Genomic DNA, 144,179 nt, shown 5'->3' on the forward strand with positions numbered 1-144,179 from the left:
AACTGATGTCTTTAATGTGGAACTTATAAAGTTTGATAGATAGAAAAACTGACACAATCTAGTGAATCCATAGAACCGGATTTGATTAGATCAAACTCGAAATCTATTATAGAGGTACCATTAAGAAGATCCAGTAGAGTACCACATCCATTGGATAGATACTTCGTTTCTAGTTTCGAGATGTGATCCTGTTGAACTTGATGAGAACAACAAAGATTTGATCATCTACATAGATGCCATGTAGAGGTCCAACTCCGATTAGTGGTTTGAAGTCATAAAATTTGAAATGGAGTCCATAATGGTCAACGGTGTATGGATACTTGTTGATCTACTCGAAAGGATAAAGTCCATAGGGTGTAAGTGGATCTTCAATAAGATCAGAGGGTGTAAACGAGGTGGAGATATACAAAGCCCATCTGATTGTCTATGGATATCATCAATGTTATGGTATTGACCATAATGAGATATTTTCTCCTGTGGCAATGCTAAATATTTCATAGTTGGAACATACATTTTGATAAGTGATCAAAATGCAAGGATTTGTTGAGAAAGAAGAACTCTGTAAATACAAATGGGTTAATAGTTCTGTGAGTGTATTTCTTATTTTATATATGAATAAAATTTCTTTAATAAAAAATGATATTTCTTACATTACAGAGAATAAAGGTTTTGCTGTTATCATTATTCTCCATAAAGGATTTGGAAAAAGCATCCCTCACCCTAGGAATGAAAGATAGATCTAAAAGACTACTTCGATTATCCCAGTCTATGTACATAGAGTGTTTATGAGTAAAATTTATTCTATCATGTACACCATGTATAAGACAGGATATGGTATACTCACTAAGATAGTGAGTGGATACCTACAAGATCCGAACGAAAATCACTGAAAGGTCATCCTTAAGTATTTAAAAAATATTAAGGATCGATGACTCAGTTATAGAGAATCAAACTTAAAACTTATGAAGTTTGAGTTCAGTTTTAGTTGGACATAATAATAGCAAAAATATATCGGAATACATTCTTACCCTAAATAATAGAGTAATTTGCTGGAAAAGTTCCAAGCAGAATAATATAGCCAATTCAATTTGCGAAACAGAATGTATTGCAGCATCCGATGCTTGCAAGAAAGCTATATGATTGTACATGTTCACTGGTAAGCTAAGAGTAGCACCCTCCAATGATGGTTCTGCTGTATTATACAGCACCGGAGCCATAGCTCATGTCAAGAAGCTGAAGTCCCATTAGCTTATCAAGCATATTGTATCACTACCATCTTATTCAAAAAATCTGTTGAAGTAACGTCGAACTTTAGAAGATCGATGGAAAGAAGAATCTGACCAATTCATTTACTAAAACCTTGGTATCCAGGAGTTCTGAGATGATAAATTGAAGATGGGTATATGATACTATACTGATTGGCTTTAATCCAAGTGGAAGTTGTTGGAAATTATGTCCTAAAACCAATCGTTTGACGATTATGCTAATTATAAATGTATATAAATTGATCAATAATAAAAGTTATTGGGCCTTTTTCATCATAAAGTTACATCTTCTAACGAATTCTTGTATTGTGATAAAGTTCTTAGGATTATTTTGATCGATAAATAAAGATTTATCGCGTAGTTTTTAAACTGGTTCGCGATCAAACGAAACGTTATTATTAGGACGATAGCGATATCAAGTGTAGGTCGTTGTGTGCCATATACATTGGTTGTCCTCATAACCAAAAAGTATGGAGACACTGATATGACATGTAGATGAGATGTAAGAGTACATCGTCACTGAACGTGACCAACTGCAAAGCACTCTACTATCAAGAGTAGCTCACGAAGGATATGAGTATAAGTATCTCTCCAATCTGAGATCACCATGGTGACTTGTAAGCAACTCACTATACTTTGATGCTGGGCTACCTGAATTTCTAATTAAGTAACGAAAGATTTTTGGATGCAATCAAGTATTTATCAAGTCGATGCATGAGTTAAGATGAGATTGACCCCTCCAAATAAGTACGAATTAATGTATCAGTATTTTAATTTCGTAAAATCTGAGCCTGGATAATCCATGTGATAGATTTGAAAGATTGAAATATAATATGGATGACTTATCTAGGATTGACAGTTAAATCATAGGTCATCTTTGAATATTAGGGTTAAAGAGATGAAGTATACGGTAACCATACGTCAGTAGTTTCTTGAATGTTGCTTCGTTATCATTCGACCTATCCGAACGTCGGGTCCCATTGCTAGATGATTACATCGATTGATTCAAAAATCTATTTCTATGCTACTGACTTAGGTTCGAACTTATGGGGTCATACTCAAAAGAAGTTTCTGACTGATCATGTGGCTGATCAATGATTGAAAATCGTTCAAGAGTTTAATCATTAATTCGATTGATGGTTAACCTTATACAAAAATTGTAATAAATTTATTCACTAAGTGTTAGTGAATTAATAAAGAATTAATTAGTAATTAGATTGCTAATTAGCTCAATTTGATTAAGCAAAGAGGATTAGGTCAAATCTAATTGAATTAAATTCAATTAGGTTTGATCCGATTAGGTTATGCGATGACCTAATCGCTAAGGGAGAATTATCTTTGATTTGATCAAAATTTTGATTCAATTAATTTTTAATCAGATTAAGATTTGATAAAGTATTTATGAACCTAATTAGATTGAATTTCATCTATCTATTTGGGCCTAACCAAATGTGATTTAGTTTGGAGTCAAATAAGGAAACCAAGAGTCCATAAAAAATTGGACTCTTCTTCCCTTGCGCCACCCTTTTTTGGATGCCACAAATTTATCACGTCAAAAGTGTTTTTTATGAGGTTTCTCCACACCAATAACATCAGATGTCGCCCCTTTCTCAATGCCAAAGATAGATAGGTTTTAATAAAAAGAATGTTTGAAATTTGATTTCAAAAGATATTCCTTATCTTAATGAGATTGGATCTCATCCAACCACCTACATGCCACACCTTGGATTCTCTTTATTTTATGCAACAAAATAAAGGAATTCATCATGGGAAATCAGATTGGGATCTAATTTAACATGAGGTGTTGGCATGAGAAATTATTTCTCAACGCAAACATCTTAAAAATAGTAGGGTGTAGGGTCTTAGGGCGACAACACATGTTAGAGTCCAACTTTTCTTGGACTCTTCAAACCCAACCACCTTTCATGCCAAAAATAAAAGCATTTATTTTTTTTGTGTGTGTAAGAGAGATACAAGAAAGAGCTCTCCATGGTGAGGAGGTTGGGGCGTGACTTCATAGTGTGAAAAAGAGGAGAGCTCTCTCCTCTTTGGGTGAGCAAAACATAGAAACCCTAGGGTTTATTCCTAGGGATTTAGGAAGAGAGAAAAAGAAGAGAGAAGAGTGTCTCCTCTCCATACTTCTTTCTCATCCTCATCTCCTCCAGATATCCTTCTTCAACCTCTAAAAAGGTTCGAGAGATTTGAAGAAAAGATCCAGATCAGCCAATAAGATGATCTTTGCGCAAGGCAGCACTCCCGAGGAAATCGATCAGATCGGAGCTTCGAGTGGACTATTAATAGAGATCAGACATATATGCGGCTAGGAGCAACCAGTGAAGATCCTCTTTATTACATCTCTCAGCAGTGACGATCATCGATCCACGTTCAGGTATCGAGTTCTGAATTCAGATTAGAAGTAGATTTGATCTACTGCTTACATGTATGCATGCAGTTTTTATCTTCTGATTTTTTTAGATTTTATATGTAACATACCATGTCATAGATCCTAAAGTAGATTGATTTATTGATATGATCATATGCATGTTAGATTAATATGATTAATCTAGTTGCTTTTCGCTATGATTTATTTCAAAAATTTTTAAAATGCATGTATGAAATCGTCTATATTTTCCAACACTATCAACCCCCCATTAGAAAAATGTTTGTTAGTATAGATGTCACTTTTTAAGAAACTAAAGCCTACTTTGCTAAGTCCTCTCTTCAGGGGGAGAGTGTCACAGTGGAAGAATCTCGTTCATCCTCATCATGGTGGGTTTTCTCATCTACTTTGCCAAACAAAAGTGAGGAAGAGATGGAGAAAGTTATAAATAACGAAGAGAAGGAACAAGAGAATGTGAATGGAGAGAGATAATAGTTGCTGGTATTCAGACCCTGTTGCTCCATGAATTAATTTTGATGATTACAAAACAGTTGAGGGGGTTACTAATGATTTTGGCTTGAAAAAAAATTTATTATATTTTAGGGATAAAATTATAATTTTATCAAATTCTGATTCGAAAGCCTCAAGAGCAAGAACAGAAGATTTATAATCTATTGAAAGTAATTTCATATTTTTTGGATGTATATTTTGAGAGAAAATTAAGTTTAAAGAAAAAGATCGACCCTTAGGGTCGATTCCTGTCAAAAGAGACTAAACGACATGCTATTTTTGGCTGGCACACTCAAAGGGGACGACCTTAGGGGTCGACCTCTATTATCTGTATAAGTTAAAGATACAGAATAGTCACTTTCTGTTCTACACCACAGAGATCGACTCATAGGGTCGACCTCTGTGTAGGGGACGATCCTATGAGTCGACTTCTGTGACGAAAAATCTCCGTAACAACTAGTTTTTTAGCTCATTTTGATCATATTTAATACCCATTTAATGCTCTCCAATGACTTTAAACCTGTTCAGATTTCTCTCTATTATCTATTGAAGCTATAAAGGCACTTAAAGGAGGGAAAAAGAAAAGAGTTTTAAGGATTTATTTTAGCCCTAAGTAAAAAGTCCTCTTCAAATAAAAGAAGCTTTCATTTCAAGTTCACCAACCCCTCAAGAGCTCATTCAAGTCTTCAACAACTTTGAAAAAAATCAGAAAAGTTTCTTCCTATTTGTGTAAAGTGTATTTAAAATTTTATTTACTTATTAAAGGAGCTAAACTTGTATTTCTTTATCATTAACTCTTATATTCTGTGTTTTGTCTTGATCTTTAGTTTTGGAAAGATTCTAAAACTTGGATAGGTTGATTCGAATCTTAAATCGGATTGTATTGGATTGGCTTGTACCCAAAAAATAAGTGTTCTAGCTTGGGATAGCTAGAGTCAGAGGTACCGACGTTGTATTCTTGTTGAATACGTTTTAGTAGATTTAAATTTTCAAGAGATGCTTGGGGAGTGGATGTAGGTGCAAGATTGGTACCGAACCACTATAAATCTTGATTGTTTGTAGTGTGCTTATTTATTCTCTATTTAAATTTTTTTATTTTTTTATATTTTTGTATCTCATTTTTACACTTTGCTTAAATCACTTACTTTATTTAACTTACTTATTATTACTTAATCCTTGTCGTTCTAAATTAATTTTAAAATTTCAAAAGTCCAATTCACCCCTCCTCTTGGGTTGCTTAGCTGGGCAACAGACCCAAATAAAAAGGTTTTACAAATATACACTCACAAAAGATAGGTAGATAAAGCCACTGTATAAACTCTACCTAGTTAAGCATCATCCTCGGATTCAGTTCCACCACAATCTCCTCCTACTCCTAGTAAGTCATATATCTTATTTTCAAATTGTTATGAACTAATTATTGATGATATTGATTTATCTATTGCTATTAGAAAAGGAGTTTGAAGTTGTACTTAACATCTCATATCTAATTTCATTTCATATAACTCATTGTCTCCTTCCTATAGAACTTTTGTATCATCTTTGTTCTATTCCCCAGGATTGAAAAAAAGTACTTACTAATTTTAATTGGAAGGAACCTATGATGGAGGAGATGAAAGCATTGACAAAAAATGAAACTTGAGAGCTTATCACTCTGCCATCAGAAAAAGAGGTAGTTGATTGTAAGTGGGTTTTGCACTACCAAACAGAAGGCTAATCGGAATATTGAGAGATTCAAGGTAAGACTCATCGCAAAAGGATTTATTCAAACATATATAATAGATTATCAAGAGACATTTGCTCCTGTTGCGAAGATGAATTCTATTAGGATTCTTCTTTCTTGTGCAGCAAACTTAGGATATGAATTGCATCAATTAGATGTAAAAAATACCTTCCTTCATGGGGACTTAGAGGAAAAAGTATATATGGAGATTTTTCTAGATTTTTCTTGTCAGAAAATAGAAGACAAGGTATATAAGTTAAAGAAATTATTGTACGATCTCAAATAATCCCTACGAGCTTAGTTTGATAGATTTAGCAAAGCAATGGTTCATTTTAGATATCATTAGAGTAATGCAGATCATATTATGTTCATCAAACATAATAATGGGAATACATTATTCTTATTGTATATATTGATGATATAGTGGTGACAGAAAATGACTCTAGAGAAGTTACTAGATTGAAATCTAGTCTAGCTAAGGAGTTTGAAATAAAAGATTTAGATAAGCTGCAATATTTTTTTGGTATTGAAGTTACTTGATCAAATAATGGCATATTCATTTCTCAAAGAAAATATATCTTGAACTTGCTTAAAGAGATGGATATGTTAGGTTGTAAGCCAGCAAATACTCCTACGGATCTAAATCATCATCTCAAGAGTGGTGATGGAGAAAGAGTAGACAAAGAGAGGCATTAAAGATTAGTTGGAAGATTGATTTATCTCTCTCATATTCATCTAGACAGCCTATCCTATTAATGTGGTAAGTCAGTTTATGCATGATCCCTGTTCTACTCATCTAGATGCTATTTTTGCATTTGAGATACTTGAAATCCGCATATGAAAAAGGATTACTATTTTTAAACTAGGGTCGCTTAAAAATAGAAGCTTTTGTAGATGCTGATTAGGCTAGATCACTTGATAATAGGAGGTCTACATTAGCATATTGTACACTTATCGGAGGGAACTTAGTCACGTGGAGAAATAAAAAATAAACAATGATGCCAAAATCCAGTGCCGAAGCAAAGTACAAAGCAATGACACATGGAGTTTGTGAACTTCTGTGGCTTAAAATATTGATACAAGATATGGAAATGGAGAATGGTGGACCTCTCCTCTTATACTATAATAAAAAGATTGCTATCAATATTGCTTACAATCCAATTCAATATGATAGAATAAAATATATCGAGATAGATAGATACTTCATTAAAGAAAAGTTGAATGAGGGGCTACTTTATACACCTTACATAAAATCAAAAAAATAGTTAGCTGATATTTTAACTAAAGATTTTAGTAGTAAAGTGTTTTATTCAATTATTTGCAAAATGACATTAGAGATATCTTTGGATGATCTCGAGGAGAAGCATTGACTAATATATTTTTAGTAAACTACATTTAGGGAAAAAATCTACAATGCTGTAATTAGGAAGTGGTTGATCAATATATTTTTGATAAACTATATTTAGAGAGAAAATCTATAATACTATAATTAGGGAGTAGTTGATCAATATATTTTTGATAAACTATGTTTAGGAAGAAAATCTACAATGCTATAATTAGAAAATAAAATCAACGATTACAATGTAAGTATTTATGTAATAACATCAATATAAACAAAGATATAGATCAGAAAAAAATTAATTTTGACCTGTCATTCTTTCTCATATTACTCTCTCTATTCTTTTTCATTTTTTTCTACTATCTCTTCTCATTTTTAACTATAATCATTCACTATACAAATATTTTGTTTATAAAAAATCTCTATCAAAATAAAAAAATTAACCTAATATATAATAAAGCCACGGTCATTTAGCAACAAATAACAATCGTAGGATGCTAAATACGTTAGTTCAAACTTCGACACCAAAGCCATAACTTTAAATAATGTTGTTATAATGATCACTTCTGTAATCCCTCTATGTTGATGTAAAAAATAAAAATATATTAATAATTATTTTATATTATTATAATTATTCTTTTCAATTATATATATTATTTATGATAAAAATAATATATTATTTTATTATTATATAATTATAATGATTATAATTTTTTATTTTTTAATATTAATTTTAGAATAAACAATGATAGTTAAATTGTAATAGTAACCAATAATTACTTTCCGATCTATTATAATGATATTTGGAAGCTTTTGCAGTAGATTTGATGGTAAGAATATTTCAAACAACAATATTTGGACTCGAGTAGAAGTGAAAATAATATGAATAATATCGATTTAAATTTATTTTTATATTAAAATTAATTTAGATATAAATAGAAATTTGAAAATCTAATTAATATTCATATCCTATTCATATCCGTCAAAAAAAAAAGATAGAGATATAAATAAATAACTATTTGATCCATATTCGAATATTCAAATTTATCTATAACTCTATATAAATTTATATAATATTAATTAATTTTTAAAAAAATATATAATTATACTGTTAACTTGATTTGTTATCTATTTAATAATATAATTATATTATTAACTATATTTATTATCTATTTAATAATATTTTTAATTCTAACTAATTGGTCTGTCCTTTTATCACAGCACTTCGGTGAGGTCTGAGGTTGGGCGATCTTTTATTTTTTCGTGATATGTTATTTTCAGATTTTTATCTTGTATCCGTACTCACGTGGATTAACCGATCTTTTCAAATAAATAAATAAAAAATAATTATCATCGAAGGGCAAAACGGTCACAAAGTGGACAAAATAACGTGCTCAGTGCTGACACCGCTGAAACTTCCCGCTATTCCAAGCTTTCCTCCTTCCGAGGCCAGACCTCTCGCCGTTCCTTCGCTCTCCCCCCACCGTCGTTTTCAGACTCGAGATACTCCGTACTCTTCTCCGCCATCGCTCCGAGAAGGACCAAATCCTTAGCAAACCCTGATCCTAACGTTCATTCCACCTTGTTGCTCTTCTTCTTGAAGGGAAGCGGAAACTGAAGAGTGAGGCGAAGAAGGGCTCTTTGGCGATGGAGGAAGGGGCGGTGCCGGCGGCGACCCCGTCGGAGGAGCACCGGTGCGGCAGGAGCGACGGCAGGTCGTGGAGGTGCAAGAACCGGCGTATCAACGGGAGGAGCCTCTGTTCATTGCATGACGGGCAGAATCTGGTCAGGTCCCAGATGGCTAGTGTTTCTATGGGATCAAGAAAGGCTAGATTTAGGGTTTCCGTTGCCAAGGTGAGGGTGATCTTGGTAAATTCTCTCTCTCTTTTTTTTTTTTTCCTTTTTGAGGTTCATTTTTTTGAGCATATGCTAGTTTTGTTTTGCTAGAGCAACGAGGAAGGGAAGGAAAGGATTTTGGACTTGTTGGGGGAGCGGAAAAGGGAGGTTTTGCAGAAGTTGAGTAGGAGAAGGAAAAAGTTGAAGTTGAGGAAAGAGGGTTTAGAGAGAATCTCCTCTCCTGTTGCAGCTGCAGTTTCGAGTGGTTTCGGGAAGGAGGTTGGTCATGGAAAGACGGCTTAAGTTTGGCTTTCTTTTTTCTTTGTTTGGTTGTATTTGGTTTTATTTAAATTTTGGTTGTCATTAGGCTGGTTGGCAAAAGCCAGGGACGAATCGGACCTCCCTTACTTGTCATCAATGTCATAAGAATAATAAAGGAAGAGTTGTGGAGTGCTTGACGTGCAAAAGGAAGAAATACTGCGTTCAATGCCTCAAACGATGGTGAGGGTTTCTGTATCTCTTATCACTGCTTTAGCAACTACATCTTACCTGACTTGAGCTGTAAATCATTGCATTAGTGCCGTAATTTGCCCCATGTTTCGTTGTTAGCTTATCCTTTACATCTCTTATCACTGCTTTATTGTCACAAAATGCTGCACTTGGGTGCGACTCCACTTATAAAAGAATTCCTTCAAATTGATGTTTTGACTGTAAATATGTTTCTGTTCATTTTGTTTAATTTAGAAGTGCATGGAAAAGTTTTGTCTGACTGATCTCTGGTTGTATCATCTGGGAATCTGAATGCTTATGGACTTCCATAAAAGCTTTGAAAAGTGTACAAGCTCTTTTCCTCCCATTTTGGTGAAGCTTTTAAAACGAATTGCAAGCGCCGGCTATTATAGGAGATTCCAAAATGGCTTGAAAGATTGATTTCCTAGCGACCAGTACCATAACCATCAAGCCTTGTGCAAACTATTTGAAGTCTTCTTATGTAACATGATACACCAATGATTCCTGTTTAGTGCTACCTTGGATATTAGTTCAAGCCTTTTAATATCCATGGACATGCATGGTGAATTTTTCTTATTCTAATTTGGGTTGCGGAACTTCATCCATTTCTTTGAGCGCTTCTATTCATTTCATTTTGCATTTTCAAAATTCAGGTACCCTAAGTTACCGGAAGCTGTGTGTGCAAAAGCTTGTCCATCCTGTAGAAGGAATTGCAATTGCAAGTCGTGTTTGCGCAGGAAGGAAAATGCAAGGGTCTGCTTTCAGTGTTTTGCATTCTTAAGCAATTTATTCTTTGTTGGTGTCAGCATTTGAAACTCTACTTTAGAATTTATCTTAAAACTTGCTTCTGCTTTTTTTCAGCCTTCGGAAGTGAATATTAAGATAGCTGACAAGATTAGGTATTCTTGTTACATGGTACATGTGCTAGTTCCATTGTTGAAAGAACTATGCCGAGAACAGATGAAGGAGAAGGAAATTGAGGCTAAGATTCAAGGTATGGCCTGCATCATGCTGCATCTCAAGACATTTACTGTTGCATTTTTCCATGAAAACTAATTTTGATAACTGATATATGTTTCTCCGATCTAGGGCTTCTGTCAAGTGAAATAAAGTTAAAACAAGATAGTTTTTCTATGAGTGAAGGCATCTACTGGTAAAATGCTTTCCCCTAAATAAAATAAATGTTTATTATCCTATGTTTGTTCTGTGAATAATGATCTTTATAATGGGTTTGGGGCAGCAAAAACTGTGGAGCCTCTATTGTTGACCTTCACAGAAGCTGCAATGCCTGTTCTTATGCCCTTTGCCTAAGTTGTTGCCAAGAGCTTCGTGATCTCCACCTACCTGGAGGTGAAAGGATGAAATCTGTACAATACAAAGCCATAGGGAAGGTTGTAAATGCAGGACTTTCTGCAGACAAACTGAGGCCGTTGACAGAATGGAAAGCCAACAGCAATGGCAGCCTGACCTGTCCCTCGAAGGAAATAGGTGGCTGTGGTAGTTCTCTTTTGGAACTGCAGCATATATTTTCTGAAAACTGGCTTTCTGAATTAGAAGAAAAAGCTGAAGCACTTCTTCAAACATATAACTTTGTAAAACTTCCTGATATGTCTGCCCATTGCTCCTGTTTCAATCCATCTAATTGGGTAGATTATGAAGGGGAACCATTAAGAAAAGCAGCTTGTCGAGAGGAGTCTGACGATAACTACATATACTGTCCTAATGCAGAAGAGATTCAACAGGAAGAGCTAGAGCACTTTCAGCAGCACTGGTGTAAAGGTCAGCCAGTGATCATCCGCAATGTGCTGAATTTCACCTTGGGCTTGAGCTGGGAGCCCAAAGTTATATTGCGTGCATTGCGTGAGAGGTCTAAGATCAAGGATGAATCAGATCTTTTTGAAGTGAAGGCAATCAATTGTTTGAACTGGTCCCATGTTAGTTTCATCAAATTTTTGCATAAAATTCTCTTTGAGCTCACAATTAGTGTTAGTATCTGTTACATGTTTCTATAACACAGTAAATTCAATATGCAGCTATAAAGTGAAAGTTGTGCATATGCATTTAGCATATTGTGTCGCTACTTGTAAATTAATAGGTAGCTAGTAGAAAGCATAATCTTGCCATCTAAGTGTGAATGATCTTTATACTCTATTGATTTTGTTAATGGGATGTTAATATTTACCAAAAACAGTCGGAAATGCCTCTTATTGTGCACTAGGTGTTATCAGGAAATTAGCATGTAACAAGTTATAGCTAATCATGATTTATTTATATAATTCCTTTTTTTAATACAAAGTTACTATTCTAATAAACTTGGGTGAACATAATTTGTAAGGGATTGTGCAGTGTTCGCTGAACCGTCTCGAACCAGACGGTTTCGGCCATGCCAAACCGTATTAGCGGGATACCGATCTGGTTCCAGTGTACAAAACGGCACAGCGGCCATCTTAGAGGGAGGGAGAAGAAAGAGAGGAAGAGAGAGGGGGGAGAGAACCAGAGGGAGAGGAAAAGAGGGCCTTCTACGATCGTTGGAGGCCGTCGGAGGTCATCCAAGCTCTTGTTGATCTCGATAAGGGCAGAGAGAGGGGAGGAGAGAGAGGGAGAGACACTTACCGGATCATCGGAGGCCCGTGGAGGCCTTCGGATGGATGGCGACCATGCATGACCCCTTCGACGGCTGGCGAGCCAGTGCCAAGGAAGGCTAAGGATGGCCGAGGTTGGAGGAGGGGGAGGCCCTCCCGTTCGAAACAGGATTCGTCCCTATTTCGTAATTTTTTTGCTTTTTATTAGGCGATGTCGGCAGAGCAATTCCAACTTCAACCGAAATTATAAAAAAAAAGAAAATATGGTGAAGTCGGCAATGCATTCTATAAAAAGAAAAAAATATGAAATAGGGGCGGATCCCTGTTTTGAACTGGAGGAGGGTGGAGACCCTCCTCCGACCTCGGCTGCCCTCAGCCTCCCTCAGTGCTAGCTTGCCGACCATCGGAGGGGTCGCGACGGCATTGCCATTCGTTTGAAGGCCTCCGAGGGCCTTCAGTGATCTGGTAAGCATCTCCCCCTTTCTCCTCCCTCTCTTCACCTTTATTGAGCTTAGCAAGAGCTTGGATGGCTTCTGGCAATCTCTGGCGGCCGTCAGAGTGTTGGATGTGTGATCTGAAAAGCCAATTATTGGCTGACACATTGTATTAATTCTAAGATATATTTTTGTATTTGATTTATTGAAATTAATAATATGGATAATTATTTTCATTCTAGAGTAATGTCTCTTAAAATCGTCCAAGGAGTTAATGGTTAATAGCACATATTCTCAAGAGTTGAGAATTTGAGACATATGTCATTATAAATTAACTCCTGAATTGCTTCCGATCGTTGAATTATCACGGGGACGGTGATTGATCTGTCAAGATTGATGCACGAATCGCTTTCCTTTCGAGTAGACGAGTCTCGAGTCTACAGTATGGGGACACTGGAGCGAGAGTGCAGGTGATTGTTAGAGAACAACGGTACTGAGCGTGATCAAGAACGAGAAGTCACTTAGATGTCTACTCACTTGTCAATGACTATCTCGATGCTGTAGTTGTATGAGTAGTTCCTTGACCTGCGGTGCCTCGGCTGCTCACAGCGGGATTGCTGTAGTTTGACAATACATAAACATGGTTCCTAGTTATTCAGGATGTTGCGGTGTTCGTTGGTTGCAGTAGATTCACTATAGGAGTAGGGTGTGTACTTATAGAGGATCTATCGGCCTTAGTAGTTGAGTAGTTCTATACGATCTAAGAGGCTGAGTCCTTAAGTCTGGCTATAGCAGCGTGATAATGGAAAGGAGTTTCTATGGGATTTGCGATTGGACTCAAACTGATTAAGTTTGGCATATGACGGATACTTAGGGTTTGATGAGTTTTCATGATTTGCATCCTGTCGGGACTCTTGATAGAGGAATTTGATCACACGATAACTATACCTAGAGGTTCATCTTTCTGTTCTGCTGGGTTGCCACTATATGTTGCTAGGCATTATTGATGCATTGTAAGAACTCATTAGGATCATTTTCGGATCAACGATTCTTGTTGGGGTGAGTTGGAATTGTTCCAACCCATCAAAAGGAGCTTCGATGATATTGTGATGGAGATCATGGTATGTTTCACTATCAGACAGAATAGAACTTGAGGGGTCACACACAAAAGGAGCACGACCTGATCAGTAGCTTGGATCATAATCAAATGATCAATCAGATTGATGATTTGGATCAATTTGTAAGAGTTACAAATTTAGTAATTGCTAATCATGCAAGGGTTACATATTTAGTAACTGCTAATTGTTAGCAAAGAAACTTAATTGCAAGTGTTGGAATGTAATTGGGCTTAATTAAATTATGGATCAAGTCTTAATTAATTTAAATCAGATTTAATTAAATTGGGCTTGGTTTAATTTAAGGCTAATTGGGTTTAATTATCCAAGTTGGATTTGGATTTCAATACTGACTAGATCAGGTTGACAGTCTTTTCGAATTTGATTCGAATCAGGATCGAATTGGATTCGAATTGAACCCAAAATTGAACCCAATTAAAATAGACCATCTGAACCCAGGTATACTGGGCTTCTCTCTTCTTGGCCGACCATAAGAGGAGTGAGGTGCTGAAAATGCCGCCCCCTTTTCTTTTGCGTGCATGGAAAGGAGAGGAGGCGCAAGTTGATTAGTTAGGTGTCTTATCTAGATAAGGATCAATCCCAACCAAATTTGAATTTGATCTGGGATTAGTTAGGATTAATCCTTATCTGGTTTGGGCATTGGGGCATTGTTTTGTGCGACAAAATAAAAGAGAAGGGTGGAGTGTGCGCAACTAATTCCAACATGAGTTCTTTGGCGCCCTTTCTTTCTCCTCCACGCCCCCTATTCCCTTCTTCCTTTTCATGCCCTATCTCTTACTCTAGATTTGATATGAGAGAAAAGAGAGTTTTGAGGAAGAGGAGGAAAAGAAGGGTTCTTCCTTTTCTTCTTGGTGTTCAAGAAAGGTTCTTTCAATCAGTGCGAAGGGTACGTGCCACAAGCTCTTTTCTTCAACTAGTTCTAGAAAAAGGGCCAGATCCAAGTTAAAGAGCAAGGCCTGCAAGGTGGTAGCACTCCAGTGGCCTTGGTGCTTCGATCAGGTTGTCTTCGTATGGATACCGGCAGAGGTCGGGTGCTTGCGCTGCTCCGACAGAAACCCTAGACATATGCAGGATCTGATCCAAGTAAAAAGAAAGGATAGCGATCAAGGTAATCGTTCTTTCTTCCTTGTTTTTATTTCAGATCAAAAATATTTATTTTATAGCATGTTTAAAACGATCTATAAGTGATTTTAGGATTAGATCCAAGCATGCTTTAGATTAAAATAGTTTTAATCTTACCTTTTCATTGCGTATGTTCATGAGATGAAAAATCTGCATGCTAATCACTTGGAACTCCAACAGTAGTATTAGAGCCATAGGTTTTTAACATGCATGAAATAGATTTAGATCTAATTTTTGTTTTAGATCTAAAAGTTGGTTTCAGATTTAGATTATTTATGATTGATTTGCTGATTTAAATCTGATTAGAAATTTGATTTCATGTATGTGATACATAGATCTGATTTTTGCTGCATATGTGATATGTTAGTATAGATTAATGACCTAGTAGCTTAGTACTCTTCAAGATCCATGGTAAAGGCCGTCCCGCCATATAGGACTATGGTGCAAGAGGTGCCTGCATGAATCAAGAGGAAGAACCACGAAAAGTTTATCGGTTTTGGAAACTATTTTCAAAACAAGTTAACCAAAATATTAGATCTGAAATTAAGATGTTGAACGGGTTTTTGAAGTATTTTCAAATAGTTTTAATAATTTTTTTAGATCTGATTTTGCATGTTTGAGATATGTGCCATATTAGTTTTAGATTTGAAAATTATATATGTGATATATATTTCATAGTTTTTAGATCTAAAATAATCATATATGTGATATATGACATTAGGTTTAGATCTGAAATTATTTCGAGATCATAAGCCATTAATTCATGCACTTAAACATAATCTAAAAAGTATTTTTAGAATCTGATTTTTAAATTAAGCATGAGGGTATAGGTTGAACAATTAGGTCTAACGATTGGACTACAAATAGGGTTTTTGATTAGATCAAATTAGAACCCTTGTCGATTTTGAGCAGTTGATCGAATCTAATCAATAGTTGATTAGGATTAGGTCAAAAGGGCTCAACATCGAGTTTAGTTGTAGTTGGTCGCATTGATTCACAGTTAATGTGAGTTGATTAACTCATGACCTAATTTGGCTTCATGGATCGAACTCGAGTAGCCAGGCTGATCTATTCAATTCTAATTGACTAATTGGTGTCTGGGTAAGTCTCGACCGATGATTTTTAATTGGAAGTATGCTTACCTAATCATTCCGATGGTGTCTAAGGCAAGCATCGGCTATCCTCCCATCGATCTCACTTACTTGGCCAACCTGGTCGATTAAGTTTTGAATAAGGTTGCTTAGTCATTCATATTCATCCATGCCGACTAGGATCGTTGGACATGAAATGTGCTATCTAAACCTGATCAGTCAGACATGAGATTGTGTTGATCTAAACCAGATTAATCAGACATGAGATGTGCTGACATAAACTAGATTAATCTGATATGAGATTGTGCTGATCTAAATTAGATTAATCAGACATGAGATATGCTGACCTAAATTAGGTTAGTCAGACATCAGATGTGCTGACCTAAATCAAGTTAGTCAGGCATGAGATGTGCTGATTTGAATTAGACTTGTCATTTATATGAGATGTATGTGACTATGTAGAAGAGATCTAAATCAAATCTCCTCACAAATATTAAGTCCTAGGTCTTCCATCGTTGTAAGAATGCGGGCGTCCTATTGGTGTTGATTGTTCTCGACTGGTTACAGTGGTTCAGTTGCATCGGGAAGACGCAACCATCCTACTAGCAGGAGATGTTGCTGGGTAAAGATAGGGTTGGGCCCAATAACCGGGCACGGTGAGGGACCCAATGACGGCTTTGCTTATGCATTGAACGGTGGGTCGGACTTAATTAAGGATTGGGCTAATAAACGGATATGTTGAGGCTTCATGATTTAGAGACTAATCGCTGCATCATGCTTGAGAAATATTAGACAATAATTGTCCACTCATCGGTATAGCGTGGTCCAATAATCGGGCACGGTGAGGTGCGCGTATATCGGTGGGACCGTAGTACCTACTAGGAACCCTAGTCGCATAAGGGTTTCGGTATCTTCATAGGGGAGTGTGAGAGATCCGTGAGAATAGTGAGAGTCGGATTTGTTTTTTAAAATCTCTAGAACAAATAGTGATTAAGTACAAATATCTAATTAGAATCTTCTTTCCTCTTTAGTTTATAATTCAGCTTCAAACCCCTTAGCCCGAATGTAGGGTTTAACCGATTGACCGGGATGAATCACAAACGACTGGTTTAGGAACTTCAGAATAGTTCTGAACTCAAAAAGATTAGGGTATGTTCTAGACCAGGATTTTCCTGTATTACCAAACCGTACAATTGCTGAAATGTTCAACGCTTGATAAATGGACAGATGATGGCAATTAGGTTAGGTGCTATATATTGGCTTCAAGGCCCAGCATGAGGACATTAAGACTTCCGGGCTATGATAACTCACCCGCAAGAGTTGTATGGTGAGCATAGCTAGACTGTGTTTGGGCAGTCCATCCATGATCATTGTCTGTCAATGATTAAGGATCTGAAAGAGCTTGAGAAGCTCAAGATGATCATGCATAAGGATGTTAGATGTGTGCCCTAGATGCCAGATTGGCTGACACATTCTTGTACAAATCTAAGGGCAAATTTATAATTTTAACTATAAATCAATAAATGGGTTATTCTTCTATCACATTGTGGACATTGTGTCTGTGATACATCCTTTGAGTTAGTAGGAATGTCAATTCATATTTTCAAGAGTTGAAAATTTAAGGTATAAATTTACATAACTAACTCATAACCAGCTTCTGACCATAGGATCATTACGAGGATGGTGATCAATCCGAAAGGTTGGTGTACGATCGCTTTCTTAGGGTAGATGTGTCTTGAGTCTATGGTGTGGAGACACCGGAGCGAGAGTACAGGTATTCGTTGAGAACGAGAGTACTGAGCGTGACCATATCGAGTAGTCATAAGGAAGTCTACCTTCTCGTCGATGACTAGCTCGATGCTGCAGTTGTGTATCTAGTTCTTTGACCTGAGGTGCATCGACAGTTCACCTTGAGTGTGTTATAGTTTGACTACACTATATCTCGGTCTCCTAGCCATTCGGAATCTTGAGGTGTATGTTGGCTGTAGCATATTCATTGTAGGAACTAGGTCATACCAAGATGGGATCTATCAACCTCAGTAGATGAGAGTAGTCCTATGATGATCGAAAGATCGAGTCCTTAAGCCCATGGCCATGGCAGAGTGAAATAATGGAAAAGGAGTTTTCCATTGGGGTTTCACATCAGACTCGGATCGATCGATTGATTCATGTGACTGATGTTGGGTTTGAAGAGTTCACCTTAATCCTAATTCAGTCGGGACTCATGATAGAGGATTTCAATCACACAGGTAGCTGCACCGAGAGATTCGTCTTCAGTTCTGTTGGATTGCCATCATATACTGCTACGTGTCACTGGTAGATTTTGGGAGCAATTAGAATGATCTTGATGATCAATCATTCTAATTGTCTGAATCAGAAGAGTTCTGGTCCATCGAAAGGAGTTTCGATGATGTCGATGATGAGATCATGACATATCTCATTACCATACGGAATTGAACCTAACTGGGTCACACAAACAAGGGTTAGGGTCTGGATGTCATCAATTGGGTTACATCAATTGGGCTAACCCAATTGATTTGGATAAGATCTAATTAGATTCAAGGAAATCGTACTAGCACACGATTGAGCCTAACTTTCTCCTCGTGTAATCTTTTCTGTCTCTACTGAGCCAAATGTGATTTGACTCATCCAGAGAACTTTGGGAAGGTTTCTCTCAGTCTAAATGAAGCTTGTCTAGTTCAGAAAAGGGCTTGTCTTAATTCATGAGATGAATTTAAGACAAGCACCTGCTAATTTCTGTCACCTGCCAATTTCATTTTAGGACATCTGTCAAATGTTGACATATGGGTCTTAAACTGAAGAGAGCTCATTGGAAGATTTTTGTGGAGTGTCCACATGCCTAAACCACATCAAATTGGGTGCCATAATCAGATTATGGCGTGAGCCCAATTGGATTAAAGTGGGCGCCCCAAATGGATAAGGATGAAAGAGTCCTGATTAACATGGACTCTTTAGCGCCACCTTGCTTGTGCTTATCCAATGTTGGCGCCAACTTTTGGAGATAAGGTGGGGTTTTTATCTGATGGGATCAGATGACATTACTCCAATCAGAATTTTTCCAGAATTAATTGAAATTTTTTGATTGGTCGAATGATGTGGCACTGCGCAGCATACAGGGTCTATAAAATCCCTGTCTGCGCTTAGGGTTTAAAAAGTTTCTGCTCAATACCCAGCCAAAACGAGAATTCTCTCCTCTTCTCCACGTCCTCCCTGCTCTCCTCTCTCCCCTTTTCACGTCCAAGGAGTTGGACATCCATCTGGCAAAGGTCCAAGGCGTGGTGATGCCTGGAACAGGAAGGCTGCAGGATATCTTCGACAGGCTACTGCTCCAACTTCAGAAGTTCTGAAGCACTTTCAAATCAGATAGAGATCTGATTTTTGGAGCGTAGATTCGCGAGGAGAAGATGTTTCAGGTCCTGCCCGAGTGAATACCGGTAGAGGCCAGGCGCTTACGTGGCTACATCAGAACCTCGGGCTGTGCAGAGATCATCTACAGGGTAATCAGATTATCTGATGCGGGACAATCCTAAAAAGAAAATCAATCCTAATAATCAAGCTCTCTTCTGTTCATCAACAACAAATCACGTCCGGCCAGGGGCTCATTATTCCCAGGACAGACAGTATAGTTGCCTATACTCTGCTCAGGAGGCGTGATTGATTGATACGAGACTAAAGCGAGATCAATCTAAATGATACAGACGAATGCCATTCGAGAGATCAGTAAACAATTAATAATAAAAAATTTCATAAACAGATAGCAGAAATTAAACATGCTCACGAGTAGATGCAAAAAAAAGAAATAAGAATGGAACGAGAGAAAATAAAACATTAAACCCGTGAGAAAATCCAAGAAGATGATAAGAATCCGGATCGTGGTAGTTAAGAAACTACTCTGATTAGGGCTCTTAATCTTTTAACCAAACAGATCCATCGATAAAGAACTAGGTCTTTACCAACATCGGATAAAAAAAAAAAATCAAAGATCAACTGTTAAAGAACGAAGGTCCTTGACAGCATATGATCTGTAGAATAAGAAATCACTCCTTCTCTCAGCACGACAGATGAATATTCTGGAGGAGACAGATCTTCTCTTGACGGAATAGGCTTGCGTGGGTAGATGGTGGAGTCGATCAGAGTCGCAGGAACACTGAATCTTAAGTAGAAGGAATAGGATAGAAAGTGGGCCTCACACCCTCCCCTTGTGGGGCGATTTTGGGTCTCACACCCTCTCTCTCTCGGAGCGATTGACACAAGTATTTGTGGAGTTTGTAAAATCATTCATTATTTTTTTTCATGAAAGATACAAGGATTTATATAGGACTCTAAGGGTCCTATTTGTTTAGGAATCTCTTATTTTTACAAGGAAGAAATCAACCCTCCACAAAAAAGTAAAGCATTATAATCTACCATAGGAAAGAAATCAGCCTTCAACAAAATAAGTAAGTAGCCAAGAACTCTTAAGGAATTCTAAGGAAGAAATGGAATTTCATGTGGGTGCTTGATGCTTGACACAACTTGGCATGAGCACGGCATATGCTGGCATGCATATTCTTCTCTTGGCATGTGGAGAGTGGTGGCTCCAAAGGTGACGTGGACAAATCCAAGTATGGCCTTAAATTATGTTGTCGATTTTTGATGGCTCTGGTGTCCGCACCAATTCTCCCGAGGTGGGAAAAACTCGACCCTGTCGAGTGTGGATCGATTTCGCTCTGGTGACGCTCAAGTAGATCGGGATCAATGCGTTGCAGCTCTTCTCGAGTGATCCAGGTATCTTCAGACTCCGGTCGACCTCGCCATCTGACCAGATACCGCTGATAGCCTCGACTCCGGGTGGAAAGGATCTGCTCATCCAAAATTCTCTCAATCTGATCGTGTTTTGCTGACATTTTGGCTGGTGGACACTCAGGGATAGGTTCGCTCTCAAAGGTTGGTTCAGGCTCAAATGGCTCACTAGGTATCCGAGTTGGTTTTTTATAGGCGACAAGATCTGTAATGTTAAAAGTAGAGCTAATTCCAAAATCAGAAGGTAGGTCCACAACATACGCATTTGATCCGATTTTCTTTATGATCTTAAATGGACCTGCTCCTCGGGCATGTAACTTCTTCACGGTTCCGGGAGGAAACCGTTCAGGCCTCAATCGAACCATCACATAGTCTCCCTCTGCAAACTCTTGAACACGTCGATGAGAATCTGCATTCTGTTTATAAACTTTATTACTCATACTAATTTTTTTACTGATCTCTTTATGCAGACTCTTGACATGCTGTGCAAATGACTCTGCAGATTCGGAAATCCTAGCATGCATGGGTAGTGGGATGAGGTCTATTGGTTTTCTAGGTTGATATCCATGAACTACTTCAAAAGGACTCATGCCAATGGACCTATTAACAGAGCTATTATATGCAAATTCGGCTCGGGGCAGCAAAAGATCCCAGTTACCCATATGTTCCCCAATCAAGCAACGCAAAAGATTTCCAAGACTCCTATTAACCACTTCGGTCTGACCGTCTGTTTGCGGATGATAGGCAGAAGAAAACTTTAGTTTTGTGCCTAAAAGATGCCATAGAGTTTTCCAAAAGTAGCTCATAAATCTAACATCCCTATCAGAAACAATGGTTTTAGGCAATCCATGTAGTCTAACAATCTCATCAAAGTATATCCTTGCAACTTTCGACGCATCAGACGTTTGGCAACAGGGCAAGAAATGGGCCATTTTTGAAAATCTATCTACAACCACTAGAATGGAATCATGCTTCCTGGCTGTCCTAGGTAATCCCAAAACAAAATCCATACTAACATCTTGCCAAGGATAGTCTGGTATAGGTAAGGGTGTATATAAGCCGGTGTTTTGTTTTCTCTGCTTGGCCACGGCACATGTTCTACATTGGGCAACAATTCGGGCGACATCTCTTTTCAAGCTTGGCCAAAAGAACTGGGCTTCTACCAACTCTATAGTTTTATTCCTACCAAAGTGTCCAGCTAATCCTCCAGCATGTAATTCCCAAACTAAAAAATCTCTCAAAGATGTACGGGGGATACACAGCCTAGTTTCTCTAAATAGGTAACCATCCTGAAGGGTATATTCACTACGTTCTCTAGATGGCCCCTTACGTAAAGCGGTAAGTATGTCACCAAAATCTGGACACTCCTCATAATTTTCTTTAATCTTATCAAAACCAACAACTTCTATACTAACGGTGGACAGCAAAGTATGACGACGACTCAGGGCATCAGCAGCACGATTCTCTACACCTGCACGGTGTTTCAAAACAAAAGTATAGGCTTGCAAAAACTCGACCCACCTACCGTGTCTATGATTCAATTTCTTTTGAGAATTCAGGAATCTAAGGGCCTCATGATCAGAGTACAAAACAAATTCTTGCGGTAGCAGGTAATGCCTCCAATATCTTAAAGCTTGAATTACCGCATAAAACTCCTTATCATAGGTAGAATACTTGAGTTTAGAATCGTTAAGTTTCTCGCTAAAGTATGCTATCGGATGACCTTCTTGACTAAGGACACCACCAATCCCAACTCCTGACGCATCGCACGCTACTTCAAAAACCTTAGAAAAATCAGGGAGACGTAAGATTGGGGCATGAGTCATCTTGTCCTTAATGTCTAGAAAGGCTCTATTGGCTGCCCTAGTCCATTCAAAATTTTTCTTTCTAATGCAGTCAGTGATGGGAGCGACTATGGTGCTAAACCCTTTTATGAACCTACGATAAAAAGTTGCTAATCCATGAAAACTCCGCACGTCATGCACACTCTTGGGCACCGGCCACTCAACTATTGCTCTAATCTTTTCAGGATCAGCAGATACACCATTGGGGGTAACAACAAAACCTAAAAAGATGATATGGTCTGTCATAAAAGCGCACTTCTTAGGATTAGCATACAAGCTTTCTGTTTTAAGAACTTGACACACTCTTTGGAGGTGATCTAAATGGTCTTCCCTAGTTCGACTATAGATCAAAATGTCATCAAAATATACGACTACAAATACTCCTATAAATGGTCGTAGTACTTGGGTCATCAACCTCATGAAGGTACTAGGGGCATTAGATAATCCAAATGGCATCACCATCCACTCATATAAACCATTTTTTGTCTTGAAAGCAGTTTTCCACTCATCTCCCGGTCTAATCCTTACTTGATGGTAACCACTCTTAAGATCGATCTTAGAAAAGATAGTGGATCCGGCCATCATATCTAACATGTCATCTAACCTAGGGATGGGAAAGCGGTACTTAATGGTGATCTTATTAATGGCACGGCTATCTATGCACATCCTCCATGTACCATCCTTCTTTGGAGTCAGTAGTGCAGGAACCGCGCAAGGACTCAAACTCTCCCTCACAAATCCTTTTTTTATCAGCTCTCCAACTTGTCTTTGTAGCTCAGCATGCTCATTAGGGTTCAACCTATAGTGGGGCAAGTTGGGTAGGGTAGATCCAGGAACTAAATCAATGGCATGTTGAATGTTTCTCATAGGCGGTAAGTAATCTGGAAGATCCTCAGGAAAGACATCATGAAACTCAGCAAGAAGGCTAGCTACTTCCTTAGGATAATCCACCTTAGAATCCTCACGAACTTCTCTAGCAACAAGCATCCAAACTGGTGATCCTTCACTCATGATCGTCTCTAATTCTTTAGCACCTATCAGATTGAGGCTTTTCTTCTTAAGATTTTCTTTTGGTCCATCGCCTATCTTTCTATTAGTAGCCTTAGGTGGGGAAGGATTAATCGTGATCTTCTTACCCTGATGAGTAAAGCTGCAGGAGTTGGTACGGCCATAAATCGTAACATCATTGTCGAATAGCCAAGGCCGACCTAATATGATACTTCCGACTTCCATGGGTAAGACATCGCACCACACATGATCTTGATAGGAATGAAACTGGATGGGCACACGACATCTAAATTTGATGGGAATAGAGGAGGAATCAATCCAAGACACACGGTATGGACTAGGATGATCTACACGAGTTAATCCTAATCGCTTAACCGTGTCGGTGGAGATGGCGTTGATACAGCTACTGCTATCAATGATCACCTTACAAATTTTATCGCCAAATTTTATGAAGGTATGGAAAATAGAGGTCCTACGCCAGTCTTCACTTTCCTTAGTTTGGGCTAGGACATACCTAACGACTCCAAGCCTAAGGTCTGACTCAGGTGTGGCATAACCTAGGATGTCCTCAGTACTCTCAAATTGCTCGGCTAAATCTGGATCAGCTTCATAAACTTCCTCCTCAATATTTTCTAGAGTTTCTCCTTCTAATTCTTCTACGAATAATGATCGGTTGGGGCATTGTGCAGCAAAGTGACCGTAACCATGGCACTTGAAGCAATGAGATCGAGAACTACTTCCTTTTGATAACTCTCCTATAGCTCCTTTTCCTTTATCTTCTTTTCTCCCAATAGGATTTGTAAGTGGAGGTCTGTTACTAGGAGTTTGATTAATATTAGGTCTCGATCCAGAAGGGGTTACTCGGTTGGGTTCAGGACGACGGAGAGTCGAATATCTAGAAAATCTTTCAAAATCTAAGGCAAGTTGATAAGCTTGTTCCAACGTGGTTACCTCTCGCAGAAAGAGCTCACGCTGAATATCCTCTTGTAATCCAGCTCTAAATCGAGATAAGGTAACAACCTATCTTCGGCTACTCCACATCTCATGAGGTATTCATCAAATCTCGTGATATACTCGGTGACTGATCTATTCCCTTGAGTAAGTCTCTGCCATTGATCTAAAAGTCTTTGTTGGTAAGAGGTGGGGAGGTACTTCTCTCTGAGTTTTTCTTTCATCTCATCCCAGGTTTCTATCGGATCTTGTCTTCTCTGATTGAGAAGACGCTCTACACTTTCCCAATAAAGTCGGGCTTGCCTCATCAATTTCATCCTAGCAAATCTAACTCTCCTTGCTTCAGACATTTCATACCATCCAAAATAGTGATCCATACCTGATTCCCAATCTAGGTACTCTCTCGGATCTAGACAACCATCAAAACTTGGGGCTTCGACTTTCACATTCCTAAGAATATGCTCATCTTGATCGAACTGGTTATGGTGCGGACGTGCCCCTATAGGTCGATCAAGTTCTAGATTCCTACCTCTTTGTCCTATAGGTAGTCGGAGAGACTCAGGTTCAGGTTGTTTCTGCCTAGCTTCTTCTAATACCACTATTCTCTCATCCATGGCTTTCATAAAATTTTTCATGTCATCAAACTTTTCAGTCAGAGCATTAATGATGGCTGCTATATTGGGATCCATATTGGTGTTGGGTGGGGAAGTAGGATGTTGGTACCAGGTACCTGATCTAGTGGTCATGCAACTCTAAGATGCAGAAATAAGGTGCAATAAAATTAAAATGCTTGAAAGTAAAGTACGAAATTTAGAGTGCGAAAATTTAACTTGCGAAAATTTAAATTGCTGAATTTAAACTAAAGCCCTAATCAACCTGCTCTGATACCAAATTGATGCGGGACAATCCTAAAAAGAAAATCAATCTTAATAATCAAGCTCTCTTCTGTTCATCAACAACAAATCACGTCCGGCCAGGGGCTCATTATTCCCAGGACAGACAGTATAGTTGCCTATACTCTGCTCAGGAGGCGTGATTGATTGATACGAGACTAAAGCGAGATCAATCTAAATGATACAGACGAATGCCATTCGAGAGATCAGTAAACAATTAGTAATAAAAAATTTCATAAACAGATAGCAGAAATTAAACATGCTCACGAGTAGATGCAAAAAAAAGAAATAAGAATGGAACGAGAGAAAATAAAACATTAAACCCGTGAGAAAATCCAAGAAGATGATAAGAATCCGGATCGTGGTAGTTAAGAAACTACTCTGATTAGGGCTCTTAATCTTTTAACCAAACAGATCCATCGATAAAGAACTAGGTCTTTACCAACATCGGATAAAAAAAAAAAAATCAAAGATCAACTGTTAAGGAACGAAGGTCCTTGACAGCATATGATCTGTAGAATAAGAAATCACTCCTTCTCTCAGCACGACAGATGAATATTCTGGAGGAGACAGATCTTCTCTTGACGGAATAGGCTTGCGTGGGTAGATGGTGGAGTCGATCAGAGTCGCAGGAACACTGAATCTTAAGTAGAAGGAATAGGATAGAAAGTGGGCCTCACACCCTCCCCTTGTGGGGCGATTTTGGGTCTCACACCCTCTCCCTCTCGGAGCGATTGACACAAGTATTTGTGGAGTTTGTAAAATCATTCATTATTTTTTTTCATGAAAGATACAAGGATTTATATAGGACTCTAAGGGTCCTATTTGTTTAGGAATCTCTTATTTTTACAAGGAAGAAATCAACCCTCCACAAAAAAGTAAAGCATTATAATCTACCATAGGAAAGAAATCAGCCTTCAACAAAATAAGTAAGTAGCCAAGAACTCTTAAGGAATTCTAAGGAAGAAATGGAATTTCATGTGGGTGCTTGATGCTTGACACAACTTGGCATGAGCACGGCATATGCTGGCATGCATATTCTTCTCTTGGCATGTGGAGAGTGGTGGCTCCAAAGGTGACGTGGACAAATCCAAGTATGGCCTTAAATTATGTTGCCGATTTTTGATGGCTCTGGTGTCCGCACCATTATCCTTGAGGTATTACTTGTTTCCTCATCCTTTTTAGATTTATTTTTGACTTAATATCAGATATGAAGTTTAGATCTAGAGACTTGGATCTGAAATAAATGTAGGATAAATTTTTTTTAAATTATTCCGTCCCATGTTTGATGAAATCTGGAAGATCCTACAAAGGAAAAAGGTGGTTTCTCCTTCAATTGGTATCAGAGCCAGGTTGTTGGCTCTATTTCAGATCTAATTTAGATCTGATTTTAATTTTAATTTATCTGATATTAAAGGATTTCAGATGTCACATCAGATGTGATAGAATCTGAAATCAAAATATTTAAAATTAAATCTAAGAAGATCTAACATGCATGAGATGCATGACTAGACTAGGATTAGTTGAATCCATGAACAGTCTTAAGTTTTATGTTTTAATGAGATTAAAATATGAATTAAATCTAATTTATTCTTTGTTTTTATGATGTTATAAGTGTTATAATCAGGTCAGAAAACAGAAAATAAAATTTTAATTTTTTCATAAAATTGATCTGTTGCATGTCTAGACTAGTTGTAGAATTGTTCCAATAACTTGTCTAGAATAGATTTAATTTTGAATAGTTCAATTTAAATCTTATTTTTCAGATATTACATGTGATGTATCAGATCTGAAAGCATGTTAATTAGATCAATTTTTGATACATGAGATGTATGCAAAGCATGTATTAGTTAGATCTTAAATTGTATATGTGATATGTAAATTTAGATCTAACTAGTTTTGTAGTTAAATTTATATTTCTGATTAAGGTGTTCCTCATGGCCGTCCGGTCATAAGAACGAAGTAGGGTTTTAAGACCCTCTCTTCCCATTCAATAGGGTGTTCATATGACGTGTAGGGGTGCCGCACGTTCATCCTTAATCAGAAATTAAGACTTACTTTTCTGCAAAACCTTAGATCCTGAAACTCTAGGATTTATTTTACATGTTTTGTTTATGAACCCAAACTTAATTAATGAATTAAGTTTATGAAATTAATTTGGTCTAAAATTGAGAATTTCAGATCTAAAATATTTTCATAAAATTGGGTTCAGGTTTGAGTAGCTCAATTAGGTCTAACAGTTGATCAAACCGAATCAAGAGTTGGTTAGGTGGGATCATGAAAGCTAATAATTGACCAGCCTAATAGGATTAAGTCTGGATCAAGGTCGAATCACATTTAGATGTGACTCGATCAAGTTAAGACTTAATTTGGCTCAGTGGTTAGAGCCTGGATTGTAGGCTAACCCAATTAGTTCTGGTTCGACAATTTGGTGTCCAAGGTAATTTGGGCAGATGCGACCGACTGATTTTTAATTGGGAGCTACTCGACTCGAATGCGTTCTTGTCGAGTTAATGGCATATCCCTCCTACCGGTCTCACTTACTTGGCCATATGTGTCAATTCAGTTCTGATTAGAGGTGGCTAACAATTCGAGCTAACCTATGCCACTAGGTTAGTCATAATTGTTATGACTATGTCAAGTCAAGTTTAATGAGACCTAAATCAAATCTCCCTAAGAAAATATTAAGTCTAGGTCTTCCATCATTGTGGATGTGCGGGCCCTTCCCGGGGTTGATTGTTCTCGGCTGGTTACAGTGGCTCAGTTGCACCGGGAAGATGCAACCATGTCCATTAGGCATTGGATGCTACGAATTAGAGGATGGGTTGGGCTCAATATTCCGGATACGGTGAGGGACCCAATCAGGAATCTAGTTCGTGCAAATGGTGGGTCTGACTTAACTAAGGATTGGAGCAATATTCCGGACACGGTGAACTTCATGAATTAGAGATCAAGTTTTGGGTGCACCATGATTAGAGAATCATTGGATAAGAGTTGTCCACTCATTGGTTGACCCATCACCAATAACTGTTAGGTGAGGTGATGAGCCAGTCGATGAGACCGCACCATCCATTAGAAATCACTGATCACGGAGATTTTCACATCTCTACCAAGGGAGTGTAGGGATCTGAGAAAATAGTGGGCGCCTAATTTGTTTAAAAATGAAACCCCTAAACAAATTGGTTAAGTCTGATTACAAAATTTAACTAGAAACTTTTGACTCTCTACAGGAAACATGTCTGCCTCAAACCCTCTGACCAAAATACTAGACACCCACAGATTGACTGGATCCAATTTCAAGGACTGGTTGAGGAACTATAGAATTGTTTTAGATTCCAAAAAATTGACTCATGTCTTGGACCAGGACCCACATGCCATGCCAGCACGTCCGACTGCTGAACAGAGAGCGTCTCTGGAAAAGTGGACGGATGATGATAACAAAGCAAGGTACTACATGTTGGGTGCAATGTCTGATGACTTGCAGCACCAACATGAGAATATTTTGACTATCCGCCAAATGTTGGCTCACCTGCAAGAGTTGTTTGGTGAACAAAGTCGCGCAGCCTAATATCAAGTCTGTCAAAGACTTTTAGGCTAAAATGCGTGATGGGCAGTCAGTCCAAGATCATTGTTTGACAATGATCAAGGATCTTGAGGAGCTTGAGAAGCTCGGTATCATCTTAGATAAGGATTTTCAGATTGATGTGATCCTTCAGTCCTTGTCCGATGCATATGGTCAGTTCATCATAAACTTCCATATGCATGAGATGCAGTATACCTTGGCCGAGTTAATGAACATGCTGGTTACGGCTAAGCTTTCTATGAAGGGTTCAAAAGGCTCAGTTCTTACTGTGGAGTGGACTTCTTCCAAGAGAAAGTCTTTTGGAAAAAAAAAGAGGTCTACGAAGAAGCAAAAGGTGGATGGGAAGAAGAGGAAGCGGAACTGTCCTCAGTACCTGGCCATCCTAAAGAACAAGAAGGATGGTCCTTCTGGAGGTATGCTCGTTATAGAATCTAACCTTACGGTTTCTTCTGCATCCAGTTGGGTACTTGACTTTGATTCTAATGCTCATTTGTGCACTTCTATGCAGGGTCTTGAGGAGAGCAGGAGGTTGAGGGATGGGGAGATGATCCTACGCATCGGAAACGGAGCAAGAGTTGCTACGGTGGCCGTGGGAATCTACCCTCTGCGATTACCGTTAGGATTAGATTTATTTCTTAGAGATTGTTATTATGTGCCTGCAGCAAGCAGGAATTTGATTTCTGTTTCATGTTTAGCACAAGAAGGCTATGTGATTAGCTTTCATAAGGATCATTGTAACATATTTTATGAAAATAATAAAGTTGCAGATGGTTTTCTTATTAACGGTCTCTATCAGCTACATATTGATGTATCTGTATTTAATATCGAGCAAAATATGAATGCCATAGGAAATAAAAGGCCTAGAGATAGTCTAAATAATAGGTATCTGTGGCACCTAAGGCTAGGTCATATAGCGGAAGACAGGGTTAACAAATTGGAGAAATCCGGACTATTGAGTCCATTGACTTTCGAGTCATATCTAGTTTGTGAATTATACCTTCAAGGCAAAATGACCAAGCTTCCTTTTGTGGGACATGGCGAAAGGGCCACAGACCTACTTGCCTTAGTACATATGGATGTGTGCGGCCCATTTGATGTGCCGGCTAGAGGCAACTACGTCTACTTCATTACCTTTACCGATGATATGTCTAGGAACGGGTGTGTTTCTAATGAAACACAAGTCTGAAGTTTTTGAAAGGTTCAAAGAATTCAGATATGAGGTAGAAAAATAAATAGGAAAGCCCATTAAGGTTTTTCGATCAGATCGAGGAGATGAATACCTTAGTCGGGAGTTCTTAGACTATCTTAAGGACAATGGTATAGTCTCTCAATGGACTCCACCTGGAATGCCTCAACTCAATGGGATTTCAGAACGGAGAAATCGGATCCTACTAGATATGGTTCGTTCCATGATTAGCTTCACGGACCTCCTTGAATTTTTTTGGGGATATTGTCTCATGACAGCAATTTATGTATTGAATAGGGTTTCCTCTAAAATCGTTCCTACCACACTGTATAAGATATGGCATGGTAAGAAGCCAAGTCTGAATCATTTCAGAATTTGGGGTTGTCCGGCTCATGTCAAGAGACAGCAGACGGACAAGTTAGAGTTCAGGTCTTTTAGAGCTTGGTTCATAGGATATCCTAAAGAGTCATTAGGATACTATTTTTATATTTCGGAAGACCACAATGTGATTGTGAGTCGAAATGCTATATTTCTTGAAAAATAGTTTATTCAAGATGGTGGTATCGGAAAAATAATTAAGCTCAAGGAAAATGTCTTCCAAGAGCAACGAGCTAAAGAACCTGAGGAATCAAATCAATCAGAACCAGTCCTAACACAACTTCCACCTCGTAGATCGACTAGGGTTTTCCGTCCTCCTGAAAGGTACTTAGGTACCATACAAGAGGATGTAGAGAAAATGTTCCTCATGAAAAATGGGGTCAATGGTGATGATCCCAAGACCTATGACGAGGCGATATCAGATATCGACTCCGAGAAATGGCCGAGGCAATGAGATCAGAGATTGACTTGATGCACTCAAACTAAGTCTGGACCTTGGTAGATCCACCTGAAGGTATTGTACCTATTGGGTGTAAATGGATCTTCAAAAGAAAGATAGGTGCAGATGGAAATGTGGAGACATTCAAGGCTAGGCTCGTAGTAAAAGGTTATAGTCAGCGCGAAGGCATTGACTATCAGGATACTTTTTCGTCCGTAGTTATGCTAAAATTCATCCGCACATTGCTTACTGTTGCAGCTATTTCGATTATGAAATATAGCAGATGAACGTGAAAACGGCATTCTTAAATAGATATCTTGAGGAAGATATCTATATGGAACAGCCGCTTGGTTTCACATCCAGTGATGATGATCACAGGATCTGCAAGCTGCAAAGGTCCATTTATGGACTTAAGCAAGCATCTCGGAGTTGGAATACTCGTTTCAATGATGTGATCAAAACGTTTGGTTTCATCAAAAACGAGAAGGAACCATGTGTGTTCAAAAAGGTCAGTGGGAGTGTAGTTGTCTTCCTCGTATTGTACGTAGATGACATCCTCCTAATTGGGAATGACATTCCCATGTTGACCTCAGTCAAAGTATGGTTGTCTAAGGAGTTCTCTATGAAAGATCTAAGAGAGTCATCCTTTATACTGGGAATTAAGATCTATAGAGATAGACCAAATAGGATGCTTGGACTTTCACAGAAGATGTACATAGAGAAGGTGCTAAAAAGGTTTAGCATGAAAAACTCCAAAAGAGGTTTATTATCTTTTAGACATTGCATTCTTCTCTCCAAGAAGATATGCCCTAGCACATCTGAGGAGATTGAACGCATGAGCAAGATCCTTTATGCTTCGGCAATAGGGAGCCTCATGTATGCCATGCTATGTACACGACCTGATATAGCCCATGCTATGAGTGTCACAAGCAGATATCAGTCGAATCCAGACGAAGAGCACTGGACTTCTGTGAAATATATCCTTAAGTACTTGAGAAGGACTAAGGATATGTTTCTAGTCTTTGGAAATGGAGAACTCCAGATTCAGGGATATACAGACTTAAACTTTATGTCTGATATAGATGATCGAAAGTCGACATCTGGGAGTCTGTTCATTTGCAATGGTGGTGCCGTCAGCTGGAAGAGTTCCAAGCAGACAGTGATTGCTGATTTCACTATGGAGGCAGAGTACATTGCTGCATCGGAAGCTGTGAAGGAGGCATTCTGGTACAAGAAGTTTGTCGCGGAGCTTGGAGTGATGTCATCGGATGTCATCCTTCTTTACTGCGACAATAATGGCGTCATAGTCCTAGCTAAGAAGTTAAGGTCTCACCAGAAGTCCAAGCACATCGAGCAGTGATTCCATCTGATTCGTGATTACCTCGAAAAGGGTTATGTCGAGGTTAAGAAAGTCGACTCCACAGACAATGTGGCAGACCCACTGACAAAGCCATTAGGCCAACAGAAGATCGAAGCCCACCTTGAGAAGATGGGACTTAGACATGTAGCCAATTGGCATTAGGTCAAGTGGGAGTTTGTTAGATGTGTGCCCTAGATGCCAGATTGGCTGACATATTCCTGTACAAATCTAAGGGCAAATTTGTAATTTTGACTATAAATCAATAAATGGGTTATTCTTCTATCACATTGTGTACATTGTGTCTGTGATACATCCTTTGAGTTAGTAGGAATGTCAATTCATATTTTCAAGAATTGAAAATTTAAGGCATGAATTTACATAACTAATTCATAAACAGCTCCTGACCATAGGATCATCACGAGGATGGTGATCGATCTAGAAGGTTGGTGTATGATCGCTTGATGTGTCTTGAGTCTATGGTGTGGAGACATCGGAGCGAGAGTACAGGTATTCGTTGCGAACGAAAGTACTGAGCGTGACCATATCGAGCATCACAAGGAAGTCTACCTTCTCGTCGATGACTAGCTCGATGCTGCAGTTGTGTGTCTAGTTCTTTGACCTGAGGTGCATCGACAGTTCACCTTGAGTGTGTTATAGTTTGACTACACTATAACTTGGTCTCCTAGCCATTCGGAACCCTGAGGTGTATGTTGGCTGTAGCATATTCATTATAGGAACTAGGTCGCACCAAGATGGGGTCTATCAACCTCGGTAGATGAGAGGAGTAGTCTTATGATGATCGAAAGATCGAGTCCTTAAGCCCATGGCCATGGCAAAGTGAAATAATGGAAAAGAGTTTTCCATTGGGGTTTCACATCAGACTCGGATCGATCGATTGATTCATGTGACTGATGTTGGGTTTGACGAGTTCACCTTAACCCTAATTCAGTCGACACTCATGATAGAAGATCTCAATCACATAGGTAGCTGCATCGAGAGGTTCGTCTTCAGTTCTGATGGATTGCCACCATATACTGCTAGGTGTCACCGGTGGATTTTGGGAGCAATTAGAATGTTCTTGATGATCAATTATTCTAATTGTCTGAATCAGAAGAGTTCTGGTCCATCGAAAGGAGTTTCGATGATGTCGATGATGAGGTCATGACATGTCTCATTACCATACGGAATTGAACCTAACTGGATCACACAAACAAAGGTTAGGGTCTGGATGTCATCAATTGGGCTAACCCAATTGATTTGGATAAGATCCAATTAGGTTCAAGGAAATCGTGCTAGCACACGATTGAGCCTAACTTTCTCCTCGTGTAATCTTTTCTATCTCTACTGAGCCAAATGTGATTTGACTCATCAGAGAACCTTGGGAAGGTTTCTCTCAGTCTAAATGAAGCTTGTCCAGTTCAGAAAAGGCTTGTCTTAATTCATGAGATGAATTTAAGACAAGCACCTGCTAATTTCTGTCATCTGTCAATTTCATTTTAGGACATCTGTCAAATGTTGACATATGGGTCTTAAACTGAAGAGAGCTCATTGGAGGATTTTTGTGGAGTATCCACATGCCTAAACCACATCAAATTGGGTGCCATAATCAGATTATGGCATGAGCCCAATTGGATTAAAGTGGGCGCCCCAAATGGATAAGGATGAAAGAGTCCTGATTAACATGGACTCTTTGGCGCCACCTTGCTTGTGCTTATCCAATGTTGGCGCCAACTTTTGGAGATAAGGTGGGGTTCTTATCTGATGGGATCAGATGACATCACTCCACCAATCAGAATTTTTTCAAAATTAATTGAAATTTTCTGATTGGTCGAATGATGTGGCACTGCGCAGCATACAGGGTCTATAAAATCCCTGTCTGCGCCTAGGGTTTAAAATGTTTCTGCTCAATACCCAGCCAAAACGAGAATCCTCTCCTTTTCTCCACATCCTCCCTACTCTCCTCTCTCCCCTCTTCACATCCAAGGAGTTGGACATCCATTTGGCAAAGGTCCAAGGCGTGGTGACACCTGGAACAGGAAGGCTGCAGGACATCTTCGACAGGCTGCTGCTCCAACTTCAGAAGGAGTTCTGAAGCACTTCCAAATCAGATAGAGATATGATTTTTGGAGCGTAGATTCGTGAGGAGAAGATGTTCCAGGTCCTGCCTGAGTGGATACCGGTAGAGGCCAGGCGCTTGCATGGCTACATCAGAATCTCGGGCTGTGTAGAGATCATCTACAGGATAATCAGATTACCTTTGAGGTATTACTTGTTTCCTCATTCTTTTAGATTTATTTTAGACTTAATATCAGATATGAAGATTAGATCTAGAGACTTAATCTGAAATAAATGTAGGATAAATTTTTTTTTAAATTATTCCGCCCCAGATTTTAAATCTGGAAGATCCTACGAAGGAAAAAGGCAGTTTTTCCTTCAAAGGAGCTGCAAGTGTATTTGATGCAGCAGTCCTTTACCAGTTCATTTGGTCAGTTTATTGTAAACTATCATATGAACAAGATTGATAGCACATTATAAAAATTGCTAAATATGTTGGTGATCACTTAGGAGACCTTGAAAAGTTCAAGGGATTATGTTCTTGCGGTAGAATGACATCTGATTCTAAGAGAGAGTTTGTTGGAACAAGTGGTCTACGGGAGAATGAGCCAAAGAAGGATCTTCTCAAGAAGGAGGCGTCGGACAAGGCAAAGTGTTTCCATCGCAGTACTGATGGCCACTCGAAGAAGAATTGTCCTTCTATCTAGATAGCTTAAAGAAGAAGGGTGATACATCTTATGATGGTATATCAGATCTTTTTGTTGGCATATTGATGTTTCGAGTAAATAATGAGTGCATAGGATATGAGAGATCTAGGGATGAGATAAATCATAAATATAGGTGGTACCTCAGGTTAGGTTATTTTGGAGAGGACAGGATATAGAAATTGGAAAATGGATGTCTCTTAGGCTCAGTGAATTTTGAGTTATATCCAATTTGTAAATCCTGCCTTCAAGAAAAAATGACCAAATATCCTTTGTGGGATATGGGGAGAGGACCACAGATATACTTGCCTTGGAACACACTGATGTGCGTGGCTCATTTGATGTGCAGGCCAGGGATGGTAATTTCTATTTCATTACTTTAACCGATGATTATTCACGGTATAGGACACAAATCTGAAGTCTTTGAAAAGTTCTAGGAATTCGGATATGAAGTAGAAAATAAATTCAAAAATCCCTTAAGATTCTTCGATTGGATCGAGGAGATGAATATCTTAGTGAAAATTTTAGAATTATCTCATACAAACGGCATAGTCTCACATTAGACTCCTTCAGGTACTAATTGGGTATGGCTATTAGAAGAATTGGATCCTACTAGATATGGTCTGGTTCATGATGAAGTTCACTCACTCACTAACCCTTATTTTTTTAAGGACACATTTTAATATATTGAATGGGGTTCTCTCTAAATCTATTCCTACCACACCATATGAGATGTGGCATACTAAGAAACCAATCTTGATCATCTCAAGATTTGGGGTTGTCAGCCCATGTCGAAAGACAACAGGCAAATAAGTTAGAGGCTAGGTCTATAAAGACTCGTTTTATAAGGTATTCTGAAGAGTTGTTAGGATACTAATTGTACTTGCCTGCGGGTCACAATGTGATTGTGACCTATCATACCATATTTTTGGAAAATAGTTTATCCAAGATGGTGGTAGTGGGAGAAAATTGAGCTCGAAGAGAAAATTTTCGAAGAGCAATGAGCTGAAGATCTGGCTGAACCCATTCAATCTAAGTCAGTTAGTGTAGGACTTCTTCCACCTCATAGATCTAGTAGGATTTCTCATCCTCTTGAAAGATACTTAAGGTATTTTAACAAAAGAAGTAGAGGAAATGTTCCTCATGGGAAATAGGAAACATGAATATGATCCCAAAATCTATAATGAGGCGATGTTAGACATCGATTTCGAGAAATAGATGGAAGCAATAAAGTCAAAGGTTGACTTGATGTAATTTATCCAAGTTTGACCTTAGTAGATCTACCAAAAGGTATAGTACCTATTGGATACTTAAGGATCTACAAAAGAAAGATAGGTTCGGATGAATAGGTAGAGACCTATCAGCAGGCTTATGGCGAAAAATTATAGTCAACGCGAAAGTATTGACTATCAGGAGTTTTTTGCCTATAGCCATGCTAAAATCTATTCAGACATTACTTGATTTTGCAGCATACTATGATTATGAAGTGGGTAATGGATGTGAAAACTGCCTCTCTGAATAGATATCTTGAGGAAAATATCAATATGGGACAACCTTTTGGGTTTCACTTCCAGTGATGGAGATCACAAGATAAGTAAGTTGAAATAGATTGAAACAAGCATCTTGGAGTTTGGAATATTCGATATGATCAAATTGTTTGATTTCATCAGGAACGAGTGTCCAAGGAATGTGTTTATAAGAGGGTCAGTGGGAGGATGAGATTCTCCTGATTAGGAAAGATGTTCCCATACTGACTTCGGTTAAAATACGATTTCTAAAGAATTCTTCATGAAAAACCTTGGGAAGCATCCTATATCTTTGGGATAAAGGTCTGTAGAGACAGATCTGAAAGGATGCTAGGCCTTTCATAAAAAAAGTACATAAAAGAGATGCTGAAGAGGTTCAGCATGGGAACTTCAAAAGGAAATTTTTACCCCTTAAGCAAGGCATGTATCTCTCCAAGAAGATGTGTCCAAATATATTAAGGGAGATTTAGCTCATGAGCTGGATCCCTTATGCTTCGGCTATAGAGAGCCTCTTGAATGCCATGCTATGTACTCGACTTGATATAATCTTGCTGTGAGTGTCATGAGCAGATATCAGTCAAATCCAGATGTACGATACTGATTAGCTGTGAAGAACATCCTTGAGTACTTGAAAAGCATTAAGGATTTGTTCTGATTTTTTGGAAGAAGATTTGAGTTATGGGGTTTAAGGATACACAAATTTTGCGTCTGACACTGATGGTAGAGAGTTTACATCAGGATGTGTGCAATGTAGGAATTGGTAGATTGGAAGAGTTCTAAATAACCAATCATTACAGGTCCTAAGGAAGCTGAGTTAGTCATCATTTTCAAAGGTGCTAGGTAAGGTCTTCTGATCTAAGTAACTTTGTTGCAATTTGATGTCACGAGATGTCATCATAGTAACAATATCGGCACTATAGCTCTTAGCTTATGGAGCCTGGGTCTCACCAGAATATCAAGCACATGGAAAGATGACTTCAGATAATATGCGGCTATCTCGACATTGAAGATGTCAAGTTGATGAGAGTAGACCCCACGGATTACATGGTGGACCCACTAAGTCATTTAGCCAGTTAAAGATTGAAGTCCATCTTGAGAATATGGGACTTAAATTTGTCGGCAATTGGCTTAAGGTCAAATGGGAGATTGTTGGATGTATGATCTGAAAAGCCAAGTGTTAGCTGACACATTGTATTAATTCCAAGACATATTTTTGTATTTGATTTATTGAAATTAATAATATGGATAATTATTTTCATTCTAGAGTAATGTGTTTTAGAATCGTCCAAGAAGTTAATGGTCAATGATATATATTCTTAAAAGTTGAGAATTTGAGACATATGTCATTATAGATTAACTCTTGAATTACTCTGATTGTTGAATCATCACAGAGATGGTGATTGGTCCATCAAGATCGGTGCACGGATCGTTTTTCTTTCGGATAGATAAGTCTTGAGTCTACAGTGTGGGGATACTGGAGCGAGAGTACAGGTGGTTGTTAGAGAACAACGATACTGAGCATGATCAAGAATGAGAAGTCATTTGAATGTCTACTCACTCGTCAGTGACTATCTCGATATTGTAGTTATGTGAGTTCTTTGACCTGCGATGGCTCGGCTACTCATAGTGGGATTGCTGTAGTTTAACAACACATAAACATGATTTTTAGCCATTCGAGGTCTTGTGGTGTTCGTTGGCTGTAGTAGGTTCGCTATAGGAGTAGGGTGTACCCTTATAAGGGATCTATCGGTCTTAGTAGTTGAGTAGTTCTATGTGATTTAAGAGGTTGAGTCCTTAAATTTGTGGCCACAACAATGTGATAATGGAAAGGAGTTTCTATGGGATTCACGATTAGACTCCAGCTAATTAAGTTTGGTATATAACGGATGCTTAAGATTTGACAAGTTTTTATGACCTGCATTCTGTCGGGACTCTCGATAGAGAAATTTGATCACACGGTAACTATACCTAGGGGTTCATTTTTCTGTTCTGTTGGATTGCCACTATATGCTGTTAGGCATCATTGGTGGATTGTGAGAACTCACTAGGATCATTTTTGGATCAACGATCCTTGTTGGGGTGAGTTGGAATTGTTCCAACCCATCGAAAGGAGTTTCGATGATACTGTGATGGAGATCATGGTATGTCTCACTACCAGATAGAATAGAACCGCAGCGGTCACACACAAAAGAAACACGATCTGATCAATAGTTTAGATCATCATCAAAGATCAATTATATTGATGATTTGGATCAATTTGTAAGAGTTACAAATTTAGTAATTGCTAATTATGTAAGGATTACATATTTAGTAACTGTTAATTGTTAGCAAAGGGACTTAATTGTAAGTGTTGCAATGTAATTGGGCTTAATTAAATTATGAATCAAGTCCTAATTAATTTAAATCAGATTTAATTAAATTGGGTTTGATTTAATTTAAGGTTAATTGGATTTAATTATCTAAGTTGGACTTGGATTTCAATCCTGATTAGATCAGGATTGACAGCTTTTTCAAATTTGATTCGAATCAAGCTCGAATTGGATACGAATTGAATCCAAAATTGAACCCAATTAAAATAGACCACTTGAGCCCAGGTTTACTGGGCTTCTCACTCTTCTTGGCTGACCATAAGGGGAGTGGGGTGCTGAAAATGCGGCCCCTTTTTCTTTTGCATGCGTGGAAGTTGGCCCTCCTCTTGTTAGTTAGTGGTCTTATCTAGATAAGGATTAATCCCAACTAAATTTGAATTTGATCTGGGATTAGTTAGGACTAATCCTTATCTTGTTTGGGCGTTGGGGGCATTGTTTTGTGTGACAAAATAAAAGAGAAGGGTGGGGCATGCACAACTAATTCCAACGTGAGTTCTTTGGCGCCCTTTCTTTCTCCTCCATGCCCCCTATTCCCTTCTTCCTCATCACGCCCTATCTCCTACTCTAGATCTGATCTGAGAGAAAAGAGAGAGTTTAGAGAGAGAGGAAGAAAAGAAGAAGTGTTCTTCCTTCTCTTCTTGGTGTTCAAGAAAGGTTCCTTCAATCAGTGTGAAGGGTTCGTGCAACAGGCTCTTTTCTTCAATTAGTTCTAGAAAAAATATCAGATCCAAGTTAAAGAGCGAGACCTGCAAAGTGCTAGTACTCTAGTGGCCTCTGTGCTTCGATCAGATCGTCTCTGTGTGGATATCAGCATAGGCCAGATGCTTGCGTGGCTCTGACAGAAACCCTGGACATCCGCAGGATCTGATCCAAGTAAGAAGAAAGGATAGCGATTAAGGTAATTGTTCTTTCTTCCTTGTTTTTATTTTCAGATCAAAAATATTTATTTCATAGCATGTTTAAAACGATCTATAGGTGATTTTAGGATTAGATCCAAGCATGCTTTAGATTAAAATAGTTTTAATCTTACCTTTCCGCTGCGTATGTTCATGAGATGAAAAATCTGCATGCTAATCACTTAGAACTCCAACACGGAGGCCCCCACTTCCTCTCCCTCTCCTTCTATCCCCCCTCTCTTCCTCTCTTTCTTCTCCCTCTCCCCTTCTTTGCTCTGTCGGTTCGGCCCGGCACGGACCGGTATAGATCCTTATTGAACCATACCACCAGCTGGCCGGCATGAGGTCCGGTTCTAGTTCAGTGGTCCTTGGGATTGTGTAGATTGGCTCCCAACCGAATGTTGAAAAAAATTCTGGAAAGCCTTTGTGTACTCAAAATCTTTTGATTCCTAATGTGGTCATGCATTCATTCATTAGTTTTTGGCAACTAATTTGATGTCCAATGTTTTATGATGCAAGTAGAATGATGTAATGCAACAAAAATAATTTGATCTAGTTAAAGAAAACTAAAAACAGTACAATAACAGATCATTTTCCTAACTGAACCTATGGCTTCAGTATCTTCTTCTTCTTTGAACCCTTGATTAGAAATAAAAACTGTGATTGGGGACCAAAGCAATTATTTGCTAGCTCATAGTGCAGCATATCACAGGCTGAAAAACAATCACTATGATTTTTATCCTGTTTTGCAATATGGTTTGCATGGACAATTTGACATTTCCATGTGAATTTCACTCCTCTTTTCTCTTTTGTCTTTTTCTTGTTTTTGGTATTCTAACTGCTTTGCCAACAATACTTTGGTCAAATGGTTATGCAATACTTCTGGTCACGTCCTGTGAATCAACACCTACAGGCAAGGGCACAGCTGAAATTTTACATAGTGAAATATAAATTTTTGGATACTTGTTAGTTGCAGTTCTTCTTATTTTCATTCTTCTTCTTCATTTTCTATGGTTTTGTTTTTGTATTGATCTTCCTAGAAACTCATGGGTCAATTACTTAAACCTTATTCTTTGCTTATGTAACTGAAAATTGTGGTTATAACTGTCATGCATTTTGCGAATTTGTAGGTTGGGACGCATATCTACCGGTTTTTCAGAGGATACACCAAAGGATGGATTGAAAAGAGCCGAGGGCCAAAGATGCTCAAACTTAAGGATTGGCCCCCAGCTAGTTATTTTGGAGAGCGCTTATACCGCCACTGCAATGAATTAATTGGTTCTTTGCCTTATCAGGAATACACAAATCCAAGAACTGGATTTCTTAATCTTGCATTGAAGTTGCCTGAAAATGTTAGGAAACCAGATTTGGGACCAAGGTTGTGTGTTGCTTATGGACTTAACAAAGAAATAGGCAGGGGAGATTCGGTGACCCTGCTTCACTACGATTGGACTGATTCAGTATGTCTGAAAATAGTTCTCATTGGGATTTTGTTTTGTGTTTGCTGAGCTGTTAAATCTAGTATAGAAATACCGAAACATTTGCAACTTCATTGATAGTTATAATTATATGAGTGACCTAATTTTTTAGCCAGTTTTAGGTACTGCTTTGTTTTGATGTCCTCATCTTTATTCTATCTTGTGATTTTGTATCTTCTGGTAGTTCTTGCCTGTGAGGGCTAATCATTTAGTTGAACCATAATAAGGAAATGGAAATACATGAAATACGAGCCATTCTAGAATGTGCTCTATGAGATAAGACCAGCACATGTTTCACAGGCCTGTGAATTCAAAAAAAATATGTGGAGCTTTTGGCTGAAGAAATGGTTACTTTCTTTCCTTATCTACCTTTCCTTCGTTATTTAATATCTTTCCCAATTATCAATATAAAAGGGACATGGCTATGGCATCTCATTCTTTTCTACTGACCATATCATGATGTTTAGTCAGATTCTAGTTATTAAGCTCAACTATTTTACTAGTATGTGTAGTTAAAGATGCCTATATGTTTTATTTACCAAGTTCTGATAATAATAGTTTTCTTTACCATATATATCAACTAATTTCACTAACAGAGACTTATTCATGAATGACATCATATGTTCTTTTTGCTTTTACTTGATTTAAATGAGAAATTGTGTTTCATATGATATCCTATTTATTTATTTATTTAAATTTCAGGTGAATGTTTTGACACATATGACAGAAGTAAACCTTTCTTTGGATTGGCACTCTAAAGTAAAGGAGTTGAAAAAGAGGCATGGAGATCAAGATATTAAAGAAGATATCAGTACCATTTTGAAAATGGATGAAAAATACTCAGCATCACCTGCAAGAAATTATATCACGGTACTGGACAACATTGACTTAAATAACACAAATGATGGGAATACATTGTCATTTAAACCTTCTTCTCCCGAGGATATCCTTGATGAGCAAATGGGAAATGCAGTCCCTACTGTTAATGGTTGTAGTCTGGGAAAGTCAGAATTGACATTTGCAAACCAGAAGTCTCTAATGGTTCTGTTTCTAATTTCAATGTTGAAGCAGGTGAGCATGGTGGCCCTTACAAGCAGAATATAGGCATTAAATTTTTCTCTGCTGATGGAACTAGAGATTATGCAAATCTTGATGAACTGATCAATGAAAAAGAACAAGAAAGTAACTTCTGTAATTTGAACAATAGGCAGTTGTCTCAGAATGAAGATATAGAAAAAAGATGCAAGACCCAAGATAATCAGAATATTGCTCATGAAATCCATACTGAATCATCTGTAGACAATCCATTATCATTGATGGCTGCTTTTCAGGTGCAAACTCATGTTGATCATGTAATTTGTGATGAAGATGGGCAAAACACACGTAATGTGAGCAACCACCTAATGACTAACAGGGAAGAACAAGATAAGATGGGTCTTACTCAAGGAGAAAATATGCATGGTTATGTTGCTCATGGTGATCTTGATGTTGCTGATGGAATTCATGCAAAGGGCCCATCTACTGTGAAATCCCCATCAGTCTTTGATTATAATCAGTCTTGTGTCTTATCTAATGAACTCTCAGTACCTGACTGCTTTGTGGAGAGAACAGTTAAATGGAATGTGTCGGATATGGTAAATACTAGGAATGAAGCTTGTAAGGAGAGATGTAATCAGGATATCGATATAACTTCAGAAACAGGTGATGTAGTTGGTGAGACCATGGAGCACAGTGGAGATGTTCATCTATTTGTTGTAGACTCTGAAAGAAATGAAGAAGTTTGCTGGATAGATGGGTCTTCGGTGTCTCTGTTGACAAAAGTAGATGTAGAAAATGCTGTATCTGGAGTACAAGACACAGGATCTGGTTTGTCTACTTACATCAAGGATAAGGGTAATGAAAGAGGTGGGCAAAATAATACGGTTGAAGAGCAAAATAATGGAGACATGCATTTATGTGTCAAAGGAACTGAAAATAATGGAGAACTTTGTTGTTTGGGAATTGATCAAAATGGAAGTTCTGGTTTCTCTTGCATGACAGCTGATAACAATGGAATTTCAGATGTCAGAGTTGAGAATAACAAAGGAAAATTTGAAGAGCAGAAGAAAGTTAGTCAAGATGGATATGCGGGAAGACCTCCAGGATTTACTAAGAAGATGGGCAAGGTGGTAAATGGTGTTGTTTCGAGTAAATTGCACAAACCAGTTATAGCTGATGGTGTTTCTATTAAAACTGAGTATGATCAAGAGACTGTTGTGACTGGATTTTATGAAAATAATTCTGTAATAAGTGCTGATACTCTTATGAGAACTGAAAATGGAGAGGTTGGCCTTGCTGAAGAGAACAACAACAGGAAAGTGCAGATATCTGTTGTTGAAACTGAGAGGAACGAGGAAACTTGTTGCACTGGTGAGTTACTCATACAACAAAGTGCCAGTAAAGAAACTGTTGTTGCTGATAGTGGTCATGAAATTCAGAAGGAAGGATCCAATGGGAACACTGATAATAATGCTAAAAGAGCTGATGAAGTTGGTCACATGAAAGAGCAGGGTAACCCAAAGATGTGCTTGTCTGTGGTCAAAACTGAAAGGGATGAAGAATCTTACTGTTCAGGGCTGGATTTATTGGATGGTCCTCGTCCTTGTTTGCCTGGCATAAAAATTGAAGATGGTGAAGCACATTTTGTTGTAATCAAGGATATAGAGGGAAAGTTTACGGACAAAAGGAAGTTCCTTCAACATCAAGAGGAAATGGGAAATCCTCCTGGATTCATTAAGAAGTTGGGAAAGGCGGTGCATGATGGTGATCTAAGGGAGCTGCAGAACAATGAAGAAGCTGATCATTTTCCTGACAAGCATAAAAGAATTGGTAAAGTCGACCTGAATGAAGAACAAGAAGCAAGTGATTCCAGCTTTGACAGAGGCAGAGCTGTAGCTGATGATACTGTTGAGGTTGCAACACAAGGTGCAGCGTCTGACTTTGCTGGACTCACATTGGAAGGAAAATTTGGAGATGATGGTGTTCTGCTGGAATTGCAGAACAATGAAGAAGCTGATCACTATCCCGACAAACATAAAAGCATGATAGAATTTGACCAGAATGAAGAGAAGGAAACAAATGGATCAGGTTTTCCCAGTTGTAGAGCTCTAACTGATGATTCTGTTGAGGTTGCTAGGAGCAGAGCAGTAACTGATGATATCGTGGAGGTTACCATGCATAGGGTAGGACCTGACATCACTGGACTCTTACCAGGAGGAAATTTTGGAGATGATGTTGCAAGGGAATTGCAGAAAAAAGAAGAAGCTGATCAGTTTCCTGACAAGCCAAAAGGCATTGGAGATTGTGATGAAGGACAAGAAGCAATTGATTCAAGCCTTGCTGGTGGCACAGCTCCAACTGATGGTACCGTTGAGATTGCTAGGGAAAAGTTGTAACAGATGATGCTATCGAATGTGCAATGCAAAGGATAGGGCCTGACTTCACCGGACTCATGCCAGAAGGAGATTTTGAAGATGATGTTGTGAGGGAGTTGTGGAACGAAGAAGAAGCTGATCACTATCCTGGGAAACCTAAAAGTGTTGGAGAAGTTGACCAGAATGAGGAACTACAAGCAAATGATTCAAGCATTGCTAGTAGGAGTGGTTTAACTGATGATACTGTTGAGATTGCTGGGGAAAAGCCGTAACTGATGACACTGTTGAGTTTGTAGTGCAAGGGGTAGGTCCTGACTTCACTGGACTCATGCCTGATGGAAATTTTGGAGATGGTGTTGCGAGGGAGTGGCAGAACAATGAAGAAGCTGATCACCATCCTGACAAACCTAAAAGTGCTGGAGAAGTTGACTTGGATGAGGAACATGAAGCAAATGATTCAAGTCTTGCTAGCGGCAGAGATCTAACTGATGATGTTGTTGAGGTTGCAAACCAAATGTCTGGAGCTGGCTTTATTGGACTCACACCTGAAGGAGAATTTAGAGATAATGTGGGGAAGCAAATTATTGTCTGCAGCAATATCCCTGGAGATGCTGTAATGCTTGTAAAAAGGATGGGCAAAAGAGCTAGACAGAAAATACGGAGAAGAAACACTGCTGATTTAAGATATAAGATGAAAAGAATAGTTGATTCAGGCCTTTCTGGTGCCAGAGCTGTTATTGGTGATACCGTTGAGGTTGAGAAGCAAATGGTTGAAGCTAACTACTTCAGAATGACGTCTGAAGGAAATTTTGATGTCAATGCCGACAAACAAATTGTTCTCTGTAGTGATATTCCTGAAGATTCTGTAATGCACTCCAAAAGGAAAAGAAGTAGATGTTGGAAAGAAGAACAGGGAAGAAATCCTTTAGGTCTGGGCATCAAAATGAAGAGAAAACCTGATTCTTTTCCTTTTGAAGCTGAAATCATGAGAGAAGTTGACAGAAATGAAGAACAAGAAGGAAATGATGCAAGCCTTTGTAGTGGCAGAGCTTTAATTGATGGTACTGTTGAAGTTGCAAAGCAAGGGTTTGGATCCGACTTCACAGGATGTGTGCCAGAAAGAAATGTTGAAGATAATATGGGGAAACAGACCATTTTCTCTTATATTCCTGAAGATGCTGCAGTTCACATCAAAAGGAAGAGAAGTGGAGGCAGGAAGAAAAAGCAGGTATGGGATCTTGCTGGCCTGGGCATCATAATGAAGAGAAAACCTTACCTTTATCCTACTGAAACTGTAAAGAAGCTGGATGGGAAGATCACACAAGAGAAGTCTGATTTTTGTATGACTGGCATTAGAACTGTAGCTAATGAATTGATTGATTTTGAGCAGCACATTCAGGAAACTGGCATTTCTGGTTCCTCACTGAAAGAGGGCTTTGAAAAACAAATTCATGACTGCAGTGGTAGTCCCCAATGTTCTGGTATACATGTAGAGAAAATGACAAGCGGAAGCCAGAACAAAAGGAGGGGAAGAAAATCAGAGCTTTCTGGTGGTAGATTGAGCGCTAAACCTGATTTTGTTCTTCTTGGAATTGAATCAAATGGGGATCTTGTTGGAGATAAAGCACAAGATGTTGCTGCTCCTAGTTTATCAAGTATTGGCTCTGTAATCAATGATTCGCTTCATGTTAACCAAAATGGAAGTGCTGGTCAGTCTCATCTTCCACAACATGGTAGCTTTGACATGTCTGAAAATTTTAAATATGGTGTAGAGAAGACAAATGTAGGAAGCAGAAAGAGGAGGTGGGATGAACAGCAAACTGACTCCAGTAACAATAGGCAACCAGAACAGTTAGAAGGTGCTGCTCTTTGGGATGTTTTTCGGAGAGAAGATGTTATGAAGTTGCAGGAGTATCTCAACAGGCACTCTGCAGAGCTGAGAGGTCTCCACTGTTCTCCAGTAGAGCAGGTTAGAATTAATCCTACGTCAGCAAGATTGTGGTTTAGCATTTTATCTGTTGTTTCATGTGATTTTAACTGTGCTTTTATCATTAGGTGGTTCATCCTATCCATGACCAGGCTTTCTATCTGACATCAGAGCATAAAGCAAAGCTCAAGAAGGAATTTGGTAAGTTCATTGCTACTTGATTACAATACTTACTATTTTTAAAACAAAGTTCATTCCTACTACTGGAATTTTAATTATTATTAAAACAAAGTTAATAAAACAAAGTTCAAGAGGGAATTTTGCAAGTTCATTCCAACTTGATTTTAATTATTAATTTTCTTGTAATTCCTGCTATCAGGATTACAATCTTGTCAACAGCAAATCTGACAGGACTCTCCCAAGAATTCCCCTATAACTATAAAGGGTTTGCTCATTCTTGGAGTTTGTTCAAGGATGGAAGCTCAAGCAACTTTGTGGCATGTCATGTATCGCTCTTTTTCTAATTTTAAATTCTGACTAGGCAGATGTGTTTTATAACAATCATCTTGGTAAATCAAACAACAACAATCCTATAGGCTCTTGAAGCATGTAGGATAAAAAATGTTCCTATGCTAGTGTGTTCTGTTATCATTCTTGATGCTGGTGTCTTTCGAGGTAAATAAGTCAGCAAGTGAACAATCATAGACTTCATCATATATCTTGGTGACCAGTTTCGAAGACCTATAATGCATCACCAGATTACTGACATTACACATTTTTCCAACATACTTGTGACCACTTTTTAGAGTATGGAGACAGAGAATCAGTTAGTAGTAAGTTGACATAGCATCAAAGGAGCACATACCAATTAAAAGTATATTGGATTCTATAGTATCTTAAGGGGTCACCAGGATGCAAAATTCTGTAATGTGCTCGAGGACATTTTGAAATGTGGGATTACTCGTATGCCGACTAGGCTGGATCTGCTTCTAATAGAATGTCCATTCTAGTTATGTATAATTTTAGAGGGATATCTAATCACTTGGAAAAGCAAGAAGCAATTAGAACTTGCTGTGCTTTTGTGTTTCTTCACACCTTGTAATGTGAACTTCGCATTTCGGTTTGTTTACTAGTTTCATTGCTATTCATGTTGCATGCCTGTCTTTCATGAGAAAGCCCAAGCAGATCAAAATTGACCTTTGTTCCAGAAACAGTGCTTCATGAGTAGTTTTGTAGACCATGACGTCAGGTTAAATTCTAGGATCTCGAAGCTCCTAGATGAAGCCAAGTATATCAAGCATGGCAAGATTCACATCGATGATCAAGCTTAAGGTGGAGTATCGATGAATATTGATGTAGAGTTGACATGGTTGTAGGACAATTGTACTTTACTAGAGTAACTTTAGTGATTTGCATTGTAATAGTCATTAGTCAAGCTTGAACAAAGAGAATAATACTCTTGGATAAGGATTCAAGTCGGCATCGGAATGGGGTACCATCCCATGTGTCAAGACAGGGCCATCCTGCTAGTGTCCCAGCATCTCGATGGGGACGTCTTGGGACATCTTTTGTTCCAAGTGTTGGGATGGGACGAGACGGCGGTGTGTCCCGTTCCATGGGAAAATCGGGATAGCCCCATCCTACGAGATTAAAAATCTTGTATTTAGACACATATATATAACTAATCCAGCTTAAGGATGTTTTCTTCTACTGTTGGACTGACCCCATTAAAGGAAAGCAACGCTAAAGTCCTTGCCTACAGCTATGTGACATTCCTCATACTTCCACATCTTTCTCTCTCTTTCTCCTGCGACCCCTTCTCTTTCTTTCCTTAGCTTTGTTCCTCTTCTATTCTCTGCTTCTCTCCTCCTCTTTTCCTTTAGTTTTCTATTGGTTAGCATAGAGTCTGAAATCAAGCATTTTCATCATCAATATGCAGATCATTCACCTTTTAGATTAATCTTCATATTGCAAAGAGAAAGCTAGCCATCAATATAAGTTTCCTTTATGCTGTAAAATTGGTATAGTCAGAGCATGCACACAGCCCACCTCTGTTCATGTACATGTATAGTGCCTATGACAACAGATCTCTTAAGGGATGGAAAGGGAAGGGTAAAAGAACCAAAAAAGAGAAGAAAATAACACCAGCTGCACAACTATATTTATATGGACAAGAATCCCACCAATCTTTCATCACAATGCTAAGAATCCATCATTACTTCTTCTCAAGTTGGAGCATGGAGATTTGTAATGCCCAACTTGCCTAGGAGAAAGGTAAACTGATCCCAACCAAGGGCCTTGGTGAAAGTGTCAGCGAGCTGATATATGGTGTGAGCAAAATGAGTGCTAATCTCCTTGGATTGAAGACACTGTTGTACAAGAAAAGCAGCCAATCTCTATGTGCTTTCTGTCCGTTAAAAAAGGTATTGGCTGCATTGTGTAACACAACCTGATTAAAAACAAAAGAGTTGCACTTGTTGAGGATTAGAAACTCTGAGATCATGAAGAGCCTTCACAACCATAACAACTCACAAATAGCAGCCGCCATTGATCTATATTCAGCCTTGACAGATGAGCTTGATACCATGGTCTGTTTTTAGTTTTCCAAGAAATGGGGGATGGACCAAGCAAGGTAAAATAACCAGTAGTTGAGCAGCGAAGTCATGAGACAAGTAGTGCCATCAGAGTCACAGTATGCGAGAAGCAGAGGAATACAAGAAGGGTAATTTCTGGTTATGATCACATCATCAAGATAGAGCAACAGAGAAGTAAACGGTAAATAATGAATAATTAGCAGCAAATTGTTGAAACCCAATCTGCTTAAGAGTAGTAAACTTATTGAACCAGTTGCAAGATGCCTATTTTAGACAGTACAAAATTTGTGGTTCTGACCAATGTCTCCCCTTTCATAAAATATCAAATGGCAAGGTCATATATATCTCTTTATGAAGATCCCTATTGAGGTAATTCAGCCGACTCCTCGATTCCGACTTTCAATCGGTCTGATAAGTATGAACTGCCGACTATCAATTGGTTAGCCGACCAACAGTCAGCTATTCTCAACCATCCTTAGTAAACTCCAATTATGACGACTCGACTGATTTCAGACTGATGGTCATTCGGACTTCCACAATTGTCGACATATAGTCGACATTTTTAAGCTGCCGACATATAGTCGGCAAACCAGAAACCACCAGCGCAGAAAGTGCATAATGATCAGAACATGATCAGTGACGGGTATAACCACCTATCCCATGATCACATAATGCCGAGATAAGTGAGATCCACGTGTCTAACCATTACAACCAGTTACCAACTAATTTATAAAAGAAGATAAATGAACAGCATTTGGTAAGGACTCTTGAGAGCTGAAACTCTGCTTCTCTAAATACTTATCTGCTGTTCACCACTCTCCACTGATTTAAGCATCGGAGGTTTCCGTCGGATACAATATCGGTCAGTGTAGACTTCATTTTGCAGGTGTTCTTCACCGGCAACGGGCGCAACAGAGGATTGGCCGCAATAGATTGGCGCATCAAGAAGGGGGAGAATACGAGCAATCAAGGCAAAAACTAGAGCTCAAAATAATTTTACAGGATCTGTGAGGCAATCTTTTCGTCGGAAAGATCTCCCTCTATTGGCAGAGTTCAGATCTTCGCATCCTGTAATCACTACGGATGCACAAATTGTTGCTCTAATACAGTAAATGAAGGTGTTGATGGAGGCGGTGCACGGCCTCCAACAACAACAAACAGCAATAGCAGCAACCGCCGGCGGAGTCGGTGGCTCATTCAGTGCCATCCAAGCATAGTCGCCGTCCTCCACGACACTCACCCTCTTCATCTTCAGAATGACGACCGTCTCGACGTTCTCATCGAGTCGAGCAATGCTTTCTCGGCATTCTCATCATGTAGCTCATCATTCACGGCGATCTTCCTCTCCTTTTCGTGTATATAGTATCAAGAAGGAGAAGAGGCCGCATGTACCTTCTGCTTCTCCATCATCGAGTTCTTCAAGGGATTCCATCTCTGGATTTTTCCAGCAACGGTAGCTCGACGACTATGAACGCAAGTTCAAGGAGATCAACCGTCAACTTGTCCGACTTCAAGTGGAAGGTCGGAAGTCTTCCAACGATCATGACTTTCACACTGCACAATCTCTCTTAGCGTATCTTGGATGAGCTGATCCCGTCTCGATTTAAGATGTCGCAAATGGAGCCATATGATGGCTCCATCGATCCAATTGATCATTTAGAGAGTTACAAGGCTCTCATGATGATACAGGGGACGACCGACGACCTCCTATGTATTGGCTTTCTGGCAACTATTCGGAAAGCTGCTCGAGTCTGATATTCTGGACTTCAGTCGGAGAGCATAAATTCTTTCAAAGCAGCTTGAATATTCTTTCGTGGTCCATTTCAACACTAGCTGAAAAGTGTCACGAACATCAAATAGTTTCTTCTCCAAGTAAGGTGAGACGGAGACATTGAGAGATTTCGTGGCTCGCTTCAACATGACCATACTTGAGGTCAGGGACCTCAATGAAGATATGGCCATCTTGACCATGAAGAGAGGTCTGAGGGAATCCAGATTCACTTACTCTTGGATAAGATTCTCTCGGATCTATGCTGAACTCTTGGAGCGTGCATACAAATATATTCGCGCGGATGAAGGTGCTTCTGACCGACGTCAAACAGAAGAAAAAAGTCAGAAAAAGAAATAAAAGAAAGATGAAGCTCCAATCGAACCAAGTCGGTCAACCACCAGTAAAGGAGCTTCATCCCGTCGACAGAGTCCAAGGTCAAATAACTATGGCAGTAGGTATGACTCTTATACTCTTCTTTCTGCTCTCTGTACGTAGATCTTAATGGAGATCGAAAGAAAGGAGTATCTTCGACATCTCCCATCGATGAAAGGGTCATTGAGGAGTCGTGACAAGTAGAAGTATTATCGATTTCATCGTGATCACGGTTATGATATGAACAATGTATTTAACTCAGAGATGAAATAGAGGTTTTGATCCGACGCTGCTATCTCAAAAAATTTTGACGAGATCGTCCGACTCAACCTCCCATCGACCAAAAGCCTCAGTCACAAGCTAAGAAAATGATCAACAATCGACCAATGGCGGGAGTGATCAACATGATCTCTAGACGATCAAAGGATTGAAGGGCAACTTCAAAAAAGAGTCGGCAAAGAAATGACTTGATAATGTAATCTCTTTTTCACAAGATGATGTTCGGAGAATACAAACTCCCCATGATGTTGTCATCGTCTCGATGATGATAGCAAACTATGATATAAAAAAATTTTAGTTGATAATGGAAGCTCTACTGATGTTCTCTTTTACTTGACTTTCTTCCGAATATGACTACCGACTGACCGACTCAAAAGAGTCAATGCCATTAGTCGATTTTATCGGAGATGCAGTTACCATGAAAGGAGAAATTACTCTCCCACTAATCGCGGGAGCAAATCCACAATAAAGTACCATTCTCCTGACATTCACAGTCGTCCGGGTTTTCTCGGCTTATAATGCTATATTTGGATGACCTGAACTTCATGCCTTAAGAGCAGTAGTGTCAACATATCATTTATTGGTTCGATTCCCAACAAAAAATAGAGTCGAAAAAATGCGTGGAGATCAACAACTTGCTTGACGTTGCTTCATGGTCTCTATAAAGAATAATCAATTTGAAGACTCTTTGTCTGTCGATAAATTAGATCAAAGAGAAAATGAAGAGGTGAACCAACCAAGCAACTGGTTTATATCCCGTTAAGAAAAGATCTTGAGAAGACGGTCCAAATTGGATCGCAAGTGTCTAATCCAGAGCGACAACAACTGATGAATCTACTAAAAGCGAATGCAGACATTTTTGTTTGGTCGGCAATGATATACCAGAAATTTTTTCTAAAGTAATAACTCACTGACTGAACATTGATTCTAAAGTTAGGCCGGTGAGATAAAAGAAAAGATTTTTTGGTTCTGAAAGACAGAAGATCATCGATGAAAAAGTCGACAAGCTCCTCGCGGCTGGCTTCATTAGAGAAGCTAATTATTTCGATTGACTCGCCAATGTAGTGATGGTGAGAAAAGCAAATGAAAAATGAAGAATCTGCATCGATTACATATTTAAATAAAGCTTGTCCGAAAGATAGTTTTTTCTTATCAAAGATCGATCAACTAGTTGATGCGACTTCGGGACATCGATTTTTGTATTTTATGGATGCCTTCGTAGGCTACAATCAGATTTGGATGGCATCCGAAGATGAGGAGCACACTGTCTTCATAACCGACAAAGGCATCTACTGTTACAAAGTAATATCATTCGGTTTAAAGAATGTTGGAGCTACTTATCAATGGTTGGTCAACAAATTGTTCAAAGCACAAATTGGACGTAACATGAAAATTTATGTTGATGATATGTTGGTGAAAAGCTCTCAAACTTCTGATCGTGTTCGAAACTTAGAAGAAGTCTTCGGCACACTTCGACGACATCAGATGAAATTAAATTCAATTAAATGTGCATCGGGGTAAGTTTTGAAAAATTTCTCGGATTTCTTGTGTCGCAACGAGAAATTGAAGCTAATCTTGAGAAAATAAAGGCTATTATCAATATGAAGCATCCAAACTTCAAGAAAGAGATACAACAACTTCATGAAAGGATCGCAGCACTCAGTCGATTCATCTCAAGATCGGCAGAAAGATGTCCACCCTTCTTCAAGGCTTTACGACAAGCAAAAGATTTTCATGATCAGATGAGTGCCGACAATCTTTCGAGGATCTAAAAAGATATTTGACATTTCTATCATTACTTACAAAACCAAAGGTGAGAGAAATTTTGTATCTTTATCTGGCGACTTCGATAGAGGCGGTTAGTTCGGTACTCATCCAGGAGGACGAAAATTGAATTCAACGGTCGATTTATTACACCAGCAAAATGCTTCATAATGCTGAAATAAGATATTTAAGAGTGAAAAAGATGATCTACGCTATGATCATATCATCACAATGATTTCGTTCATATTTTCAGGCACATCCAATAGTTGTCTTGACAGATCAGTCATTGAAGGTAATTCTGTACCAACCTGATACTTCAGGTCGAATGGCGAAATGGACAATAAAATTCAGTGAGTTTGATATTCAATATCATCCACGACGTCAATGAAGGCACAATTTTGACCGACTTTGTCGTCAAGTGCACCGTATCCGACAATAATCCTGAGGATGAACTCAATGACAAATCGAAGCAAATTGAAACTCCTGAGATCGACTTAGCATCGGTGTGGGTGCCACATATTGATAGAGTATCCAACCCACAAGACAGTGGAGCTGGTTTCATCCTCACCAGTTTTGAAGGGATCGTAATCGAATAGTCCTTTGGTTTAATTTTAAAGTCTCAAATAATCAAGCCGAGTATGAAGTCCTTTTAGCTGGCTTAAAGATTGTCAAAGAACTTGACATTGACAATTTGAAGGTCTTCACCGACTCAATTGATTATCGGACAAGTTAAGGACGAGTTTGAAGTCTGAGATCTCATTATGGTGTACCTTCAAAAAGTGAAAGATCTTACATCAATTTTGAAATATTTTGAGATTCTCATATTTCAAGAGCAGAGAATGCTTGAGCTGATATATTTTTTCGACTCGCAACTACATTTAGTTCGCTTGGTCGGACGTTCATCGAATATCTTGAACAATCAAGTATTAACAAAGTCGAAGAAGTGCTACAAATCAATGACGAGCTGAACTGGATGGATCTAATCATCCAATATTTGACTGATGGAACTCTACTTACAGATCTTTTAGAAGTCAAGTGACTAAGATGGATGGCCTCACAATATATTTTAATAAATGGATAATTCTATAAAAGGTCATTTTCTCTTTCCTTATTGAAGTGCTTGAGATCAACGGATGCTGACTATGCACTCCAAGAAGTTCATGAAGGAATTTGTGAAAATCATTTGGAGGATAAATCATTGGTTTATAAAGTCTTGCAACAAGGATATTATTAGCCCACCATGAAAAAAGATGCCGCAGAACTTGTTCGAAGATGTGAATCATGTCAGAAATATGCTAATATACAACATCAACCAGCCAGCCAGCTGACATCGATCATTGCACCATGGCCCTTTGCGTAGTGAGAAATCGATATACTTGGTCCTTTCCCTCCGACATCAGGTCAGAGAATTTATAGTGGTTGCCATTGATTACCACCAAATGGATAGAAGCTGAACTCTTGGCACAAATCACTAAAAGTAAGATGGAAGACTTCATTCAGAATCAATCATATGTAGATTCGGTCTACCACACACCATCATCACCGACAATGGTCGATAATTCGACAGTCAGAATTTCAAAAATTTTGTGCGAAATTTCATATTATGCACAGGCTCACCTCAGTCGGCCATCTACGATCCAACGGTGAAGTGTTAAGTAACAAATCGAACAATCTTACATGGTCTCAAGACCAGACTGAATGAAGTTAAAGGTCTTTGGATGGAAGAATTATATCCGATCTTATGGACATATCGGACAACTCGTATACCGACAGGAGAATCGTCATTCAATCCAGCCTATGGAACTGAGACGATGATTTCACTTGAGATTGGATTGCCATTAGTAAAAGTCATAATATAATGAGTCGAGCAATTCTGAATGTCAGAGAGCCGATTTAGACTTTCGAAAGTCTGACAGCAAGCTCAAGTTCGGATGATTGCATATTGGTAAAGAGTAGTCCAGTACTGCAATGCAAAAATCAAATCGAAAGTCTTCTATCCAAGAGATCTGGTCCTAAGAAAGACAGAAGTTTCAAAATCTCTGGACTAAAAAAATTATCTCCAAACTGGAAAAGACTTTACAAGATAATCAAGATACTTCGTCCAGATGCATATCGGTTATAAACTCTCGACGGAACGATTATTCCTCAGATTTGGAATGTTGATAATTTGAATATGTACTATCAATAAAATTGTTTACATGTATGATATATTCGGAATGAAACATTGAGATTTAGAATCTTGAAATCTTCAATCATCTACAAGTTATCTACAAAATGATATCAGATCGATAAATAATCGATCAATTTATACCGACTATATCTTGATTTTTTACTGTAAAAATTGACTTAAGTCGAACGACGGCATCAAATCGATAAATAATCGATCAATTTGTACCGACTGTATCTCGATTTTTTACTGTAAAAACCGACTTAAGTCGAATGACGACTCATGCCGACTTAGCTTTAGCTAAGCGCAATATTATGCTGACTCGATCCCGATCAAGTAAGAAATATACTAACTTGACTACGGTCAGTCGAAGGATATTCGATTTATCATTGTCTATCAAATACCTAAAAAGTCTACAAACTAAGTCGGCTGACGCCCAACTAACGGACAAACTCTAATACGATTATTGGTTGACATTCAATTCACTGAATGGATAATCGATAATCCGACTGTTATTCAATGACATTGACAGTACAAGTTTAAAAAGGGATTCCATACTTAAAATTTTTTTCATTCATTGAAGAAGAGATTACAAAATTGGGCCCAAGGTCCGATTACAAAATTGGATTTGTCTGATTACAAAAAAAAGAGAGGAAGATATTACACCGGTCGTCAGTCGGCTTCTTCACCTTGCTCCGATACAGTTTCGGTGGTTGGAGCATGTTTTGGTGCAACTGGTGCATCTCCTTCGTTTGGTGCGGTGGTCTCCTTAGCAACCTCTTCTCCCGAACTAGGGGGACGATGCTGTTCAGATCCAAGTCTGGATACAATTTTTCGACTGCATCTCTGCTGTCTTCGTATCCAACATAGTAGGAGGCGAATCCATCCTCGAGAATTTCATCTTTGTATTCCTGTGATTCTTTGAAATTCTCGATGGCAAGATTCAGAGCACCCTTCGCTGATTCTACTTCTTCTTTGGCGGAGGCTAACTTTGTATCGGCCAGTGCCAACCTCTTTTTGGTGGCTCGATGCCTCCTGCGCTCCGTTTTGAGTTCTTCTATGCATCCGTTCCTTTCTCTTCGGAGTCGATTGATTGAATGCTTCTTGCTTTTGATCTGGGACTCCAGGGATGTGATGCTCTGTTGAGCCGACCCTAATTCGGCTCTGGTGGATTGCGACTCAACGATCACACGAGAGATCTCTTTCTGGAGCTTCTTCTCCTATTCAGTTGTCGTCTGAAGCTGTTCGACGATAGCAGTTTTCTGGACGTTGGTGATAGCGACCTTGTCCATCCACACCCGATGAAGCTTGGCAAATTTTCGATATTCGCTCTCCAGAGCGTACATATCGTGTGCCAACTGAAAAGAAAGAACAAGTAAGATAAAAAAAAAAGAAAGAAGTATCGTCAACTTACCCCAAGAACTGTCAGGTAAAAAGAAGAAAAAATCTTGACACTATTCGATCTTTCTTATTCTCCCTGTCAGTCGGGAGAAGAGCTGCCTCGATGAGTCATTTGGCTAACGTCGGATTGGTCAAAGCCTACTTATCGATCGAAATTTGGATGTCGAAGAGGGTGGGGAGATCCGTCGACGATCCATTGTCGGCAGAAGTAGCCGACGTCTTTCTCCACTCTCCAGTCGGCGGTCGTTTGCTTGAAACCGCCATAAAGTTGGTGCTCGATTGCGCTCGAGACCGCGCCACTTGAGGAATGGCCTGCGCGGCAGCAGACAGCTCTGGTTTGGCCGCGACTGTAGATTCGGCCTGAACCCCCACTGATGGAGCCGTTGATGGTTTTGGTGCGGCATCTTCGTCTCTCGCCGTCTCAACTCTAGCCGATGGCACTTCGACAGAAGGAAGCATTGTCGGAGCTGACAACGCTATAACCGATTCAGCGCTGGGAGCCATCACCAACAGAATGTCGGACTTCCTCATCGGTATCGACTCTAGATCAACCCGACTCTTCTTCGTCGTTCAGGATGATCCAGCGTCAGTCGCTGCTCTCTTCTTAGCGGCATGAAGACGAATGTTGGTAGCTGAGACTCATGCTGTCGACCGCATAGCTACAATCAAAAGACAGAAGTTCAGTACAAAATTTAAAAGCAAATGAAAAATAAAATGACCGACTATGCTATACCTAAAGAAGTCATCGAACTAAGTTCGGCGTCATAGAGAGCTTGCTCCGTCATTAGCTCTCGTTGTGCTGGAACTTTCATGTCCTTGAGTCAGAAAAAATCTTTCTGATCAATGATATCGACCCGACTGAGTTCGTTGGGGCCAGTTCTCTGATCACTCCAGGATGAAGGAAAGCCCCAAGGAGAAGAAATGAAAAAAAATTGGTTCTTCCACCCATGAATGGACGATGAAAGATCAAAAATAAAAGACAGACCCTTCCTCAGGTTGAAAAACCACCAACCCTTGGCTTTTGGATGATGGAGGATGAAGAAGGCTCAGAAAAGAAAAAGATGAGGGTTGGTCGGGATAAGACGACACAATAAAGCAAAGCTGAAATTAGCCGAATAGAGTTTGGAACTAAGTGAGTAGGCCAAAGACGGTAATAATCAAGAAGATTCCGGATGAACTCTGGAATCGAATATCGAAGATCGGCTCAAAGGTCCTCTACATAAAATGCAACTTGATTTGGAGGAGAGTTCACCCAACCATCCGGACCAGGAGCAAAGAGCTGAAATTGCTCTGGGATATGGTACTGTTTTCGAAGTCGATCGACATTGGGTCCAGACAAAGAAGAAACTTTCATCTCTAGATCCGAAGGAGAATCATCGATCGGATTCTCCGATCGACTATCTTGAGAAAATGAAGCCTTCGCTTTCTTACCCCTACTTGCCATTGAAAATGATAGAACCTAGAAGAAGAAAAAACCTAAGAGGAAGGGACAAGAACTCGACCTAAGACTAGGAAATGACGTGAAAAGCAGGGAAAGCTCTCAGCACCCGGGGCAGAACCTTTTGTTGCAGAAGAAAATGACGAATGCAAGAGCAGAAGATCCAAATAAAAGTGATATAATATATATAGGACCCTTTAACAGTCTGGATGAAGTTATTCAAATTAGGATTTTTCCAGATTTCGACACGTGGCTACATCAAAATCGATCATTGATCGGATGGTTCGACGCATCTACCTTCAGATCACGCCACCTCATCACTATCCACGTGAACAATGTAGAGCCAATGATATCTGGACACGTGGTCGAAATCAACTAGTCAGAATCAAATCGTCCGGATTCATCGGACGTCAGACTATCTTCTTGAAGCGACACTCTAATGATGATCTCACGGTTATCGAAATGATAAAACGGCTGGAGATCATGTTTCGAAGAAATCATTAATGTTTGCAGTCGAATCGGAGCTCGAGACATGTGGCAACTTCCTTCGTCCAACGTGTCAGATCACGTGCCAATCCACATGTCAGACTACCTTGGACTTGGGAGTGGGGGGCAACTGTTGGGGCAGTTCAGCGGACTCTCCGATTTCGACTTTCAATCGGTCTGATAAGCACGAACTGCCGACTATCAATCGGTTAGCCGACCAACAGTCAGCTATCTTCAACCATCTTTAGCAAACTCCAACTATGACGACTCGACTGATTTCAAATCGATGGTCATTCGGACTTCCACAATTGCCGACATGCAGTCGACATTTTCAGACTACCGACATATAGTCGACAAACCAGAAACCACCAGCGCAGAAAGCGCATAATGGCTAGAACATGATCAGTGATGGGTATAACCACCCATCCCACGATCACATAATGCCGAGATAAGTGGGACCCACGTGTCTAACCGTTATAAACGGTTACCAACTACTCGTCTATAAAAGGAGATAAATGAGCAGCATTTGGTAAGGACTCTTGAGAGCTGAAATTCTACTTCTTTAAATATTTATCTGCTGTTCATCACTCCAGACTGACTTAAGTATCAGAGGGTTCCCATCGAACATAATTCCGGTCAGTGTGGACTTTATTTTGTAGGTGCTCTTCACCGACAACGGGCCAATAGGAGATTGGCCGCAACAATCCCCATGACGGAATGCATTGTGTACATTAAGTTGGTGCAAAAACCAACCTCCAACAGAAGCAACAAGTCAGCAATGAACAGTAACAAGCTTTGCAACCGGAGGAAGTGTCTGATTGTAGTTGGTGCCTTCTATTTGGGTATATCTCTTAGCTACTACGGGCCTTATGGAGCTCAGCTAAGGCCTTGTATTTAATTTTATAGACCTATTAGCTACCAATAGGTTTCTTTCCTCGGGGGAGTCTCTCCCAGATGCAGGTGTTATTCTTCACTAAATCAGCAACTTCTTGTGCCATGGCCTCTCGCCAGTTGGGATTTTTGATTGCTAGGGCAAAAGAAGTCTATCACCTGAAGAGATGGTGAAGGGCATTCAAAGTGTGAAGGCGAAAATTTTTCGATAAGAAACATGATTCGAAATGGGGTAGGGTTACTCGAGGAAGTATCATGGAGTGGTGAGATGGCAGTTGCAGCACCAGTAACAGTTGAGCATACATAGTCGTCGAGGTATGAAGGTTTAGCATGGATAAGATCTCCTTGGTGCCATTTTAGGTGGGTGGTGTGTAGGGACATTGATTGCTTATGGTGTCATGGTGGGTGTGGGGACTGATGCGGGAATGAGTGGTTGCATGGTATGATGATGAGAATTTGTGGGAGTGGGTTCTAGAACAATATTTTGAGATGAGTTGGGGTTGGCTGTTAGTTTTTCTTGAAAGTCATTTGGGCACTTCTATAGATAGGTATATGTTTGGTGCAGCCTCATCAAAAACAGGTGGGGGCAACACAGGTGCTTGGGAGGCACTTGGATCATTTGTTTGAAATGGAAACTCATGCTCATAGAATATGACATCCCTGGAACTAAAAGTCGTTATGTTATGGAGATCATACATTCAGTAACCTCGCTTCCCATAGGGATATGCAAAGGAAATGCAATGAGTAGCACGATAATTAACCAAACTTATTTTTGGGCAAGCTCTGGTTTTTAGCATAACACAATCATCCAAACACATGTAAGAAGTCAATAGTTTGGTGGTTTGGATAGAAGGATATTTATAGGAAGGCAACTTATGAGGTAGCCAGCAGTAATAATGCGTTCATCCCAAAAAGAGATTGGTAAACTAACCTAAAAACACGGAACATGAGCAACCTTAAGAAGGTTCTGGTGTTTGCATTCAGCTATACCATTCTGTTGGGGTGTATCACATGTTCATTGATGAATAATACCATTTTGACAAAAAAAGCTGAAAGATTTGCATAGAAGTAAACTTACCTCCGTTATTAATTCTAATCTGTTGGACTTGATAATGAAATTGTGTTTGAACTATGGTTTCATATCTTGATGGGGCATTCTGCAAGATGTCGGGATAGGGTACCGTCCTAAGTATCGGGATAGGACTGTCCGGTCATCATTCTAGCATCCTGATTGGTGCATCTTGTTACATCCCATTCCAAGGATTGGGACCGGCAGGATGATGACGTATCCCATTCCAAGAAAAAACCAGAATTTCCCTCTGTCCCATTGGTTTTAAAACCTTGGTTTGAACCATCGCACAAAAAGCAGTAGGAAAACAATAGGCTTCAGATTTATATCTCTTAAAGTACACAAAATAGAGTGAAAACATCATCAACAATAGTTAAAAAAATAGTTTGCCCCCACGTGTGAAGGAGTTTGATGTCCACTGCAAATATCACAATGAATTAATGTAAAACATGAAGTGATTTTATTATTACTCAAAGAAAAGGGATTTCCAGTTTGTTTGGAACAATGACAAACATCACAGCTTAGACTAAATTCATGAATCATATCATTAGACATGCTGGGAATTTTAGACAAATGATTGAAGGATGTCCAAGACTCATGTGCCACAATGAAGAGGAAGGCTTACAAGTTGGAGGTGAAGCGGTAAAGCTCTTGGTACTGGTGATTGGGCAAAGTGGTACACATCATCATGCTTTTGACCCATTCCAATCAACCTTTTTGAGGTGAGGTCCTGAAAGACACAAAATGGTGGTGAAAAAATGACAACTGGTTGGTTGAGGACGAACTCAAATTGTTGGCCATGTTTGTTGGATGTTTGAAGATGGGAGAAAAAGGAAAACAAGGTCTTAAGAGTGGTAGGGCTCTGATACCATGTAAAATTGGTATGGTTGGAGCATGCACAGAGCCCCACCTCTATTCATGAATATACATGATGGCTATGATTATGACAGATCCTTAACTTTAGGCATGGAATATAGCGAGGTCAAAGGAACCTGATACCATGTAAAATTGGTATGGTTGGAGCATGCACAGAGCCCCACCTCTATTCATGAATATACATGATGGCTATGATTATGACAGATCCTTTAGGCATGGAATAGCGAGGTCAAAGGAACCAAAAAGGAGGAGGAGGAAGAATAAGAAGAAGAAGAAGAAGAAGAAGAAACACCAGCTACAGCACTATATTTGTACAGACAAGAATCCCACCAACTTTTCCTCACAATTGCAAGAATCCATCATCATATGCTATGAACCAAAATTTTATGTACTTTTACAAAAAGCTTTTGGCATTCATTAGTTCAATATTCCTCATCATACTTACTGTAGAAATTTTTTTCGAAGAGACCTGTTAAGAAGATTGAGCTTGTCCAAGAAGTTCTTATTAGTTTTTTTGTCTCAAATTCTCTTGTATCCTTATGCTTTCAAATTATTTTATCTTTTGATACGGCTGTTCCTTTTCCAAATAATATAGTCAGGAGATAGACTCTTGAAACTTTTTTGGTAAATATTTTCACCTCTAAGTAAGCTTATGTAGGTGTGGAGCCTTGGACATTTGAGCAAAAACCTGGTGAGGCTGTCTTCATTCCTTCTGGATGTCCCCATCAAGTCAGAAATCTGAAGGTCAGTTAATATTGAAGATCGAGCTATTTGTTAGGCATGTACAGTTTATTTAATCCTTGAATCTGCAAACTTTGTTGATGCAAATTACATTGGGGACATTGAGTTTTAGATTGTTATTAAATTGTTTTATTCTAAACAGTCATGTATGAAGGTTGCGCTTGATTTTATGTCTCCTGAGAGTGTTCATGAGTGCATTCGTCTGACAGAGGAATATCGTGTCACCCACTGTCATGCTCAGGGACAGAAACTAGAGGTTGGCTTATTAACTATATTGAATTTTTTTTTTCTAATGCATATCTGTTTGTATTCATGCAAATATATTAATTTAGTTATTCTAATATCTTGGTTGGAAACATTTATTTGCATGTTTTTCCACCAAAGATTGTATAGTTAGTCTACGTTGCATGTTGTATCATTATTCATGCTATGACCATTTTCTTATATGGTCATCATGAACAGGCGAAGAAAATGGTTGTTTATGCGGTCAACCAAATCGTAAAGGATTTAGAAGATAGCAAATCTATCTTTATGTAAGTAAGCCAGACCCCACTTTATTTGCATCTACTAATTGTGTATATTGATGCAATTAGAAGTTTGTACTATCACTAGTTGGCTATCTTTGTTCATTTTCATGTCATTCATTTAATTCATGAATTGGAGCTTTCTATGCATTGCAATTGTTGTAACATGCATATGGAGTAAGAACACTATATGCTCTGTAGTGTTCTTGGCTTTCCTTTGAGTCTTTCACTTGGAAAAGAATAAAGAGGCAAATTGTATGAACATGTAAAGTAAGGATCACCGACTCTGAACTGAATCCCATGCCGGCTGGCCGACGGTATGAGTCGGTATGCTCTTGTACTAGACCGTAGCGGCCCGAATTGACATAGAAACGGAGGATGAACTGGAGAGGAAAAGAGAGAAAGAGAGGAGGGAGGGAGGGAAGAAAAGGAAGGCCGGTGGAGATACCAGCTGTGGCCACCGAAGGGCTGTCGAGGCCTTTCAGGCTCCGTGGTCTTCCGTGAGAGAAAATTAGGAGAGAGAGCAAGAGAGAGATAGAGAGGGGAAGGGAGGGGAGAGGAGGGTGGAAAAGGTGGCGGGGAGGCCACCCGGTGGGCCGTTCGATGGCCTCCCCTCCACTTGGCTAATGGCCTCCCCACCATCTTGCCTCCCTTTCCAATCCCTTCCCCTCTCTCTCTCTCTCTCTTCTCGCATCTTGTGGAGAATCGCAGAAACCCTGTGGCTTGGCGGCCCTCCGACAGCCTCGATGGGCCACTGCCAGCTTCTCTTTCCTTTTCTCCTTTCTCTCTCTTCCTCTCTTTCCTTCTCTCTTGCTCTATTTTCATCAGTATTTCGAATGGAATGTCCGAACCACACCGATTAGCCGTCGGTACAGTTCGGCATGCTTCGAACCATCTGGTGCGGGGTGGGTTGGGCGAACCATATTGTAAAGGAACATGTTGGAGGCAAGGCCTTAGGTGTTTGGAATGTGATCCTAGACATTTAGTGATTTTTTAAATTGTAAAAGCAAGAATTAGCTGACCATTTCAGAATAATATATCATGCAAAAACAAATGGAGACTCCATAAAGACTATGACGGCCAAGACTAAGAAAGTCTGATTGTATAAGACTAGGCACTGTTTCGAATGTACATACGAGGAGCACAAAGAACAGAGTTGACACCATGATATTCCTAAAAATAAGGTGATGGAATCTAGATTATGAAATTCTCATCATTTTAAGATAATTTGTTGAATGAAGATTATTGATTTCAAAATTGTAATAATGAGAGTCTATAGTAAGAGGTATGTGGATATTTATTTGTGGATTGGAGAACCAAACATAATTATGAGAAAATTTAAATGCAAATAAAAATGCAAATAATACAGAATTTAAATATTTATAGACATATCAAAGGAAAAAATAGCTGGCTTAGTTGTAATTTGTAAATAATTTATGGTTCTTTGTTTGGACCGCTATCCTCAAATCTGACCTGAGTAGATCTAGCCTCAAACCTGATCGACCTTAATGTATTCTGCCTCTTGCATGCATGTGTGTGTGGGTTGAATTATGTTATGGGGAGATTGGTTGTTCAATATTTTCATCGGACTCTGTCCAATTTTTCTTCTCAAAAACAATGACATCTTGAAAAGTAAGATGGCAAATGACCACAGTGCACTAAAGTCCCAAGTCATCGAACCTGCATGGTTGAAATGAAAGATGCCACCCAACCTGCTGTGCTATTTGCCTACTGAACGATGTGTGTAGCTTCAAAAGCCTCTAAAGAAGCACCAATCATCTAAATATCTGATGATAGAGGACGAGCTCCCTTTGGACGATCTTTGAAGCATCCTATCATGCTGATGATTGTCTTAGACTCCCTCAATCATGATCCTGTAAGTGGAGGTGGCATACACCAAGCCTTCCTTTGCCCCTTTCAATTTCACCAGTCACTTAGTATCATACAAGTGCGATCCACTTGCGATGATCTTTTAGGAATTCAGTCCTTGAATTACAAAGCCTGTGCCACCACTCACCATTGCTCACCACAATACCATCAAAATTGATCCTGAGGAAGCAAGGGTGTGGAGGCTTCTATATGAAATGGATCAAATGTGAGGATGTAAGCTGCAAGGGAGGAGCCTGAGATTTCCTTTGCTGTCAAAAGACCTCTCCAAGGTGCGAGAGCTAATGAATTCTTCTATTTGGGTGGCTGCCTACATAAAGACCATTTGGAGCATTATAGTACTGCCCTCAAATATGATGGGCTATATAGCACAATGGAGTCGCATGATTGTGATGAACACTACCATGGTTTGTTGAACCATGCGAGTTCGAGGCGTACCAAACCGAACTGGTCGATTATCGGCACAGTTCCTTATATCGGATTGAAATGGAGGGAGAGGGAGGAGAGAAAGGAAGAGGGAGGGAAGGAGGGACGGAAAGGAGGGGAAGGGAGGACCCACCCCTCAATTGCTGACTTTGCTATTTTTTTGCCGAATTGAAATTAAAGTTGGCAAATAGTTTGCTGGCTTCGCTATAGTGAAGTTGGCAAACTATTTGTTGACTTCAATTTAAAAAAGTTCAAAAAATAATGGTTCACCTTGGCATGGTAGTATAGGACTTAAACCATACCATGCCGGTCCCAACCGATATGAGTCTTGGTATTGGTTCGGCGAATCTGGGGCACCATGCCACAACACTTGCTAAAGACCCTGCAAAAAAGGTCTAGGGAAATGCTAAGCCAAGATGCCACAATGGGAATGACTACCGTAGTCGGCACTGGAGTGGCTTTTGGACACTAAGGAGAACATGCTCAACTATCTCAACTACTTTTGGGCAACAATTATAATATGACGATCCTGAATATTTCTCCGATGTAGAACATCATGGTAGGGGAGATGATGCCATGCCACTTTCCCTCAAAATAATGCCACTCTAGTATGAATTTTCGCTTTCCACGTCCACACCATATCCCTTCTTACTCAAGGGCCATGCAAGTAGAGCTTATAGAGGTTTGTAACCATGACATCTGAAAACACTGAACCAGTTCACCCCAACCTATCACAAGCTGCATGAATTGGTAAGGCAAGAGAGCACTTTCTGAGGCGGGTCATCACAAAAAAACCTTCTTGATGAAAGCCACATCCCACCCGCTGCCTCCCTTAATGATATTGTCTTTAGCCTTCACATTCTGCACTGCAAGGCAATCCAACAAAGTAAGGGTGCGGTTAAGGGGGAGCCGCAAGATCCTGGGATCACTGAGTATACTGACAGAACTGCCATTGCCGATAATCCTTCTAACACCAGTCATGATCAAAGGAGCACAGGAGCACACAGCATTCCAGTTAAAGAGCTATTATTTGATGGAACTGGATTGGATGTAGATTCCCAAGTGCCATATTTATCTTTCATTATTGTAACTGGGGACTCCGTGAATTCAACAGGAAACTGATGGCATGCTTAGCGCAGATGGCATCATGATGAGCAGTGAAAGGCCACCCTTCTCTTTTAGTTGATACACTACATCCTAGGCTAAGAGGTGCACCCTCTTGGAACTGTCAGTGCAGCATCACAAGAAATTTCTTAAGGAAGTCTCCAGCTTGTGGATGACTGCCCTTGGCACGATGGTGATGGTCATTTATATAATAAACCAGAACTGCAAAAAGCATCCACTTAACCAACACTGCCATCATAGACAAAGACCTTCACTTCCAGATCTCCAATCTATCTTACCTTTTGTCTTAGCTGAGAGCAATCTCTGGCATTTGGCATCCTCCTAGTAATTGATAGGTGTCACCTCCCTGATAACACACAATCAAGGTTTAATTCTGTGTTCCTTGGGACCCACGCTTAGCAACCCGATAAAACCTTAAATTTCATGCCTTATCCATCTATATTTTTCCTATGTACATGGAAGTATGATTTGTGCATTTTGAGGACATATTGCAACTGGTTCTCTACTTGGCACCAACCTTTTGTTTTGTTTAGCACCATCTGGCTCCTTGTTAATGTAACTTTGGGATGAAGAAAGGCTTACGATGAAATATAGAAGATTAGTTTGCAGTATTTGAAACTTTCTATATTGGTTGTTTAGTCCAAGATTTGGAAAAACTGGCAGCAATGTGCAGGCAGCTAAGGTGTCACATAGCAGATATGCAATTAGTATAGATGAAATTCATAATAATAGATAAAAATAAGTGGGAAATTAGAAATTCAAAAGGAAAATTTTCAGTTAAATAAGAAACATTATGTAGACAAGCAGAAGTGGAGGATGAAAGGAGGAAAAGCAGGCTGGGGGGAGCTAAAGAGGGAGTAAAGATAGTCAGAGGAGAAGAAGAGGCAAGAGGATTAGGCAGTTAGCAAAGGAAAGAGAGGTGAGGCAGGAGGAAGAAGAGGGAGGAAGGGAGGGGAAGGTTATGCAGTAATTTTAATTTGTTTAGGTACCCATATGCAGTAAAGGAAGGTTGTAAGGGAGCATTCTACAGCTTTTAGCTATGTGTCCACACCTCAGGTCCTTAGGTTGAGCAATTTGGTAAGTCATGCATATAGGATCTAGAAAGCACTTGTATTTTAAATAAAGTGACTAGAGTGATGACTAACTAAATTTATTTGAATCAAGAAACTGTACTATAAGAGTAAAGGAAGGTAGAACGGATGCAGGCAACTATTAACATAGTTGATGAAAAGGAAATAATATTTACTGCAATTCCTGATGTGGAGCTAAGAACATGAGAGAAAATAATTAAGATAAAATGAAAAACCAGAAAGAGTGCAAGAAAGGGAAGATAAGGTATACACATTGTTCACTAATAGGCTTTTGGAGCAGGAGAGACGGGTGGAAGAAGGCCCACTCTTTCCATTGTTTGGATTATATCATATGAAAAGAAAACAGCATCAATTAAAAAACATGAGATGATGTGTTGCATCAGATGTCATATTTGAATTATTGAACTAGTAGTGAAAAATTAAGTTCTACACTGTAAAACAGTAAAATTTCAGTGTTATCCTTTAAACAATTCAACCAATCAGAATGATTTCAGCTAAACACATTAAAAAATTGCACGTTTGAACAAGTATGGTTGAAACAGTTCAACAAAAAATAGCTGCTCTGATTGGCTTTTAACAACCTTGAGTGGCATACTGCATGGTTGCAATAATTATAAACATGCCAGCGATAAATAAGGTGTGTAGCCCATACGCATTGAAGTTATGCTATTGACAGATGCAATTTTCAGAAGTCTATGAAACTTCAAGATGCCTTGAGTTGAAAGGTTAACTATGCTAACTCAAAGAGAATTTAGGATAAAGAGAAACAAAAAATGAGTGTGAAAGAGAGAGGGAGAGAGACCCTTATCATGCCCCAACCCAGGGTTGAGTCCGGCACGTAATAGACGGCTGCATGCCTTAGGGTTTAACCCCTCAAGATATGCAAGACCTGCCTTCACATTCAATATATTAAATCAATCCGTACACAGTCAGTGGTATTGAAATCAAACTTCTAATTTTATTGATTTAAATAAAAGTAGTTCACTAATAATTTATGAGATTCATTGACATAAATCAAAATCAATATTTATTCAAAAAATAGATGTCCTCTAAGATCCTAAGCTCCTCGTTGCTCGATCCCAGCTCCATTATGCTTTTCTAGATCTGGAAAAAAGGAAGAGGAGTGAGCTTTACGGGCTTAGTAAGTTACCAATATTTTCGAGGGATCAAGTATGATTAAATTTTTTCCAAATATAGTAATTAACAATAATTGATGCATAAATCAACATAATTTTAATTTTCAAAATATGCCATGCATAACAATAAAATTTGAAATCTTTGTCTTCGATGACTATGGCCATAATCAGTCCTATGACAAGGCTGAAAAGAGATTAGTCTCTGAATACAGAACATGCGTTCCACCAGCATGTACCAGTGATCAATCCAACTGGTTAGGTTCAGAAGGGAACTAGTTCTGATTCACATGACTACGATTAGCTTCATGATAGGCTAAAGAGATTAGTTCTGAAAATAAATATATGACGCATTGGCAAGTATCAGGGATTAGTTCCAACTAGTTATGCTAGGATTAACTTTGCCAGTAATCAGCCCCGATTGACTAGGTTCAGGAGACTAGTTTCTGACGTATGGTCAACGATCAATCCCATTAGTTAGATCCAGACCATAGTCTAACTAGAGAGTTTTTCTCATAATTTTATTATAACTAAAAAATGATATTTGTTTTCACAATAATATCAAATTAAGTTTTTCACATCTCATTTTGAGAAACAAAAGGACAATTTTATTCAAAATTTGTGAAGGATAAACATGAATAAACATATTTCTAAAAATCATGCAACATTAAAACAAAGGTATCATCTCATTTCAAATTTTTTAATCATACCAAAGTAACACCATGCTTGATACATAATTTTGAATTACTTTTCATGTATAAAATACATACTTCCAAATTTTATAAATTTTAAATATTTAATTTGTACACAAAATTTAATTTTTAAACATATGAATATGCACCAAAAATTCAGAAATAAAACAAAACTTACTGTCGATCAGATCCGAATTTTTGCAATCTTCACAGTTCAATCTCTAGATCAGGTGCTCTTCTGGTGATGAAGGCTCTAGCACAAGTAGTTAACAAGTTTTATTAACCTTCAATTTGAGAAAAATTAAGGTGAATAGAAGGGACTCTTGATCTAGCTCGAGTCTAGGTCAAGGTCTGGGGTCGGTTTACGAGTCAAATCTATATGGTTCGGGTTGACCTAAATTGGATTTGGGTCTGATGAACAAAATGGGTTTATGGAAAAGGTTGAATTCCTTTTCTTTCCCTCTCTCTCTTCCTCTCTCTTTTCTTTTCTCTTCATTTTTCTCTCTTAACCGAACTAGGCTTCCAAGAGAGAGTGGAGTGGGGAAGGAGGGGGTAGGATCGGCAGTGGCTGGTGGTGTTGGGATGACGATGGTTAGAGGCGGCGGTCCGGCCAGCGGCAATCGGATAATCGAGAGAAAAAAGAAGTAAAGGGGCACTTCCCCTTGCACCATGGCGGCGACACCTAGGGCCAAGAAGTAAAGAGGAGGCTTACTAGAGATGGTGGCAGCAATGTGGCTTGGTTGGGCGGGCGGTTTCCAGTAGTGATGATGGTAGTCCTCGGAGCAAAGAAGAAAAACAAGGCAATGATGGTATGAAGGAGAAAAATCGGGTTTCAAGGGGTGGCAACGCTTTTTAAGGCGGCATGGTGACCGTTGGAGGTGAGAAGGAAGAGGGAGGCAGGAGAGGCTTCGGTGGTGGACATTGGCCGAGGGAGGTGGGGTTTAATAGAAGAGAATGCAAAGGGATGAGCTAGATTATCCTCGGATAAAGCTGGACTTCACTGGCGTAATCCATCCAAGCGGCCTTTGGTTGTCCCTCACTGACATAATCTATCCAAACGGCCTTCAGTCGTCTCTAACCAGCGTACGATACTAATCCGGCCGCCCTCGTGGCCTTATCATCTCCCACAGCATGGGATCGATAGGGGATAAGGTTCCGCTGTTTTGATCAAAAAAATTTGAAGGATTATGATGAAGTCGGCAAGCCTCGAATCGGATCCAATTGGATCGATTCTCACATTCTCCTCCCTTAAAAAATTATCCTTGAAATTTGAAAAATTTAGGTCTTCTGAAGTTAAAGGTGCTTAGCCCAAAACCCTCATATAGTACTTTGCTCGTGCTCGGCAATTCTATCAACCATTCAAATGCCTGAAAGTATTTCTATATCAAAGCACTCTTCCCAAGAATGCTTTACAACTCGATATCTCTGATCTACATTTTTCAAAGTTTCTTAATGATCTCAAATTAAAATTTTATGGAATCCAAGCAAAGACTTTGTTATCAAGTATATTGGATCATAATTATCCCTCGAGATAATTGCCATGTTTGCATCATTAATGATCAAGATATTAAATTCTAGACCCGATTTGAGGTAAGCCAACCCTAGATAATTTAATTAACCAATTTGCAATCAATTTGTCCTTTGAGCAAATTAACTCTATATTCCAATTATCAAAAATACCAAAATTAACTCATTTGTGAGCATAATAATTCTTCTACAATATTTTCTTCTAGGTTAAACTCATTTAAGCTTCTCAAAGTCTCTCTATATATATTTAAAAAAAAATTAACATGAAATTCCATTGACACTTCATAATGGTTGTACAAGCAGCACCTAGGCTAGGAAGTAAAGAGAAGGAAGGTGGCTTATTGGAGATGGTGGTGGCGGTGTGGCTTGGTCGGGCAGGCAGTTTCCGGCGGTGACGATGGTAGTCCTCGGAGCAAAGAAGAAAAACAGGGCAATGGTGGTATCAAGGAGAAAAACCGATTTTAGTGGGGTGGCGACGTTTGGCAAGGCGGCACGGCGGCCATTGGAAATGAGGAAGAAGGAAAAGGGAGGCAGGGGAGGCTTCAGTGATGGAAATTGACCGAGGGAGGTGGGGTTTAAAAGAAGAGAATGAAAAGGGATGAGCTCGATTTTCCTCGCATAAAGCTCGACTTCACCCTCACCAGCATGCGGCACTAATCCGGGCGTCCTTGCAGCCTTATCATCTCCCACGGCATGGTATTAAGGGATAAGGTTCTCCTGTTCCGATCAAAAAAATTTGAGGGATTACAATGAAGTCGGCAAGCCTTGCCCACTTCATCCCGAATCAAGTCCAATAGGACTGGTTCTCACACCCCTAATGTATGATGATGTCAACATGGTTTGGCAAGATGAAGTGTCTTGAGGGTCTTAACAATTGAAAGCACCTGAGTTCCATTTCCATATATCATTAGGGATTCTTTATAATTGTTTATGTTAACAGAATTTATTCCTCTTATGGTTTTCATTTGGCTTGTTGCTGCTGATTGTCACCCTGTTACAGGATTTATTTCTCTTATGTTATTCATTGGGCTTGCTGATGTTGATTTGTCACCTTATTACAGGGCCTTCCATGGGAATTTAAGATTAGAATCACTAGAAATTGCAACTCATAAAGAGATAGTTGCATTAGTACGGGGCTTTTCGCTGACTATATCATATATCGTATCAGGTTTGAGAGAGAGTGAGATAAGGAGAAGCCGCTTTGTGAAACAGACAAGAACCCTGCTGTTTATTGTGTCAAAACCATATGAAGTCCCAAGACTGTTGCCTTCTTTTTTGAAAGATTTGGTCTCGCTATCATTCTTGCAAAGGTACTGGCTTCTGTCAAATGTGAAGATGTCATAAATGTAACTTTGTGTATATAGTGACTATTGCATATATGTGAATATGGATGGTTGCTATGCCTCATCTGGTAATATTTCTCGAGAAGGATAATCAGCTCCCTGAATGTGGAATTCTTTGAAAATTGCATGATGTTGCAGTTTGAAGCACTGCTTTTTTTATGCTTCCTTTCCAGTTGGTTTCAATTGGTGCTTCACGTTGGATCGTCGAGGGCGATCTTCCTGGTACTAGTTTACTTTCATTGCATGCACCTACTCAAGTTCCCTGTGCAGGTGCCAGGTGGTGGTGTGGGTTTCTGGTCTGGACAAGTCCAAGCAAAAGCAGTCTGGACTCTGTTGATAGAGTGAATATGCATTCTCCTCTGGGAAACTCTGAGCTGTCCGACCCTACACCTGGATGGTGATACACCTGCCATCGGTGGCAGGCAATTCAGACTCAAGTTTCCAATTATAGTGAACACCAGGTTACCCCTCCCTCCTTCCATCTAATCTGTCTCAAGTGGGCCATTGACCATTGTTTTTCACATCTTACTCTCACAATTCAACTCTTCCTATGGACTCCTGTTGTTCCGCCTGATCTCATTTTTATGGTCACATATCGTGGCAGGTATGAAATGGGATTTTTTTTTTCTTCTTCTGTTACAGGAATCAAATGTTTCATGTCATGCGGGAGATGCTTTTTTTTTTTAATAATGTTTATCATTTAATCCAATAGCATTCTGCTAGATAGCAACAGGTTTTATGAATCTTGATTGCTTTTGAACAATGTCAGAAGAGGAATCAACCATTGGAAGTGCTTTTCTTGCAACCTAAAAAGTGGATTATCCGGCACTGTTCTAGCCAATGAATCTGCAGAGAAGAATAATCTAATGGGTTGGGTAGGTCATTATCTGTATCCACTCTGTACTTATGTTGGGACGGTGGGGTGGGTTGGACGTATTGGGTTGGGTAAAACTATATTTTTTCTGAACAAATCAACTTTTTAAAGGAGATTTATGATGAATGATTTGAAACTAGTTTAACCATTATTTGCAGCTGTCCTGGATTTGCTGTGACTCAGAAAAAAAAAAAATCCTATCATCCAGGCTAAATTGTCATCCTAAAGTAGGGTTGGAAACAGGCCAAGTTGGGTCGGGCCACATTTCTAGCCAAATCTATTTCAATATATTTTTTGGATTTCAGATCAAGCTTAAATCTGAAAATATTTTAAAATTTAAGATTTGAGTTCAAGCTTGAGTTTGATCCGAATCCAATCAGACCGGTCTGAGCTCAAGATCCAGTTCGAACCAAGGGGTACCGTCTTACTTTTCCAGTCCTCTCTCATTCCCTCATGCGTTCTCTTCCTCTTCCTCCTTCGGTCCTTCATCGTGTCCCAATGCCATCATCATCTGTGCCGGCTTTGTCGGTCTCACTGTTGCAACCCACTTCGCCACCTCCTCTGTCTTCTTGCTGTTGCAATCCATCTCTACCTTCTTTTTTGGCTTTGCTGCTGCAATCCATCTCGCTGCCCCCTCGACTCCATCGATGGCTTCCTCGATCATCACTTTTAGATCTTTCTAACCCTCTATTAGGTGGTTGCCACCTCTTCGACTATCCTCCTTCCACTTGTCTTTTCTATCTCGGTGCTTGTCTACTGCTTCTATCGCGTCATCGATCCCTTCTGCCACCCCTTCGATGCCTTTGCCTCTCTCTCCTACCCCATCGACTCTCTCCTCGACAAGCTTCTTGTTGGTCTTGCCTACCTCTGAGTCGCCTCTCTCTCTCAGGGTCTGTCTTTTTTTTCACCCTCGAGTCTTCTATCTCAGTCTGTCTCTGCATCGCTGGCTTTTCCCGTGTCATTGTAGGCCACTTCTTCCATCTTTTTTTCGTCAGTATATTTTTTGATAGAAGATGCGTCGGTGATGTATGTTGGAGGAAGAGGGATTTTATCGAATTAGAATTTACGCTCGGATCCAGGTCTGGGTTGGACCAAATATATGCCTCGTCCCGGAATGCAAATAGGCCTTATAGAGCCAAGTCCGGTCTGAAATCCAACTCAAAATCAATTCGGTCTGATAGACCTCAAGCGTCCAATTCCAGCCCTACCCTACCCTAGATACTGGCTTTTCTGTGAACGTGCTGTTTACGCCGAGACCATGAAACGCTCTTCCAAACCCCCAAATGCTACCAGTGCCCTTCACCAAGTCACCCCATCTCAACCAGTCCTTCGTCTTCCTCCTCGAGCGGTGCAAGTCTATGAGCGAGCTGAAGCGAATCCACGCCCAAATCACCACCCACGGCCTCTCCGGTGACAACTTCCTCGTCTCCAAACTCCTCCTCTTCTCCGCCGTATCCGACTCCGGAGACATCGACTACTCCTGCCGTGTCTTCCGAACGCTTCCCGCCCCAACCATCTTCATCTATAACACCCTCATCCGAGGCTTCTCCAAATCCAAGAACCCGAACTGCTCCATTTCTCTCTATACCCAGATGCTTCGTGCCGGGGTCTCACCGGATCACCTCACCTTCCCCTTTCTCGCTAAGTCCTGCGCCCGCCTGTCCTCCCTCCGTCTTGGGCTGTCCATCCATGCCCACATTGCGAAGAATGGACTGGAATTCGATCTCTTCGTCCAGAATTCATTGATTCACCTGTATGCATCTTGCGATGATATAATGTCTGGCCGGAGAGTGTTCGATGGAATTTCCCAACCAAATACCGTGTCATGGAATACTCTGGTTGATGGCTATGCAAAGTGTGGAAATTTAAGTGCTGCGAGGGAGGCGTTTGATTGTATGCCGGAGAGGGATGTGGTGTCTTGGAGCGCTCTGATTGATGGGTATGTGAAAGGTGGGGAGTACAGAGAGGCGCTCGCCCTGTTCGAGACGATGCAAGCTCAGGCAGGTGGGCCAAAAGCCAATGAGGTCACCATGGTGAGCGTGTTGTGCGCCTGTGCGCATTTAGGGGCCCTTGATAAAGGGAGGAAGATGCACCGTCATTTAGAGGAAAATGGCTTACGCTCAAGTCCAGAGCTGTTGACTTCCTTGATTGACATGTATGCCAAATGTGGATCGATACATGAGGCTCTTGAAGTGTTTCATGCCGTTCCGGCACAGAAGACAGATGTGTTGATGTGGAATGCGGTGATTGGGGGGCTTGCAATGCATGGGTTGGGCGCAGAGTCTGCAGAGATGTTCAGAGAAATGCAGAGGGCGGGCATCTCACCAGATGAGATAACGCATTTGGGGTTGTTGAGCTCTTGTGCTCATGGAGGCTTGGTGGATGATGCTTGGGCTTTCTTTAGATCCCTCAAAGCCCGAGGCATGACACCGCAGGTTGAGCATTATGCTTGCATGGTTGATGTTCTTTGTCGAGCGGGCCGTATGGAGGAGGCATATGAGTTCGTCAGCACAATGCCCATTGAACCGAGTGCTTCTGTTTTAGGTGCTCTGCTTAGTGGGTGTCAGACCCATGGTTGGGTGCACCTAGGGGAGATTGTGGGAAAGAGGCTCGTCGAATTGGAGCCGGAACATGATGGAAGGTACATTGGCTTGTCAAATGTTTATGCCATTGCAAGGCGGTGGGAAGAGGCCAGGACAATGCGCGAAGCAATGGAAAAGAGAGGAGTGAAGAAAGCTCCTGGCTTTAGTGAGATTGAGGTGGAGAAAGGTCTACACATATTTATTGCTCATGATAAGGTTCATCCCCAATCAACAGAGATTTATTCTATGTTGAGTGTGATAGCTATGCAAATGAAAATGGAATATGATGGCATTATCCAAGAACCACTATCATTTTAATCCACAGAAAAATGGTCAAGCATGCATGAACATCTCAAAAAATGGAGTATGTAAACAGCTTGGGGACCTATACAATCAAACAGATTAAAATTTCAACAGTGCCGTTTGATTTGTTTGCTTGGCAAGTGATCATATTCCTATCACACTGGGATTCTTATTGCTAATAGAGGGATCTAACTATTGAAAAATTGTACTGAGATAAAAGCTTAGACCTTGACTGGTAAGTAGGACATGCCATCAAGGAAGCAAGGCCAATCTTCGGGTGAAAGTGGCACAATTGAAGTATGCAACGTCAAAGGCTATATGAAAGGAAGCCGATACTCACAGTTTTGGGGCATTTTCATGCAGTGGGTGCAGTCTGTTCCTTCTCCATTTTTATATGAAAGAAACTTGCAGTGGCTAGAGATCTGTTTTTTCGTTCCTTTTCTCATTGTCGAGGAGACAATTTTCATTCTTTCCTAGTACATATCACTTTGAGTTGTTGCATATTATCATCCAAAAAGGCATTCTTTGTTGCTACAACTTCTGGCAATTTTCTTCCAAGATCAACGCCCCCTCGACTCTTGATCCATCTATTCCATGGCTATTCCTTTCATCCCAGGTGGGAAGAAATGAATCGATACGTTTTACAGAAACCCACTTTCTATCGTGTGACCTCCCTGGGTGCCAAAATGAGGAGGAAACCATTGAAGCGTCAAATACAATTTTTATGATGGCAGTGTTCATGATAACCATTCTGTATAGTTTCTCAGTCTCTTGACCCTCAATCTGTAAAGATTCAAAAACTCAATGTAGCAAAACCACCGCCAGCACATCCAGCCATGGATGAGGAATCTAAAGTCAGCTATTCTAATACTTCAGTTGTTGGAGAGACCGCTTATTCTGAAGCCAGAGAGTTTGCAGTGCAGTTTTCCAGTTATACCTCCGGCTTATTTCACACCATTCTTTCAATTTTGTGTCCCTTGTTGGTCGGGTTATAAAGCAGATGCTTTGGAGGAGTGGGGATGTTAAGCCAACAACGGTGCATGTCGTGCCATTAATATATTTTCTAGTAATAAAAATTTTAAACAGATAAAACTCTGTTTAAGTGTTGTATTTGTGATAAGATATATGTTACCTAAAGTTTTAGTTTTTTAAAACTCTTGGGTAGTTACAACGTTTAAAAGTTTACAACGTTTAAAAGTTTTGTAGAATTGTATCTTTCTTGAAAAGAATAATATGCACCTTTTATTACATTGCTTCTGAAGTTATGTGATATTTGGATCCTTATAAATCTACGGAACATCTGAAATCAAGAGTCAACTTGCTTTCTTATTCGGATCTATACTTTTTTTTTTTAAATCTTTTCTATGCTTTATCTTTTTGGATGTGGGTTCTTGAATAAAGGTGATTAAAAAATGCAATCTCACATCACCTTTGGGTATTATATTTTCGGGATAGGATTTTCAAGAGTCCTTTTCTACCTAAAAGAGAAAAAATCATTATTTTTTAGAAAAGCTTCTTGAAAGTGTCTTATCCAACTATGTTCTTTTCTTCTATCATATTTTTTTATTTATCTTCGACCCAACATAATAATTTAAAGAAAGTGATGTTTCAAATAGATTCTATGGCCATCAAGATCCAAACTATAGAAATAGAGGGGCTTGAAAGGCTTGATGGGCTAAACTATAAGAGATGGGTGATGAAGTTTTATTTTCATCTCATCTTTACTAGAGTTGCCCATGTGTTGGCCGTGCTGTATCCATAAGGAGAAAGAAGCAATGGAGAATGCATCGAGAAATAAAGAAAGTTGCTAGAAGATGACTACAAATATCACTACACTCTTCTCAATACTATAACCAATGATTTATTCAACGTGTTTTATAGCTCTAGAGTTGTGGAATGCACTCTAACAAAGATATGTTAATGAGGATGCTGGAAATCATTCTTTTTCATTAAAAAATATATTGATTTTAAGATGGTTGATATCACACCTTCGATCTGAGATCGCAAGCTAGAAATCGCGGCAACTGCCGCATACTCATAGAAAACTCTTTCCATAAGCATGCAAGACATCTTATCATACTATCATAAAGCAACAGCAGAATAATTAATTAATAATTTAAGTTCAAAACTTATCAATTTAAATTTCAACTTTAATATCTCAATAAATTCAATAATATTCAATAGATCTTACATCAAATTCAATAAGAATTTTAATTTAAAATAAAAGTATCGAGGTTTGCTTTTAATTATTTTTCTACACATAATCTATATTATCTTAGTTTTTCGAGATTTGTAAAAATAAAAAAATAAGAAGTAATGAGCTAGATAGCCCATCAAACAATGTTCACTTCAACTAAATTAAATCGGACAATAAAATAAATAAATTATTTATAGAAAATAAGCATATAGAGTTTATCAATTTGAAATTAATTTTAATTATGCAACATTATTAAAATATAGTTCATGCCAAGTTCAATTCCTTTTCAAAAATTAAGTTTCTTTCAAGAATTCAATTTTTTTTATTTTCAAGTTCTTTTTATCAACTATGGCTATGATTATATTTTTTCTATGATAGAATCATAATACCGTATATCGTCTTATGATAAGTTGTGAATCATCTAGTAGCAAAGTCCTTCGAAATCATTGATCTCGCTGGCAACATAAACTTTCAAAACAAATCAATTGTCAACATATTAGCCTTCATTGACAGGATCTTTTACATTGTCAGATTGTCAATTCATATCATTCTTGAATCAAGATTCTTCATAAATCATATTTTTATTCTTATTTGATAGAAAGACATATAATCATGTGGTATCGAAATCAATCAATATAATGTATAACAAAATCAATATGTCGAATCATGCTTCATTATAATATTTCAAAATAAGATACTTTCTATAACAAAATATCATTTATCAAATTCATACATCTTTTCATAAATCATATCAAGAAAATATACTATAATTTATTAAAAAATCTAAAAAAAGTGAAGCATTACTTACCTCATATGCATTCCAATAAATCCGTATAATTCTAGAAATTTTTTTTTAAAATCTTCAGTTCATAGATCATATCGTAGTATTCCATTACTAAAAATCTACAATCCTATACATGATCAAATCCAACAATTAGAAAGATATAAACAAGTAAGAAAGATAAGATTGATGGATAGTCGTATTCAATGATCTGAATTGGTCTGATTATCTAATTCATCCGATTAAGATCTAATTAGGATATAGATGGTTCAATAGAGATCAAAGATGATCAATTCAATAGTCTTTGATAAGAATCAAAGTAGAGGTCAATATTTCGATTGATAAATCTAGGATCAATTCAATCGAGTAAATTCATCCAATCAAAGTCAATCAAGATATAAGGACTCAAATAGTGCGGATATGATCTCCGATTGACAAGATGGTTTAGAGTTTGGCTATCAAATTAACTTGGATCCAAAATAATAGGATCGAAAGTCATTTATTGAGTTCATAAATTAAGTGGTGAGAGAAAGTCAAAGGAGAGAGAATTAATAAGATGCAACCGATCGATTAGGTGACATAATCTGATATCTTGATTGGTTCAAACAAGATGATTTTCATCAAAACATGATTGAATTATGACACAGATGATTTAATAAAATTATGGATGATCAAATCTAGTGGTTCATAGTCTAGTCAAGTTGGGTGCTGGTATGTTGCCCAACAACCATGGATCAGGATCTTTTACTAGGGTCATTCAAACTAATCATCAATCTTCTCTAAGTTCTAGAAAATCTTAGGAGAGAGAAACAATTTAGAGAGAAAAATTTCTAGAGAGAGAATATAGAGAGAAAGACTAGGGAGAGAAAGAGAGTAAAGAGAGGAGAGAGAAAAGAGAGAGAAAATCTTTTTCTTTCTTTTCTTTTTCTTCTTTTTTTTTTCCTTTTTCTTTCTTCTTTCTTCTTCCTCATTCATTTGGGTGGAACAGGGGATCTCCCATCCCATTCTATTCCCCAAGCAAAGGAGCTCAAGGCCAGCGGTAACTATCATAGATAATGGGGCCTATGGCAGTGCAACCGATGATCGCCGATCAATGCTCAACGACATCAAATGGTGTCGAAGAATCAAGGAAAAACACGTGAAAAATCAGAATAAAATAGAGGATTTGATCAAACCCCTATTTCGACAAAATCCGACGATTGTCGGTCAGAGTCCCAACACCCACGAGCTGAGGAAGATGAGGAGAAAGATAGAGAGAGACCCTACCCGTTTTTCGATAAGCTAAGGCCTTAATTCCGACGAACTCCATGAAAATCTCAAAAAGAGAAAAGGAGGAAGGTGGGCCTCCTTCCGGTGATGAACGGTGACCGAACTATGGGGTTCGAAAGGAGGCTCGATGCCCCCTTTTAAAAAAGACCAGTGGAGGAGTTCGAGTCCTCTCCAGTTTCCGTCTCCATCGGGAGACCATATGGAAGAGGACTCCCACTGTGAGTCCAATTCCTTCCACCCTATGCGCATGCTGGCCAAAACTTTTTTTTTAATTTTTTGAATGCTTTAAAATCTATGCAAAATCCTTTTTTTTGTGGTAGGGTTGGGGTATTACAGTTGATTCAAAACCTATTATTGAGCAAATAAATGCTTTGAACAACATTGCGTGTGAATGTGCTAATGCGGATGAACCATTTTTGAAGATTTTTCAAAATTTTAAAATTATTGGTAAGCTTCTACTTTCATGGAAAAACTACTAACAATATTTAAAGCATAAAAAAAGGTCTCTAAAATCAGATGAATTAGTGCAACACATTCGAAATGAATGTGAAGCATGTAAAAGAGATGAACTTGAGAATTAAGAAAAGGATAACAATATTCATAATGTTTATTGCTGCTCATTCTTGTGGAGGTCGGAAGGTGGGTGACTGAGCCTTGCGCAGGGATGCTGGAGCGACCTGCAAAATAAATTCGAGTCAGAGATTTTTACTTCGGTGAGGATCCTCCGATGTTCAAATCAGAAATCAGAGAACAAAGGAGCAACAATGGATTTTTTGAGAGAGATTGTATACCTCGGTCCTTGGAGCTTTGATTGTTTATATAAAATATCATCGAACAACTGATTGAATAGCTGTGAAATTATGCAATCTCGAGATTGCACGGTCATTAAACATACCATTGCGGGCAAGATATTTTAGCCCTTAATTGCTCCTATGAAATTAGGGAAGGTGGTTACCTCTAAGCTTATCCACTTAGGGTGGACAGCTGTTGCACGTGTCATGAGACTCGTTGGTCGAGGTAACAGAGGCAGCTCATATGCTGAACCGACTATGCAGCAAATAGGATGTAGATAGCTCGGCTCCGCATACCTCAGCTCTATGCTTAGGTCGGCAACCATAGCAATAACTCGACGGTCTGAGGTATACCTTGATAACATACAGATCCGAGATATCTATAGTACCATCATAATACTACCCTTCTACTCCTGAGTCTGATAATTAAATAAAAAGAGTACCTCAAAAATCATACCTCGGATTTGGGGATGCGCACTCTCGCGCTTTCATGTATACCTCCAGCATTTAAAGTTGATGACATCAGCTTGACATATGGAAGTATGCCGTGAATGGTCGTGACCGATGGGATGACGTAGCAGGTGATTTTCTCGAGAATTTAATTTTTTTAGTGATGGTTTTTTATCTTCACCTTTGCCTTCTTTTAAAATTGCCCTTTAGGTGTACAAAGAAGATGATTGCAAGGCTTTTTCACTCCAGATTTTCATTGCAACTCTCGGCGATGATGCATCCAGAGCACTTGAGAAAGTTTGAATTGGTATTAGCTAGGAAGAAGCAAGCCAAAGTTCCATCCATTGGCCCTCTAGTCCCAGTGGGTGGCAATATGAGGGTTCCGACCACTGGATCAACTATCACGGTCGTGAGGGATGAGGATCCTCTTTTGATCACCGAGTCCATGGTTTCTCCATTGGAAGCTATGGGAAAAACTCCACTAAAGGAGATTCAGACAGAGGAGAGATTGGTGGAGAAGACGCCAATGACGGACATAGCCGGCCATCTTGAGGAAGTTTCGATGATAACGATGGAGGTCGGGGAGTCTTCGAAGCAGACGCTTCCAATCCAGTGCCCTTCCCTAGCAGTCACTCGAACAAGACCTTCGCAATCAACGACTTCTGCTCCATCCACAGTGGAGAATCTCAAGTCTGTGATGGTGTTTCTGAGAGACTTCCTCTCTCCTATTGAGAGGCAGTACCTGGATGAACAAGGAGCTCAACAGTGGATGAAGGGTGCCCTGAGATTTCTCGCCCAGGTAGGAGGTTTTCAAATTTTTTCTTTAAGTCTTCTACAACTTGTATCATCTAACAGCTTTATATAAATATATACAGGTTGGGCATTATCTAGCCAATTTTATTGGCTCCACCTCTGATGCATCAGCATTGGAACTTACAGTAGCGAGGGAGGAAATAGATTTGATGAAATATCTCTTGGTACGAGAGAGATCGGCTAATGCCAAGTTGGTTAAAGAAGCCAACTCCTCTGAAAAGGCTCTCCAAGAAGCTCGAGAGATGATTGACCATCGGGACAATGACCTGAAGAGAGCTAAGAAGAGAATTGAAGATCTCGAATGATAGAGATCTAAGGCTAAAAAGAAGATCAAAGACCTCGAGAGGTAGAGGTTTGAGGTTGAAAGAGATTACCGTTGAACCCGTGATGACGTAGAGCGCCTGAGGAAGACACTCAGAGAAAAAAGGGGTCGAGATTATACTTCCTCTGAGGTTCATCCTCGAAGGAGTCCCAGTAGAAGCTCAGTTAAGAGGGTCAGGATTTCAGAAAGAGCAAGCTGCAAGGAGAAAACACCTCAGAGGGGTGAGGGCTTTGCTTCCAAAGGGATCCAGGTGTCTCCGAGGCCATATGCTGAACTTTAGTAGGCTTCGTCAGAAGCGAAGCACTTGAAGAAGAAGCTAAAGGAGAAAAGAGAGCCAAGATCTCCTCTGGTGCCAACTCGTAGATCAGGAGCTTCTGACTACGAATGCTGAAAGAAGGAAAGGTCAATTGACAAAAAGAGAAGCCGAAATCATAAATCAGGCTTGCAAGATGGTATTCTCTGCGGGCATTGAAAGGTGTAAAATGATGGCTTAGGCACATCTCCCTGCTGATAGTGTCGAGCTTCTACAAGTCAACTTTTTAGATGAAAGTTTGAAGGCCGTGACAGCAGATAGCACAGAGAATTTTGTAAGAGCATCTCATTACTCTACTAAAGCTAATAAGGTTGATGCAACCGTCCAGACTAAAGAAGCTACCAGTGATGAAGAAGGTTGCACTGAAGCAAGTCGCTCCGACGATGCTCTAGGGCAGTGAAGTATTTTTCTTTCATTTTTTTTATAATCCAGACGATGTAGCCTATTTTAGATGTGAATGAATGAAATTAATTTTTATTGATAATATTCACCGTGTTTAAATGGATTAGTGCAAATCACATTCTGAGCTATATTGGCCAAGTTCTGATCTGTATTAGCTAAGACTTAGCCGTAATTAAATCATAAAATACAATCTGAGCTATAATTTAGCAAATACATGACCTGAGCAATATTTTTTGAGCAAAGCATGGCTCGAGCTATAATCTGGGCTGTAATCCAAGCTATATAATTCATACCTGTTGTGTAGGTGTTAAAAGAATTGGAGTTCAAATAACCTCCACGTGGTAGATACCATCACACGTCTTCGCATGTCTCTTTGAAAGTGGCATAAAGTATGATTTGCCTATTATTGACATTAACTACCATATCGACGGTAGGGTAATATCCCATCACTGGTTACCACACATTGAGTATCTGTTCAAGCTCTATCGATTCACATCAATAATTAATGCTTTGAAAAGAAGTATCGCTTGGAGATGATTTGAACCCTGGGTCTATTTAAGACCTCAGACAAGACTAAGCACAGGCTTTTAGGGTTTCCAGTCGTCCCTATTTTCTTTCATTGTAGGTTTTCTTTCTCCTTCGTCCTTTGCTTTCAGAACCCTTCTTTGCTTCCAAAACTCTTCCTGCAAGGAGAATGGCCTTTAGAGACTTAGATTTTGCCCCACTGAGATTCCAGTCCAAGCTAACGGAGCGGGATGTGGTATTGCTTCATGAGTAATTTCAAATCTCCCTGAAGTTTCAACTGAAAATCTCAAGATCGAATGACCGAGTCTACCAACCTCCCCCAGGCTGGATGAGTCTCTATGAGGAATGCTTTCGGGATGGACTGAGGCTTCCTCTCCATCCCTTCTTTATAGCTCTCCTCCAATATCTTGAGATGTTGCCATGTTCGATAGTCCCAACCTCATGGTGGTATATCTGCAATTTTACCGTAGCGTGCATGTTAACTAGGATTGATCCCAACATCGTACTTTTTTTTTCTTTCTACAGCCTCAAGAACTTTTTTTTCCTTTCTACAGCCTCAAGAGGCATCCCGATTCATGTAGATGGTAGTACATGTCGATATGAAGGAAGAAGAATGTCCATCCATTGATACAAGATGCTTCTACCACTATCCATGGCTAGAAGGAGCGATTTCTCTTCGTCTCTCAGATGTCTGGCGAGGACTAAGGATTTGTCGCTTGGGATGAACCCAAGAGGCCGTGCTAAAAGAATCTTTGTTGGGTCAACACCAGAGGCAGGAGATGGAAGCCCCATGTAACTTCAAGATCCGAACACTGAAGGAGCTTTTGTCGGCACAGACACTGTTCAACACCGACATCAGCCAAGCCACTCCTCAAGGTGTGCATAGGTCACATGCCTCAGTGCCATGTGTTCTTCAATTTTCACTTTACCCTTATGCTAACCATTTGGTTGCCTTGGTTGCAGAGATGGGCTTGGATTTATCCAAAAAGGTGGAGAAGAAGGCCCATAGAAAGAGGGTAGCTGAACCTGTGGGTGGACGAAGCATCCGTATCAAGATCAGGCATCTCACGCTGTTGTTAGTTCCTGGGCCAAAGGGTCTTGGCCTCCTCGTGCCGATGACTTCAGAGTCATGAGGATTCAATCTGGCTTGACTTCATCGATTTCTGATGGAGATCAAAGAAGCCAAACAAGTCGAGCCCTTGAGGAGGCAGTTTTGAGCCTACCGGCCCTCGAGGAGACAATTTCAAGCTTATCGGCTCCTCCTATCATCACACTCTCTTCAGAAGATGAGCCAGCCAATGAGGCTAGGACTTCTGGGGCCGCGCCAGCTATCCTAAGGCTCAAGGCTTCGATCTTAGAGGACTATCCGCTGGCGCATGAGCTATTCATCGGGATGCTCCTCCTAGCTGATGCAACCAAGCTGCTGGTCGAGCCGCATAGGGAGGTGAGGAGAAAAGCTATGGAGAGCTTCATCTGGATAAATTAAAGCTTCTGTAGTTTTGTTTACTTTAAACATACATTTATCATGTGCACTGATAAGAGATTTCTCTTGATAGCTCGTCCATTATCTGAATGGATATATGAAGAGCTGCCATGATCTTTTGACTGAAGTGAGGAAGCACTAAGCCAATGCTGAGACGCTCAAGGGCACCAAAGACAAGGCTGTAAGGGAGGTTGGAGAGGCCTCCATGAGGGCTGATGTGGCTAAAAGGAGGGCTGAAGATGCCGAAGCGGCCCTGAGAGGAGCTATCGAAGAGAATTTTCGACTGTAAGGGAGAATAAGGGAGCTTGAAGCCCAATTGGAGAAGAGTAAAATTGCAGCCAAGGTAGCAGAGAAGAAGATAGTAGAGGCCGCCTCAAGGGCTGTTGTAGACTTTCGAGCATCAATAGAGTACGAGGATGAGATGATTGAGTTTTTCACTGATGCCTACACCGGTGGGAAGCAACTGGTCCAGGGCAAGGTTGCTGTCAAGTATCCAGAATTAAATCTAAATTTTTTGGATGAACTCTAAGAATCCACTACAGTCGACATACCCACGATGAATGCCTCTGCTCCCGATGCTATCTTGTAGGCCTTTATCTTTTTTTCTTTTGTACTTGGATCTTTTGAGGTCGTTGTAAAAATTTTTGAAGAAATGAAGTTTGTTTTTTCTTCATATCCTCTACTTTTTATTTGTGATTGTGCACTTTTATTCAGCACGAACTAACTTAAGATATTAAGCTTTGCCATGAACTTAGTTCTGATCGTAGAAAGTAGGAATGTTTCAAGTAAAGAAACTCCAACAGTAACTAGGTCGATTTTGAATTAGGACCGATCAAAGGCCGTTGAGATTTAAGCCGATCAAAGGCAATCATCCATGTATGCTGATCTGAGATAATTATTTGAGAGCACTGATTTGAGCTCTGCTCTTGTTAGTGCGAGCGGTATTTTTGCTCTGCTCGTTGACACGAGTGGTATTTTTGCTTTGTTCCTTGATGCGAGCGGTATTTTTGCTCAGCTCATTGATGCAAGCGGTATTTCTACTCTGCTCGTTGACGCGAGCGGTATTTTTACTCTACTTATTGATGTGAGCGATGTTTTTACTTTATTTATTGACACGAGTGATATTTTTGCTCTGCTCGATGATGCGAGCGGCATTTTTGCTCGCTCGTTGATGTGATAGGCTGATCAAAGGCCAATTATTGCAAACTGAGAGTCCTTTTGGTTAGCTCTTGAAGATTTTTTTAGGCTAGCCTTCATTCATTAAACATGATTTCGATCAAAAGAATCCTTGGAAGCTCGGCTCCAACCAGAAGAACTTCGGTAAGAATAATTTTGATTAAAAAAACCTTTGTAGAGCTCGTAGGATCGGAGTTTAAGCTTTTCGTGCAACTTTTATAGACAAATATAAATTGATAAACCTAAAAATTTATATATATAATAAGGGCAAGATATTACAATATCATTGATGATACATATGTAGGTTGGTCGAATTCCATGGCCTAGGGAGTGGAGTTCCATCGAGTTGCTTTAACCGATAGATCTAGCAGGATGTACTACCTCATCCATTTGATAAGAATCTTGCCAATTGTGTGATAGTTTCTTCTATTCAGTGAGCTGTGAAACTTTAGCTTGTCGTAATATCACGTCGCCAACTTGAAACTCTTTGGTCTTGACTCAAGCATTGTAGAATCTGACCACCCTCTGACGAAAGGCAGCCATTCTCATAGCGGCATGCTCCCTGCTTTCTTCGATCAGGTCGAGCTTAGCCCGGAGCCACACTGAGTTGGTATCTTCATTATACTCCTCCACTTTGAGGGATGGGAGCTCAAATTCCATAGGTATGACCGCTTCAGTCCCAAATGCTAGATTGAAGGGAGTCTCGCTAGTTGGGATCTTTTGAGTGGTTCGATAAGCCCACAGTATATGATAAGCTCATCTATCTATGACCCCCTAGTCTGGTCTAATTTGTCCTTCAAGCCCTACAGGAGAGTTCTGTTGGTTACCTTCACCTCTCTATTTGCTTATGGATGGCCTACCGAGTTGGAGCGGTGCTCTATTCTATATTCTCTGTAGAATTTTTTAAGTTAAGCACCACTAAATTATCTGTCATTGTCTGTGATCAGCACTCTGAAAAGACCATAATGACAGATAATAGATTTTCAAATGAAATCTTTTACTCTTGCCTCTATTATGTGGGCCAAAGGCTCAGCTTCGATCTATTTTGTAAAATAGTCGATGGCCACTAAGAGAAATTTGCACTGACTTGATGTGAGAGAAAAAGATCAAGGATGTCCATCCTCCACTGAGCAAATGACCATGGGGTGCTGATGGGAGTTAGAAGTATTGCCGACTGATGCTGAATGTTGAAAATTCTTTGGTATCGATCGCACTTTCTGACGAAGTTGCCTGCATCTTGCTGTATAGTGGGCTAGTAGTAGCCTTGCCAAATTAGTTTATAAGAGAGGGATCAACCCCCAAGTGGCTTTCGCAGATTCCTTCGTAGACCTCCTGTATTGCATAATCAACTTCAAAAAGACATAAACACTTCAAAAGAGGCAGAGAGAATGATCAATTGTACATTTTATCATCGTACAGAACATAACGAGCATACTGCTTCTTTATCTTTTGAACTTCTCTGTGATCAGACAGTAACTCATTTTACCTTAAATATCTGAGCAGAGGATCGATCTAACAGAGTTCTTCATCAACTTGTTGGACAACAAGAGGCTCTTTGAGGCTCGAGATCTTTAACACCTAGAAGTAGGTCTCCTTTTCTAAGTCGACGGGCAGTAAAGTTGCAAGCTTCGATAGTGCATTTGCCTTGGCATTTTCTGCTCTAGGGACCTGTTGAATATCAAAACTCGAAAAGGTTAAGGTCAAATCCTTTACCTTCTAAAGGTGTTTCTTTATATTCTCCTCTTGGGTCTTGTATCGACCCTTGATATGCCCAACAATCAATTGGGAGTCACTGAAGACCTTCAGGTGTTGAGCCCCTACTTCTCTTGCAACTTTGAGGCTAGCAATCAGAGCTTCATACTCTGCCTCATTATTAGTAGCTGAGAAGTGGAAGTGCAGAGCATGTCCCGCTATATCTCTTTTAGGATCGATTAAGATAAGCCCATCCTCTGCTCTAAATGCATTTGATGAGCCATCGGCATGCAGCGTCCATAGCTCCTCAGGATTAGATTCCATATCCATTTTCTTGCTTCTCAAGCTTTTCCTAGCTTTTGAGCTCTCTCCACCTTTTGGACCTTCTCTAGCCTTTGAGCTTTGTCCATTTGGGATGGTGCACTCCATGATGAAGTCTGCCAGTACTTGAGCTTTAATGGAAGGCCTCGGATAGTATTGCATATCCAACTCCCAAAGCTCCAAAGCCCACTTTGCAATCCATCTTGAGGTATTTGGATGGTGGAGAATGGTCTTCATTGACTGATCAGTAGGCAGCACAATGGTCTGAGCTTGAAAATAAGGCTGAAGTTTTCTCACTGTGATGATCAGTGCAAAGATCAGCTTCTCCAGCTTGGAGTATCTGGTCTCTACATCATGAAGGATTTTACTAGTGTAATATATAGGCTTCTGAATCCATCCTTCTTCTTGAACAAGGACTGCACTAATCACCACTAGAGAGACGGTGAGGTACAGTAATAGCTCTTCATTCGATTGAGGTTTTGCGAGTAGTGGTGGAGAGCTAAGATATTGCTTTGACTCTTCAAATGCCTTTTGGCACTCGATAGTCCATTAGAAGTTTTTTAGCTGCTTGAGAATTTGGAAGAAAGAAAGACACCTCTCAGCCAACTTGGAAACAAAATGGTTGAGCAAAGCGATCTTACCGGTGAGATACTGTACTTCTTTAATAGTTCTTGATGGCGTCATCTTGAGAATTGCCTTAATCTTCTTGAGGTTTACCTCGATGCCTTTTTGCCAGATCATAAACTCAAGGAATTTATTGGTGGTAACTCCAAAAGCACACTTTACTAGATTCAGCTTTATCCAAAATTAGTGGAGGGTGTTGAAGGTCTCCTAGAGGTCAACAATATGATCTGGAGTAGTTTAGCTCTTGACCAGCCTGTCATCCACGTATGCCTCCATATTGCGGCTAAGTTGGTCTTTAAAGATTTTATTCACTAACTGCTAATTGGTAGCCTCGAGATTCTTTAGGCCAAAGGCATCATCCTATAACAAAAAAGCCCATGATCAATGATAAAGATTATTTTCTCCTCATCTTCAGATGCCATCCAGATCTGGTTATAACTAGTGAAGGCATCCATGAAGCTGAGGAGCTCATGCCCAGAAGTAGCATCTACCAGCTGGTCGATCTGAGGTAACGGATAACTATCTTTGGGATAGGATTTGTTCAGATCGATGAAGTTGATGCACATATGCCACTTTCTATTTATCTTCTTGATTAAGACTACATTTGCCAACCAATCTGGGTACATTACTTTTCTATTGAAGTCAGTCTTGAGTAGCTTGTCTACTTCCTCAGATACAGCCTTCTGGCACTTCAGGGTGAAGCTTTGCTTCTTCTACTTTATCAAGCGACAAGTCAGATCCACCTTTAGGTGATGGGACATCACCTCTGGATCTATGCTAGGCATATCTGTAGCTGATCAGGCAAAGAGGTCCGTATTTTCCTATAAAAGTGTGGTTAGTCGAGCCTTGGTTACCTCATCCAAGTGTGAGTCGATCTTCACTATCTGGTTGGGGTTCTCTTTCCTCAGTGGGACTTCGAGGAGGTCCTCAGATGGCTGGATGTGCTCCTCAGATAGATCATCTCAGGCATCCAGCTCTATCTTGGAAATTATGTCATAAAATCAATCATGTAACGATTGAGTTTCTCTTTGTATATGAGTTATTGATAAATGAATAAAAAATATTCTGACATTTTTCATCACAAAGTAATATCTTCCTTAAACTCTTATGTTGTGATGAAGTCCTTAGAACTATGTTAGTGTATGATAAAGAAAGAATTTATCGTATAGTTCTCAAACATGTTCATGACCAAATGATACATCATTAAGGATGATGATGTTTATCGAGTGAAGATCGTTGTATGTCATATGGATTGGTTGTCCTCTTAATCAACGAGTATGGTGATATTGGTATAGCATACAGATAAGATGTAGGAATACATCATCACTGAACAAATAACTCACCTGCTGAGCATTCTATTGTCAAGAGCTGCTCGTGAAGTATATGGATATAAATATCCCTCAGACCTGAGATCACCATAGTGACTTATAAGTAACTCACTGTGCTTTGGTGTCAGATTATCTGGATTTTTAATACAGTGATGGAAGGCTACTGGATACAGTCAAGTACTTGCAAAATCTGTGTATGGATCAAAATGAGATTGACCCTCTAAATTATTAGAGTTGATGTATAGCTATATTTTAATTTAGTAAAACCTTGACCGAGGTAATCCATGAGATAAATTTGAAAGGTTGAAAGATAATATGGATGAAGCAATTTCGATTGACAGTTAACTTGAGACCATCCTTGAGCATTCAGGATCAAAAGGATGAATTATGTGGTAACTATATGCATAGATTCTGAAATATTCTTTTACGATACTTCGACTTATCTGAACGTCAAGAACCATTACTAGATGGTATCTCGATTAGTGTAGAAATTAGTTCCTATGCTATCGATTTAGTATTTGAATCTATGGAGTCATGCACACAAGTCCGATACCGTAAGAAAATATTGACCTATATTTATATGTTCAATTTAAAAATACTTGACTTGATTGAACATATAAGTTAACTTGATTGAGAATTAAGTTATGGATCGAATGGATTAAAGAGTTGACTATATCTAGCTAGTATTACACATGAGGTTCAGGTTCAATCCTGGGGATGAACAGTTTTTTGATCTATGATTCATAGAGCATATGAGAGATTAGATTTAAGTGATAATTAATTTTAGATTAGAACTGAATTAATTAGACTTAATTGGGTCTAAAATTTTAAGTTAGATTTAGTACAAAAGTCTTAAAGAGTTTGGGATTGACAATCTTTCAAAATTATTTCGAACCAGCTTTGAATTAGGTTCGAATCGAATTTATTTTGGATGAGATACTAGAAATCCTACTTGCACTAGGATTTCCTTTTCTCTTGGGCTGACCAGCACGTGGTATGGTGCTGGTTGTGGACGTCCCATGTGGGTGTGGGAATGGATGCATTGTGGGTGCCTTATGTGGTTCTAATTCTATCTCATGTAGGAGTCCTTCTTTCATGAGTATTGGACTGATTTAAAATATATTTGAATTAGGAGTCCTATGCTTATTAGGTCATGGAATTATCTATAAATAGAAACGGTCTCTACCTATGGATGCATAGGAAATAAATTAGATTGAGAGAAGAGAAAAGAGAGAGAGAGGAGTGAGAAGAGGGAGCTCCTTCCTTCCTTGGCGTCTCCCCATCATTACTGCCCATTCTCTCCCTTACTGTGGGCCCACCTTGAGTGTTTTTCTTGTTGGTGTGAGGCATCATACCAGCACCTCTCCTCCTCATTTGGTTGGATTGCAAAGATGATTTGATCGGAGTTCATCCCACTTTTCTGCGTTATTTGACGTACATGCAAAGTAGAGGGTCTGCACTTCTAGGCCTCTGTGAAGGTTGATTTCAGATTTTTGAAGATTTGATCTCCTATTCCACTGCTATCTAAGTAAGAATTTAATCTTTATTCATATAGATTTGTAAAATATTTTTAGATGCAATCTAGGCTATCCGAAGAGAAATAGTTTTTCTTCCCTTCAATTAGTATCAGAGTAGGCCTTTGATTCATGCATGCATAACTAAATTTTTTTAGATTATTTATATATTATATATAATTAAAATTTTATGTTAGATATTAAATCTGATTTAAATCTATTTAAATAAAATTTTTGATCTGATTTTGGTTAGATTAGATGATCTTAATCAATAGTTGATTAAGGTTGTTATAAGTTTATTATAATAAAATTTTTATTGCTATTGAATTTTTATTGGAATAACAACATGAATTAAAATTTATTTTAAATTTATTTTAATAAAATTTTAATATTATTATTTTGATTATGAAATGAGACTTATTTTAGATTTAAATTGAATCTGTTTTGATGAATATTTAGATCTGAATTCAAATAAAATTTAGTACTATACCAAAATAGATTTTAATCAGAAATTTAATCCTTATGTATTCATATTTGCATCTAATTAATTTTTTATATGATATTGTTGGTGCAAAAATCCGCCTGCACCGGAGAAGCTGGAGTTGTGGGGGTCGCGGTCGCCGCCGGGACCTGCAAAAGAAGTCTAAACCGGAGGTGGGGTTGCTCCGATAAGACCCTCCGATGCTCAAGTCAGTTCTCTGCCTCAACAAGAATGGAGTGCTCGAACGGAAATTTTAGCAAAGTTTCTAGATAAAAATGAGAGCTTAGATAATAACATATCTGGGGTCCCCTTTTATAGACTGGGGGAGCAGCGGGTTGATAGCGACTGTTTATGATCGCCTCATAGTGGGCCGTATGGGGTCAGGAGGAATTTATCATGAAGAGTAATGGGGTGGAGTCGTGGCTGTCACCATGGCTCGCCACGTGGAATCAGTTGCGGGGAGTGGAGCGGCGTCCGTTATCGTGACTCGTCAGGGAGTGGTGAAACCGCACAGGATCCGCCGTAGGGAGTGGAGCAGAATCATGGCCGTTACTGCAGCCTGCCAGGGAGTAATGGAGCCGCGCAGGATCTGCCGCAGGGAGTGGAGTAGAGTCATGGCCATTACTGCGGCCTGCCAGGGGGTCCAGACTTGTCGGCTGAAGTTCGGTTGGAGTCTGTAGCTGGAGTCGGAGGTGAAGTCTGGCTCCCGTAGGAGCTCGGATGAGGTCTTCCTGCAGTCGACATTAGGGATGAAGTCCGGCTCCCGTAGGAGTCCGGACGGAGCTTGTCTGCAGTTGGAGTCGGAGACGGAGTCTGGCTTCCACAGGAGTCCGGACGGAGCTTACCAGCGTTCGAAGTCGAGGATGAAGTCTGGCTCCCGTAGGAGTCCGGACGGAGTTTGCCTGCAGTCGAAGTTGGAGGTGGAGTCCGGCTCCCGTAGGAGTCCAGACGGAGCTTGCCTGCAGTTGAAGTCAGAGACGGAGTCCGGCTCCCGTAGGAGCCCAGACGGAGCTTGCCTGCAGTTGAAGTCAGAGATGGAGTCCGGCTCCCATAGGAGTCCGGACGGAGTCTTCTTTCAATCAGAGTCGAGGGCGAAGTCTGGCTCCCGTAGGAGTCCGGACGGAGTCTGCTTGCAGCCGAAGTTGGAGGCAGAGTCTGGCTCCCGTAGGAGTCCGGACGGAGCTTGCCTGCAGTTGAAGTTGGAGGCGGAGTCTGACTCCCGTAGGAGTTCGGACGGAGCTTGCCTGTAGTTGAAGTCAGAGACGGAGTCTGGCTCCTGTAGGAGTCCGGTTGGAGTCTTTTTTCGATCAGAGTCGAGGGCGAAGTCTGGCTCCCGTAGGAGTCCGACGGAGTCTTCTTGTAGAATCCCCGAGGGGTCACTCCGAACATGAACTTCGGCTGGGGGGGATTTTACATCCAACACCAGTCCCCCTACTTCCGAGTTCGAGTTTCGATCAGAGGAAGTACAGAAAATTTTCACAGCCGAAGTCGTTTCCTTGAATTTTACACACGATCGCCCTCGAAAATCTTGGCATTTAATGCGCGTATGCTGGAGCCTTTTTTCGATTAGGGCGACCCGAAGAGTCTTTTCGAAACTCCCACCAGGACGTGATTCTAAGCGTCACGCCATGAAAGTCCGCGAATGGTCAACCCTAGGCCGCGGTGGGTGGGACACGCGGTGGGCACTGGTTGGCCTAGGGACACCTGCCACCATAATTGCGCCAGGCTCCGTTGCCTTTTTAAGCCTCCGCCTTTCCTCCAGGGGCTTCACTTCGCCTGAGGGTCGACGTCTTTCTTCCGCCTGAGAGCTTAGCCACTCAGTCACTCCATCGGTGCCCTTTCCGACTCCGAGCATCCTTCACGCCGGTCTTTGCCATCTCCGCCGACTCTCCGCCGTCTTCAGTTCCCCGAGTCTCTCCGAGGGGTTCTCCCATCGGGGCCTCCACCCTGGAGGCCAACCTCAAGAGGATGCCACAGACTAGGAAGAGTGCGAGGAGGAGAACAGCGATCTGCGAGTTCTCTGATTGTCAAACTGTCGCTGAGGGTTCCCGTCACCTTAAAGGGGGCTCGAGGGAGAATTTCTTCAACAACAGGGATTTAATAACGGGGACAACCGGTGAAGGCATTCCGCCTGAGAATTTTGGAGTAGCTGAACGGGATGACACCGGTCAAGGGGGCAGAGCTGTCGTCACAAGCCATGGCGGGATCCTTGATGTCGTCGGAGCCGAGGGACCAGAAGCGGTCAGCGCCGATGGTGGGCAGTAAAACTTATTGTGGGGATGGTGGAAGTAGCACATGCCGACCTTGCCGGAACACCTAGGGCGGCAGTTGTCATGGAGCACCCGGTGGTGGCGCATATCTCCGGCGCCATCACTGCCTCCGGGGTAACTCCGGTTCTTCTTGAAACAGGTCGTCGTCGCCGTTGCCGTTGCCTTTGTTGCCCCCTGAATTCTATCCCATCCTTTTCCCCCTAGGGTTGGGATTTCGGAGATGGAGCGGAACGAGGCGGGAGGAGAGAGCTGAGAGGTTTATCACACGCACCGAAAAATACGGCTGGGAAGGACAGAACCGGGAAGAGAAGTCTACAGCTTGAAGTGGCCTCCGGTGTATCCCTTCCGAGCCTTGTATCCGAGCCTTGTAATAATGTTTTCTTTTCTGGCCCTTCGGGTCTTGTAACGTACATCTTGTTAATCAAAAAATGAGAAGGAGATTTTATTACTTCGTCCGCAATTTGCGTCGAATTGTTGTCTGCCGAACTTCTTTCTTTTACCATTGTTATTGTTGTATTCCCTTCTTTCTTTTTCTCTTCTTTTCTTTTTTTTTTTTTGACATCGTCCGTAGGTTACCGGTAGTTGTCACACTGGCTCGCCTTTCAGTTATCCTTTTTCTTCAACCTTAATGGCTCTATAATGCATATTTGATGAAAAATATGAGAAGGAAATTTTCCGCTACCTCTTTTACTCATGTGTTGAATTGTCGCTTGCCGAGCTTCTTTTCGGCCTTTGCATCGTGCGGAGGTACGCGATTGTCATCGTATCGACCCATCTTTTTCATCCATGGCCGTAGATTCGTCTGAGGTCGCTCGGGTTTAGTGCCCCCCATCAGGGCTCGAGCTCGGAGGTCTGAGCTTCCGTCACTCTGAGGAAGTTGTCTTATCCTGGGCTTGTGTTGAAAGTTTCCTTGAAAGCTGGGGTTCTTGATAAAAACCTCAATCCTTACTGAGACAGGGTTCTCTGCATCTTTGACACTGTTTGTTTTTCATTCGTCGCTGACGTAGTCCATCGCTTTTCCTTTTAACCCCTCTCCCCTTTTTTCTTTTTCGAGTGGGATTTTTCTCTCCGCTCTTAGTGGAGTTGCGGGAGTCTGGCTCTCGTAGGTGAAGTCGGGGCGAAGTCCGGCTCCCGTGGGAGTCCGGATGGAGTCTACCTGCAATTGAAGTTAGAGGCAAAATTTGGCTCCCGTAGGAGTCCGGACGGAGCTTACCAGCGGTTGAAGTTGGGGACGAAGTCCGGCTCCCGTAGGAGTCCAGACGGAGTCTTCCTTCGATCAAAGTCGAGGGCGAAGTCCGGCTCCCGTAGGAGTCCGGATGAAGTTTTATTGCAAAGGGGCCGCTGGGAAAGGTCCCCCTTTTTCTTGTCTGGTCTTGAATGACCAGACCTTAATTGATGTCAGGACGAGGTTCTTTCCCTATTTCTGCGTAACAGGTTTCAGCTCTGATTAGGATGAGGTTCTCCTCTTATCTCTAACGCGGCTGTAGGGGCACATATGGGCGTTGCTGGGCCCTTCCCCCCATCCGGTCTAAAGAGAACCGGGCCTTCGACTTTGCTCAAGTTAGGACGAGGTTCTCCTCCTGTCCCTAACAGGGCTGTGGGGGTGCATATGGGCGTTACAGGGCCTCTCGCCCCATCCGGTCTAAAGAGAACTGGGCCTTCGACTTTGCTCAAGTTAGGGTGAGGTTCTCCTCCTGTCCCTAACAGGACTGTGGGGGCGCATATAGGCATTGCAGGGCCTCTCCCCCCATCCGATCTAAAGAGAATCGGGCCTTCGACTTTACTCAAGTTAGGGCGAGGTTCTCCTCCTGTCCTTAACAGGGCTGTGGGGGTGCATATGGCATTGCAGGGCCTCTCCCCCCATCCGGTCTAAAGAGAATCGGGCCTTTGACTTTGCTCGAGTTAGGGTGAGGTTCTCCTCCTATCCCTAACAGGGCTGTGGGGTGCATATAGGCGTTGTAGGGCCTCTCCCCCCATCCGGTCTAAAGAGAACCGGGCCTTCAACTTTGTCGAGACGAAGTTCCCCTCCTGCTTCCGACATAGTTTTTTTGACTGCCCTGTCGATATAAGCTAGTGCCAAGAGGGGAGACATGTAGATATGCAACTTTTACTTAAAATAAAGTTATCGGTAATACATTCGTAAGTTTTTCGAGCTCCATGGTCGCAGGAGGTCTGCTCCTCCGAGCTCCTTGAGGTAATAAGTTTTGGGTCGGACTACTTCTTTGACCTCATACGGGCCTTCCCAGTTTGGGACGAGCTTCCCTCGATCCTGAGGTTGTGAGACAGTGGCTCGTTGAAGCACTAGATCTCCTACTCTAAAGGCTTTATTCTTGACCCGAGAGTTATAATAGCGGGCGACTTTTTGTCTGTAGGCTGCCATTCGAACTAGAGCTACCTCCCGCCTTTCTTCCAGCAAGTCGAGGTTGGCTTTAAGACCTTGCGAATTTTGATGTTTGTCGAATGCCACGACTCGTGCCGACGGTAGTTTAAGCTTAATTGGGATGACGACCTCCATTCCGAAGGCCAAAGCAAAGGGGGTCTCCCCTGTGGGCAGTCTTTGGGTAGTTCGATATGCCCACAACACATGATAAAGTTCGTCTGCCCAAGTTCCCTTCACTTTTTCAAGCCTTGTCTTGATCCCCTGCAGAAGGGTTCTATTGGTCACCTCAGCTTCGCCGTTCACCTGAGGATGGGCTACTGATGTGAAGTTGTGGGAGATGTTTAGATCTTCACAGAATTCGGTGAATCTTGCTCCCATGAATTGCCGCCCATTATCAGTGATTAGGGTCCTGGATAGACCGAACATGCATATGATTGACTTCTAGACGAAATCTTGCACTTTTGCTTCTATGATTTTTGCTAGTGGCTCGGCTTCAACCCATTTGGTGAAATAGTCGATCGCTACAAGGAGGAACTTCCTCTGCCCCGACGCCACGGGAAAGGGTCCAAGGATGTCCATCCCCCATTGCGCAAAAGGCCATGGGGCACTCAAGGGTGTAAGCTCGGTGGTGGGCTGTCTCTGGATGTTAGCATATCTCTGGCATCGATCACACTTTCTGACGTATTCAATCGAGTCATGATGTATCATCGGTCAGTAATATCCTTGGCGGAGCAACTTGTGGGATAAAGATCTAGCCCCCAAATGGTTTTCGCAGATTCCTTCATGCACCTCCCACAAAGCGTAGTCAGCTTCCGAAGGTCGGAGATATTTCAAAAGGGGCAAAGAGTATGATCTCTTGTACAACTTGCCCTCATAAAGGATGTATCGGGAGGCTTGATTTCTGAGCTTTCGAGCCTCTTTTGCATCCTGGGGAGAACCCGTCTCTGAGATAGGTTATCAGTGGATCGATCCAGCTGGGCTTGTGGTCAATTTCCATCACGGGCCACGATTCTTCCGTACTCGGACACTTTAGAACTTCAAAGAGAATGCCCTTGGGCAATTCGGCTAGAGCCAGCGTTGCCAACTTGGAGACAAGGTCGGCCCTGGTATTTTCCAACCTCGAAATCTGTTTGATGTTGAAGCTGCTGAAGGCGGAGACGAGCTCCTTTACCTTTTCAAGGTATTTAGCCATGCTGTCCTCCCGCGCTTCGTAGTTTCCATTGACTTGTCCAACTACTAGTTGAGAGTCGCTGTGGATCTGGAGCCGATCTATCCCTAGCTCTTTGGCGATCCTCAGTCCTGCGATCAGAGCTTCATATTCCGCTCCATTGTTTGTTGCGGAGAACTCGAAGCGCAGAGCATACTCCGCGACGACTCTCTCTGGACTGATCAAGATCAGGCCCGTGCCTGCGCCTGACATATTGGAAGACCCATCCATGTAGAGGGCCCAAAGGCACCCAGAGGGATCTGCCTCTTCTTTGGGGGAGTTCGGTCGGGACTTTAGACCGTCAATTTTGCATTGTTCAGGTTTGGCCTCCTCTGGGATAGTACACTCCACTATGAAATCTGCCAATATCTGGGCCTTCACTGCTGGCCTGGGTCGATAGTTGATGTCGAATTCTGTGAGCTCGATCGCCCATTTTGCCATCCTCCCGGAGGCATCCGCCCAGTGCAGAATCGCCTTGATCGGTTGGTCGGTGAGCAGCGTTATGGTGTGCCCTTGAAAGTAGGGTCGGAGCCTCCGGGCTGCAATCAACAAGGCGTAAGTCAATTTTTCTAATTTGGTATACCTGGTCTCGGCGTCTCTCAACGCGCGACTGACATAGTAGATCGGCCGTTGGACTTTTACTTCTTCTTTGACAAGGACTGCCGCAAGGGCTATGGGAGAGACCGTCAGGTATAAAAATAGTTCCTCCCCAGGCTCTGGCTTTGCCAACAGTGGGGGTGAGCCGAGGTAGCTCCTTAGTTCTTCGAACGCCTGTTGGCACTCAGGGGTCCAATAGAAGTTCTTCGGCTGCTTGAGAGTTTGGAAAAAGGGTAAGCACCGTTCGGCTGATTTCGCGACAAAGTGATTCAGGGCTGCTACCCTCTCTGTAAGGCGCTGAACCTCTTTTATCGACCTTGGGGCGGTCATCTCCTGGATGGCATGAATTTTCTTCGGATTGGCCTCAATTCTGTGCCCCGATACCATAAAGCCCAAGAACTTTCCTGAGGTCACTCCGAAAGCACATTTAGTCGGGTTCAGCTTCATTTTATATTTTCGAAGGGCACTGAAGGTCTCTTCGAGGTCGGCGACGTGGTTCATGGAAGATTTGCTTTTTACGAGCATGTCGTCCATGTAGACTTTCATGTTGCGGCCGATCTGCTCCTTGAAGATTCTGTTCACTAACCACTGGTAGGTTGCGCCTGCATTTTTGAGGTCGAAAGGCATGACCCTGTAACAATAAAGGCCATGGTTAGTAATGAAAGCAGTCTTTTCTTCATCTTCCGGGCCATCCTGATTTGATTATAGCCGGAGAATGCATCCATGAAGGTGAGGAGCTCATGGCCCGAGATCGCATCCACCAGTTGATCAATTCTGGGTAGTGGGTAGCTGTCCTTGGGGCAGGCTTTATTCAACTTTTTGAAGTCTATGCACATCCTCCACTTGTCGTTTGCTTTTTTGACTAGGACAACGTTGGAGATCCAATCAAGATAATTGACTTCCCTAATGAATCCGGCCTTAAGGAGTTTGTCCACTTCCTCGGCTATCGTCTTCTGCCTCTCTGGTGCGTGACCTTGGATTTTTTCTTTCGTCGGTTGATGCTTGGGATCAACAGCCAAGCGGTGCTCCATGACTTCCGTGTCGATCCCCGATATGTCCGTCGGAACCCAAGCGAAGATGTCCGCATTCTTTCATAGAAAATTGATGAGACGCATCCGCACCTCTTCCCCCAGGTTGGAGCCGATCATCGCCACATGTTTCGCATTCCCATCGTTCAAAGGGATCGGTACCAGATCTTCAATTGGACCGCCCCTCTCTTCGGCGAGGTCGTCGCGAGCATCCAGCCCATCAACTGGACAGGGGTCAGATTGGTCGCTTCTTTGCAAGGCTATGTTGTAGCAGTGTCTGGCCAGGGCTTGGTCTCCTCGGACCTCTCCGATCCCTTGGTTGGTGGAGAATTTCAACTTCAAATGGTAGGTTGACACGATGGCTCGGAGAGCGTTGAGGCCAGATCGGCCGAGGATTGCATTGTAGGCTGACGGTGCCTTCACCATCAGGAAATTCACCAGAGCCCTGGATTGCCTTGGATATCGACCCGCGGCACAGTCAAAGTTATCATTCCCTCCATCGGAATAGCATCATCGGTAAACCCTACTAAAGGGGAGCTAATCGGCCTCAAATGGCCGTCAAGGATGGACATTCTTGAGAAGACGTCATAGAACAAAATGTCGGCCGAACTTTCATTGTCGACGAGAATGCGGTGGACGTCGTAATTTGCTATATTCAAGGAAACTACAACCACATCGTTATGAGGGAATTGGACTCCCTGAGCATCTTCTTCAGTAAAGGTTATGGGCTCCTCAATCTTTTGTTGCTTGGGGGGTATGGCTAGTACGTTGGTTGCTTCCTGCCGGGATCCTCCTGAGATGGTGTTGGCAAAATCTGTTGGAGGTCGATTGTCCGATCGCTCCATGCCGGCCACCGTTGTCGGAGGATGCGGGGCCTGAAAAACTGGAGGCGAGGTCAGAGCCTGAGATCCAGCCGCGGAGGCCGTGGGTCGCCGTGTGGATGCTTCGCGAGAAGGCATCGGGCGAGGATCTAGTGGAGGAAGGAGGAGAGGATGCCGGAAAAGATGCCCGGGGGTGGTTCATTGAGCGCTCCTTTAAGAACAAGGGTACTGCGAAGACACGCACCCTTCCTCTAGCGCCAATCCTGTTGGTGCAAAAATCTACCTACGCCGAAGAAGCTAGAGTTGTGGGGGTCGCGGTCGCCGTCGGGACCTGCAAAAGAAGTCTAAACCGGAGGTGGGGTTGCTCCGGCAAGATCCTCCAATGCTCAAGTCAGTTCTCTGCCTCAATAAGAATGGAGTGCTCGAACAAAAATTTTAGCAGAGTTTTTAGGTAAAAATAAGAGCTTAGAGAATAACGTATCTGGGGTCCCCTTTTATAGACTGGGGGAGCAGCGGGTTGATAGCGACTGTTTATGATCGCCTCGTAGTGGGCCGTACAGGGCTAGGAGGAATTTATCATGAAGAGTAATGGGGTGGAGTCGTGGCTGTCACCATGGCTCGCCACGTGGAATCAGTTGCGGGGAGTGGAGCGGCGTCCGTTGTCGTGACTCGTCAGGGAGTGATGAAACCGCACAGGATCCGCCGCAGGGAGTGGAGCAGAATCATGGCCGTTACTGCGGCCTGCCAGGGAGTAATGGAGCCGCGCAGGATCTGCCGCAGGGAGTGGAGCAGAGTCGTGGCCGTTACTGCGGCCTGCCAGGGGGTCCAGACTTGTCGGCTGAAGTTCGGTTGGAGTCTGTAGCTGGAGTCAGAGGTGAAGTCCGCTCCCGTAGGAGCTCGGATGCGGTCTTCCTGCAGTCGACGTTGGGGATGAAGTCCGGCTCCCGTAGGAGTCCGGACGGAGCTTGTCTACAGTTGGAGTCGGAGACGGAGTCCGGCTCCCGCAGGAGTCCGGATGGAGCTTACCAGCGTTCGAAGTCGAGGATGAAGTCTGGCTCCCGTAGGAGTCCGGACGGAGTTTTTCTGCAGTCGAAGTTGGAGGCGGTGTCCGGCTCCCGTAGGAGTCCGGACGGAGCTTGCCTGCAGTTGAAGTCGGAGATGGAGTCTGGCTCCCGTAGGAGTCCGGACGGAGCTTGCCTGCAGTTGAAGTCGGAGATGGAGTCCGGACGGAGTCTTCTTTCGATCAGAGTCGAGGGCGAAGTCCGACTCCTGTAGGAGTCCGGACGGAGTCTGCCTGCAGCCAAAATTGGTGGCGGAGTCTGGCTCCCATAGGAGTTCGGACGGAGCTTGCCTGCAGTTGAAGTTGGAGGTGGAGTCCGACTCCCATAGGAGTTCGGACGGAGCTTGCCTGCAGTTGAAGTCGGAGACGGAGTCCGGCTCCCGTAGGAGTCCGGACGGAGTCTTCTTTCGATCAGAGTCGAGGGCGAAGTCCGGCTCCCGTAGGAGTCCGGACGGAGTCTTCTTGTAGAATCCCCGAGGGGTCACTCCGGACACGAACTTCGGCTGGGGGGGGTTTACACCCAACAGATATCAAATCTAAAATTGATATTTTATAATTAGTATAAGATGTATTTTAGATCTCATATGATGTATATGATGTATCAAATCTAATTAGATTAGATGAAGAATATAATTGATAAGATCAAAGACATGTTCATGACATAAACTATTTTATCAAAATTATATATTGATGTAATTACATATGAAATTAGATTTTAGAACTTAGTAGTCTGGTACTCAGATTGATAAGATCACCAGACCGTTCGGTCAATTTTATGAAGAAAAAAAATGAACATATTTTTATAAATTATTTTCATCATAAATATATTTAGATTAGATCTAAAGTGATTTATGATTTATTACAATAAGATAAAATTTAGATATAAAATTATTTTAAATCTAAATAGCATGTTACATTAGATGTAATTGGTATGGATCTAAAGATTGTCATGATGCATGTGATGTATGTATGAAGTTTAGATCATATCCATGTATGTTTAATTGTTAAACATATTATAAAAATTTATTTTTATGAAGTAAAATATATGGTATGCTTCACCTGAAATCTTGGTAGAATAGTTCTACAGACTGAAATATACATTTCATACACTTAATTTTGAATTAAATTTGAATGATCTAGATTTAAGAATTGAAGATCATTAAAATATCAGATAAATCGATGGGCAAAGGGTTAGCTTGAATCAGGTCCTTCTAATGGGTTAAACCTAGGGTTAAAAATATATATGGACCAAGTAGAGAAATTAGTTAAATCTAATCCAGTGTTAAATTAGATTAGATCAGAATTTTTCTAAATCAACTTCAATAATTATAGTTTGATCAAGTTCATATTTTTGACCCTAATAAATGGACTATGATCATGGCTCCGTGGTTGAATCCGAGTCTTTTGATGAATCAAATTGAAACTAATTAACCAGTTGGTATCTAAGTAAGTTTGGCAGATTCGATCAAGTGATTTTTAATTGAGAGCTACTCACCTAGATACGTCTACGGTGAGTTAATGGCACAACCCTCCCACTGATCTCACTTATTTGACTGACATGGTAGATTGTGTTTCAATTAGGTCATTAGTCGATTGGTGTGGACCCATGCCATTAAGGTTAATCAGTGTGATTGATTTAGATATCTTTAGACCAACTTATGTCTAATCTTCTACATGACTTGGTGAAGTCAGTGGGAGGATTTACAGCTTGCAGATCATTTTCTTCTCTTATTCTCAAGTCAATAAAATCAAATTCTCTAAATTATTAGATCCATAAAATGATAGAGTTATGAGATAACTTGGTCATAACCTCCCATTAAGGTGTGTGACAATGAGTCTAATATTTCAATTAGGCATTGGAGGTGTCACATACTTGGTGTCTATTACGTATTGAAATTATCATTCATCATATGACTATCATGATGTATCTTCAGATCAATACTCAGGTTGATCGAGCCGCACTCGAGTCTGGACATCCATTTATTGGATGCATTTGATATTGTTATATTAATGGTTGGACCTAACCAAGATTTTCAGAGGAGGCACTACATGCCTACTGAAGAGATACCTGGGGTAAAATCTAATTGCTAGAAGTTGTTTGGAGAAATAATTGGTTATGAACATACCCATAGATGCACTAAAATTGGTCGAGCTATACTCGGACCTAACAGTCTGTGTAGATTTAGTACCCACTAAGGAATTAATATAATTTTTTGAGTTGGAGGTAGAAGCTATCAATTCGTAAAAATAGTGGAAGGACCTTTAGACTAAAGTCCGTATCTTTGAGATTAAAAATAATTCATATACTAATAGATTTATATTTTTTTTTTTCAGTTATGGCCAATGCACTATCTCTCTATATGCTGTTGGATAGCGACAAGCTCACTGGATCCAACTTCGATAGCTGGTATCGAAAGTTGAAGATCATCTTGGAGCACGAGAGAATTTTATACATCCTTACGGATGAGGCATATGAAGAACCTACTGCCAATACTCTTCATGCTGCGAGTGACACTTACATGAAGTGGCTTAATGATTGAACGACTGTGCATTGTTTGATGAGGGCAGCTATGAACGATGAACTTAGTTGTAAGTTCTCAAAGGAGATCATTCAAATATTGAATGAGTCTTTTGGTACCTCTGAGGATGTGGAGAGACACAAAATCTCCTGTGCAGTGTTCAATATCCGTATGTGAGAGAAAATTTCAGTCATCGATCATGTACTATACATGATTGAGCAGATTGAAACAGTTAGAAAAGGATGCAATTCTCAATTTGCTACCAAAATCTTTCCTATCCTTTCTCAATCATTATAGAATGATAAAGCCTGTAGTGAACTACCATGATTTGCTAGGGTTACTGCAGACTTTTGAGAAGGACCACTAGCTCCAGAAAGAGTCAATGAATTTAGTGGAAGGTTCATCTGTAGGTCATCGATCCTTTAAGAGAGCAAAGAAGAAAAAGATGTAGAAATCTCATACCGTCGATCCTAAGCAGAGTAAAACGTTAAAAGTTGATAAGAGTCGGGCAGAATGCTTCTTCTGTAAGAAGCTGGGTCATTGAAAAAGGAATTATCCTGCTTACATAGCCACTCTGGATCTGAACAGGCATAAGAACAAGAGAAAGAAGCAAATAATTGCTTCACAAGATACTTATATGATAACTGCTTGTAATTTTTTTGTTTGTGATACTACTACTTGGGTATTGGATACTGAAAATCTGATTAATATATGCAATTCGTTGCAGGGACTACAGGTAAGTAGGAAGTTTTGAGAGGGCGAGCTGTTCCTTAATCTTGGAGATGGAAGTCTTGCTCTAATTCTGGCCTGGAAAACTTTGTAGCTTGTCTTCGAGTCTAGTAGTATCATGTTAGATGATTGTCATTATTGTCCCTCCTTTCTGATGAATGTCATTTCTGTAGGCCTTTTGGCCAAACTTGGTTTCAAATTTATAATAAAGGATAATTTTTGTGATATCATTATGAATGATACTGTAATTATGCATGGATAATTAAAACATGGCATATACATAATACCACGGTCTGTTGGTGTAATGTACACAGTAAGCAAATGCCCTAAGTTAGATAATGTCAGTGAATCCTACTTTTGGCATTGTAGGCTTGGTCATGTGAACAAGAGTAGGATTGGTGGGTTGATCAAGGAATGTGTCTTTGAAATAAATGATTGTGAATCATTGCCTATCGGTGAATCCTGTCTACTTGGTAAGATAACTAAGTCATCTTTTAAGAAAAAAGGTGAAAGAGCCAATGATGTCTTAAGTCTAATACATACTGATGTATGTAGACTTATAAACATAAGTGCTAGAAGAGAATACTACTACTTTATTACGTTTAAAGACGATCTATCGAGGTATGGGTTTGTCCATCTTATGAAGCATAAGTTAGAATCATTTAAAATATTCAAACGATTCCATACTGAAGTAGAGAAATAATCTGGGAAGAGTATTAAGATCCTTCGGTTAGATCAAAGAGGAGAATACCTCATCAGTGATTTTCTGACATATCTGGAAGAGAATGAAATTCTCTTACAGTGGATCCCTTTTGAAACACCGCAACATAGCAGGGTGTCTGAGAGGAGGAATCGAACTTTGTTAGACATGATCCGATCCATGATGGGCTTTGCGAGTCTACCAATCTCCTTTTGGAGATATGCTCTAGAAACTGCCTACTATATTTTGAATAAAGTGCTGAGCAAATCTCTCGATAAAACTCCATATGAGATATGGATTGGGTGTAAGTCGGTGTTCTCACACCTTAGGGTCTGTGGGTGTCTAGCTTATGTCAAGCATTTAAAGACAGATAAGCTTGGATCTAAGTTCGATAGATGCTTGTTCATAGGGTACCCAAAGAAAACTAAAGGGTATTACTTCTACCTCGCTATAGAACAAAAGATGTTTGTCAGCAGCAGGACAGTCTTTTTGGAAAAAAAATTTCTTAGTGAAGGAGCTAATGCCTGTAAAATTGAACTTGATGAAGTTTAAAAGGTGGAAGGACCGACACACACAGAATTGGATTTGATTGGAGAATCAAATCTGGAGCCAGTAGAGGCACCATTAAGGAGATCTGGTAGAGTACCGTATTAGCTGGATAAATACTACAGTTTCTTGATCCAGGATGGTGATCCCATCGAACTTGATAGGAATGATGAGGATCCAATTACCTATGTGAAAGCCATGCAAGGATCCGACTCTCAGAAATGGCTTGAGGCTATAAAGTTTGAGATGAAGTCCACGGAGATCAATGGTGTATGGACACTAGTTGATCCATCTGAAAGGATAAAATCTATAGGGTGAAAATAGATTTTAAGAGAAAAAGAGGAGCAGACGAGAAGGTAGAGATCTATAAAGCCTGTCTAGTTATCAAGGGTTACCGTCAGTATTATAGTATTGACTATGATGAGATATTCTCTCCTGTGGTAATACTCAAGTCCATTCAGATTATGCTTGCTATCGCTACATACTTAGATTATGAAATCTGATAAATGGATGTCAAAATCATTTTCCCAAATGGAGAGCTGAAAGAAGAGGTATATATGATACAGCCTAAAGGGTTTACATCTACAGATGTGTCAAAAGTGTGTAAGCTGAATTTGTCTATTTATGGACTTAAGCAGGCATCTAGGAGTTGGAACATACGTTTTGATTGAAGAAAAAATTATCTTTTTCCTTTGTAGGATCTTCCAGATTTTATTAAATCTGGGATGGGATAATTCAAAAATTTTATCCTATACTATTTCAAATCTAATGTCTATTAAATTTAATTTTATTATCTGATATTTAAAATTTAAAATTAAATCTAAAAGTATGAGAAGTATAGACATATCTCAAGGGTAATCTGATTACCCTGTAGATGATCTCAGTACAGCCCGAGGTTCTGATGTAGCCACGCAAGCGTCTGGCCTCTACCAGTATCCACTCAGAAAAAACTTGGAACATCTTCTCCTCACGAATCTATACTCCAAAAATCATATCTCTATCTGATTTGGAAGTGCTTCAGAACTCTTTCTAAAGTTGGAGCAGCAACCTGTCGAAGATGTCCTGCAGCCTTCCTGTTCCAGGCATCACCACGCCTTGGACCTTTACCAGATGGACGTCCAACTTCTTGGACATGAAGAGGGAAGAGAGGAGAGCAGGGAGAATATAGAGAAGAGGAGAAGATTCTCATTTTGGCTGGGTATTGAGCAGAAACTTACAAACCCTAGGCGCAGACAGGGATTTTATAGACCCTGGATGCTGCGCAGTGCCACATCATTCGACCAATCAAAAAATTCCAATAAATTTTGAAAAAATTTGATTGATGGAGTGATATCATTTGATCATATCAGATAAAAATCTCCACCCTCTCTCTTATGTTGGCACCAACTTTGGATAAGCATAAGCAAGGTGGCACCAAAGAGTCCATGTTTATTAGGACTCTTTCATTCTTATCCATTTGGGGCATCCACTTTAATCCAATTGGGCTCATGCCATAATCTGATTATGGCACCCAATTTAATGTGATTTAGGCATGTGGACACTCCATAAAAATCTTTCAATGAACTCTCTTCAGTTTAAGACCCATATGTCAACATTTGACAGATGTCCTAAAATGAAATTGGCAGGTGACAGGAATTAGCAGGTGTTGTCTTAAATTCATCTCATGTATTAAGACAAGACTTTTCTAAGCTAGCCAAGCTTCATTTAGACTGAGAGAAATTTTTCAAAGGTTCTCTGGATGAGTCAAATCATATCTGGCTCAGTAGAGATAGAAAAGATTACACGAGGAGAAAGTTAGGCTCAATCGTGTGCTAGCACGATTTTCTTGAATCTAATTGGATCTTATCCAAATCAATTGGGTTAGCCCAATTGATGACATCCAGACCCTAACCCTTGCTTGTGTGACCCAGTTAGGTTCAATTTCGTATGGTAATAAGATATGTCATGATCTCATCATCGATATCATCGAAACTCCTTTCGATGGATCAGAACTCTTCTGATTCAAACAATTAGAATGATCGATTATCAATATCATTCTAATTACTCCTAAAATCCATCAGTGACACCTAACAGTATGTGGTGGCAACCCATCAGAATTGAAGATGAATCTCTCAGTGCAGCTACCTGTGTGATTGAGTTCCTCTATCATGAGTCCCGATTGAATTAGGTTAAGGTAAACTCGTCAAACCCAACATCAGTCATATGAATCAATCGATCGATCCGAGTCCGATGTGAAACCCCAATGAAAAACTCTTTTTTTATTATTTCACTCTGTCATGGCCATGGGCTTAAGGACTCGATCTTTCGATCATCATAGGACTACTCCTCTCATCTACCGAGGTTGATAGATCCCATCTTGGTGCGACCTAGTTCCTACAATGAATATGCTACAGTCGACATACACCTCAGGATTCGAATGGCAAGAAGATCGAGTTATGGAGTAGTCAAACTATAACACACTCAAGATGAACTGTCGATGCACCTCAGGTCAAAGAACTAGATACACAACTGCAGCATTGAGTGAGTCATCGACGAGAAGGTAGGCTTCCCTATGACTGTTCGATATGGTCATGCTCAGTACTCTCATTCTCAATGAATATCTGTACTCTCACTCTGGTGTCTCCACATCATAGACTCAAGACACATCTATCCTAAGATAGCGATCGTACACCAACCTTCCGGATCGATCACCATCCTCATGATGATTCTATGGTCAGGAGCTGTTTATGAGTTAGTTATGTAAATTCATGCCTTAAATTTTCAACTCTTAAAATATGAATTGACATTCCTACTAACTCAAAGGATGTATCACAGACACAATGTACACAATGTGATAGAAGAATAATCCATTTATTGATTTATAGTCAAAATTATAAATTTGCCCTTAGATTTGTACAGGAATATGTCAGCCAATCTGGCATCTAGGGCACACATCTAACAAACTCCCACTTGACCTAATGCCAATTGGTTACATATCTAAGTCCCATCTTCTCAAGGTGGGCTTCGATCTTTTGCTGGCCCAATGGCTTAGTCAGCGGGTCTGTCACATTGTCTGTGGAGTCGACTCTCTTGACCTCGACATAATCCTTTTCGAGGTAATCACGGATCAAATGGAATCGCTGCTCGATGTGCTTGGACTTCTGGTGAGATCTTGGCTCCTTAGCTAGGGCTATGGCACTATTATTGTCGCAGTAAAGAGGTATGGCATCTGATGACATCACTCCAAGCTCTGTGGCAAATTTTTTGTGCCAGAATGCCTCCTTCATAGCTTTCGATGCAGCAATGTACTCTGCCTCCATGGTAGAATCAGTAATCACCATCTGCTTGAAACTCTTCCAGCTGACTGCACCACCATTACAAATGAACAGACTCTCAGATGTCGACTTTCGATCATCTATATCAGACATAAAGTCTGAGTCTGTATATCCTTGAATTTGAAATTTTTCATTCTCAAAGACTAGAAATATATCCTTAGTCCTTCTCAAGTACTTAAGGATACATTTCATAGAAGTCTAGTGCTCTTCATCTGGATTCGACTGATATCTGCTTGTGACACTTACAGCATGGGCTATATCAGGTCGTGTACATAGCATGACATATATGAGGCTCCCTATTGTCGAAGCATAAGGGATCTTGCTCATGCGTTTAATCTTCTTAGGTGTGCTAGGGCATATCTTCTTGGAGAGATGAATACCATGTCTAAAAGGTAATAAACCTCTTTTTGAGTTTTCCATGCTAAACCTTTTTAGCACCTCCTCTATGTACATCTTCTGTGAAAGTTCGAGCATCCTATTTGGTCTATCTCTATAGACCTTAATACCCAGTATAAAGGATGCCTCTCCAAGATCTTTCATAGAAAACTCCTTGGACAACCATACTTTGACTGAGGTCAACATAGGAATGTCATTCTCAATTAGGAGGATGTCATCTACGTACAATACGAGGAAGACAACCGTGCTCCTATTGACCTTTTTGAACACACATGATTCCTCCTCGTTCTTAATAAAATCAAACATTTTGATCACATCATTGAAACAAGTATTCTAGCTCTGAGATGCTTGCTTAAGTTCATAAATGGACCTTTGCAGCTTGTAGACCTTGTGATCATCATCACTGGATGTGAAACCAAGTGGCTGTTCTATATAGATATCTTCCTCAAGATATCCATTTAAGAATATCGTTTTCACATCCATCTGCCATATTTCATAATCGAAATAGGCTGCAACAGCAAGCAATGTGCTGATGGATTTTAGCATGGCTACGGACGAGAAGGTATCCTGATAGTCAATGCCTTCGCACTGACTATAACCTTTCGCTACAAGCCTAGCCTTGAATGTCTCCACATTCCCATCTGCACCTATCTTTCTTTTGAAGATCCATTTACACCCAATAGGTACAATACCTTCAGGTGGATCTATCAAGGTCCAGACTTGGTTTGAGTGCATCGAGTCAATTTCTAATTTCATTGCCTCTAACCATTTCTCAAAGTCGATATCTGATATCGCCTCGTCATAGATCTTGGGATCATCACCATGAACCCCATTTTTCATGAGAAATATTTCCTCTACATCCTCTTGTATGGTATCTAAGTACCTTTCAGGAGGATAAAAAACTCTAATCGATCTACGAGGTGGAAGAGGTTGTGTTAGGATTGGTTCTGATTGATTTGGTTCCTCAGGTTCTTTAGCTCGTTGCTCTTGAGAGACATTCTCCTTGAGCTTAGTTATTCTTCTGATGCCACCAACTTGAATAAACTATTTTTTAAGAAAAATAGTATTTCGACTCACAATCACACTGTGATCTTCTGAAATATAAAAATAATATCCTAATGACTCTTTAGGATATCCTATGAACCGAGCTCTAAAAGACCTGAACTCTAACTTGTCTGTCTGCTGTCTTTTGACATGAGCCGGACAACCCCAAATTCTGAGATGATTTAGACTTGGCTTTTTACCATGCCATATCTCATACGGTGTGGTAGGAACAGTTTTAGAGGAATCCTATTCAATACATAAATTGCTATCATGAGACAATGTCTCCAAAAAAATTCAGGGAGGTCTATGAAGCTCATCATGGAACGGACCATATCTAATAGGGTCTGATTTCTCCGTTCTGAAACCTCGTTGAGTTGAGGCGTTCTAGGTGGAGTCCATTGAGAGACTATACCATTGTCCTTAAGATAGTCTAGGAACTTCTGACTAAGGTATTCACCTCCTCGATCTGATCAAAGAACCTTAATGGGCTTTTCTGTTTGTTTTTCTACCTCATGTCTGAATTCTTTGAACCTTTCAAAAGCTTCAGACTTGTGTTTCATTAGAAATATATACTCGTACCTAGATATATCATTGATAAAGATAATAAGTAGACATAGTTGTCTCTAACCGGCACATCAAATGGGCCGCACACATCCGTATGTACTAGGGCAAGTAGGTCTGTGGTCCTTTCCCCATGTCCCATAAAAGGAAGCTTGGTCATTTTGCCTTGAAGACATGATTCACAAACTGGATATGACTCGAAAGTCAACGGACTCAATAGTCCGAATTTTTTCAATTTGTTAATCCTATCTTCCGCTATATGACCTAGCCTTAGGTGCCACAGATACTTATTATTTAGACTATCTCTGGGCCTTTTAATTCCTATGGCATTCACATTTTGCTCGATATTGAATACAGATACATCAACATGTAATTGATAGAGACCGTTAATGATAAAACCATTTGCAACTTTATTATTTTCATAAAAAATATTACAATGGTCCTTATTGTGTTAAACATGAAATAGAAATCAAATTTCTGCTTGCTGCAGGCACATAATAACAGTCTCTGAAAACTAAATGTAATCCTAATGGTAATCGCAGAGGGTAGGTTTCCATGACCACAGCAGCAACTCTTGCTCCATTCTCGATGCGTATGATCATCTCCCATCCCTCAGCCTCCTGCTCTCCTCAAGACCTGCATAGAAGTGCACAAATGAGCACTAGAACCAGAGTAAGCACCCAACTGGATGCAAAAAAATTGTAAGGTTGGATTCTAAAATGAGCATACCTCCAGAAGGACCATCCTTCTTGTTCTTTAGGGTGGCCAGGTACTGAGGATAGTTCTGCTTCCAATGGCCGTCTGATTGGCAGTAAAAATAATTTTTCTTATCAGAGCCTTCTTCTTCGGTTCTGTCTTCTTCTTCTTGCCATCCACCTTTTGCTTCTTCACAGACTTCTTTTTCTTTCCAAAAGATTTTTTCTTGGAAGAAGTCTGCTCCACAGTAAGAACTGAGCCTTTTGAACCCTTCATAGAAAGCTCAACCGTAACCAGCATGTTCATTAACTCGGCCAAGGTACACTGCATCCTATGCATATGGAAGTTTATGATGAACTGACCATATGCATAGGACAAAGACTGAAGGATCACATCAATCTAAAAATCTTTGTCTAAGATGATACCGAGCTTCTCAAGCTCCTCAAGATTCTTGATCATTGTCAAACAATGATCTTGGACTGACTGCCCATCATGCATCTTGGCCTTAAAAAATCTTTGATAGACTTGATACTTGGCCGTGCGACTCTGTTCACCAAACAACTCTTGTAGGTGAGCCAATATTTGGTGGATAGTCAAAATATTTTCATGTTGGTGCTGCAAGTCATCAGACATTGCACCCAACATGTAGTACCTTGCTTTGTTATCATCATCCATCCACTTTTTCAGAGACACTCTCTGTTCAGCAGTCGAACGTGCTGGCATGGCAGGTGGGTCCTGGTCCAAGATATGAGTCAATTTTTTAAAATCTAGAATAATTCTGTAGTTTCTCAACCAATCCTTAAAATTTGGTCTAGTCAATTTGTGGGTGTCTAGTATTTTGGTCAGAGGGTTGGAGGTAGACATGTTTCCTGTAGAGAGTCGAAAGTTTCTAGTTAGATTTTATAATCAGACTTAACCAATTTGTTTAGAGATTTTATTTTTAAATAAATTAGGCTCCCACTATTTTTTCAGATCCCTACACTCCTTTGGTAGAGATGTAAAAATCTCCATGATCAATGATTTCTAGTAGGTAGTGCGGTCTCACCAACTGGCTTATCACCTCACCTAACAGTTATTGGTGATGGGTCAACTGATGAGTAGACAACTCTTGTCCAATGATTCTCTAATCATGGTGCACCTTTAACTTGGTCTCTAATTCATGAAGCTCACCGTATCTGGAATATTGCTCCAATCCTTAGTTAAGTCAGACCCACCATTTGCATGAACTAGATTCCTGATTGGGTCCCTCATCGTATCCGAAATATTGAGCCCAACCCATCCTCTAATCTGTAGCATCCAATGCCTAATAGACATGGTTGCGTCTTTCCGGTGCAACTGAGCCACTGTAACTAGCCGAGAACAATCAACCCCGGAAAGGGCCAGCACATCCACAATGGTGGAAGACCTAGACTTAATATTTTCTTAGGAAGATTTGATTTAGGTCTCATTAAACTTGACTTGACATAGTCATAATAATTATGACTAACTTAGTGGCATGGGTCAGCTCAAATTGTTAGCCACCTCAAATCAGAACTGGATCGACATATATGGCCAGATAAGTGGGACCGATGGAAGGGATATGCCATTAACTTGATAAGAATGCATTCGAGTCGAGTAGCTCCCAATTAAAAACCAGTCGATCGCATCTATCCAACTTACCTTAGACACCAAATTATCGAATCAGAACTAATTGGGTTAGCCTACAATCCAGACTCTAACCATTGAGCCAAATTAGGTCTTAACTTGATCGAGTCACATCCAAATGTGATTCGACCTTGACCCAGACTTAATCCTATTAGGCTGGTCAATTATTTGCTTTCATGATCCCACCTAACTAACTCTTGATTCGGTTTGATCAACCGCTAGACCTAATTGAGCTACCCAAGCCCGAACGCAATTTTATGAAAATATCTTAGATCTAAAATTCTCAATTTTATACCTAACTTAATTTCATAAGCTTAATTCATTAATTAAGTTTGGGTTCATAAATAAAGCATGTAAAATAAATTCTAGATTTTAGAATCTAGGGTTTTGCAGAAAAGTAAGTTTTGATTTCTGATTAAGGATGAACGCGTGGCACCCCTACACGTCATATGAACACCCCATTGAATGGAAAGAGAGGGTCTTAAAATCTTACTTCATTCTTATGATCGGACGACCATGAGGAACACCTTAATCAGAAATATAATTTTAACTATAAAACTAGTTAGATCTAAATTTACATATCTCATATACAATTTAAGATCTAACTAATACATGCTTTGCATACATCTCATGTATCAAAAATTGATCTAATTAATATGCTTTCAGATCTGATACATCACATGTAATATCTGAAAAATAAGATTTAGATTGAACTATTTAAAATTAAATCTATTCTAGACAAATTATTGGAACAGTTCTACAACTAGTCTAGACATACAACAGATCAATTTTATGAAAAAATTAAAATTTTATTTTTTATTTTTTGATCTGATTATAACACTTATAACATCAAAAAAATAGAAAATAAATTAAATTTAATTTATATTTTAATCTTATTAAAATATAAAATTATAAGACTATTCATAGATTCAACTAATCCTAGTCTAGTCATGCATCTCATGCATGTTAGATCTTCTTAGATTTAATTTTAAATATTTTAATTTTAGATTTTATCATATCTGATGTGATATTTGAAATCTTTTAAATATCAGATAAATAAATAAAAATTAGATCTAAATCAGATCTGAAATAGAGCCAACAACCTAGCTCTGATACCAGTTGAAGGAAAAATTGCCTTTTTCTTTTGTAGGATCTTCCAGATTTCATCAAATCTAGAGTGAAATAATTTAAAAATTTTATCTTATACTATTTCAGATCTAGTATTTATTAAATCTAATTTTATTATCTGATATTTAAAATTTAAAATTAAATCTAAAAGTATGAGAAGTATAGACATATCTCAAGGGTAATCTGATTATCCTGTAGATGATCTCAGCACAGCCTGAGGTTCTGATGTAACCATGCAAGCACCTGTCCTCTACCAGTATCCAATCAGGTAAAACCTAAAACATATTTTTCTCATAAATCTATGCTCCAAAAATTAGATCTCTATCTGATTTGGAAGTGCTTCAGAACTCCTTCTGAAGTTGGAGCAGCAGCCTGTCGAAGATGTCCTGCAGCCTTCCTGTTCCAGGCGTCACCACGCCTTGGACCTTTACCAGATGGATGTCCAACTTCTTGGACGTGAAGAGGGAAGAGAGGAGAGTAGGGAGAATATAGAGAAGAGGAGAGGATTCTCATTTTGACTGGGTATTGAGCAGAAACTTACAAACCCTAGGCACAGATAGGGATTTTATAGACCCTGGATGCTGTGCAATGCCACATCATTCGACCAATCAAAAAATTCCAATAAATTTTGAAAAAATTTTGATTGGTGGAGTGATATCATCTGATCATATCAGATAAGAACCCCCACCCTCTCTCCTATGTTGGCACCAACTTTGGATAAGCACAAGCAAGGTGGTGCCAAAGAGTCCATGTTTATCAGGACTCTTTCATTCTTATCCATTTGGGGCACCCACTTTAATCCAATTGAGCTCACGCCATAATCTGATTATGGCACCCAATTTGATATGGTTTAGCCATGTGGACACTCCACAAAAATCCTCCAATGAACTCTCTTCAGTTTAAGACCCATATGTCAACATTTGACAGATGTCCTAAAATAAAATTGGTAGGTGACTAGAATTAGCAGGTGTTGTCTTAAATTTATCTCATGAATTAAGACAAGACTTTTCTGAGCTGGGCAAACTTTATTTAAACTGAGAGAAATCTTTCAAAGGTTCTCTGAATGAGTCAAATCATATTTGGCTCAGTAGAGACAGAAAAGATTACACGAAGAGAAAGTTAGGCTCAATCGTGTGCTAGCACGATTTTCTTGAACCTAATTGGATCTTATTCAAATCAATTGGGTTAGCCCAATTAATGACATCTAAACCCTAACCCCTATTTGTGTGACCCAGTTAGGTTCAATTCTGTATGGTAATGAGACATGTCGTGATCTCATCATCGACATCATCGAAACTCCTTTCGATGGATCAAAACTCTTTTGATTTAGATAATTAGAATGATCGATCATCAATATCATTCTAATTGCTCTCAAAATCCATCAGTGACACCTAACAGTATGTGGTGACAACCCATCAGAATTGAACACAAACCTCTCGGTGCTGCTACTTGTGTGATTGAGTTCCTCTATCATGAGTTTCGAATGAATTAGGGTTAAGGTGAACTTGTCAAACCCAACATCAGTCATATGAATCAATCGATCGATCTGAGTCTGATGTGAAATCCCAATGAAAAACTTTTTTTTCATTATTTCACTCTGCCATGGCGATGGGCTTAAGGACTCGATCTTTCGATCATCATAGGACTACTCCTCTCATCTACCGAGGTTGATAGATCCCATCTTGGTGCGATCTAGTTCCTACAATAAATATGCTACAGCCAATATACACCTCAGGATTTTAAATGGCTAGGAGATCGAGTTATGATGTAGTCAAACTATAACACACTCAAGGTGAACTGTCAATGCACCTCAGGTCAAAGAATTAGACACACAACTGCAGCATCGAGCTAGTCATCGACGAGAAGGTAGACTTCCTTATGACTGCTCGATATGGTCATGCTCAGTACTCTCATTCTCAATGAATACCTATATTCTCGCTCTGATATTTTCACACCATAGACTCAAGACACATCTATCCTAAGAAAGCGATCGTACCCCAACCTTCTGGATCGATCACTATCCTCGTGATGATCCTATGGTCAGGAGCTGTTTATGAGTTAGTTATGTAAATTCATGTCTTAAATTTTCAACTTTTGAAAATATGAATTGACATTCCTACTAACTCAAAAGATGTATCACAGACACAATGTACACAATGTGATAGAAGAATAATCTATTTATTGATTTATAATCAAAATTATAAATTTGTCCTTAGATTTGTACAGGAATGTGTCAGTCAATCTGACATCTAGGGCACACATCTAACATTAATATGGTGATCAAAATATATCGCTTAATTAGAAATGAAGAAGAGCCTGGCATTTACAAGTGGGCTACTGATTTTGCAGTCATCTTCTTTGTACTGTATATGGATGACATACTGTTACTTGAAAATGACATTCTGAATTTACAGAGAGTGAAATTATGGTTATCATCATAATTCTCTATGAAGAACTTGGGAGAAGCATCCTACATTCTTGGGATGAAGATCTATAGGGATAGATCTAGAAGGTTGCTTGGATTGTCCCAATTTATGTACATCGATATTATGTTGAAGAGGTTCAACATGGATAATTTTAAGAGAGGCTATCTTCTGATAGATCATAAAATTATTCTTTTTCAGAAGGATTGTTTGACAACTCTTAAGGAGAGAAAGCATATGAGTAAAATACTATATGCTTCGACAGTGAGATCTATTATGTATGCTATGACATGTATGAGATCAGATGTGGCCTATTCATTGGGGATAATGAGTAGGTACCAGTCTGATCTGGATGAAAAGTATTAAAAAATTATTAAAATAATTTTTAAGTATTTAAGAAATACTAAAGATCAATGGCTTATCTATAGAGACACTGATTTGAAACTTATGGGATATACTAATTCCAGTTCTAGTCAAATTGTGATGACAGCAGAAGTATGTCGGACTATATATTTACCTTGAATGGAGGAGCTGTTTGGTAGAAAAATTTCAAGCAACATACTATGATCGATTCTGTATGCGAAGCGAAATACAATGCTATTCTGTATCACTATCATCTGGTATGAGAGATCGTGAACTGAGGTGATGTTAAGCTTCAGAAGATCGATGGAAAGGAGAATCTAGTCGATCCATTTACTAAAGCTCTCAGGATCAAAAAGTTTGATAACTTCAAATGGAAGATGGGTATAAGATATTGCCTGGATTGGCTTTAGTCCAAGGGGGAGTTGATGGAAATTGTATCCTAAAGTCAATCGTGTGACGATTGAGTTTCTCTTTATATATGAGTTATTGATAAATGAATAAAAATTATTCTAATATTTTTTATCATAAAGTTACTTCTTCTTTGAACTCTTATGTTGTGATGAAGTCCTTAGAACTATGTTAGTGTACGATAAAGAGAGGATTTATCATATAGTTCTTAAATATGTTCGCGATCAAATGATACATCATTATAGGATGATGATGTTTATCGAGTAGAGATCGTTGTATGCCATATAGATTGATTGTCCTATTAACCAAGGAGTGTGGTGACACTGGTATGGCATACAGGTGAGATGTAGGAGTACATCGTCACTGAACAAGTGACTCACCTGCTGAGCGTTCTGTTGTCAAGAGCTGCTTACGAAGCATATGGATATAAGTGTCCCTCAGACCTAAGATCACTATAGTGACTTGCAGGTAACTCATTGTGCTGTGGTGTCAGACTATCTAAATTTTTAATGCTGTGATGGAAGGCTACTGGATACAATCAAGTACTTGCGAAGTCTGTGTGTGGATCAAGATGAAATTGACCCTTCTGAATTATTGAAGTTGATGTATCACTGTATTTCAATTTAGTAAAGTCTTGGCCAGGATAATCCATGAGATAAATTTAAAAAATTAAAATACAATGTGAATGAAGCAATCTCAGTTGACAATTAACCTGAGACCATCCTAGAGCATTCAGGATCAAAGGGATGAATTATGCGGTAACCCTATGCATAGATTTTGAAATATTTTTTTATGATAATTTGATCTATGTAGATATCGAAAATCATTGCTAGATGGTATCTCGATTAATGCAGGACTCGATTTCTGTGTTACCAGCTCAGTGTTTGAACCTATGGAGTCACGCACACAAGTTAGACATCGTAGGAAAGTATTGGCCTATATTTATATGTTCGATTTGAAAGTACTTAACTTGGTTTAATATATAAGTTAACTTGATTGAGAATTAAGTTATGAATCAAACGAGATTGAAGAGTTGACTATGTCTGGCTAGCACTATACATGAGGTTCAGGTTCAATCTCGGTGTCTGACTTATGTGCTAACTATGATTCATGGAGCATATGAGAGATTGAATTTAAGTACTAATTAATTTCAGATTAGGTCTGAATTAATTAATCTTAGTTGGATCAAAAATTTTAAGTTAGATTTGGTAAAAAATCCTAAAAAATTTGGGATTGACAGTCTTTCAAAATTCTTTCGAACTAGTTTCGAATTGGATTCGAATCGGATCTATTTTGGATGAGATACTCAGAATCCTAGTTGCACTGAGATTCTCTTCTCTCTTGGACTAACCAATACTTGATATGATGTTGGTTGTGGACGTCCCATGTGGGTGTGGGAATGGGTGCACTGTGGGCACCTTGTGTGGTTCCAATTCTATCTCATGTAGGAGTCCTTTTTTTGTGAGTATTAGACTGATTCAAAGTATATTTGAATTAGGAGTCCTATATTTATTGGGTCATAAGAATCATCCATAAATAGAGAGGGTCTCAACCTATGGATGCATAGAAAATAAATTAGATTGAGGGAAGAGAGAAAGGGAGCGAGGCGTGAGAAGAGGGAGCTCCTTCCTTCCTTGACATCTCCCCATCATTACCGCCCATCCTCTCCCTTGCCATGGACCCACTTTGGGCATTTTCCTTACAGGTGTGAGGCATCACACCCGCACCTCTCCTCCCTCGTTTGGTTAGGTTGCGAAGATGATTTGATCAGAGTTCATCTCGCTTTTCTGTATTATCTGGCGTACATACGAAGTAGAGGGTCTGCACTTTTAGACCTCCGCGAAGGTTGATTCTAGATTTTTAGAGATTTGATCTCCTATTCCACTGCTGTCTAGATAAAAATTTAATTTTTATTCATATAGATTTGTAAAAAAAATTTAGATGTAACTTGGACTATCTGAAGAGAAACAGTTTCCCTTCCTTTCATCCAGCCCAATCAAAAGTTTAGGTTGGGCCTCTGCTTGGGATGGCTGGCCTTCTGCTTGAAGCTTGACAGCAAAATACTAGTGAGCCATGGTTTGATTGCCTCAGATCTATCGTACTTAATTCTTGGTTGAAAACATCTCCATCAAGTGATAGCTTGACACTACGGCCTTTAAAGTTCACAAACTTAGACGATCCAAGATTGCATTGTAGGCCGAAGAAAGTTTAACCATCAAAAAATTAATTTGAATCATTGATAAATATTAAATTAAATATTAGAAATATTTAAATTTATTTAATTTTTTTTTTATTTATTTTATAGAAGATTAAAAGATTAATGCGGATACGATGTATGTGTAACGGTTCGTTAAAGGACATATGAGAAATTATATCAAATGAACAAGGCTTTTGCTGGAAGGAGGAGGATGTAAGAGCATTAAATGCTCATGGCCCATAGCATTTAATCCATTCAAAGGAGAAGTGGCGTGCTAAACTATTGGGTGCTATCCAATGGCTCATGTTGTGAGGAACACTTGATCAGACAGCCACAATCCCTCTTTTCCATATACTTTAGTGGTGGCCCCCTGCTTGAATACCATCCAATGGTCTAAAGTGTTCTTGACCATGATCCGGTTGCAGAACCAAACAAATACGGCATTCACGCAGCTGCTGGCAACGAATATGTAAGAGCTCTTTTCTAAAATAATATAAAAAAAAATTTAAATATTAAAATATATCAAAATAAAATTTATTTATCAAACTAATGCAAAAGAGAAAAACGTCATTTTGAATGGCGTTTTTTTCCCTTCCACGTCACTCTCCATTTCCACGGTGGCATCGTCCCAAAAAAAAAAAAAAAAAAAAAAGAAACGCCATTTGGAATGGCGTCTTTAAAAACGCCATTTTGAATGACGTTTTTAAAAACACCATTCAAAATGGCGTTTTCAAATTTTTCCACAAAAAAAAAAAGAAAAAAATCATAAAAAAATAAAAAATTAGTTTTTTAAAATTTAAAATTAATTAATAAATTATAATTATAATTTTGATTGAAATTAAAAATATAAAGATTTGAATTTGTAATTCATTAAAAAAATTAATTTAGAATTTTTATTAAAAATATTTTTTAAAAGATGTCAAAAAAATTTTAAGAAATAAAAAGAAAATTATCATAGAAAATAAAAAAAAGAGAAAGAAATATGAAAGAAATAAAAATATGAAATTTAATTGAAAAACATCATTCGAAATACTTGTCCTAAAAAATTTTAAAAAATTATAAATTTTAAAATTTTTAAAAAATCAAAAAAAAATTATAATGTAAAAATTTTAAAAAATAAAATTTTAAAGATTAATTGAAATTAAAATATTATTTCAAATTACTTTCTCAAATTAAAAATAATTAATTTAAAAAAGATTTAAAAAAATTTGAAAAATAGGCTAAAAATTTTTATAAAAATATAAAGAATTAAAAAAAAATAGAAATTATAATTGTAATTGAATAACAAATTTTATAATTTTTAATTTTAAGAAATAAGAATTATAATTGTAAATGAAATTAAAAATTATATTTTAAATAACTAAATTAATTTAAATATAAATTTTTAAAAAATATTATAAATAAAAGAAAAAAAATACGTAATAGAATATCAAAAAGATAAAAATGAAAAAAAACTAAAATTAAAATTTAAAATTATAAAATTATAAATTAGATTAGAAAAAATATATCATAAAATAATAAAATTAAATAAATTAATTACAATTTTTTTTAGGGTATTTTATAAATGTGACTTAAAAAAATTAAATTTGAATTAAATTTTGATAAAAAAAGAAATACATTAAAAAGTTTAAAAGAATGAGGAAAAGTTAAAAAGTTAAAAAGTAAAATTTTTAAAAAGTCACAAAAAATAAGGATTATAAATTAAAAATTAAAAAAAAATTTAAAATTTGATTGAAATAAAAATATTTTTTAAATGTAATTTATAAAATTAAAATTTATTTAATTAAAAAAATTTTCAAATAAAATTTAAAAATATCTTAAAAAAATTTCATAAAAAGATAAAGAATTGAAAAAAATAGAAATTGTAATTGTAATTGAAGAACAAAGTTTATAATTTTTAATTTTAAGAAATAAGAATTAAAATTGTAATTGAAATTTAAAATAATATTTTAAATAACAAAATTAATTTAAACATTATTATTTAAAAAATATTTTAAATAAAAAAAAAATGGGAGGAAAATTTAAAATTTAATTTGAATTAAATTTTGATCAAAAAATAAATACAGTGTAAAGTTAAAAAATGAGAAAAAATGTGAAAAAAAATTTTGTAAATTGAACTTTAGAAAAAATAATATTTTTGAGAAAATGGCCGGTACTCAAGTTCGTGTTTTATTGTATTATGATGGCATGATACAGAATGATCAAACTGATGTGCAGTATAGTCACCCTGCAAATCGGATGATTAGAATATCTTCATCATTATCACATCAAGAATTATTGGATCATTTATACAACAGTATTCCTGTAGACAAAGAAAAATATGAAATAAAATTGAAATGGAGATCTCCTAATCTGTCGGGACAGTTAATGCAGAGTAAATATATCTTGGTTCCAATTGATGACGATGATGATGTCGAAGAAATGCTGACCTTTCCTTTGAAATATTCAGAATGTCGATTTTTAGAATTATATATTGAAAAAGAAGATGTACCAAGCTTTGGATATCATAGTCAGTTTTTAACTCAAGCGGATAATAATGTTGGGCCTTCCTCACCTTTCGTAACTCCTATGATACAAACCGATAGTATTGAGGCCGATTTTGCAGAACAACATTCCACTACTGCCGGTCCTAGCTGTCCAATTATTCCAAGTGCTGTGGTGACTTCTCCTGTGTCTTCTGCTATGGTGACTTCTCCTTTGGTACAAGTAGTGGCAAGTGCGGGAGACGACACTCATATAGAAAATGATGATTGGGTAGTCGGTGGAATAAATTCTGATAGTCTGGGTTTTGAGTCAGATGAAAATGAAGATGAAGACAGTTGGATGGATGAGGACAATAGCAGTAATGATGATGATGATGAAGATGAGAATGATGATGAAGATGTTCAAGCTAATATTAATGTGGAAGAATCTCAATCTCGTTTGCATGAACCTCCACAATATTTTAATGATATAAATTTAGATGATGGTGGTTGTGTTAGTGCTGGTCGAAGATTGAATTCTGACAATCAATTTTGGGACTCTTCGATGACTGAATTTTCTAAAGGTTTAATGTTTGAGAGTAAAGATGATCTAAGGAGACTGTTGATCTTTATCACATTATGAAGCATCGGACATACAATGTAGTTCAGTCGCATTCGAAATTATGGTCCGTACGATGCGCATCATCAGATAATGTTCAGCATTGTAAATGGAGGCTTCGTGCTGCATTGTTGAAAAAATATGGATATTTTCAAATCACAAAATATGAGGGTCCTCATACTTGTTTGTTTACGGGATTGAGTCGAGACCACAAACATGTCTGTGGAAAGATGATTAGCACATTAGTCCGACATATTATTGAGAAAGATCCCGGTGTTAAAGTTGAAGCTATAGTGGCAGCCGTTAATGATCAATTTCAATATACAGTATCATACAGGAAAGCATGGTGTGGAAAGCATAAGGCATTGGTTGATATTTATGGAGAATGGGAGCCATCTTATGCTAAATTACCTTATTATATGGCTGCACTTCAATATGCAAATCTTGGTACAGTTGTTTCATGGAATTTTTTTCAAGCTGTGAATTCCAATGTTCGTGTTTTAAATTATATTTTTTGGGCTTTCGAACCATCTATTCAGGGTTTTATGCACTGCCGTCCTATAATTAGCATTGATGGCACGCACTTGTATGGAAAATTTAAAGGTAAGATGTTAATTGCAACAGGCATTGATGCAGAGAATGGGATATTTCCATTAGCATATGCAATTGTCGATGAGGAAACGACTGCAAGTTGGAGTTGGTTTCTTTTCCAGCTCAGAACACATATCGTTAAAGATAGAAATGGAATATGCTTAATTTCTGACAGGCATCCAGGTATATTAAATACCATCGCAGATGAGTCTATTGGATGGAGTCCACCACGTGCTTATCATCGATACTATTTAAGACATATCTGCAGTAATTTCAACACTTATTTCAAAAATATGCAGCTGAAAAGAGCAGTATGGCAAGCAGAAAGTGCTCATCAAGTTCGTAAATTCAATTTTATCATGGGTAGGATTAGAACAGTGAATGAAGAAGCTTGGAGCTGGTTGTCCGAGATAGAAAAGGAGAAGTGGACATTGGCACATGATGATGGCCTACGCTATGGTGTTTTAACTACAAATTTGTTGGAGGTTTTTAACAGTGTTTTATGAGGAGCTAGAAATGTGCCAATTACAGCTTGTGTTCAACTGACATTTTATCGTCTTGTCAAATATTTCAATACGAGGCATGCCCAAGCCTTGAGATATGTAGAGGAGAATCAAAATAATCTTTTTACTCCTCATGTTGCAATTAAAATTGCTGAAGATCAAGTTAAGGCTAACCAGCACCGAGTAACAGCATTCAACCTTCAAAGAGGTATATATGAAGTGCTTACGAGAAGAGCAAGCGGAGGATTACGAGGTGGAGGAAATTCTCATACTGTTACATTAGCTGAAAGAAAATGTTCTTGTGAAAAGTAGAGCACGTACAAATATCCATGTTCACATGTTTTAGCTGTGTATCAAGAAATTGCTGTACATTTTAGTGTTTTTGTGGATGATGCATATACAATTACAGCATACATGAATGCTTGGAGCGGTAATTTCAATCCACTACCACATGAAGATTATTGGATGCATACACGTATGTTCAAATGTATGCCTGATCATCATCGTTTGAGACCGAAGCAGAAAGGTAGACCAAAGTCAACGAGACTACGAAATGAGATGGATGATAGGCAAATAAGAAATAAGAACCACTGTGGTATTTGTAGGGAACAGGATCATGATCGTCGTCGCTGTCCTAGGATATTTCAACATACTTCAACTTCAAGCAGTGAAAAAATTGAAAGCTTCGACAATTTATTATTGTCATTGTTTTATGAATTACTGTGGGATTGTATTTGAATTTTCGTGTTTAATATGTTGGGATGAACTGAATTTTGTGTTTAAGTTATATTGTGTGATAATATTGTATTTAAAAAAAAATTAAAATATATTATCTTTTTTTTTAATACATCTGTGATAATATTGCTTGAGACACGTATTATGACTTACGATCCATGATATCCCGGTCCCCGAGACAGCAGCATTCTTACATTGCAGGAGCACCATCGATCACAGACTATTTTAGATGCGGCGTAAGCATTACAATCTTATTTACTTTTTAAATTTTTATTTTAAAAATCATATACGTTATCTAATTATTATATTTTATTGCAGGAGTCCAGACATCTTCGTCTACGACGATCCGATGCAGATTTCTGGAGGACAGAGGATATCCAGATAGAGTGTTAGATTATTTACGATATCTGGAATTTTATGGAGTATATCGGATCGGTCGTATACAGATGGACGTTGGTCTTATTACTGCTTTGCTTAGAGATGGCGTCCAGAGACACACACATTTCATCTTCCATTTGGTGAGGCGACCATCAGTTTACAGGATGTCAGCATCCTTACTGGACTACCAGTTGATGGAGATCCAGTTACCGGAGTTGATCCCACACTTACCATTCCGGAGTGGCAGGCTTTGTGCTTGCGATTGTTAGGGTTTGAGCCCGACGCACATTTTTTTGATCATTCACGACTCAGGATTGAGTGTTTGGATGATCGTTATCGTCATTTTCATATTGCGGATGATGCACCAGAGGAGATCGTGCAGCAGTATGTTAGGGGTCAGGTGCTGCGATTGTTAGGTGGTGTCCTGTTACCTGATACTTCATCGAATAAGATGAAGTTGATGTTTTTGCCATTATTAGAGGATTTAGACTTCGCTCGTCGATTCAGTTAGGGCAGTGCAGTACTAGCTTGTCTATACCGAGCTATGTGTCGGGGTTCCTATGCTGATCAGAGCGAGATTGACGGTTATCTTGTATTATTATAGGTACGTGAATTAAAATTTTTAATTTTTAATATTTAATTATATTTTACATTCGATATATCATTTATTTAATTTTTAAATTTTGCAGATTTGGGTATGGGAGCGTATGCCGACTATCAGTCCATTACGACGACAGTTGCTCGAGATGCCATCAGAGCAGCAGGATCCTGATGTTCCATTCAGACTAGACGGACCATTAGGATACAGGTATCGAAATATTTTTTTTTATTTAAATTTTATTATTTTAAATTTATTTAATATTAGTACATTGTGAAACAGATGAAACGTTGCATTCAACGTTCATCACGTATCGACAAGAGTGGCACGGGTTTATAGGTGCCAGTTGGATACATTAGTTGATACATCTAGACGGGTAAATTTTAAATTTTTTACAAATATCAATTTACAGTATTCATAATCTATTATAATTTTATATTAATTTTTTTTATTTTAACTATATTATATCAGTTTTTGTGGGAGCCATATACAGATGGGATATTGGCTATACTGCCGCAGATGTGTACAGTTGGACACGACATATGGACTGCTAGGGTGCCACTTATTTATTTTGATGTGGTAGAGTGGCATCTTCCCGATCGTGTCCTGCGGCAGTTTGGTCAGACTCAGGGCATTCCAGAGCAGTTTGATACCAGCCAGGGACTTCATCGTATTGATCGACGAGGGAGAGCTCGTATCGACTGGCGTATCAGACATGCACAGTACATCGATATTTGGGATGCACGTCGAGATCACATTGTTCATGGTGATCCTATTTTGAGAGGCCGTTCATATACTGATGACTACATGGCTTGGTTTTTTAGTATTACGGTGCGAGTCATTGGACAGTCTCAGTATGCAGTTTCTGGATACGAGGGCGAGAGTTCTACTGTACGTCTTTTGGTAAGATTACGAAAATTACTTCATGTTATTTGTGTTATATTTTTGTTTTATATTGTACACTATACTGATTGTTTTATACTAACTGTTCTATTTTTATTTTATAGACTGATTCTGTGTTGGATCTTGTGTTGGACACTCGTCGTGCTTTATCTACGACTGATGAGGACGAGCGGATTCAGATACTGCGGGAGATGGAGAGAACAGGTTTCGGAACATTGGTGGCGATTGGTGTTGATCCACATACCTGTGCGTCTTGGTATGGAGCAGTTCGGACGCCAGATATGAGTTATACGCGTCACCATATGCTTCACATATGCCATCACCACATATTCCGCATATGTCATCATTTGATGCTGCACAGATGCCACCGTCTTTTCATCCACAGATGGCAGCATCTTCTTCTTCCTACATCCCCCAGATGCCATCACCGGGTACCAGTTGGCCACATGAGTATGATACTTTTTTTTCAGGTCCATCCGTGTATCCAGATGAGAGAGTTGAACGGGTCTCTCAGTCCGTAGATGATCCGACAGCATCAGTTATTCCTGAGCAGCATGATCAGTAGATCTCCTCCACTGATATAGGAGAGGAGCCATCACAGCAGGAGCAGCCGGCGAGGACCTTCCTGAGAAGGTCCAAGCGACCACGGGCGCCGCGACGTCCTTGTGGGACTTAGTCTTTGTTGTATTTGTATTTAGTATTTTTATATTTTTGTTGTACTATTTTTTTTGTACATTTGATATTTTTATTCTATTGAATAATATTAAATGTTGATTTTATTTTATATTATTTAATTTTAAATGATTGGATATTATGATCGGTGCATATGGATACACATACTCGAACGTGTCTCAGAATATTAGGAGAGAAAATATTATGCTGAAAGGACTATAAAAATTATAACGTAAATAATAATATATCAAATGTTGCTTTTTGAATTGAACTTTAGAAAAAATAAATATTTTTTTAAGTAAAGAAAAGGAATACGTAATAGAATGCTAAAAAGATAAAAATGGAAGAAAACTGAAATTATAATTTTAAATGATAAAATTTTTAAAATAAATTTTAAAAAAATATCATAAAAAAATAATAAAATAATAATAAAATAAGAATTATAATTATAAATTTTAAAAAAATTTAATTTTAATTTAAATTAAAAATTATCATTTAAATTATTATTTTTATTATTTAATTAAATTTATTTATTAAAAGATTATAAATAGATAAGTAAAGAAATTAAAAAAAAATAAATAAAAAGAGAAAACGCCATTCTCTCCCCTCTCCAAACCCCTTTTTTCCCTCCTTCTCCCTTCTCCTTCTCCCTTCTCCCTTCTCGATCTTCTCCTTCTTCCTTTACAAATTTAAGTAAAGGAAAAGAATACGTAATATATCATAAAAATAGAAGAAAACTAAAATTATATTTTTAAATTATAAAAATTATAAATTAAATTAAAAAAATATATCATAAAAATAGTAAATAAAAGAGAAAAAATGATAATAAAATAGAAATTATAATTTAAAATAAAAAATTAACTTTAATTTAAATTAAAAATTATCATTCAAATTACTATCCTCATTAAAAAATTTAATAAATTAAAAAAAAATAATTAAACAAATTATGAAAAAAATTTAAAAAAATTTAAAAAAAAAGAATAAAAAAATGTCGAAGGAAACGGTGTTTTCTCCTTTCCTCCCTTCTTCTCTCCTTCTCCTCTTCTCCTTTCTCCCTCTTCTCCCTTCTCCGGCGTCTCTCCTACAGCACGGCGGTGAGCTGCCTCCTCTCTCTCCCTCTTCCTCTCTCTCCCTCTTTTTAAAAAATTTAAAAAATAAAAATTACCAGAAAGAAAGTCAAGGGGTCGACTCACAAGTCTGGCAGCCAAAAATTTTGCATGCCGTTAAACTCTTTTAGCCATGAGTCGATTCATGGGGTCGACTAAAAAATATAAATCTATTTTTCTTAGAAAATACGTTTCAAAAATATTGAAATTGCCTCTAATAGATTACACATCTTTTGTTCTTGCTTTTGAGACTTCAGAATCATATCTGATAAAATTATGATTTTTTTTCTTCATTTTTTAACTTTTTAATGTATTTATTTTTTGATCAAAATTTAATTCAAATTAAAATTTTTAAGTCACATTTATAAAATACCTGAAAAAACAAATTATAATTAATTTAATTACATTTTATTCTTTTATGAAATATTTTTTTTTATAATTTTTATAATTTTAATTTTTAATTTTCTTCCACTTTTATTTTTTTGACATTCTATTACGTATTTTTTTTCTTTATTTAAAATATTTTTTAAATATTAATATTTAAATTAATTTAGTTATTTAAAATATTATTTTTAATTTCAATTATAATTTTAATTCTTATTTCTTAAAATTAAAAATTATAAACTTTATTCTTCAATTACAATTAGAATTTCTATTTTTTTCAATTCTTTATCTTTTTATGAATTTTTTTTAGGCAATTTTTATATTTTATTTAAAATTTTTTTAATTAAATTAATTTTAATTTGAGAAATTAATTTTAAAAAATATTTTTATTTCACTTAATCTTTAAAATTTTATTTTTTTAAAAATTTAAATTTAGAATTCTTATTTTTTATGACTTTTTAAAAATTTTAACTTTTTAACTTTTCATCATTTTTTAACTTATTAATGTATTTTTTTAATCAAAATTTAATTCAAATTTAATTTTTTTAAGTCACATTTATAAAATACCCTAAAAAAAATTGTAATTAATTTAATTTAATTTATTCTTTTATGATATATTTTTTCTAATCTAATTTATAATTTTTATAAATTTAAATTTAAATTTTAGTTTTTTTTCATTTTTATCTTTTTGATATTCTATTACGTATTTTTTTTCTTTTATTTATAATATTTTTTAAAAATTTATATTTAAATTAATTTAGTTATTTAAAATATAATTTTTAATTTCATTTACATTTATAATTCTTATTTCTTAAAATTAAAAATTATAAAGCTTGTTATTCAATTACAATTATAATTTCTATTTTTTTTCAATTCTTTATATTTTTATAAAATTTTTTTAGTCTATTTTTCAAATTTTTTTGAATCTTTTTTAAATTAATTATTTTTAATTTGAGAAAGTAATTTGAAATAATATTTTAATTTCAATTAATCTTTAAAATTTTATTTTTTTTAATTTTTACATTATAATTTTTTTTTTTAATTTTAAAATTTATAATTTTTTTAAAAATTTTTAGGACAAGTATTTCGAATGATGTTTTTCAATTAAATTTTAAATTTTTATTTCTTTCAAATTTCTTTCTCTTCTTTTTTTTCTATGATAATTTTTTTTATTTCTTAAGATTTTTTTTGACATCTTTTAAAAAATATTTTAAATAAAAAATCTAAAATAATTTTTTTAATAAATTAAAAATTCAAATCTTTATATTTTAAATTTCAATCAAAATTATAATTTTAATTTATTCATTATTTTAAATTTTAAAAAATCAATTTTGCCATTATTTCACGATTTTTTCTCTTTTTTTTTTGGGGGAAAATTTGAAAACGCCATTTTGAATGGCGTTTTTAAAAACGCCATTCAAAATGGCGTTTTTAAAGACGCCATTCCAAATGGCATTTTTTTTTTTTTTTTTTGGGATGATGACACCGTGGAAAAGGGGGTGACGTGGAAGGGAAAAAAACGTCATTCAAAATGGCATTTTTTCCTTTTGAATTAGTTTGGTAAATAAGTTTGATTTTGATATATTTTGATATTTAAATTTTTTTTTTGAATTATTTTGGAAAAGAGCTCAATATGTAAGCTGGTGTAACCAATGCAGGAGCTACGGATGCGGGAGCTACGGAACGGATGCAGAACAAACGCGGAATAAACACGCGTTATGAAGTCTTTAAAAAGAGGCACAGGAAATATTTTTGGAGGAGGCTGCAAGTCGACCATCCTTCTTCTCCACTTAAAAGACTATTTTTGCTACCATTTTTTTATTTCTTCTCCATGCCTCCACCAAATCCTTGCTGACCATCCTATCCTTTCTTCCATCATCAATCCGCTTTCAAAAAAATTTGCAGCTTCACATCAAGAAGAACACTGATCCAAAAATTGCTGTCAGTAGGAAGATGAATATCTCCATCATGCACGGCTAATTCTCTTCTTCTCAAGAAAAGGACACACATTGTAACAGATTTATTTCAATGTCTTATCTTTTGTATTCCTTTTATTTTACATCAATGAATGATTTATTTTTTTAATATGCAAAATTATTTCTTTATATTTTAAAGTTAGATTTGGTTAATTGAAATAGTTTATACTCTTTAAAGACACATCGTGATCCAAAGATACGATGTGTACCAAGAGGGGATAAATTATTTTAAATAACTAAATCAATTATTTTTTTTAATTAATTTGTACGTTAAGATAAATAGCATATTTTCCTAAAGAACGAGCCGTGACTTAAGAATACGGTTCATACTTGAGAATGAAATAAGCTATACTAATTTGCACCACAAAATTTACTAAGTTGCACCATAAAAGGGATCTAAAATCTGTTTACAAAGTGAAGTTTGATTCTCGAGACCTATTCTTATTTAATCATTTTTACCAAGTAATTTAGCATCAACTTTAGATTTCTTGGAAAGCAATATTTAATTCTCACACTACATCTATTACACTTTAATTTCACCAATACCTATCCAAGATCCCTGTGGATCGACATCTGGTCTCACCATTTCTACATTATTAAGATCAATTTAATTATCTTTGATTGCCTCATGACAAGGCATATCAAATTTTGGCACCGTTGTCGGGGATCTTGGCATGATTGATTTTTTTTTTTTAATTTTTTTTTCTTTATTTTGTGATCTCTTGCCTTTTTAATTGTTGTCTAATATTTGCTTGTTATTATTGCAGGTCTAAAGAAAAAGAAGCAAAAAGGAAGTAAAAAGGAAGCAAAATGAAGTAAAAAAAAAAATTATTTATTGCTTTCTTTAATTTATAGTCTTTTTAGTTAATAGTTTATTTACTTGTTTGCTTTTTGTTCTCTTGATTTATAAAAAAAAAAAAATTATCTCTACATTGACACCTCATAAGCCATTTAGAAAATTAGAGACTTAATCATAAAATTAAAAAGAAAAACAAATTGATTCAATTTAGTCTTGACTGCATGCTAATTACGAAAATTAGACATCTTGGTTTGTTGCATCTCATCTCCATAATTAATCTTAAGAAAAATAACCCATTAATCAGATAAGGTGGGGATTTGATCACCCTTCCTTGGCCCAAAAAAATCATAACCTTCATTCTGCATTAAACCAAGCCTTAATTTTAAAATCAACTAGACGTCAGCCCTAGGAATTTCGAGCTCAATAGGACAAGAAAGCTCTAGAGTTGAACCGAGTGCGGATTAGTTAATTGCTCAGTGTCTAAGGCAAGTGGTTAAAGAAAGTGATTTTCAATTGGTTTCGTTGACTGACCTGGCCAACTCAGTTGGTGTCTAAGAAAAGCAACGAGCAGAGAACCTCCCACATCTTACGCTTACCTAGCTGAGTCAGTTAGTCATTCTTGAGCTTGGAGTACTCAAAGACGGTCTTGGAAGTTAGGAGCTGTCTAGATCTAGGTTAACCCTAGGATAGAGAGTCTATACTTGTTTAAGTTGATTGCAATTAACATTTAAACATTAACTAATTTCTTCCTTTTCATAGATTTAAGATTCTTAGGTTCTTCTCTTTAGATTTTCTTCACTCTTTTCTACTTTATTATAAATATATATATATATATATATATATATTATAAAAAACTAAAATTTTCTGTGTTTGCTCTAAAGTATAATTGTAAGGTGTATGCTTGGCCGTAGATCGTTACGATCAAAATCCAACCTTTTGATCCAGAAATAGTAAGAACCTTTAGAACCAACAGACATAAAAATATGACCGAAATCAAGAGAATGATCCACCCAGGCAATTGAAGGAGTACTTTACTCCTTCCACATATACCTACTCTCCTTGTATTCAAGTGCCCCCTGTGGAGGCCACCCAATATGAAATTAAGTCCAGTATAATCCAAATGCTACCTTCATTTTATGGACTTAGTAATGAGAACCTTTATAAACATCTTGAAGAATTTCTTGAGATATGCTCAACTATCAAAATTCACAACTTCTCTGATGATGCTCTTAGGTTAAAATTATTCTCTTTCTCACTTAAGGACAAAGCCAAATACTGGCTACATACTTTGGATTCTATGACTATATCAACCTGGGACCAGCTGCAAGGAGAGTTTCTCAAGAAATATTTTTCCATAGGAAAAACTAATCAAATAAGGAAAGCCATAACTAGTTTTTTTCAATTAGATGAAGAAATATTTCATGAAACATGAGAGAGATTAAAGGACCTTATTAGAAAATATCTCCACCATGCTGTACCCAAGTGGCAGTTAATCCAATATTTTTATGATGGGCTATCTGAAAGACATCGATAAATGATCGATGCATCATGCGGTGGGACATTCATGCTGAAAAGTGAGGATGAGGCATGGCAACTGTTTAAAATTTTAAGTAAAAATTCATTACATCATATGTCTGCCTCTATTAGAGATAAACCCATGATAAACCCAAAGAGAGGTGGAATATATGAAGTAGGAAATACCATAGATATCCATTATAAGGTAGATGAATTGTCCCAAAAGTTAGATCGATTATTAAGTATAGGACAGTCACCTTTTCCATCCCGTCAGATACAAAATATATGTGCATTGTGTTCGAGCCCCACTCATTGTGTGAATGATTGTCCGGTTGCACCACAGTTTCCTGAACATGTACAAGAACAAGTCCATCAAGCCCAAACTACTCATAGACTAGGGAACAACCCCTATTCTAGTACGTACAATTCGGGATGGAGAAACCATCTGAATTTCTCATAGAAATCACAACCAGTGGTTCCTCCGATGCAACAAAGATCAGATTACTCGGATGTAACTTTTAGGCATCCATCCTAGCCACAATACCAGAATCCTCCTCAACCCATCCGAGTACTCATAGCTCAGCTTTCGAAGAAAAGGTACTACAAGCACTTAAAGGACTAGAAATGAATACCCAACCCTTCACTTCCATACGCAATCAATAGCAAAGCTAGAGACCCAGATAGGTCAGCTAGCAAAGCTTTCAGTAGGAGGAAAGAAGGCAAATTACCCAGTCAGCCTATTAATAACCCAAAAGGACAGTACATGGCTGAAAGCTCCATTGGTTTTGAAACTTTTTTCGAACATGCTAAATCGATCATGACCCTTAAGCGAAAAAATCTTAAATCAACCTGAAGTAATCCAACAACAAGAGCAACCAATTCTAGCTACAATAGAAAAGAAATCTGAAGAGAGAAAAGAACCTGTTAACCCAGCACCTGCACCTAAAGCTCCATTTCCCAGTGCTTTAGAATCCTCTCTGCCTCTTGATAAAAAGGGTATAAAAATGAATGAAATGTTGGAACTATTTAAACAGGTCCAGATAAACTTACCTCTTCTCGATGCCATTAAGCAAGTTCTGACCTATGCCAAATTTCTAAAGGACCTCTGTACACAGAAATAAAAATCAAAGGCACAAATACCAAGAAAAGTCCACCTAACTGAGCAGGCCAGCTCAGTTTTTCAGCAAATTGCCCCACCCAAACTAAAAGATCCAGGTACCCCAATTATTTCTTGTGTCATAGGGAACCTCACGATTAAGAAGGCATTATTAGATTTGGGTGCAAGTGTCAACCTTCTCCCGAGCTCTGTATATGACCTATTTGGATTTGGAGAGTTAAAACCCATGACAGTGACTTTACAACTAGCAAACCGATCCATTAAGGTACCCCGTGGAATGCTGGAAGATATATTGGTGAAAGTAGATGAATTTTACTTTCCTGTTGACTTTCTTGTGCTGGATATGGAATCTGACAGCAACCCCAACTAAATACCAATCATCCTAGGTAGACCCTTCTTAGCAACGCTAATGTTTGTATAAATTGTAGGATCGGAGTTATGGATGTATCTTTCAGAAATAAGAAGCTAAGGTTGAATATTTTCAATGCATCTTTGGGACCACCTGTGTACGACCATAATGAGATCAACTTGTTAGAGGAAGTTATAGAAGATAAAGCTCCTGCCTTGCTTAACTCAGATCCTTTACAGGCATGCCTAACACATTTTGGAATGGATAATTTTGATATTGATGGATACACTGAAGAAATACATGCTTTGCTAGAACCTCCTAATTTTAGCACCAATCCCCCTTGGACTGTAAAGTATGAGCAATTACCAATTCAATCAAGCCTTCTAGTACCATCCTTAGAAGCACCACCTACTCTAGAGCTAAAGCCTCTTCCTGCCACACTGAAATATTCATTTCTTGGATCCAATGATACCCTTCCAGTGATCATTGCGTCTGACCTAACCAACGACTAGGAAGACAAACTTGTCGGGGTACTCAAAAAGTATAAAGAGGCTATAGGGTGGTCAATTGTCGATTTGAAAGGTATAGATCCTTCTGTTTGCATGCATCATATTCACTGCGAGGTTGAGGCAAAACCACATAGGGACATGCAACGAAGATTGAATCCGAATATGCGGGAAGTCGTGAAAAAAGAAGTAGTGAAATGGCTAGATGCTGAAATTATCTACCCAATTTCAGATAGCCAGTGGGTTAGTCCAACCCAAGTAGTACCTAAGAAGTCAGGTATTACCGTAATAGAAAATGATGAGGGTGAGTTAATTCCTACTCGTGCAACAACTAGTTGGCGAGTATGTATGGACTACCGAAAGCTGAATGCCATTACTAGGAAAGATCATTTTCCTTTGCCTTTTATTGACCAAATTTTAGAATGGCTAGCAGGACAAAGTTTCTTCTATTTTTTAAATGAATATTCGGGATATAACAGATCCCAGTATTTCCTGCTAATCAAGAAAAGACTATCTTTACATGCCCTTATGGAATATTTGTATTTAGACGTATGCCATTCGGTCTCTACAATGCACCAGCCACTTTTCAACGATGCATTTTGGCCATCTTTTCTGATATGGTTGATAAATTTTTAGAGGTCTTCATAGATGATTTTTTAGTATTTGGCTCTACCTTTGATGATTGTTTTTAGAACCTAACCAAGGTTCTTCAATGATGTATAGAGACAAATTTGGTTTTAAGTTGGGAGAAGAGCCATTTTATGGTTTGTGAAGGAATCGTGCTTGGACATATTGTATCCAAGCGGGAGATTGAAGTAGATAAAGCAAAGGTTGAAGTAATCTTGAAATTGCCTCCCCCAACCTCGGTTAAACAAGTGCGATCCTTCCTAGGCCACGCAGGTTTCTATAGGCGCTTCATTAAGGATTTCAGCAAGATCTCACGACCCTTGTGCAACTTACTTGCTAAGAAAAATTCTTTTGATTTTAATGAAGATTGCCTAACCGCTTACAATAAACTCAGAACTGCCTTAACCACTGCACCAATCATAAAATCTCCGGATTGGACCCTACCATTTGAAATCATGTGTGATGCTTCTGATTATGCTATAGGGGCAGTCCTTCGGCAAAGATTTAATCGGAAACCACATGTAATTTATTATGCAAGTAAAACTCTTTCAGATGCTCAATTGAATTACACCACGACTGAAAAGGAGTTACTGTTGTGTTTGCCCTAGATAAATTTAGATCATACCTTTTGGGCTCCAAGGTCCTAGTATACTCCGATCATGCAGCACTGAAACATCTGCTATCCAAAAAAGATACAAAACCTAGGCTGATTAGATGGATCCTTCTATTACAAGAATTTGATTTAGAAATTTTAGACAAAAAAGGCTCCGAAAATTTGGTAGCAGATCATATTTCTAGGATTCTGGTAGAATACAATAAAGAAATGATTAGAGATAGATTTTCGGATGAACAACTCTTTTCAATATCTTCCATTGGTCTTCTCTGGTTCGCTCATATAGTCAATTACTTGACAGTGGGACAAATACCATCATATTGGACCCAATAAGAGAAAAATAGATTTTTCTCTCAAGTAAAGTACTATTTCTGGGAAGAACCAGAGTTGCTCAAATATTGTCCAGATCAAGTAATTCGACGTTGTGTCCTTGAGTGTGAAGTCCAAAGTATTCTTAACTTCTGCCACTCACTAGCATGTGGGGGATATTTTAGTGGAAGAAAAACTGCAGTAAAAGTGTTGCAGAGTGGATTTTATTGGCCGACACTATTCAAAGATGCACATGAATTCAGTCGTAATTGCCTGCGATGCCAACAAACAGAAAATATTTCGAGAAAAGATATGATGCCCCTATCCCCATACTTGTAGTAGAAATTTTTGATGTTTGGGGAATTGATTTCATGGGACCCTTTTCCTCCTCATTTGGATTCGAGTATATTTTGGCAGCAGTGGATTACGTATCAAAATGGGTAGAGGCTATGGCAACCCGAACCAATGATCACAAAATCGTGATCAAGTTCATTCAACATAACATCTTTAGTCGATTTGGATGCCCAAGAGCCATAATTAGTGATGGGGGTACACACTTCACAAATAAGCACTTCGACATGCTAATGAAAAAATACGGAATAACTCATAAAGTTGTCACACCTTATCACCCCCAGACAAGTGGCCAAGTTGAGGTGTCCAATAGGGAGATCAAGCATATTCTTGAAAAAATGGTAAGACCCGATAGAAAAGACTGGTCAGCACGTTTAGATGATGCATTATGGGCTTACCGTACTGCTTTTAAAACACCCATAGGAATGTCTCCTTATCGACTTGTATTTGGAAAAGCTTGTCATTTGCCGGTGGAACTGGAATATCGTGCATTTTGGGCCATACGGTAATTTAACTTTGATATGAAAAATGCAGGTTCCAATAGGAGACTTCAACTAAATGAACTTGAAGAGCTACGCAATGAAGCATATGAGAGTGCCAGAATTTATAAGGCTCGAACTAAAGCATACCACGATAAATTCATTGCATGAAAAATATTCGAGCCAAATCAAAAAGTTTGGCTCTTCAATTCTAAGTTGCGTCTGTTTCCTGAAAAACTTCACTCACGTTGGGACGGACCTTTCATTGTAACTCAGGTATTTTCTCATGGAGCTATAGAACTCAAAAATCCTAAATAGGGGAACACCTTTAAAGTGAACGGTCAGCGATTGAAACCATAGATGGAATTAGTGATGGAGAATTAATTGAATCTGTTGATTTAGTGGATCCAATACCGCCATAATACTCAATTCAGTCTGGCTGAAGACTTTAAACTTAGCGCTCCTGGAAAGCAACCCAGATTATGCATTTCTTTCTATTATTTAGTTTTTGATTATCTAGCTTCTTTTCTTTTCATAGAAAAATTCAAGAAAAGCAATCAGCCAAGTTGAGAGGAGCATCTTATCCAAAGCCCAGATGAAGTCATGAACCAATCACGCCCACAAAGGAAGAACCCCTCACCTGACAATGAACGAGCACATCAAATCCAGGTGGTATCTTTCTTTGTAATTTCTTTCTCTATTCTACTTTGTTATTTTCTTCATCCATTGGGGGTAATGGAAATAAAGTTGGGGGAGAGAGAATAATTAAATTAATCAAGTCCTCAAGTATGACCATAATCAGTTTATGTACCAAATTTTGTCTCGGTTTGAAGCTAATCGGGTATTCTAATTGATGAATGATTAACGATTTAGATAATTTTAGAGATATTGAGGGAGAAATTATTAAAGAAGCCCAATAAATGGTAAGGTTTAGATCAGAATAAATTCTAGAGTAATTCCAGAACCTTCGGCCCAATGATCTCAATAAAGAATCTACTTTATGGGGGTATAAGTGAAAGGTCAAAGTATGCATAAGTCCACCTTACAGTCTATTTAGATTAATAAAATAGGTTTTTAGCATCTCTCACTGAGTAATCGGGCTTTTTCGCCTAAGTAAGCATTATGGTTCGCGTTAAAAGGTGAGAATGTGAAAGAACCTCTTGTGAAGTCAGTCTTAAGTCGTAGCCTTTTTTACTTGAGTTAGTAAGCCTGAGGGGTGTTCTACACCTAATACCCTAAAGCCAACTGATTTAGGAGTCATTGACTTAAAACTCGCTATAAGGGTCAATTAGAAAGCTTAAGGGTTAGGACATTCCACTGACTATACACATAAAAAAAAAAAGGAGACTAAAATGCATGATGACATTACACCAAACCCACAACAAGTTAGAAGACTTAAAGAGTGAGGTGGGAAGTTGATGAAAGAAAAAATTCTAGAAATTTTTATGGACTTTACTCGACCATTAAATGGGTATAATTGATAATCTGATGAAGTATCTCTTTGATAGTCTGATCGGATATCAACTGATTTTAGAATTGTCCAGGATAATTTTTAATTCAAGGATAAATTGGTATATATTTTTTATTTATCTATTTTACTCGAAGACGAGTAAAATTCAAGTTGAGAGGTATGATAAATATTTAAATTAAATCATTAAAAATATTTAAATTTATTTAATTATTTTTTTATTTATTTTATAAAAAATTAAAAGATTAATGCGGATACGAGCATAATATGGATGTGTAACGGTTCGTCAAAGGACACGTGAGAAATTATATCAAATGAACCAAGGCTTTTTCTGGAAGGAGGAGGTGACATTAAATGCTCATGGGCCCATAGCATTTAATCCATTCAAAGGAGAAGTGGCGTGCTAAACTATTGTGTGCTATCCAATGGCTCATGTTGTGAGGAACACTTGATCAGACAGCCACAATCCCTCTTTTCCATATACTTGAGTGGTGGCCCCTGCTTGAATACCATCCAATGGTCTAAAGTGTTCTTGACCATGATCCAATGGTCAGATAAAGTGCAAAAAAAAAAAAAGCTTTCAAAGAGATTTCAGGAGGTTTGAACGTGGAAGCTGGTGAGCATGGTTTAAATCCACGGGAGTTGGACACGGTTGCTGAACCAAACAAATACGGCATTCACGTGGTTGCTGGCAACGAATATGTAAGCTGGTGTAACCAATGCGGGAGCTACGGATGCGGGAGCTGCGGAACGGATGCAGAACAAATGCAGAATAAACACGCGTTATAAAGTCTTTAAAAAGAGGCACAGGAAATATTTTTGGGGGAGGCTGCAAGACGACCATCCTTCTTCTCCACTTAAAGACTATTTTCGCTACCATTTTTTTATCTCTTCTCCACGCCTCCACCAAATTCTTGCTGACCATCCTATCCTTTCTTCTGTCATCAATCCACTTTCAAAAAAAGTTGCAGCTTCGCATCAAGAAGAACACTGATCCAAAAATTACTGTCAGTAGAAAGATGAATATCTCCACCATGCACGGCTAATTCTCTTCTTCTCGAAAAAAGGACACACATTGTAACAGATTTATTTCAATGTCTTATCTTTTGTATTCCTTTTATTTACATCAATGAATGATTTATTTTTTTAATATACAAAATTATTTCTTTATATTTTAAAGTTAGATTTGGTTAATTGAAATAGTTTATACTCTTTAAAGACACGTCGTGATCCAACGATACGATGTATACCAAGAGGGGATAAGTTATTCTAAATAACTAAATCAATTATTTTTTTTAATTAATTTGTGCATTAAGATAAATAGTATATTTTCCTAAAGGACGAGCCGTGACTTAAAAATACGGTTCGTACTTGAGAAAGAAATAAGTTATACTAATTTGCACCACAAAATTTACTAAGTTGCACCGTAAAAGGGATCTAAAATCTGTTTACAAAGTGAAGTTTGATTCTCGAGACCTATTCTTATTTAATCATTTTTACCAAGTAATTTAGCATCAACTTTAGATTTCTTGGAAAGCAATATTTAATTCTCACACTACATCTATTACACTTTAATTTCACCAATACCTATCCAAGATCCCTGTGGATCGACATCTGGTCTCACCATTTCTACGTTATTAAGATCAATTTAATTATCTTTGATTGCCTCATGACAAGGCATATCAATCATCATTTGCTATGGTGGGATTCCCATGATAATAGGTAGCTTAATCATTCTCTCTGAAATCACTGAACCTTCAGAGAAACCTTGAACCAGGGTATCGAACCTACTTAGCTGGTTCGAAGTGAATCCCATTTGGAAGAAGATAGAGTAATATAAAACCTCAATTGAGCTTCCATTATTAATGAATACACGGTGTACATTATAATCAACTATATTCATGGTTATAACCACCGCATCATTGTGCGACGCTAGCACACCCTCTACATTTTGCTCAATGAAGATGATGGCATCCTCATACCTATTCTCAAGCCTTGGCCTCTTCACTTCTGGAAGCTTTGCTTACCTAGACGACCCCCTGGTTATCATATAGATTTCTCTCCATATGGGTCGGTCTTCTGCTGCCATCGGTCCCCTTACTTCTTGCCTCTCCTGCTGTACTAGTATTGGCTGCTGCTGAGGCAGAAGGAATGGTTGTTAGGCAAAGGAGGTAACTACTGATCCCTCAGAGGTCGATGTTGAGGTGCTGCCTAACGAGCCTCTCGATCTCATCCTGGATTTGACTGGAGCTGAATGCAATCTTCAATATCGTGACTGTGGTCACGATAGTAGTAGTATTTACTGGGATCGTGATGGTGCTCTGACCTCGTCTGTAACTTCAAAGGTGAGGCAGCTCGACTCATACTTTCATCAGTACCTCCCTAGAAATAGTTAAAGACGTGTAGTTAGTATAACACCTTGGAGGTGAGGATTGTCGATCCCTTCTCTGAAGACTCCGAGATCAACGATTTTGGTACTCATTTTTCCACCTCTATGATGGGGATTGGGAGCTCTAGCAAGTTCTCCCCTCCCATCTTGGAGAGCGCTCCTTATTCCATCCTTCCGCAACAGAACTGGTAGGGGTCTCCTGTGTAAAAACCTCCTCCATGTGGGTATACTTCTCTGCATTGGCAAGCATATCAGAAAAATTTCAAGGATAAACCTTGGTCAATGACTTTTTTAAGTCGTTCTTCAGTAGACCCCTCATCATGGTGGCCATCATGACCAACTGATCCAGATTGTGAACCTCTAAAGTTGCCGCTTGAAATGATTGACAAAAGCATGGATTGACTCCCCCTCCTTCTGCTTGATGGTGTGGAGGTAGTTGGACCGCTTCTACTATCATTGGCCACTGATAAAATGACCAACGAAAGATCGGCACAACTCTTTGAAAGAGTGGATGGAAGCCAGCTTCAGGCTCAAATACCATTATCGAGCCACCCCTTTAAGGGTAATAGAAAATGCTCGATAGAGGATAGCATCTGTAGCTCCTTAAAGGAGCATCATCGTCTTGAATGTCTTTAGGTGGTCGATGGGGTTGGCAATCCCATCATAGGTATCAAATTACGGCACCTTGAAGTGCCAAGGGAACGGCTCCTGCACTATCCTCGAAACAAAGGGTGGCTTGCTGTTGAATCTATCGTAGGGCTGCATCGAGAAAGTATTGCTGAGGGCAGCATCAATCTGCCTATCGATTGTTTGGAACCATCTCTCTATAGTAAAAATGTGGATGGTGCAGGCCCCCAAATGTTGAGGAGAATGGCGACCAGGGGTTGAACCAAGCCCAGATCGCGGGCTAAGAGATTGCCACCTAGCTGATTGCTGGGCCCTGGGATGGCTCTGATGGGTTTGCCTCCTCTCCAGACTTTGAGGAAGCATAGGTGGCTCCAATTGTGGTCGTAGCTGAGGAGCCGAGTGCAGAGCCAGATTTGATATGGGCACCACCACGAGAGGCACTGGTGGTGCCATCAAGAAAACCGCTAGCTGCACCACTGAAGGAGGTGCAGGGGCAATCTGAGCAGGTTGTGGTGCCATTACAGGAGGCTTAAGAATAGTCTGGACCGCTTGAACAACAGCCATCAAATTTTGGACCTGCTTGAAGAGTAGATTGAATTGGTTTGCCGTGACCAGTGCTGGCTGGGGAGTCTCCGTCGTCAGTTACTGCACTTAGCTATTGGCCTGGCTCTCTACCTGATGGGAGGCAGTGACATTCGAGAGTCGGGATGATACTCGCTTTGATGGCATAATTAAGATTGGTCTTTTCTCTATCTATTGCTGCTCGTTCTTGTGAAGATCAAAAGGTGAGTGACTAAGTCTTGCACAGGGATGCTGGAGCGACCTGCAAAATAAGTTCAAGCCAGAGATTTTCACTCCGATGAGGTCTCCCAATGCTCAAGTTAGAAATCAGAGAACAAAGAAGCAACAACGGATTCTCTGAGAGGGATTGCTTTTTTTGGTCCTCGGAGCTTTGGTTATTTATATGGAATATCATTGAACAACTGATCGAATAATTGTGAAATCATGCAATCTCAAGATTGCAGGGCCGTTAAACATGCCATTGCAGACAAGATATTTTAGCCCTTAATTGCTCTCATGAAATTAGATGAGGTGGTTACCTCTAAGCTTATCCACTTAGGATGGATAGCTGCTGCACATGTCAGGAGACTCATTGGTTGAGGTAACGAAGGCTGCTCACATGCTGAACAGGCCACATAGCAGATAGGACGTAGATAGCTCAGCTCTGTATATCTTAGCTCTGTGCTTAGGTCAGCAGCCACAGTGATAGCTTGGAGGCCTAAGGTATCTTTTGATAACACACAGATCCAAGGTACCCACAGTACCATCGTAACAATGTTGAAGTTACAACATCCTCTTCCGGACCTAGAAACAAGTTTCATAGTGGAAAGAAGAAGTTTTCTAATTTCAAGAGGAAGAAAGGGGCTTTCAAGAAGAAGAGAAACAAGAATAGTAAAGGTCCCTATTATGTTTGCAAAAAGATGGGACATCTT

At 39.0% G+C, this 144,179-nt stretch overlaps 3 protein-coding genes and 1 non-coding gene across 4 annotated transcripts; 2 read left to right on the forward strand and 2 right to left on the reverse strand.

The window, feature by feature from the left end:
- Positions 1–8,638: 8,638 nt before the first annotated feature.
- On the forward strand, positions 8,639–72,460 carry LOC105037670 (uncharacterized). The gene is given in 17 exon segments (XM_073256601.1): positions 8,639–9,071; positions 9,165–9,332; positions 9,421–9,554; positions 10,217–10,316; positions 10,425–10,557; positions 10,653–10,716; positions 10,804–11,497; positions 41,054–41,383; positions 42,104–42,431; positions 42,434–44,818; positions 44,821–45,069; positions 45,072–46,783; positions 46,870–46,942; positions 62,508–62,593; positions 62,733–62,846; positions 63,053–63,123; positions 72,057–72,460. Coding segments are annotated over 17 exon segments (7,131 nt in total). The 5' UTR covers positions 8,639–8,864; the 3' UTR covers positions 72,340–72,460.
- A 1,540-nt stretch (positions 72,461–74,000) lies between these two features.
- LOC105042766 (pentatricopeptide repeat-containing protein At5g08305) lies at positions 74,001–77,192 on the forward strand. Its single transcript, XM_010920085.4, has one exon. It carries the CDS (start codon positions 74,496–74,498, stop codon positions 76,110–76,112), a length of 1,617 nt encoding a protein of 538 aa, XP_010918387.2. The 5' UTR covers positions 74,001–74,495; the 3' UTR covers positions 76,113–77,192.
- Positions 77,193–88,197: 11,005 nt separating this feature from the next.
- On the reverse strand, positions 88,198–94,950 carry LOC140857350 (uncharacterized). The gene is made up of 3 exons (XM_073256138.1): positions 94,888–94,950; positions 88,420–89,160; positions 88,198–88,287 (listed from the first exon to the last, which is right to left on the reverse strand). Exons 1-3 carry the CDS (start codon positions 94,948–94,950, stop codon positions 88,198–88,200), a joined length of 894 nt encoding a protein of 297 aa, XP_073112239.1.
- Positions 94,951–133,705: 38,755 nt separating this feature from the next.
- Positions 133,706–133,811, reverse strand: LOC114914157 (small nucleolar RNA R71). The gene has a single exon (XR_003800776.1). It is a non-coding gene; the product is annotated as a small nucleolar RNA R71 (small nucleolar RNA).
- Between the last annotated feature and the right edge of the window lie 10,368 nt (positions 133,812–144,179).

The sequence above is a fragment of the Elaeis guineensis genome, chromosome 4, assembly GCF_000442705.2.
Source record: "Elaeis guineensis isolate ETL-2024a chromosome 4, EG11, whole genome shotgun sequence".
Taxonomy (NCBI): domain Eukaryota; kingdom Viridiplantae; phylum Streptophyta; class Magnoliopsida; order Arecales; family Arecaceae; genus Elaeis; species Elaeis guineensis.

Coding starts and splice junctions, on each gene's coding strand:
- LOC140857350 (XM_073256138.1), bottom strand. CDS start 94,950: ATGGCGCCGGAGATATGCGCCACCACCGGGTGCTCCATGACAACTGCC. Junction 89,161..94,887: donor CTGCCGCCCTAGGTGTTCCG/GCAAGGTCGGCA, acceptor GAGTGCCAAAAG/GCATTTGAAGAGTCAAAGCA. Junction 88,288..88,419: donor TAGGGGCTCAACACCTGAAG/GTCTTCAGTGAC, acceptor GATATTCAACAG/GTCCCTAGAGCAGAAAATGC.
- LOC105042766 (XM_010920085.4), top strand. CDS start 74,496: ATGCTACCAGTGCCCTTCACCAAGTCACCCCATCTCAACCAGTCCTTC.